General features: G+C 49.1%; 1 protein-coding gene across 1 annotated transcript; it reads left to right on the forward strand.

Moving 5' to 3' along the window:
• Positions 1-739: 739 nt before the first annotated feature.
• Positions 740-42761, forward strand: LOC122395445 (iroquois-class homeodomain protein IRX-6). Its single transcript, XM_043393032.1, has 5 exons — positions 740-3220; positions 24049-24543; positions 27806-27918; positions 39863-40167; positions 40536-42761. The coding sequence occupies exons 1-5, from the start codon at positions 3182-3184 to the stop codon at positions 41450-41452; spliced, it is 1869 nt and encodes a 622-aa protein (XP_043248967.1). The 5' UTR covers positions 740-3181; the 3' UTR covers positions 41453-42761.
• The last annotated feature ends 101418 nt before the right edge of the window (positions 42762-144179 follow it).

Raw genomic sequence — 144179 nt, forward strand, 5'->3', positions numbered from 1 at the left:
TAAGCGCGAGGAGGCGAGTTCCCTTGAAAGAACTGCGCAAAACACACTTTCGCGACGCCACGGCCGAAGTCGTTGTCGTCGCCGTATCCGTCGCTCGCTGTTGTCAACTTGTATATTGTTAGTGATCGTCGGCACGTTGCCGGAATCGCGCGCCACCGGTCAATCGGTCCACGATCTCGACGGCCGACGCTCCGAATCGATCGTTACGTTCGATCCCGAGAGGCGAGAGAATCAGTTCGCGATCGGCGACCTCTCGAAACCGATGAGGATCGTTGGCGAGTCGCGCGATGGGAGAGCCGCGTATCGTCGGTGCGTTCGACGCGTACGCGTTCCTCCCGCGTAATCGCGCGATAGGGAGGTGATCGGTAGGTGATCGTGCGTTTCAAGCGAGAAAGACGTTTGAACGGTGAAAATCGGAGCGAGAAAGAGGATAATAATACGGCGGTGCAAGAGAGAAAGGTTGCGTAGTCAAGTGTCGCGTTGTGCGCTGAGCAAGGAGGAGGATCTCGGGAGGTGGGGGCAGAGGGACAGCGAGAGGTACGAAGTAGTTGACAATCGTCGCGGCGAAGGAGGAGGAGGATAAGAGAGCGAGAGAGGACGAGTGGGAAAGGAACGGGGGCGGGGGGGTGTGTATGGAGCGGTGGTGGGGGGACGTCAGAGTGTGCGGTCGTGTCCAAGAAAGAGGTGGAGAGGCGAACAGCAACGGGAGAGAGGGCAGCGAACAAACTACCGGGAAGAAGTCAGCGGCAAGTAAAGCAGCGCCGCCGAGGCTAAACTTCGGGATCTATCGAACTAAAATTGTCGTGTAGTTTCTGCCTCCTCTTCTCGCCCCTCCTAGCGCGACCTACCTCTCCCTTGACCCCACCAGTGCCAACACGCGGGCAACGGCAGCATCTCGGCCGGTTGCGCCCCTCCGGGTCGAGCACCCATCCCCTCCACGAAACGAACGTCGAACGAAGAGGGAAGAAAGCGGCGACGGTGGGGCGTCACGAGGGACGAGGAGCGTACGGCTGAGCGAGAAGAAGAGATCGGTACGCGTCGCGAAAGAGAGCGACGGCGAAACGGAAAGTGGAAAAGGAGCGAAAGAGACGGAAGAGTCCTGTCGACGGGGAGGGGGTAGGCAGGGAGCGCGTTAGCTGGCCCCACGGGCGACTCACCATATTTTATTGTCGCGTTTGCCGACGCTAACCGCCGGCGTACGGCTCCGTGCTCGATCTACGAAGATGCCAAGCTGACTCGGGAGAAGAGAACTACACGGAACACGCTCGGCCTGCTGCACACATAGCGGGAGCCGCGGTTACGAATTCGCGCGGGTACCAAGGTGCCGGTAGTGGCATCCTCAGCCACCGAGCAGAGGTGGCACCAGCACCCCCACCACAACGCGCGGCGTGCCAGCCTGGACCCTCCCACCCGTCTCGCCGAGGGCAAACCATCTCGCAAAAATCGTCCCCCTTTCCATGGAAGGAAAAGAACTACGGCGACGACTCTGCCACCACCACCGTCGAGCCGACCGTTTCTCGTCACTACCACCACCACCGGCGGCACACTACCATCGTTATCGCCAGCGCCACCGTCACTGTACCGCTGCCTCCTCCTACACCGCGATCAACCGTCATCTCGCGGAACGAGGATACCAGAACTTACGGACTCGGATCGCGTTGTTCGGTCCTTGGAGGTACGCGGCACTCGCGGTACTCGCGACACTCGCGTACCCACGGCTCGTACGTTCCTCGCTCCCGTGTGCGGTGACCGACGATTAAAATTTTCGACCGTCGGCAATAGTGCGCGTGTGGATCGGTAAACCGTGTCGTCGGACAAACGGAGAGTATCGCGCTCGATCGGACTGCCCCCTCGTAGCGCGCGCAAAAGAAGTCTTCGGCAAGTTTGAAAGGGAGAGGGGAAGAGTCGTCGCATGGACGCGCGCTCTCCTTCTCGTGCCCCCCTCTAAACACGAGTGAGAACATACGCATACATGTGGACGTACACGCGCGCGGATCGGCCAGAGGACGAAGACAGAAGCGCCGAGGCGTCGAACACGCGTGAACCGTGCCAGTTTGTGGTTGCTTGTTTAAAGAGTGCCCACGATCCGCGGGGGCTCCGCGTGTCCGCGAGCCGAGAAGATCGCGATCGACGGATCTCCGATTCCTAAGGACCAGAGAAACAAAAGGGGTGGAAGGACTCCGGACGCCGAGGGAGAGAAAAAAATAAAACGGACAAAAAGAAAAAAAGAAGGAAAGAAAAAGGAAGCGGTGCGCGCGACAAGTCCTCGCCTTTCCTTTTTCACGAGCCTCTCCGTCACCATCGCTCGAGTTCTCGACCTACCGCTCGTTCCCTCTCTGTCTCGCGTCTCACGCCGGCCGTTCGTCCCTCTCGAGCTTCCTCTCGCTCGCTCCTCCCTCTATCCCGTCTAGCTTTCTCGTTTCCACTCTCGCCGTATCTGGCCCTCCTCGTCGCACCTCCGCCTTCCTATCCGCCGAACGGAGGACTGGATTCCGTCGAAAAGAAACGACGATTCGGAGGATAGTCGCGACCGATCATAGCTGGCGCGTCGATCGGATCAACGCCGCGGGTTAGGCCCCCGAGAAAATCATCCACCGGCTCCGCATTACGCCACACGCATTACCGTGGTGCCCGTGTAATTAGTTCTGCACTATATCTGACCGTCGCCCGATACCTGCGACGAGATTCAGCCTCTGTGACGATCCGTTTGTTCGCGTCGTTGACGTACGGTTGTCATCGCTAGCGAATCCTCCGGAGCGGACGGTGTCGTCCGGGGCAACCACGTTGCGGTCGGAGATCGGAAAACTGGTCCCCCAGCCTTTGTGCCCGCGTCTGTGACAGTGCGAGTGTATACGACCGGAGTCTGCGTTCAGGGTCGAGTACAGTCGGTCAGCAGACAGTGCGATAAACGCGAGTGAGAAAAAATATTTCCTATTTCGCGTCCATTCTCGACCCGTTCGTTTGTGACTAAAAAGGGGTTCGTCGACGGCGATCGCTTTTTTTTTTTATTCCCCTGCGGTGCCGCCAGTGACAAAAAAAAAAGAAAAGGCGAAACGGAAAGGAAAAGTGCCCTGGTATATCTTACGAGTGACTCGGTGAGACTGTAACACGGATGCCACGGTCTGAAACGATGATCGCGTAGCGGCGCCCGACCATCACGGCCCTGAGTGGCCGACACATCATGTCACAGTTCTCTTTTCGAGGATCGCCAAATCTACAGGTGAGTCCTCGCCACGATTTTTCGCCTGTATGATCCACGGACGCGTGACACGATCACTCCGCTGATGGATGTACTCTCGATGACGATCGATCAACGCTTCGACTGAAATCGATCGGCTGCTTTTGGGAAAAACCAAACTCACATTCGTTCTAAACGACGCGTAGAGCTTTCTGCGTTGCGTGGAAGCTATCTGTGGCAGATTTAGATTAATACTCCGAGGAAGTCACTTTTCTTAAATATTTTTCTCCTATTCTTAGCGTCGAATATCTTTCGCCTGAAATTGTGTTTTTGCGTCTTGTACTTTGAGTTTGTTTTCTTGTTCGAGAGCGAAGGAGGAAAAGTCTTGCGTTTATATTACGCTATTATTGGCTTAACCATTAGACTACCTAAGTGGTAACTTCTTTGATATTCGCTGCCAAAAGTTAGGCATTCGAACGCGGGGAAATCGAACAGGGAAATACGTAAAAAGTATACAGAGTCTGAGAGCTGTAAAGACATTTCTGGATAGATGAAAGTTAAATTAAAAGTCAAGAAATTTGGAGGTCCTGGGCTCCAAAGTTGGAAGCTTCGTTAACTTCGTGGTAAATCCGCCCCTGGAAGCTATACTTGTGCTATTTCGACAGGGTGATTTAGTTACAATCGCATATTCCTCTGTTGTTTTTAAAATTGAACAAATCTGTCGACGAAAATATGTACTCCAAAATGTCGTGCAATAACGAGAAACAAAAAATGAGTAAAAATGCCAAACGAGCCGAGAATTCTAATAGGCTTGCACCGTTTGTACAAAATAAATAAACGCTAAAAATGTCAAATCATTTGGTTTACAATATCACAGAATAAAAACCATAACTTTGGGTTTAAATTTCTGTGTACGAGCGTTTTACTTTCGATATCTTGTAACGTAACAGACAATATTGGAGTACGTGTAATTAGGTTTGTTAGAGCGATGGCACCGTACCTAAAAATTAAGTGTGATGTTCTAGGGTTAATAGGCACCGATAGGTAGGCACTAGAATTAAGAGGCCTAGGAATTAGGGTCCCGTTGGGTAAAGTGTTCGGCGCTACTCAAGCCACTAAAGTAAAAGCACCGTACCAAATCACTTGACAAGACACTAGACCTCTCTTTTATCGTTCTACGCGGTTAAGATCGTATAAAGACTCGAAAAAAAAATATTTTCTCGTCCGTTCCTGAATCTAATAATCGTTTCGATAGCTGACGTATTAGGAAAATGGAACTTGCGGTAATTGACAGTATATTTCAGTGGTAGACTCTCGGGGAAAGCGTTAGAAAAAAAAAAAAAAATAGCCAGTATTTCATGTTCCGTGGAACTCTTTAATTGGAAGAATAAAATGTTAAGTGCTGACAGAGGTAACCGGGTATCTTGATTCGAAGCATCAACGTATAAAAGTACTACAGAAAGTGACCTATCGTTTCTTTCCATCGTGCACTTCTCGCTAAATGGTAGTGTCAGGAGCTGACAGTTGATGACAGAACCTGTCTCCACGCTTTCATTAAGAGTAACAACGCTAATAGTAATAATTTTCACGTTCCTCTCGAAAACTTTTCACCGATGTCGTCTACAGAACCAATTACCCAGGCACGATTTTAGTGCAACAGAGAAAACTGTCAGCGATTCGACTCGTTTGTCTCGTTCGCTGTAAAAGCTAATTTTTTCTTTCGTAACGATATTCATTAAATTACATAGGGTGGATGAATTAACGGAGTAATCTAGAAAACTAACATAGTTATGTCATTACGAGATACCACAAAGGCTCTGAAAAATCAAGAATACTCAAAGTGCAACGAAATTGTCGAAAACAATTTTTTTTTTTAAATGGACGGTAATTGTTGAAAAGGAATAACAAAACATTAGAACATGACTCACGAGTCGGACACGTGCTAACGCGCTAAAACTTTTTTCTAATACCAACTTGGCGATTTATAATATTTACAATTCGCCTCGAAACGTATTACCGCTTGGTCGAGCCCGATTTAAAATTGCGTCGAAAATCCGGGGTTTAAAAAATTCATTACCAGGATTCTGTTTTACGAACGTTCGTTTGTCCGGAAATAAAATTTGCTAAATTCCCGGTCGGTGGAGAGGGGGTGGGGGGCGCGAGAAAAACGCGGTTACAAATTGAGCGGAAACCGCGCGAGCGGGTTCGAGGACGAAAACGGGAACGACACACGTGTGCAAACCATATAGATCGCAGTGGTCAGCGTAGGAAAAAGTAAAACGCATTGAAATATCGGTGACAAGTACACGCATATTTCACCTTTAGACGGTGGACATTAAAAGAACCGTCTGATACACGCTTCGAGATTGTCGTCCGGCTATGGTCGTTGCCCGTCCGGCCGGGTAGATGTATGAATCCGGATATAATTTCAATCGTTTGAAAGTCAAATGTATTCAGCGGTCGAAAGCCTCGCCTATTTGCGTCTATCTGTTCCTTCTGGTGAGCGATTTCGCATGTGTCGGGTCTAAACCGGTGCAAGGATCGTTCATATACTCCGCGACTGTTCGCGATATCGTCGCTCCTGTCGTCTCGGGATGCGCTTTTACGAGCTGTCGAGGGAACTCTCCTTTCTTCGCTCCTTCGACTTACGACCGTTGCTTGATTTCCTGCGAAGTGGCCGTTAATGAAATTGCGCGCGAGGCTGCCTCCACAGTTCGCCACTCTTTCGAGGCTTTGAAACGTATTTATTGGTCACGCGAGCCCGTAACGCTCTTTTTAACTTTCTAAAATAATTTATTTTGAAAGGAAACGCGAACCGATCTCCGGTCTGGGCCAACGTTCGATGATTTTTTCAAATTCCTTGCGGTGGAAACGAGTAGACTTCTAGGTACTAGTACGCAATGACCTAGGGTAAGTATCGAAATAAATTAATTTCGATATTAGCGGGGCAATTAATACGACCGTTAGAAATGGTTCCCTAGTTTTAACGCGTCCATTTTTAAAATATGTAAAACGCAATTACTGTCGCGGTTAAATCCGTCTATCGAACGTTCTATCGTGTGACTAATAAACTCGAGTATATATGTCGCACTATTTTAATCATGTTAATGTACTTAATATGATGGGGAAACCGAATTCCACTCGTGCATTTCAGTTCGGAACGAATTCAACCTATTATAACGGTGCTCGATAAAATCGTAGTGACTTACGTACAACTTGAAATATGTGTTTTCCTTCGTACATATAATTTCGAGACTAATGCCTGGCGGAACTGGAATGTATCGAGGGCCTTTAGCTTCTTTTTTTTTTCTCGAAATTTTCACTTAATTTATGAGTATATTTATCTCTCGAGGAGGGCCCAAACGTCGAGATTAAAGATTAAGAAATACTGTTCAATCTCCATGTAGCGCCTAGGCTATGACCAGTTAATTACCCTCGTATAGATTTTTAATGTGTTGGTTTATTATTCTAAATCTAGTTCACGAAAGAAATTAATAAAAATCTTATAGATACACCTACTCTAGACTCAACAACGTGAAATATTTTTTTATTCAGCGTCGTATCGAATGCATGGATTTTTTTTTAAATAGCAACAGTGGTGGTTCCAGACGTTTATTTTGGGGCGGATGCCCTTTTCGTTCAGAGTATACGGCGGTTTATCCGTGAAAATCGCGAGGCAGCGTAGCGCCACCGGTTCGTTTTGGGTGTTGCGACCGCAACGGATAATTTGTAGCGTGGGATCTTGTCCGTTGCGAGAATGGATAGCCGTTGGCAAGCCTGAGAGATTCGGTACCACGTGTCCTGACATGTTGCATATAGGTGTACGCCGCATACCTATGCGGTGTGCATAGCGCCGAGGCTGAGAACATGTGTTGCCACGCCTAAAGCAACGTTCCGAAATGATCGAAGAGCTTGCGCTCGCTAGAATAATTATCTCGTCTTACCATCAACGAGCTTTTTGCCCCGGCACACCGACACACGGACACGCATAATCTGTACGCGTTCGGTTCGCGCCTCCGTATCGCGTCTACTCCGAAATGGCGATTCGAACGCCACTTTTTGCCCCGTCTCGCGCCTAACGTTGCCCGTTCAATCGACGCCATTACGCGGTTCGTTCAACGAACGACAGGTTTTCGGCTCGCGGTTGTCGATTTTTCGCGACACGTTCGTTTCGGGAATCGGAACATCTTTTTAGCGAGCCGGTCTCAAGGTGAAACGAAAGAGCAAGGCGTTCCACCGAGTTTCGTCGCTTTGACGCGTAGGTGCTTGGATTTGGGAATTTTCGCTGGGCCGCATTGTATGGAGATCGCTCAAGCTGCGAGGCAGCGCCTTAACAAGTTGCTCGTCCCCCGATGAAGGCGTGAATCGAAGGTCGGGGGAATGGCAGAAGCTGAATATTCGCAGATTTTTCCATCTATTCGGAGCAGTTGTTTCTCGAACGGATCTCATGCCTTTCATTTGTTTCAATTCTCCCTAAAAATAAATTCAAAGCGCCCCCAAAAGCAACTTAAAATTCCACCATGCTCGGTGCACGTTCGAAGGCTGTTATTTCTGTAAATTGTCACGAACGACGTTTTTCGTGTCCAGGCGGATATACAATATTTCACGCGATTATCGAGTGTTCGGTAACGAGCAGCAAATGTCTTCCAAAGTAGCTGGGACAGAGTGGATCGCTTTCGCGCGTATCATATTGTTAAAGCGACGATAAAAATTAATGGACTATTATCTATGAGCATTACTCCATTTATAACAGACTTAAACAAACAAGTAAGCACTTTAGTCACGGTTGTTGTATTATCGTTGACACACTTTTCTTTCGAATTGCGTAGCCCGTCAACCTTAAACGCTGATCTCTGTAACGCACTGTGCATCATTTATTACGTGAACTGTCGTTGGTCACCGTAATCGCAGGATTCAATTTCCGAGCACAACGGGGGGCAGGAGGATGAGGGGGCGGTTGAATCATCGCCACTTTCTCGAAGAGTGGTGACACTCGTTATCGTAATTATATCATAGCCCGGCTAAAAACCGGCGATAAGACGCGTGCTTCGTTCCAACGTCCGTGAAGCCTACTTTAAGCACCGTATAGAAATATGTATTTCTTTGGCACGTCCGTACCGATAGACAATAAGTTATTAATTGTTTGTTCGCGGATGTCTTATTGCACGGAGATCGCGAAACCGCTTGGCATTTTGCTTCTCGACGATGATGTAACGAGTCGTTGCGCTCAGCGACGATGAAACCGCCGGTCGTAAATACGCGCGACACGCGGACCGTGTAAACTTATCATTAATAATCGTTAAGCGCGTTACAGGTGTGTTCGACATCGGCTTTCGCCGTGCGCGTTCTTAATTTCGATCTCCCGTCTGACGTCTCGCGAGAACCGTGAGTTTTGCTTCTTCATCGTCGCGTGGAAAACCGTACCACCGATGCTCCATCGCGTTCGGACGCTTTCGAGAGTTCAACTAGACGACAGAGATTAATAATAATCTCACATATCGGGTTTAAACCGTGTACTTTGTTCACGAAAATTTTCTTAGCAGAAAACATACTTTATCCGTGGAACCGCTTATCTTATTTTTATATTATATCCGTGGCAGGTTCGTTTATTTTAAATTAAATTCCAATTGTCTGGAGAAGGAAATTTTTTAAGGCAAATAGTTACTGCGTTTTATTTTTACCGTGGCGTAAAGACTTCACGATTATAGCCCTTCGCAGACGGTGTCTGGCCACACTAGACAACGCTCCGACTAATTTCAGAGCGTAAAATTTCTCGATCCGTCGCGACGAGTCAGCGGAAAAATTTATTCCCTTAATACGGAAAATTTCCTTGATTCGTCGACGATGTTCCCTTGACAGTTATAGGATCCGCGACGCGCAAATATCTCTCGTACCAACAATACCGATCCGTCGAGGATCCGCTGCACCGAACATATTTCTTCGAGGTGTAAAATTGGATCGCGTCTTAATTCTAGCTTGAAAAATTGAGAACTCGGTCCGAGAAGGACCGTCGCGACGACGGGCGTATATTAAATTTAGAACGCGACGAATTCATATCGCTAATCTGTGTCGCTCAATCTAATTGAGCTAACGATCCTTCCTTCGTCCGCGTCGGGCCGTATCTCTCTTTCTTAATCCGTCGTGTCGCGTATTTTTGGAGCGTACGCCGAACTTGTTATGCCCGCCACGTAGTATCGCGACCAGGACCATTCGATTCCAAAACGATTTTTTTTTGGAAAATCTTCTCGATCGTTCGAATCTATCACGTGACTTCTCACTAGATTTTTATTAGTCGAGAATCCTCGATTCGTTCGCGTTGAACGACTCAACGCGCCGACTGGTTACGTCAATTCGGCATATCTAAAGATGTCCTCGATGTTTATTAAAATTATAATACTGCAAATGGAAATATTCGATAGCGTTCGAATATTTTATAGCGTCCCTAACGACAGTAGCGTGTTACTTAAAATTTTACGAACTTCTTACGAACGACTTTTAAATACGTTAAAAGAACTACAATAATAATGTCGTAAATAGTCGTAAGAATTTAACGACGATTACTGGAATACGATAAAATACAGCAAGATGAATATGTAACGCGAACATTTGTCAATTAATCTTTTTCTTTTTTTTTAAGTGTTTTTCTAAACGCGACTGTTACGTGACTTCCAATAATATGCTACGTTTTTGTCTTTTTAAATTTGCACGACATCGTTAAATGTTCTTTATTATATTATCCAATTTACATCAAACAGTTTATACTTGTGCTCCTCGGCTTCTTACAGTTTTATATTATCCGTTCGCGAACAGGTGGCAGGATATACCCGGACAGCATATTCACGCCATTTTCGTCGCCGCGAATCAACAGAAATGAATTTCCTCGATACGTATATAACAATCCAATTGGTTGTAATAATATTTATACGTTGGATAACGTAATTTTTAGATACGAAGATTATTCCTTGCCATCTGCTCCGAAACGTGTCCAAAATGGCCCGCAAACCGTTATCCAATAATTATACCGCTAGTCGAGGCGACGTACAAACATCCATGAAAAGTAGTGGTGATTAAAAAGGTGGTAATGGTGGTAAAAATTTGTAAAAAAATATTTGATATTTCATCGAAACTGTAAAAATACATTGGGCGATCCTGATTCTAATCGTTGCGATTCGAAACCGACTTTTGTGCAAGAACATTCGTGATCGTTAGAAAGGTCACTCGAGGCAGCGACAGGATCGAGAAATCGACCGATCGATCGCAGACGTGTCACCCTTATGATACCACGATATCGCCGTCGGCGATTGGTTACGCGTTCCACTAGACTTTAAGATTGCGGGGTCGCGAGTCTCCTGCAAGGGAATTAAAGCAATTAAAGATAACGTCCGGTGGAAGGAGCGCGTGTACGTGCGAGCCTCGATGCCGATAATCGAGCCTGCCGTTCGATTTTTGTCTTGTATCTCTTCCCAGTAACGACTGCTGGACTTGTTTCGCGGGGCACCGTGTATATCGCGCGAACCTGGCACTTCGAATCGGAATTTATGTCGAACGTAACCATTTTATAAATGCCTATCAGAGATAAACGATATTTTCCAAAGTTTGATTTATAGAAAACACTCGACAATATCGAGACAATTAAGAAATTCATTATCTCTTTCCGAAATCACCCGTATCGCATATTCATTTTTATCTCGTTTTCTTTCGATATAAAATACGCATTTTAAAACCCCCGGTAGCCGCAAGAGAGTAAATACCACTCGAAACGAAAATTATTCGGTGACGAGTAAAGTTTGAAAAACGATGCTTTCAGAGGCCTGCCGCAAGATAAAGGTAATTGTAACGACGATACACGTCAGGTGAAAGATATACGAAATGCAATAAAATGTGATATGAATAAACATGTGTTTTCAATATATGGAAATGCAACGTTTTATCGGGAATTTTTCCGTTTTCGGAATGTTAAAAGAACGTTATTAGAAAATTTACGAGCTCTTACGGTTTTTGGGGGAGAACCTGCACAACCTGACCGCGTAAACATTTGAGTGGGTCACGACTGTTCAGAGCCGAAAAGACGATCTCTTTTTTAAACGTTAAATAAGTTTCGCGACTCGTAACCGTTCGCGGGGCCATTTTACGGCGCCGAGAAACGGAATTCGTGTAATCGCTGCGTAATTCGTCGTGGCGAATTCGTTCGCGTTCCCGCGAATCGGAATGTTCGAACGGGCCACCTGAATGACGGGGCTGCACCGCGTAAAAATTATGAATGGCCATATTATTGCAAGCTGGCAGCGCGATGACACCGCGGGCACGATACACGTTGGCATATAGATACGATCTCCGGAAGTAGTTCGCGGGGCAACATTCAGCGCTGTTTCTGCCCGCTGACTCGGCGCTACTCGATCCAATCGAGCTGACTCAGATCCTCCGCTCCTCGCTCTCTTGCACGATCGCGATCCAACCAGTGGCCTCTGTCTTCGATCCTCTTGGCCGTTGCATTCATTCACTCGAACGCCTGCGTTCTCTCTTTCCTCGTCCGGTGTCTCTTGTTCCTTCCGATCGCTGCCCCCCTCCCCCCCTCCACCTGCCCTTTACAGCCCCCCTTTTTTCCCCTCCCGTCCTACGGACTTCTATTCATTCACCGGGCGCGCTCGCGTTTTGCGGCCCATTTTCTTTTTGCTCCTCTTTCCCGACCTTTTTCTCGCCACCCCTTTCGCCGCTTCGTTTTTAGGGGCCACTTCTCGTTTTTAGAACCCCTCTTCTTCCTTTTTTTCGACCACCTCCCGTGGCCTCCTCTTTTCTACGTTTCTTCGAATTCATTCACCCGGGTGTTCCTCGCGACGCGCGATTACTCCGACCGCCATATTGAAATGGTAGTAGATCACCCTGCAACTTCGCGGCAACATTTAAAATTCACCACGGAATTCTACGGTAAAATTCTTCCTTGATACAGCGACAGTTTCAAATTATTTACAAATACAAAGTTACAACAAACAGAAATAAAATTTGTTTACAATTTGCTTACTCTTCGCTTCTCCGCGATGCCCCGAAGGTATCTTAACAGTAAAGTGAAATAAAATGCCTCGGATAAAGTAACGTAACACAGCTTCCGTCGTAATCTATCTTTGGTCTCTATCATATTATCTCCTACTTCTCCGCTATCGCCATTAACCATCCTTTTACCTTTTCGTCCGGTCTGCTATCTACCATCGTTTTCCTCTCTTGCCTCGCTTCTTTCGAATACTTTGGTAATCATCTATCAGATGCTTTAACGAACCAATTTGTAATCTACAAGAAGTTACGCTTCCTATCCCTTTCCCCTAATCGAAATTTATTTCCCTCGTCGAGATTTCTGCATCCAGCTCTTGTTAATAGCCCTCAGCCAGATAGCTAATATAAACATTCTCTTCTATCCTGCTTAAGTAAACTAGTCGCGTTATCGTATTAATGTACCGATATCTTTTATTATACTTTGCTTCCCTTAATCTGTTAAAGTTGCAGATTCTATTACATTGCTTAGATGCTTCTCCGCCGTTTCTATGTTTCTTGTCTTCCACGACTTCTTCGTTTTCTTACTTCGAACATTCCTCCAACGATACAGTGTCTCTTCTTCGAATCTTAAACTCCTGCTTCTTACTTCGATTTTATCTCCTCTACATTTTGATATCTTTTTTCGCTAACTTACGTAGCCAATAAAACTGTTTTTTTACGACTCTTTGGTTGTTAATGAATGTAACCTGCGTATCTAAAAATTTTTCTCGAACGTTCACCGTGCAGAGGCGAGAGTTGCACTCCGCAGGCCGTTCAAGGAGCTTCGCGTCAGGCGGCAGGAACATTGTTGCGAGTCGGGACTTCCGGCACTCCGATTACGTTTCGACACAAGTTACCAATTGTCGCTGTTGATGAATCGCTGCTTCTTTATCGGGCACGATTAGTTTGCACGGAGCCTGCAACCTCCACTTCCGGTTCAGTTTCGATGTTGATACCGGTACGCAGAATCGCGAGATTAGATGTCGAGAAATTAACTTCATTTCCAAACACATGCAACATTGTATATATGGGCTCTCGCGATTAAACCATGTTTACCGAGCTAACATTTCGCGCAGACTTTATTATACTTTGCGTGTATTTAACACGGATTTACGGATTGTTTTCTTTTCGTACAGAAGTATTGTCGATTGTGAATTATAATTCACGACTTTGAATCCACAACGTGGATGCGCGAACTATTGTATTTAAATCGTGTATTCCACTACATATTGGGCATCGTCCGACCGCCGGCTAAAGGTACGCGGGGTCAAGTTGTGCAATAATTAGCAAGCTAACGACTCGCGAACTTAAAATTTCATCACCGATCGTATTAATTCGACAACGTTTGTATTCCGGGAACTACACAAGGTTGTACAAACTTGATATTCGGTGCATCATAATGTAACGTACCGCGTCGAATACACATTATTGTTTGCGTTTCTGTAGAATTCTACGTTTGTGCTGTTCGTCGGACGTTGTGGCTCTGCTGATTTTGAAACGTTTCGAAAAGTTACAGTGCGACGCTCGCGACTATGTTTTCGATTCAACGAAGTGCGGTACGCGATTGTGGACAAAATGTTGCCGTGGCCAGGGGCCTAATGCTCGAGTCGGGATCGAAAAGACACCGGGGAGCACGGAAAGCAGCCGGATCAGGAAAGTCACGGGACACCGAATTCGTAATGGTCCGTTTACAAGCGAGCGGTGAATTTATTGCGCCAGGCGTACACATCGCGGTGCCCGCGAACCAATGATTTATACCGTGAGAAAGATTAGGCATTCGCGGCCTGAACCCTTGCACCACTACCGTTACGCGAGAACGTGTGCCTCCGTCCGCTGGTAAAATAGTAACGACTCCCGGTAAACGACAATTTCAATAAATTATCTCGGCAGCCGCGCGAACGATCAGAGATCGCCGTCGTCTCGCCTTTCCCCGAATGCTTCGAACACCGATTACACCGAGATCCCTGCAGTCCCTCCCTCCCCCCTTACCCCCCTTGACTTTGCATTCTCTCGCCTTCCGTTGAATTTGCATCGACGTGTTCAGTCTGCCGCGACCCGTCCCGCAAGCGACGAGAATGCACGGAACGAGACTTCTTTCGGTAGGTAAAAACTGATCGAACACCGACGTGTCCCGCTGGAGCTCGCCGATTCCCATTGTTCGCCATTTTTAGACCGTCGCGAGCCCCGAAGAATTTTCGACTCCCGGCGCTGCGCGGTCCACCGTAGCCTTTCGATTGTTCGAACCACGAGGTGGTATTCCGGTCCGGGCTTTGTTATTTTTCGAAAGGAAAACCGTAAGACCGTTTCGTATTGGGATTCCGCGCATACATTCTCTGATATTTCGAGCATATACAGTATTTTTTTCGGGTAAGAATAACGAAAATTGAACGAGCTTCCAAGTTCCCAAAAGGGGAATGTTTTAGTATATTAAAAAAAATTGTTGAAATCGATATTTTTTAAAATTCATAATTCGTGCAAGAGAGACACGTTTGCTGAAGATTCCCTCCAAATTTGAAGTAAATCGGCTTACTAGATACGGAGATATCGCGGGAGCCGAAATAAAAAAATAAGGTTTTCAGAAAAGCGTGTGCAAAATTGTTAAAATCTTCGTCATTTTTACGAGTAGAAGCAAATGCTTTTGCACACATTTTCTCGAAGCCTTTTGCTCGAATAATACAAAATAAAAAAAGAATCGGTTATCTCTTTATATGAAATATGGCGGATTCAATTTTGTTGGAAGAAGAGATCGATTTCGGGTCATCTTTTGATCTTGTCCACCTTGCGTTTCAACTTTCCTTTTCTTGGACACCTGTTCGTTGAAAGCGCTTTTCCATTAAAGAAACGGAATATTAAAAAGGTTGTATAGCTACATAATTAAGATGTCCCAGAAAAATATTCGTTTCAGAGCGTTCAGTTACTAACCGATAGTCTTCTGCCATTGTTCTGAAACCAATTGCGTTCCTTCGCAACGCCATGTTGTTTCCTCGAGCGATTACGTTATAATTGGTAAATTATTGCCCGTTCGAAAACTGCGCCATTGCTCGAAAAAGGTGTTAACAAGGCGGAGCAAAGTCCAAACCATACATTGGTAAAATTGTAGGATTATTTGGGGCAACTCTGTGGTTCCTATTTATGTAATCTCAAGAGGATACCTTGACAGCGACGTGCTCTCAAGGGTTCACACGCCTTCGTGTCAGGGATAGCCAACTTGTCAGGATTCTATTTCTCACAAGTATAACCAATCGGAGTTCTCGGTATGATACGGTATGGCTAACGAAGGAAACCAAACATTCGCGAGACTAAACACTCACGGTACAAAAATAAAGGTGGGGAGCGTTCTAAGAATATTCCCGTGTTGCAAAATGTTATTTACGACTGGACGGGGCGACGTTACGAGTCTCTAACTCTGACGTTCTATTGTAGAATTAATATAAATAAACGGACACTTTTAACACGAACGAAATCCTCGAAAGGTCGAGTTACTTTTACGTAATTGTCCCTTTGCTTAGCTCCGTGTGGCCGTAAAGAATCAATGACCGTTCGCGGGAAGAAGAGGGCACGAGGAGTTTTGTTTCTCGCCTCGCAACCGTACCGCAACATCTAACACGCTGCTTCGCGATTACAAAGTAACTCTTCGACGCGATAAGCGGTATCGCGTTAATACGTGGCGAGGCCCCACGTTCCTGTGTATGTTTAATAAATAGAATAGAGGCGTACGGGGGGTCCGTATACACCGCGGAGAATACGATTATGCCGACGAGGACGAAAGTATCGCGCGACAATGCGTAGAGACACAGGCACCCGGTATCGTTCGGCTGACGGCGTTAGCAAATGACGCCGGATGCGCCATTGTATCGTCACCGGTTCTCTTCCGATAACGCCACTCACACAGTTAATCGCTTTACGGCGAACCTTCGGTGTCCGATGGCGGCACGGCGATCCTCGATCCGCCTTTGGCTCGCTTTTGTCAAGAAACGCGTGCAAAACCTTTTCCCGCTGGACGATCTCTCCATAGCCGCGAACGCGATTGTCGCCCCTAGTCGATCCACGGGCTCGATAACGTCTCGATCCTTCCCCCTCGATGTCGCGAAACCGACCGAGGGAGCCGTAACGATTAGCAACGAGCGAATTAATTTAGCTGGATAGCGCTCCACCACCGGGAAATCCCCGTGAGAACCGATCTCGCGTGGTCGCTCGGACACGATACTCGCCTGTGCAGTAGTCCCTCGCTCGTTGCCCGAGTTCTCACCCCGCCGACACGACGCCCAGGCTGTCACACTATTTTCTAGGTAGTACTTTCAGCGAACGTATACCTTTAGAAGTTCATTTACAGAAAGTAGAGAAAGTACTCGTAAATCGCTTCGAGTTTCTTTGTAATCCTTCAATTAGCTCCGCGAGAAGAGATAATACAGACATTGGAACCCTGTGTATTTACATAACACGTTCCAGCTTCTTATGCAACGAGTGATTTAGTCATTTTCGTGAGCAATTTTTCAATCGTTTCGAACAACGAATTCATTTACTTCTAAAAGAAGGTCTCTTCTTGCGGCTATCTTCGAGCTTCAATTAGCCTTATCTATAACGCATAACATTCTTTAACGGATCGAAGTGGTTCAAGGTATCGCACAGATCAGATACTCGTGCAAAGAATTGTTAAACAAGAAGGAAGGTAGTAATTTTGAAACTCTCGTTAAGAAACACCTAGTATTAGTAAACTGTTCGTGTCACGTGCGCGAGTCGAAAGCATTGTTTATTGAATCGACGGTTTCGCAAGAACGAAGTGCAATTTGCAATTCAATAATTACGTCCGTGTTTTTGCTTCGTAATTGTTGTCGAATCCCTCGGTTTGTGAAGCGGGAAATTCAGCCAACAATAATAATAACGTACGTATCGACGAGTTGCAAAGCTTCTTAATCGGTTGCCAACTCCAATTTCTGAATTGACGAAATGAATTTTGAATATTTTGCGGCGACTGGAAGTTAGACAAAGTCCCTGGGCAGGCAGGTGATGTCCACGTTTGGAACACGACCGAGATTTTCGGTAAAATGGCGGCGGGCAGGTAGGGTCTATTTATCGGGGGATGTCTGGACGTAGCTCGTTTCACGGCGGAAACGAATCGACCGGCCTTAAAATAAATTCCGTCGTTAACGTCCGCTCCGTTTACGCTCGTTCCTGGCCGAACGGTCCCCGTTGCTCGTTCGGCTCGATCGAGCCGTCGGAATTATGGCAGCGCAACCACCGTAGCGGCCGCCACTATATCTTTCACGTTTCTCGGAACGATTCCATCCTACGCGGCGAGAGGAGGGATGGTCGAGCTAAACAGGGACTAACGAGACCATGGTGGGAACATAAGTGAGTGCCGCGAGGCCTAAACACACACGCTAGGAAAGTCCATCAATCTGGGCTCGAAGTCAATATTGACTCGGCTGGGCCTCGTTGCAAAGAGGGCATCATCGACGCGCGTAAACCGAGAGAAAGAGCGAAACGACCGGTCCCTTTTCTTCTCGCCAGGACACGCGTGACAAATGCTCCGTGTGCAAACACCGGCGCATCTGTGTCCACAGGATAACCGATTCTCTCTCGGATCTATAAATCGTGGAAACGCGCATCGGAGGTCCTTCTGGTTCGCGTATTCGGCTTTCTTTATCCTCCTTCTCGGACTCCACGACGCGACTCCCTATTCCGGCCTTTTTCCGTCCCGCCACGACACCGCAATTTCCCAAGACGTTCTTCGATTTCTGTTTTTTTTTTTTTATGCAAACCCGTTTACTCGAATAGCGAATAAGATAATTCAAGATTACTTGATCGGGGAAGAGTTGTGAATTTCAACAAGATTACAAAAATAAGTCTAAGATCAGAAAATTGTCCAGTTTTCATCTGGCAGTGAACGTGTTACCATTACTGTACGCACTAGTTCAGATCCTGAGGCGCATACATAAATCTGTAGTAATCCTATTTAAAAACAAGTCTTTTTCCAAATATATTTGAACGAATTGCCCTACCAATCCCCTAAAAATTACAACCACGCTTAAGTCGAAATTTGAATATAACAGATAGTTCCCAGATCGAGTCGTGAGGGTCGAAAGTCGAGATTTCGTCGGGGAATCGCGCGATCGCCGGGTGGGGAAAAGGCCATCGGTCGATGTGCCGTCGCGATCGCGTGCCTTTTCGTCGTGTCCAGGTCCCCGACGATGTCCTCCAGCGTAGGGGACCGTTCTTACCCGTCCAGAAGAAAGGAACAACGCGGATCGGCGAGGTTGTTACGTGTTCCCACGTCGACGCGACTGTTACATTGTGCATATAAATCGCGTCATAAAACGCGTGTATCCCGGGGGCTGATACGCTCACCGCGCGCCCAGAGAGACCGGTGTACTGGTTTCTAGTCGCTCGTCCCCGGCATCCGTTCCCGACCGTTTCCACCCGAGGACTTCCAGTTTTTTCCGCCGACGGGATCGGACGTCCATCGATCATCCATCGTCGAGTCGCTGCCCCGCCGCGCGTACTACGCGTAGCGGTTTTTCGTGGAGTCCGCGGACACAGGTATGCGAGCCTACCAATGGCCTTGCCCGTGAGCGGAATCGAGGAGAATTTTCTGCAAACACAAGGTGTCACTCGACGCTCGGTACGGTAAAACCCCTTTCGACGATGTCTCTCGTTCCATCACCAGATTCACCGATGCCAGACGTCGTGGTCAAGAGTTATTTTTTAAATAAGTTACACAAAATGGAGGTAATCGTTAGGAACGCGATGAGTTTTGAGTAATCCTCGCGTTAGCGCTAGATTCAAGCAAGCTTTAACCCCTTGACGTACAATTCAATTTTAAATAAGTTTCAAAACGTGTACTATTTGATTTTGTTTAAATTTCTCCGTACAAGGAATAAAAATCGTTGATTTTAATATACATATAAGACTTGTCGTCAAAAACTTCTAACGAGTCAGACTCGCGACTGCACTGCAAGAGGTTAAGAAAGGCCCCTGCAGGCTCTGCCGTGCTGCCAGCGCGGTATTAGCGGCGTTAACGACGGAAAAAATCCGTAAACGAGTTAATAAACCGTGCATGGGGCAGTTCTCATAGCCGTGAATCGTGTCGTAACGCGTCGGTCGGTACGCTACGACGGGCCCGCCTTCCGTTTTCGCGTGGCTGGCAATTAGCATGCACGGAGGAACAAACGAGCGAGCGTATCGAGCTAATGCTTTCGATATATATCGATCCCCCGGCGCACGAATAATTATCTCCCGCTACCAGCGCGCGAGAGGGCCCCGACGACGCCTCCGAACGCTACTTTAAAGGCGACGACGGGACCCAGGGCCCCGGAGGCCCCTTGTGCCCCAAGGGTGATATAGTTGCCGACCGGGTCGGTTTGCACGGTTGCCTCAGCACTCTCGATGCGATCGCGTGGAGTAACTCAGGGACTGCCCGGCTGCTTCTTCCCCGGGCCCTAGGACTGAATTATGGCCCGTGGCCGCGGACACTCGCCAACACGCTTCGTCGTTTAACCCCTTGCCCGATCCTGAGCCCCGAAGCGCATTCCTCGCCTCCCGTCCTCTGGTTTTCTCGCGAACCCGTGGAATCTTACGATTCCCGGTGAGAACGCCCGCCGGCCAGAGTACATCTGCCCCGCGCGTTTGTTGCTCCTCGGCCGTTTCCTCTTCTTCGTCCTCGCCTTCGCCGGCCAGAGGCATTGAATCTTGCCGCGGGAATCGCGTCATGTTCGGTACAGCGCTCGTACGTACGAGTTTTTAGGGGATTCGCGCCTTGTTCCCCCGCGGGGAAACACGATACGGGCTTTTTCTATCCGGAGAGCATAGCGCAATGAGCATTGCATTCAACTTTGTACGTATCGATGGGCAGGCCATCCCAACGATAACTTTTTCCGCGGAATATTAACCTGCTACTGGGGTAATTTATAGCGTAACGCTAAACGCAAAACGCAATACTCTCAGAGTCGCATCGAGTCGCAGAGGGTTAACCAGCATCGACCAATATTGATCATTAGTCGAGGGCCTACAGTGTCGACCCTTTCAACATTGAATATCACTGCCCCGTCACTGTATATAAGTACCATGTGGGTGTGGATCGATCCTCAACCATTCCAAGAATTCTTTTCAATACGAGAAACTAATTCGAATTAACGCTGACCCCGAAAAGGTAGAAGCCAGAAGTTACCATTTACTTCGGCGAAGTTAAAAGGGGTATCCAGCACGTAAATTATTGTTTTTGCAAAAGGTACACGGCATCGGGAAAGAATTCCTTGCACAGGGAACTTAATTACACGCATATACCGCTTCGTGACAATTTGTTTTGCGTCGATTCTTACGACACTGTTCAATTATGGTCCGTGCGTCGTTCTTGCGACACGGATCCATAGTTACGACACGTTAACGAGAAATCAATCGACGCGCGTGTTGTAAATAATTGCAAATGAACAGGGAAATACGATAGCAAAGCTGGTACACGATTTATTTACTTTCCCATCGACTCCTCTTTACTTTGTGGATTTCGTATGCAAAAGCAGGATTACGGAGTTGATTCGTAGTCGTTGGACGAATAAAAATTTGTAGATATTCGCACGGGCACGGTTTCACTGATGACCGCTATAAATGGCCATTCGTGTACAGGGATAATTTCGGGGGCGGTCACTATGGTGACCCATCGTCGCAAAAGGGTTAAGTATGCAGGAGTTCCAAGGTTATCGCCCATTCAGGGCACCGACCGTGTCCGGAACAGTTTAACTTTGGTGATCGTATGGAAACGAATTCTAATTTAAATAACGTTTGTTTCACAATGAAGAATACAGCACGGTACACGAATATGATATTTACATCGATTATCGTGGTGTTAATGCATGAGCACACGCCGTCCATAAATATTGAAATGCTCGCAAAAGAGGAATATATAAGAAACTTTATTATATCTCAGAACTCGGATCAATATTACACTTTGATGTCATCAAGTACAGTCGTTTAAAGAAAACCTTTGGGAAAATTACATTGATATTCGTTGTTCTACATATTGAATACAATGCGATGGGACAAGAAAACACGAGCAACGTATTTAAAAGCATTTTTTTGTTCCCCTCGGGTCACGCTCCCTACTTTTTAAAACACCGGGTTACACGATTACATTAATCATTTACATAGCATACCATTAAACCTAAACAGCTACCTATGCTATAGAAGAAAATCGGTGCAAAACGTATCCACTCTGCGTCACGAAGGCCAACGTAGTTCTTTCTCAGCATATTTGGTAGAGATCCTAAACGAAGAATCAGTTCTCCTAACCCAGCACCCGTCTCAAGTACGCGGCGATCTATCGATCTACGAGTTCGGTAACCGAGGCTGTCGACAAACTCTGTTCGATCGATCGCGGCGGGTCGCGGTCGCGATTAAAATATCAGCCCGTGTAAGCCGCGATGGCTTACACATCCTCGCGCGCGCATTACCGAATCCGAGGATCGAAGGGCGGTGCTCGCGCGCGCGCGCGCGCACTATCGAGTTTTATCGTCGATCGAGACACAGAACACCCTGCCCCTCCGGGATCGAGCCAACGGTCGCGCGAGCCGCGGTTATAACAGCACGTGGTCGGCCAGGTTTGCGCATACAGTGATCCAGCGGCAGGCAGTTGGAGCTGGATGCGTCGCGAACGGGTCCAGGACACGCATTAACGCCCGGCTCTCGATGCCATAATGCGCGGTGGGTCACGTTTTTCGTAGCGACACAATGCGCGCGGCTGGCTTTCGACAATATGTTCCGGGGGCCATCGAAACGAGCCGACCGACGGATGGATGGATGGATGGATGCGGACGGGACGGATTGATGGCTTGGGAGCCTGCGGGGAAGTTCGTTGGGGGTTTGTTTAGGCCCGGGGCGCGAAAGCCACTCAACCCGCTAATCTATTTAGCCGTGCTGTTTGATATGGAATTAATGAGGACCCCACCATACCCCCCCTCGCCCCTCTGCATTATGTACGGGCCTGATTTTCGGTTTACCTTTCCCGTGAACAGGGGTGGGGGATGTTTGGTGGCTCGACTCCGGCAGTTGCTCTGCCTTTTGGGAAAGTACACCGGGGTGTCGGCTTTGGGTGTGGTTCTTTCGCGCAGCTGCCGGACGAATCGCGTTGCCAGCGATTATCGAGATCGAACGGTGCCACAGAGGCGTTTCATTGTTTCGCGGATCGGAAACAATCGGGTCGGCAGGTGTCCGTCAAAGCTGATGTCTGTTCCAAGGATTTAGGGGAACTCGTGCCTTAGGTTGATCTCTGCATTCGAGCTTGAAATTTCTCGACGAAACAAACCACCTAGGGTAAACGTTTAATAAGCGTGTTTACTTATAAAAAAGGATGTACTAATATATTTTTGACATCTAGGCAATAGGCGATGTTATCTTGTATTTTTGCTTTGGACGTTCTATCTTGTAGATTCATATAGCAGATGGTTGGTCGTTATGATTTTGTTGTGTAGGTTATAGGTTCGTAGTTTGGTTTTTTTCATTAGCTATTCGTGTATGAGTTTACAGCGTCCTGTTCCTTGTAGCCTTTCGTCTTCATATTATTAGTGGATCTCTAATATATTCCTTGTTTGCTATACTTTTCCCAAATTGATCAACCAACCGATACAAATAATATTCGAATAAAATTCTACAAGCGTCGTATCAGCTGAATCGAGGCGGTTGATGCAGCAAAATAGGAACCTAGCAGTCCGTCCGACACGAGAGACCGAGTGACGATTAAAACGTTGTGTCGAAGTGGATGCGAGCGCTCCGACGTCGGTCGTCGTCAGCGAATTCTCGACGCGTCGTCGGTAGCCTTCTCGTGAGCAAACTTTGGCTATGTTAATGCCGCTGGTGTGTACCCAGCTCCGGCCGAGTGAGACGTTAACGCGTGTTGTCCGACCGGCAGAATGTACGCAAACGCAAAAACACACCATCGACGACGAGTTTTCCGATTTTGTAATCGGCTAACGGCGCGACCCGGCGTCGTTGAACGCGAACACGATGTCGAACATAAATCTGGGGGGGGGGACCGAACGGGTCGAGAGGTTGAGGTAAATATTAAGCCCGCGATGTGGAAGAAAAAAAGAAAAAAAACATCACCGAGAATGTAGTTAACGTGTAACGCGAGAAGGCAAAGAGGGAGAGAGTGGGTGACCTGGAACATAAGCGTAGCCAGGGTTGTTTGCTCAGGTTCCGTGGTCGCCGTGAGTTTGAAGCAAACAGTGTTAATGTACGCCTCTATTTAAAATAATTCTGTTGAACGTCTCGGCGTGTCTCGTTCCCCTCCTTGGCGGTGCGCGCGAATTAGCCTACTCTTTCGACGCCCGTTTTATACTGACATTACGTAATGGGAGTACCTCGAGCCGGAGAAGTGCTTCGTGTTTAGACGATAGACCGACGAACAAAACCGTACAAGTGTTATGCTGTTGTTGTATCACCGATGACGCGACGCTGTATCATTTAGTTCACACAGTATTACGTGATTTTTAAGCCCGAGGCCCCTTTCGACAAATTTATTCTTCCGGTCTTTGGTGTAATCTTCGAAAGCGGGTTCTTTTAATAAGTCGTGTCGGATAGCGATCGAGGACCAACTCGAGGGTGCAGAAGATACATGAAAATGGTCGATGCGTTGCTTAACACGTTGACCCCTCAAATTGTCTGCGAAAACGATACTTTGCTTTTGACAATTGGAAACTAGCATACCCACGATTTATACCCAGATTTATTTTCATTAACATTTAATCCTTTAGCTCCTTTGTGAGAATTGTGTTGATAAAGTTTCCTATATTTCAGCAAAGTTGCCGGTGGTTTGTCGACGTTTTGCGCTGACGGATTCGTTCGATTGCGTGTTTCAGTGCCCTGTGACAGTGAGCTCGTCGTTGGCGTCGTCCTCGGCCTCGCCGGTATCCGGTGCGATACTGAGTGCAAGCGGTTCGTCGCTGGTCAGCGTAGCAGGCACAACCACGAATCATCCCCTGGGCGTAGCTGCCGGTTTGTCGAACGCGAGGATGGCGGTGACCAGCGCGGTGGTTCGGCCGCCAGGCAGCCCGACCACCTCGGTCAGCCCGTCCCAAGGACACCCGCCGCCGACGACCGGCGGCCCAACGCCGACCGGAAGGTGTTGCGACACCGGAAGACCGATCTTCACGGACCCGTTGACGGGCCAGACCGTCTGCTCCTGCCAATACGAGCTGCTCGGCGGTTATCAACGGCTCGGAGCCCTACCGACGGCCGCGCTATCCATGTACAGCGCGCCGTATGCGGCTGCGGCCGCGGCCGCCGCCTCCGAGGGCATGGCCGCGTACTTCCCGAGCCTGGGGGCCGAACAAGCTCCATTTTACACGCCTACGGTAAGTCACGTCGGAATCGAATCGATTAAAACCTAAATAAATACTCCGAAAACACGTGTGGATTCGTCGGTTACATCGGAACTGCTCCCAACAGGAGCTACCCCCCAATGTCTGGGGAATTTGTCGAACAATATCTCAAATAAATAAGACAGGAAATTTGTATGGGTGATAGAATCGTCACAATATAAAATGAACAGACAAATTGCGATTAGAAAGGGTGCAACAAAGATTCTTGAGACCTGCAACCCGCAAGACGGCTACCCTTCGTCTTCTACGAACCGCAAGTTGCGCTTAATTTAAAAATCCTCGAGGTAGATTAGCAGCTGATCTTGCACTCTTATTTAGAATAATAAATTACTCGCGCAAGTGGGCACCCCTTTCGGAATTAATTACATTTTATATTCCATCCAGATCGTTCAGGTTGCCAGTGTTCTACGATACCTTTATCCCATTGCGGATGTTGCGGTACAATTAATCGCGTTATCATATCTGCAAACCAGCACGATAATTGTTTAAATTCCTTTCTAAATCATTATTGTATCAAAGCTTCGAACTAAATTGAGTCTACCTACTGTAACGCGCGGTAAGAGTACATTTTTTCAAAATTCCCCGACCACTGCATCCAATATTATATCCGATGAGGAAATGGAAGGAATCCTGCCACGCCCATTGTTGGAAAAATTCCAAGATCGCTGGTACTACCAAGGAAAATCGAGACTAATCGATCCCGCGATACGATAAGTAGCAATTTAAAATGGAGGATCCCGGGTACGCGTGAAATTTCCCGATTTTCCATTGGACTCGAAGCAACGGGACGATAACGTTGATGGTGTATTTACTTCCGAACGACCGCGATACAGATAATTTGAACGAGCACAGAATTGATTTCCAAAATTAATGGCGACCGATGAATAACCCGACGCGGAGAATCGCCGCAGCACGTGCATTATTTCCCAACTAAGCTCTCTATCTACCGGATCTTCACAGCATATTCCTCCCGATTCGCCGTGCTATGTTTAATTATGCTATCACGGCTCGTCCGAGCGTTATACCGCGTAATAAACGTCAGCGTAATACATTGCGCGCGCGCGCAAGCGCACTCTTCTTCGGTGTTTCGTTCGTTCCTCGACAATTTTAAAAGTTATTTTTATTGCATCCACCTTCTCGCGACGAATCTCGATCAACTTTTCGCGTTTCGCTCCAAAATTAAAAAATATTCGATAGCAAACCGTACTTGGACTTTTAAACGATCAACGATCGAAGTATTCAAATTTTTCCGCCGCAAAGAGTTAAAATGGCCCGCGGGATCTTCGGTTATCTCGGAGTCGCGCGTTTCATCGTCGCGATAAGGGGACGATCGTCGATCGGCCAACGTCTCCCGTCGTTGTTCTAAGCGGATATCGAAGTCGCGAAATTCGCGTCGCTCGGTTCTTTCCGCGTGGTTGCGATGCATTATACAATAATCGAGATGTTATCGCGAGCGAAGGTCCCGGACAGTGATGTTAATACACCCCGAGAGAGGAGGAAGAAGCCAACGGGTTACGGGGGATCTCGTGTATTCGTCCGTAGTCGGTGAGGTTATCGGACCACACACAAAGCGCATACACGAAGAAAATAGCCGCGAAGCGTAAATTTATGAATCCGTCCCGCGGTAACAGTGGGACACTGTCGTGTTCGAGCCGTCGCCGAGGCTGGCCTGTTATCGTCGCTCTTTATGATCGAGCTTAAGGGGCCTAGTGTATGGCGTTGCCTCCTCGTAACGAGGCAGCAGATTGCGCAGGTTGTCTCCGGCGTCGAGTACCTTCGTAGGTATTCGCGTAGAAAGTCATTAAGTATCGTTTTTAGTGGCTACGTTTATGCCCGACCCCCCACGATTCGCGCCGCCTACCCGAAAAATCGTTTCCCCGTTCTTGTTTACGCTTCCGTTCGACCGACTACGAACCTCCATTTTGGTCCTTACGCAATTCCTTTTCTCGATTTTAGCAGTGCATTACAAGCTATTTAGTCTCCTATTTATCGAAAGCAAATTGTACATATCGATGAGAAGGATCGAAAAGGTTAAAGGAAGTACCGGATTCGGAAATTTTAAATCAGCCCGCTCGGCGGTTACGACGACGAAGCACGAGCCGCGATTTTACAACTAAATCGCGACATTAGAGCCGAGAATTTGTTTCACCGCGAGCCCTCGGACGGAGCTTGCAATTAAACCGCGCGATTTTCTCTCTCTCTCTCTCTTTTTTTTCCTCTGCAAATATTCGAATCCCTTCGGCAGAAAACCTGGACCGCGCGCGATCAATTACACCTCGAACACGGTTGCAACGTTAAACGCCAAATAATTTTCCCGAATGTCCCGGAACGCTTTACATTTTCCCGGAGAATTTTATTCCGCGCATTACTCTCCTCCGCTATCGAGGTAAATCCGTGCATTTCCCCTCGAACGGGCGTCGCGCAACGTCCACTATTTTCGGCTGCTAATTACAGTCGGGCCAACGATGACTGCGCGATTCGAACACGGTGTATAATTAATGCCATTAATGCAAGACTAATGCATATAGAAGAGGCGAGAGAGAACGATACGGGGGAACGGGGTGAATGGGGGACGGGCTCGGGTTCTATGGTTCTATTATTCCAACGGTTGATGGAAGTTTAAACGGTGCTATACGGAGTCGTACTGCCGGGGTTACGGGTTAGAGAAACAAACAAGACCCGTCGCACATCGATTCCAATTATTATTATCGCCGTTTTGCCAGCCATTTTTCTCATTATCGTCGATGAATTATAAAGATTCGGCCGGGCAGACCGATATGCCGATTAATCGCGTCCTTCGAAAAATGGAGTTTTCCGTCCCTCGACGACTGCGGGGCCAGAGATTGGCCGCCATGTTTGCTTTTAGACGGCGGGGAACGTTAATTAAAAATTTCATTCGACCGCGTCGACGCGATAACTAATTTTCAGGGCACAACCGACTCGAACAAATTTACGATTTTCCTATTTTTTAGCGATCGTTGGTTTAATAACAGCACCGTACCCAATATGGATATTATTCGTATCGTATATGATTTCTCTTTTTATTACGGTCGCTCCGGAGGACAGTTTTTATTCGTGCCGCGATTAAACGACCGATCAGCAGTTTTAAACGACTCCCAATATATCGTACATCGAGGAATTCCTGTCCTTCTCGTACACGACCGCGCTAATTACTCGCGCAAGACGCTGTTACCCTATTAACAAGTATAATTAACAAGCATAATCTCGGTTGCAGGCTGCTGGCCTCGATCTGAAGGAAAATCTTGGGGCTGGAGCTGCAGCAGCGTGGCCTTATCCATCCGTGTATCATCCTTACGACGCCGCTTTCGCCAGCTATCCCTTCAATGGGTGAGTTTTGAAAACATTTTTTGAATTCTCTACGTCGAACAAACAAACGACAGTCGAAGACGATGGAAAATTTAGCAAACGAATCATCGATATATTTTAACACCATGATTTTCGGTAAAAATCTTATGTACCTTTCCAAAGGGAAACTCGAGGCATCAAATGTGTCTTTGGGTATGTTATTGACGTTTGATGGGGTTTGAATACTCTCGCGAGCCATTATTCGTACGAAACGTAAGATTTTTGTTATTTATAACAAGAATACCTTTCCAAAAGCGAAGCTCGAGGGATCGAACGGCTCCGGATGGAGCGTCGTTGGAGCAGAATTAGTCATCGCGATGTGACATCGCGCGGAAAGTTTTTCTCGTTGATTTTGCAATTATCTCTCGGCTCTACCACACACGCCGAATCCACGCTCCTGTTTTCACGGACCAAAGACCCGTGCAGCAACAACGGAACGGGTCCCCTTCTACCAGCGTACGTGGCTCTGTGTTTCTCGATCGGGTCGTGGTCGATGTGCCCGCGCTACACGGCCAGATAACGAGCGAGAGCAACACATAAACATTCCAATAAATTAGCGCTCCGTTGACCCGGGACTGTCGCCTTGGGCGTTTTTATTCTCGCGCTACGCGTTGGAATCGGTCAACGCGTGTCACGATGCGATCGGTGAAAGGTCTCGCCAGTTTTTGATAAATCGTGAATCGTATATCGGTCGCGGTCGAGATTGTGGATTCGGAGCGCGGGATGGAAGGTGGGAAAGCGCTCTTCCACACGGACCTCGCGATAATTAGTCACCCTATCAGCGTTTCCGTCTTTTCGGCCCGACGTTCGACATTTTCAATTTTTTCCCCCTTCTCCCATCTCTGGTTTTTTTTTCTCTTCTCGGTCGTCGAGCTCTCGTTATCAGCCTCGCTCGCACGTCTAGGAGAGCCGAACTGTCGCTCGAAACGATTTGTAACCGCGCTTTTACGACTTGTTAACGAGATCGTGGATTGTAAACAATTACAGAGCCGGGGAAACGGTTCGAACGATGAAGATTTTTCCCGTACCCGGGGGATGGACGAAATTGCCATTTATTGAAGATTAAAATTGAACAATGGAACCCATCCGTTCGACAGAAATTTTACTTATCTCCTGTCGCATACGTTCTATTAGAAAGGGACAACGAATTCAGCGTAAGCACGTGTAACGTAACTCACCTTTCGCGAGCTGTTTAAAACGTAATTATGCGATACCGTAAATTCCAATGGACAGCGAAATATCGATGCAGCTGTAAATATGCCAACAGGTATATATTTACGTCGAGTTAACGATGTAATAACAACTTGGACGTGACTGCAGAGATAGAACTCGAGGTCTCTTTATTTACACGTTCGATATTTTTAAAACTATAAACTTGAATTTTTAAATTCCCTTTCAAGCTCTTTGGACGCTTGTACCCCCCAAAAAATATACTCCAACATTTGTTAAACTTTGGTGATTGATGTATCAATAGAAACGAATGTTATATCTGCAATTTTGGATGTGTTCAAAATAATCAGCCGATTTCTTACTTCGTCTAAGAGAGTTTATAAATAAAATTCTTTAGTCTTTGAAAAGATTAATAGTTCTCGCTCTAAACTAAGATTTTTTATTCCCTTTTTCTGGAAAACTGAATATAAAAAGTTTAAGTCGCGGGTCGTATAATTACTTTTCAACAATGAAAAATATTTTAAAGACTACTCTTTAGTCGTACGAACACCAGTAATTACACCTCTGTGTTACAAGAAAACATATGCAGAAATGATAAGGAAACGGCAATTTACATGGATATAAGCTAAATGGTACATTTATGTTAAAAGAAACGTGGTTATATTAGCAACAAAATTGTTTCCTCGAATGACAGTATTTCACTTCCTTCAAAGATATTCAGCAACGTTTAGCTAACACACGTAAGATCAAAATTTACGATACCTCAACGTTGGTTACAGAAATTTAAGAAATACGTAAAATAGTCGATCGTGATCCTACAAATTCGATGTTCCCCGTCGTATCCTTGTAACGAACTCCAATATTGCGTATTTAAAACTCATTTTTCGTCACAGACAATCTACAACCGATTGCACGAATCCGAATATGAGCTACTCGCTGCTGCAAACGAGCTTTGTAATCTTCACTCCCGAATTTCGTAAACATACTACACGATCTCCTCGCGAGTAAATCGCTCTCGGTGTACAAAGTGTACTCTCGATTATTTTCCTCCGAACAAACACGATTAAACCGATTTAAAGAAATGTCCAATTTGTTCGTAAATATTCGTATAATACGATCCGTTTTTTCTAATATTCGTTATCTGGTCCGGCGAAACACGACTCGTGGATCACGTATGCGACCCGGTGGTCGTCGACGTCGACGTCGTCGGTCACCTCGTGGAATCTACGGTGCCGCGTGACGCACTTCCGGCGGAGACTGCTTCGTATGCAAGGAAGCGATCGGGTACTACAGCTTGCTTAGCATCCATTCGGTCTAGTCGCTTCGCGTACCGGGTCTTCCTTTACGGAGACCTACCGCCGGTCCAAACCGGAACCTCCACTCCGACGGCCCGGCAACAATTACCGGAAGATCGAGGATGCACCTGCGGGGCTCGAAATCCGCCCGTTGTATCGACCCATCCGCGCGAAACATCTTTCTCTAAACGACTTCTTGGAAATCATAATCGACATCGAATCGTCTCGAAAAATACCGCCATTTTTCTATTCGAGGGAAAATGTAAAGTTGAAAAAATGTAGCGACCGTACCAGATTCCAAGGCAAGGACGATTCGATTATGTTAATACGAACCTCGACGATTAGAGGAGTCCATATATCAAGTTTCCCCACGCAATTAATTCAACCGATTTTTTTTCTCAATCGATCGTTGCATGGACTCTGGTAATTAATTATCTCCTCACCCTAACTTCGCGGAAAATTGCGAACGAAGTCCGGCACGCAACCAGGTCTCCAAACTAATTCAAACGTTTAACCGTAGGACGATTTCTAGCCTCTCGATTCCATACGCGCGTATATCTAAATTAACCGCCGTTCGTTTCCATTTGCGTTTTCTTTTTCTGCACGCGTTACAGAAGTTTCGAACGGCCTCGTGCGTGCAAATCGTCCGCGGGGAACTCGAATAATTTCCAACGGCGCGAAACGTCTTATCGCTACAGCAACAAACCTAGTAATTAACATCTTTGGCGCAAAGTGGTTTCCAAGCGTTCGAGCGAAACTGCTCGTTTTCACGTTTTCGTAGAAAATATCGAGGCGATGGGAGATTATCGAACAACGATTTATGATCAACGAGAGGAACTGCGCTCTGAAATAATTCGATTCGAATAATTCGCGCGCGATATCGCGATGCTAACGAAACCGCATTGTATTTACACATTGTGTTTACAAGATAAGCAACGTCTTTTTCTTCCCTTTCGCGAATCGTTTGCACGCGCGACTATTATTTGTCGCGGCTGCTCGATACGTTATCAAAGCTTTCTCCCGGCGAATAATATAAATCCGCTGCTCGAGATACGCGAGCTTTTTAACCCTCTGCACTCCATTGGCGCCGACACGACTACATTCGTGGCGAGCACCGGAATTCAGTCCAGGTTTATGATAAAGCCAAATAGTAGTCACAACACAGACGAGGTATACGAGTAGTATAAAACAAATTTTTAAGAAAAATCGACAGGGGATAGGTGCCCAAATTTTTCGTCGAAAAAAATAATTTCAAATCGTTCTAAAAAAAATATTTTCGGTTCCGGAGGTCTATTACAATCATTTTTGGTGAACAGACATACCCTCAAAATCCTACGCATTTTCGAGAAAAAAATTCCGAATGGTGGGCAAATTTTTAGCAAAATTCAAACATTTCAAATCGTTCTGGAAAAATTATTGCTGGTCGCAGGGGTCTATTACAATCATTTTTGGTGAATAGACATACCCTCAAAATCCTACGCACTTTCGAGAAAAAAATTCCGAATGGTGGACAAATTTTTAGCAAAATTCAAGAATTTCAAATCGTTCTGGAAAAATTATTTTTGGTTGCAGGGGTCAATTGCAAACATTTTTGGTGAATAGACATACTCCCGAAATCCTATGCACGTTCGAGAAAAAAATTCATTTGATGTGAGGCCAGAAATGTTTCCACGAATTTTCATGCGCATGTTTAGAACATCATAACTTCTGAATAAAATGGCGGCCGTGAAATTTCGTTCCCCTCTGTTACGCACTATAACTGTTAAAGTATATGCCGGGGGCTAGTCTGGTAAGAAAAGCTGATGAATGAAGGGGAAATAGATCCGAAAGCAGCGATAGCGGCGCGGATAATCGACGAGGTGTGTGCCCAAGGATCCGTGTGGAGCATTATGCTCGGGCGTGCGCGGCGTTCGCTTAACATAAGCATACAAAAAGCCAATAATGCAGAGTTGGCATGCACGGCCGCGAGGTCTCGGGATCGTGCGGGTTAACGGTCTCGTCTTTCCGGCGGATTGGCCCTGCTTCCGGGGACATATAGGGTAAACAATAAAGAAACAACCAGGCCCTGGGTGTATCGGAATCGCTCGTTGTACGAACACAGGGCCGCATACGTGTACTCGTCGAGCTGTGTCCGGCTTACGGCTTCCTTCGATCGCCGACACGTATTATTAAGTGTGTCCGTACAACGACCGATGTGTCGGCACGCGCTCACGGGGCCCGAGCGCGTTTAAGGACGTCGTGACGATCCGCGAATCTTAATCGCGACGCATCGGTTCTCTGGCCGCCTGTGCGACCAACGCACACCTGTGCGTCCAAGCGACACGTCGCGACGATCGACGGGGGGATCGGGGGAGGGCTTCGATCCGGAGTTATGTTAGAGATTTTTCGTCCGGATGCATAAATCGTTGGCTTCGAGCGCGATGTAAATTTAACTCCATGGGTAAACGATACGTGGATGTTCGTTGTGTAAAGAAAATAGCAAAATAGTGTTTGGGGCTTGGGAGTCTGCTAGTAGGAGTGTCGAGTACTTGTGAGAGAGAACGTAGCCCTCTGGTGAGGAGAGCCGAGAACTGTCGCCACAGATACTATTCTGAGAGCAAAAGTTCTCGGACAACATCCTAGTTTGACAATATAGTGTCTTTTTCTGATCAGGTTTTCGAGAGATAAAGAGTTACACTTAAATTCTGAAAGCATAAGATTTAACTAAGATGGTTCCCTGTATAGAATTATTGCTTTAAACGATCATTAGACCCAGGTAGGCGCATTTCTCGATGATATAGAACGGCCTGGGATGCCCCGTTTGCCCGCGACAGAAATTGGCTCTCAGTGGAATTGATTTTCACCGATAGCTGTATCTGTTTCCAGTAAATTCGATAAGATTAAACATATATGTTCTTTTTTCATACGTAAATCCCTTGTGAAACTGGTCGTATACTCGAGACGAAAGTAACTACCAGGTTTATTGTGTCTATTATTTACCAACTCGTGGAGCGATACGTCGGCGATCCTATCGTAGGCCATTTAGCGTTGCCAACAGACGGTGTACGTCCCGACGATAAGATCGCTTATTTGATTTACGCTTCGAGTACGTTGCCAACCCCTTCCGTAGGCCCAGCCAAATATTTGCTGTCTTCGGTCGGGATGGAATTATATTGAATCACGATGCGTCCGATTCATCTAACGAGATTGTCGATCGACGGTACGATCTCGAATATACCGACGCGTTTATTTCTGTGCTTGTGTTTGCTCGGGCGCAGGGAATAGATGGGTTGTGCAATTGAAAAGATTTTTTATCGAACGATCTTTCTTCCCTACGATTCTACTTCACTCTAATATCGAATCTTTTGGTGTATCGCTGACCACCCTCAAGTTTAATTTAATTCGTTGTTGACTTCACCCATACTAGACAATAAATAAATAAATCACTGGGCGGTTCTATCGATCACGAGGCACCGTTCACGCGAAGGTTACAAATTCATTCCCTCGAATAACGTTCCCTGGAGGACTCGTTCGCTCGTCAAACTTGGAGCGATCCCTTCCATCCCTGTCTCTCTTTCTCTCTCTCGATCCGAGGCAAACTGGGAATATACAGGGCTAATGAGTCCAGGCCCAGGCGTATCCGCAGCTCACGGATGTGTCACGTCCCGGCGATGATGTACGGCCGTTTAATGACCCGGTTTTCGTCCTGCAGGGGGTGCTTTTTGCCAGAGCACGCGGCAAGGGTTGCACGGAGGGACGCGTCCGCCGAGTGAAAAGTCACCGACACGCGTTTTTCGTTAGTCTGGTATGAAAATCTACGCGTTTTGGTATTTTAATAAATAATAATATCGATATTAAGCCAGCTTTTAACATTAACATTTTCCAAGTTAACGTAGAACGTGTCCGCCGCCGCAGCAGCGAGCTTTCCCTCGACAGCCTTCTTGGACACGCAGATGACAGCGGTTCGTCGAGCTCGCGTTTTTCCCATTAGCGTTAATGGAGGCAGATTAGTCCTGTCGGGCGGTCGCAAAGATTTAATGACTCGGCCGCGCCCCTCGTCTTTCGATACTCGCGGTTGGCTACGTACGCTTTTACGGATAACGCGTGTCGAACGAAAGGTCAGGCCACGTGCACAGAATCCGGACAGGAGGCAAAAAATTGTCCCGCGGTCCGCGAGCGCGCGTGATTTATAGGTCGATCGTTTTAACGAACTTTCCGTGCCCCCCGTCTTACGAAACGTTGGAAATTCTGCGACGTGAAATGGCCGCCGGAAGATTTTTCGGGTGTCGCGGGGGAACGACTTCGTTCGAGGATCCTTCGAAGCAACATACCGCGTACACGAGTCTCGTTGCTGGGTCCTTATCATTTCTTTATCGAGCGATAAAGGTTCCCCGTAGAGCGCATTGTGACGGTAGAACAGGGACAAGTGTAATTCCGGGAACGATACGCGACGAGTCACGGCGCGTAGATCGCATTCTATCATTCGGGTTTAGTAAATTTTCGCGAGTCAGCCATAACAGCGAGCCGAAGTAATCTCGGTTAACGATAATTCAGCGGTGGCTGACTTTAATCGCGGCCCGCCGTGGCCGCACTATGTGCGTGTCTCTAGATGAATTTAAACGATCGTATGACAAAGTAGCGGGCCGTGTATCATTTTATATAAACTCCGTTACACACGGCCGAACGACCGAGAGAGACGACGAGAGATTGTATAATCTCTGGTCGGGTCGAGGGACAGGCTCTTTGTGTGGGTGCGCGTACGATCGTGTAACCGTGAATGTTCCACCTCCGGGCGAAAGTTCTCGCACACGCGACAACGGGACGCACAGACGAGCGTGTACACGCGCGCAACAGGAAGTTTACGATCGATCTGTCACGTTGCAACCAACCGGTAATAAAGTTGGGATGTGGTACAACCGACTGTCACCGCGCTCGCAAAACTTACTCGCGACGCGACGCCGCGTCTACTCCCGACCGCTTCTAAGAGCTTTAACGCTACATCTGTACACGCTGCACGCTCCTGTAAACTGCCGCGCCGAATACCTGCTGTTTTTCAGTTTCCTCCTCCCCACGATTCCACGCCTGATAATCCTCCGAGTCGTGTCTTCCGACGAATTAATTCCTTTTACCGTGGAGATTAAAATCCGAATAGATGTCGAATTCAGATGGAACTTAAAATTGATCTACGTTAGAAAGTTCTTGAATCATTCTATTAATAAACATTCCTGATCCGCAATAAACGACGAAAGCGAAGTCTTTAAGCTGCATCCGCAGAGACAAGAAGAAAAGAGTAGTTGGAGTATAAATTCCAAGATGGCGACGTCACTGGGAGCAACGACGGATATTATATTTTTCGCAACAACGTATAATCTGAATTTAGACGTAACTCGAATAGTCGATGAATGGTTCGAACGAAGCTAATTTGATTCGTTGGTACGAAAATAAAATTTGCCCGAGTTTGGGTAGCAGCTCCAACGGAGCGTGAATTCTGGACGAAACGCGAGCGAAAACGAAAAGGCCGAGTCCGGCTTGTTATCCAAACGAATGACCACGCGACAGCGATTCAACCGAGCTTCAAACACGCTCCCCGGCGAAACAATTGGACGCGAAGTTCGGATTGGCCGTGGATCGAATATACCTGGGGATCGACGACTCCTGGTTACGGCACGGAGACAAGCGAAGGAGGACGGACGGATGAAAGGGACCGCAGAAGGCTGGCGTGGCTTCGCGGTTGATTAAACTGAAACGCGACCACGAGGCAGGAACTTCTACACGAACGGGCGCGTGTGGCGGACCGTGTGCGTGCACACGTATCTACGAAAGGGGGAAGATGGCGACGTCAACGAAAATGGCTGCACCTTTGCGTTGATAAAAGCGCGCGAAGCCCGCGAGACCCTGGCTGGAAAGGTGTGCGCCAGCAACAGAGGGAGAAAGGTAGCGTTAGGTGATGGTTGAAGGAGCGAGAGGGTAGAAAGAAGTCGGATATCACCCCTAGTTACGAGTGGTAACGAGGGGCGGAGTCGCGCGGGCCGCACACCTGCCTCGTTTCGAGCTGGTCACTCACCCCCATTTTTATCCCCTTAAAGGCTACGCCTTGACAAACGCGTTTACGTTAACCGCCGAACGAGGGTCGCGAGAAATGGCCGTTTCGGTGGACGTTAATGGTTGATCGTCTCTCGTGCCCCGAGGGATGGTCTCTTCCTGCCAAAAACGAACGGGAGACTCTAGATTTTTATAGAAAATCGAAGCAGACGGTTTCTAGATACCGGAAGATCTCCAATATTCCAGCGAAATCGATGAGATCCACGTTCTTCGGGTGTCCTTTCCCATCAGCTTTCAAGGGCACTACCCTCCCGGACCACTTTCCAACCCCTTCGTTGGCATTTAATCATCGCGGACAGTTTCTCAACAGTATCAACACAAAGATTCACGCTATTCGTCATACGACCGTCCGTTAACACATTTTTCAACGAGTTTTGCACTCCGTGTTCGCACTCCCCTTGTACAATGGCTGACCGAATCCAGCCGAACTCGTCGCGTAACTCTGCTGTGACCCCAAAATGTACTCGAATCGAATCTCGTGGGACTATTTTAAACCGAGCAATGTAATGATCTTTCGATGGTTTCGTTACTTACGGCAGCACAAGAAGCAATTATTCATCTTTGGATGCCATCTAATTTGCTTAAGAAATATTTTTGTTATTTGATACAAGCAAAGGTAACATTGGTAACAAATTGTTAAGTAGCAAAGCGTGAGGCAAATCGCAGAGGGCGTTAGCCCCCGTGTGAAATTGAATTTGGCGCTAGAAAAACAAGATAACGCATCCATCTTGACGTCCCAGAGACAGCTCAATTTCGGAGGGTTGCGAATCGGGAACAAAGCGGAGGACGGTCCGATCAGCAATCGCTATGGAAACAATCGGCTGATGCGATTAGCTCTCTCGCGCGCGTGAGGAAAGAGGCTGATCGCAGCTACGCGCTCGGGCTGCGTATATACGCGTATATAATACGATTTGTATATAGATAACGCGACAGGTCTATATTCGGGGCGTATTTAAAGCTGTCGAGGATGGCGATGGCCGGGCACGGTGGTTGCAGCGATACCGTGGAGAGAGCCTGAGCGAGAGATAGATTGGGAGAACCGTGCAGAAGCAACGCGCCACGGTTGAAAGAGACCGAAAAACGCCGCCAGAAGGATAAAGAAGACAGAGAAAACCGACCGGGGGCGGTCGGGGGAGAGAGGACAGGTGGACGCAGAAGAGGCGGAGAGATATAGGGAGTCGACACGCGGCGGGCGGCGGGCGACGGAATCGGGTAGAAAGCAGCAGTTCCCGCTCTCGGGGGCGGCTGGCTGTTATCATGAGAAACAAGCTTCCACTCTGATTTTTTAATCCGATCCGCGCCCCCTGCCACCGGCTGAATTTTAAAATAACTGCAGAACGCCATTTGCTCCTCGCAAACAGACCGGGGTTAAGCCATCCTCTCCCTCTTGCCCTCGGCTCTTTCCTGTCTTCCTGTTCCTCTCTGTTTCGCCGGCGTGCACACACAGGTCCACGTTCCTCCGTTTCTCCTCTCTCTGCTGTTCTCTCCGTCTCTGGCTCTTTCGTTCTCTTTGCGCGCGTGCACCGGGGCAAAGCCTTCGACCCTCCACGCTGGATGGATACGGGAGAGAGAAAAAGAAAGAACGTGTGCGCGAGTCTACATCGTCGACGGGTTGGAAGCGGCTGTGATGCCAAATTGAAATGTTTAGCGCCTCGTTTCAGCCCGCTGCGAATCCCGGCGCGTGCAGTCCCACTCCCCCCCCTGGGGGAGGGTGGAAGCGAGACGAGCGGAGGCCGCGAAGGGAACGACCAGCGCTGGAAAGATAGGGGGTGAAAGAAGACAGAAGAGATACCGCGTGTAGGCCTGCCTCGGGGAAGGCCAGATAAGTGACAGTTTTATTAATTTCCCATCTCCGCTGCCACCCCCTCGATCCGCCAACACCGGGAACGTCAGTCGCGCGTCCACACACGATGAAAGAGGGCGAAAATAAAGCTCAATAACGGCGGCCTCCCCATGACGGCGGCCAGGAGTCTCTCCGTAGTCGACAAAGGTGCGTTTCCGAGTCGACTCCGAGGGGATTTGGATCAGCGATATCTCGTCGTTCAGGATGTTGCTCGGTGCCTTCGTGACGGAGGGGTGACTTTCTGGAAAAGGGATCCTTCCATTCAGAGATTATTCCGGAACCGCGATTTTTCGCAGCTGGAAAATCGCCACCGGGGCCGGGTCTCGCCCAGGCGTTTCCGGTCGAGAGACTCCGTCCGGTTGTTTCGAACAAGAGAGTCGAGTGGGGGTGGAACAAGGAAAAAAGTAAGAGAAGCGAGGTGGGGAACGAGCATCTCCCAGCCGTTCGGCCGACGGTGGAAAATTTAATTTCGATCCAGTCGATTCAGCAGTTATACCGAAGTTTAATCTTTGATAAGGGTTAGTCTTTTAGTAATGGGATCCCAGGGGGTTGGTCGCTCCAGTCCGACCGGGCGAGGCGAGGAACGGGGTCCACGCCGCGCTCTCTCGACTCCTTTCCACTCCACTCCTCCGGCCAGGATAGAAGGAAGGAGCTTAAACCGTTAGATAGAGATCTGCTCTCGGGATGAAAGTAGTAGCTACCCGCTTATATCGTTCCTCTAACCAAGGAGGACTCGGACTTTTCTACCGTGCCGGGGGAAGGCGTAACGAGCCTCACGATTGGATAAGTTTCCCGACACGAGGTTCCACCGGAGACTTTGCCATCTTCTTCCTCCCCTCCCCGCACTCCGCCCCGGTCGCGTTGTCTCCTCTTATCCAGTTTGCTCGTATAACGTATCGCGACTTGTGTACGTCCCCGACCGCCTTATATCCGGGTCACGTGCATCCTACGACGATGAGAACGGCCATCCTCGAAGGACTTAATAAAAGAATCCTCTCCCCGAGCAGTTCCATTAAAGACTTCGATCGGTTCGCCACCCCTACTAGCCACGAGTGGGGGCTTCGATTCGCGCGTTATCAATTTGGGGGTTATAGGACCTTTGGAGAAATTTAGGGTCGGTTCGCTCCGTTTATATCCTGTCGAGGATGCCGTACTCTAAACCTGTAGTAACATTCGATATTGTTCTAGTTAATAATTTATTTTAGTAGAGAACTCTCGTACGAGCGACAGTTTTCACTCGTATCGAGAAGATCAATTTTTAAGGTGAGATGTAAAATAAAATAAATTTAATCGTAGCTCGTGAATATAGCTGAGATCACAAAAGGTAAGTGCCAAAACACGCGTTTTATTCCTATCGTTGATATTCTTGCGGCAGTCAGCGCACTAAGAATAGTCGATCGATACAACGAATAAAATAATTTCTCAAGATTGATCATCCGTTTTGAAATTTTCCGTGATTCGAAGAACACGTATATTCGGAATCGAATATACTAGGGCGATGGCGTTGTTTAACAGACGCCTAATTTATCTGTTACAGTTATGGCATGGACCTCAACGGCGCGAGACGGAAGAACGCAACGCGAGAGACGACGAGTACATTGAAAGCTTGGCTGAACGACCACAAGAAGAACCCGTATCCGACCAAGGGCGAGAAGATCATGCTGGCCATCATCACGAAGATGACTCTGACGCAGGTGTCGACGTGGTTCGCGAACGCGCGCAGACGTCTCAAGAAAGAGAACAAGATGACGTGGGAGCCGAGAAACAGGGTCGAGGACGAGGATAACAACAACGAAGACGACGACAGCGGAAGGAAGAGCGTGGATGAGAAGGATCGATTAGGTGAGGATTGCTCGACATACGATTATCCAATATTGCCGCAAATTGCGAGTAGCAAACATTTTATAGTACAGTAATAGTTCTTGAAACGAATGATGCAATTCGTAAACTGAACAGTTCTATCCCTCCAAAGTAGTGTACAGGGTTCTCCCCCTCATGAATCGATTTGAAGGATACTTCGCTCAATAATTTGAGTGTGTGGGGACTTGGCGGACCCACAGGTTAAGAACCATTGATCTGTTCTATGCACCTTACCTAAGTGTTTCCCATAGCTTACCACACAATTCACGATAACTATTAGAGAGTTAACCTCTGATAAGTTTGGGGCTTCGGTTCCACCATCCAACGACACCTTCCGTTTCCTGTTGCAGATTCCAAGGATTCTGGTACCGGTTCGAGCGAGGACGGCGAGCGACCGGCCCACCGGATGGATCTGCTGCACGGTACCAGCGGCGGATCCGGGGTGCAGGGCAGAACCGAGAGCGAGTGGAGCGAGTCGCGGGCGGACAGCGGCCCGGACAGTCCCGAGTGTCTGTACGACCAGAGAGAGCCGAGGCATCCGCTGCAACTGCAGCATCCCGCGTATCTGGCGACGACCCACGGCCGATTGTTGCGTCACCCGTCACCGGAGAGCACACCGCCGAGCAGCCATCATCTCCCGGCGAGCACCAGCACGCCGTCCACGGGCAGTGTGGTGACCACGAAGCCGAGGATCTGGTCGCTGGCCGACATGGCGAGCAAGGACGGGGACCAGCAGAGCCCGAACCCGACGACGATGTCCGGTCTCTCGTCGCCGTACAGCGGAAGCAGCGGCGGCGGAGGCGGGGGCGGCGGTGGCGGGAAACTGGTGAGCCCTCTGGCGAGTCGTCTGCCTCCCCATCACCCCCTCCACCCGGCGATGCACTCGGGGGCGCAGTTCGTGCGACCGCATCCGGACTTCTACCGGAACCTGTACGGCGCCTCTCACCTTGGATCCGGTGACATGTCCTTGTTGGAGACCTATTCGAGGACCCTGGGCGGCCTCAGCGGCGTGATGCCGCCGTCCACGGCCCCCAGCATACTGACCTCCTCCGCCTCGGCCGTGTCCGCCACCGGCAACGTGAAACCGTTCACGATCAACGGGGGCGGCGGCGGACCCGCTGGGCCAGCCGTCCTCCTGACGACCGCGTCCTCGGGCCTGTCCCCGTCCTCCTCGTCGACCGCCTCCTCGGGCGGGTCCGACCAGTCGCCCCATCCGAGCGGCAACCTGCCACCGACGCAGGAGCTCAAGTCACCGGGGCGAGTGTGATTCCCCCGTGAACCCGTGGACTGATTTAACTGACTCGATCGAACCGAGCTGACGGACCGCCGCGTGGAGCCAGTCGCGAGCGCGCGGCGCTGTTGTGTGGTGTGGATGACAATAATAAGAGACTACGATCTTGTAATTAGTGTACAGTAACTGGACCGAAGAACCACGGAACGAGATACACCCTCCCCCGCGGGTCACCCCCGTCCTCCTTTGTTCCTAGTCTCTCTTCATCGTCTTTCGTCCTTCTCCTTTCCTGGCCCTCTGGGCTACTCCCCCCGATCGCTCGTTCTCCTTCACGTCGGTTCTCTCCACTGTCCTCGACGATAAACAAATAAGGAAAAAAAGTAAGGAGAAAACGAAAATCGTAGGCCCCCCGTTCCCCCCGTTTATCTCCGTAGGCAGCAGAGCAGCAGCTATCGCGGTTTAAATGAAAAAAAAAAACACTATCCTAGGCGTCGACTCGACAGTCATATTATACATAAAGTACTATATATATAAATACACGGTAAAAATAATAATTATTTATGCGTTTGTAAATAGTAGAGAGGGCCCAGTAGAGAGCGTCCGGCCAGTGTATGTATTGTATGTAGAGTAGGTACGATATTATTATTATAATATTTGAGATCATAATTCATACTAACGACGGCGATGACGACGATGATTATTATTATTATGATTATGATTATTATTATTATTATTATTGTTATTGCAATGTTTATAATATTATCGATTCGCGTCGACTCGGTCGATCATGACGAGGTATGGATCGTTGATCGCTGCGACGGATCACGGGCGACGGGACGGAGCGCACGAATCCGCGCGGGAGCCTCGGTTTCTCCGTTCGTAAAAGTATTATTTATTTATTTGCTCGACGCTCGAGATCGTCGGCGAGTCTCGAAGGCGCGATCGACCGACACCTTCGACGAACGACGACGTCTCTTCTTCCTTTCGCGATCCTCCTCTTCGCCTTTTGCCGCTGAATTTCGTCGAACGCGCTCCGCTCCGCCCGTAATCCGCCAGAACTTAGAATTCGCGTTGCGCCCCGCTGCCGCGAACAAACCTTCCGGTCCTCTATCCGGGACGCTAGGGACATAAAACACACACACAGAGACGTACTAAACTCGGGTCCCTAGAAGGTTGGACGAGACGCACGCGACGCCTGCAGGGCGCAGCGACTGTCAACATATCATGTCATGTCGAGAGTGAACGATCGCCATCACCTTTTAGTCATTCGTGTCCAAAATTTCACGCGAGCTCGCCGATGCCACATTGGCAGATGGCTTGCAGACTGTGTCCTTTCGCAATAAACGAATCATTATAAAAAAAAAAAATAAACTCTGCAGGTCTCGTCATTCTTTCCCAGCCCATCCGTCCTGCGCTTGATCGATGGTTCCCGTCTCCTCGATCGGCGAGAAGAAACTCCGAGAGATCTTCGACTGGGTGGAAAAGGGTGAGTAATCTTGGTCGGAGGACTTACGAAGTTCAAAACCGATTGGGAGTGGATGGACCATCTGCTACTGCTTTTAACGAATATTCCGATTCGGTTTCGTCGATCGTTTACTACTGTGGCTTTTTCTAATTATTTCTAGCTGACTCTGTGACCTGACACGTAAGTAAGTAAGGAGATATTATTTTTATTAAAAACTGTTTAAATAATAATAACAGTAGTATTTAGGTCCGGGTCAAAGTGGACCCTCCGCCTATTGTTAAATTCGTGAGCAAAGATGGACGTTGGGGTATCGTTCGTTTAACGACTCGTTCGCGAATCATTATGCCGTTGTGTCCGGCCTAATCGCGGCGCATGCATCCCGACGGCGGAGACAATACGCGCCGGGACTCCTGGCAACGCAGGGGACGGCCAGGCGGAGCAGCCGGCGGCGGCAGATGAATATGAAACGTCCTCGTTCTCGGAACCGGCCGCAAGATGTACTTATAAAAATGCAAAGCGACCGACTTCTGGGTGGTTGCGGGACAAGCTTGGTTATTAGTAAACATTTAAATCGACAATCGCTATAGGTATACGGACAGCGGGGAATGCCGATCCGCGTCTCCGTTCCCTTCGTTCGGTCCTCTCTCTCCTCGGCCGGCCGGGTCTGTCGCTGTTTCGCAACCTGGACCGACGTTTCGTCCGTCTCGTTTCCGCCAGCACGGCAGCCGGGAGGAACGGAGGAGAACGACGCACCGGCCAAGATCGGTCGTGGTGGAGGAAACAAGAAATCAAGCCGCGGGACCACCCGCCACGGCCTTGGGGGCACCGAGCCGCGGATCCCAAGGAGGTCCATCCCGTCTTCATGAATCAACTCGTTCCTGAATCGGCATAAACCTTCAAAGGGTTGTGGGGGTCCTTCCTTCTCGGTCCTCTCCCTAGATCCCGCAGAGTTATGTGGACGTCCCTTTTCGTTTCGCTTCTTGCAACTTTGTCCCGCTCGGTCCCCGCCCGGGCTCTGTCTAGGGAAAACGCTCGATGGGTGATGGAACGCTTCCGTTTACGTTTCAATTTCGACCCGCCTCTGGATCGGGGACGAAGAAGGTAACGACGGTGGGGTTGATACAAAAAATAGGATACTTTTTTAATAAAGTAGGGGCTCTCGAGGCATCCCGGAAACCCCAGTGTGGCTCCCTGTTGGCGTTAGGGGCGAACGTCTAATTTTAGAAATACAAAAATGTATTCCGGCGCGCCGTTAGTGCCGCGAACGGCATTTAAATTGCCCAGTAAACCCGTTTTATGCCTTCGTAAAGATACCGATGTGCAAAAATGCAGGTGTATAGAGGGAACGCTAAGGCAGAGTATCCCCACGGGCGACCAGTACCTGTCGCAGATAAACCGACCCATTACCAGTATAGTAGCCCAGTTGTAAAATGATCGTGTCGCGGGGTACTAACTGAGACAACACTATCTGCCGACGACGGGGATGCAGTTTTTAGCGGCATTACCGCTCGAGGACAGACGATAATCGACCACTTATCGTGCAAGTACACGCGGATACTGTGGGAACACCCTTAGAGCGTGCAAGGATTCGATGAAATAAACCGCGATTAATGGCGCCTGTCCCTAGCAGTGCCCTCCCCACGGTCTCTGCGTTCTGACGACTGCTGACATCGGTCGTTATCGAGCTCTCCTTTCGAATAGGTCTATCGATACCCCGAGTTGCTTGATGAAGATAACAATTTCTCGTAATAATTTGAGATATTTAGCTAGAATCCTTTGCAATGAGCACAATATACTATTTCAATATAAGTCGCGAAGGTTAACGGCGTTTCCATGAAGGAGCCCAGCAGCGTCCACGTTCCTAAATTGTTGTAAGACATTTACGGACCCCAGGCGACCGTCGAGTCGAGCGATAAAAATTAACAGCGGATCGCTAGATCGTCTCGACGAACGGACGAAGAGTTTTCGTCCTGTGGGTCGCGAGGTCCTCGAACCCGTCTTCCGCGGAATCCTCGTAAGTCTTATCCGAGGAGGCTGCAAATGGGCGCGCAGGTTGGCAGCGGTCAGCCGGGACGCCTCCGTGACTCCGTGGCGGGGAAGAGGCGATAAACTATACTAAACTGCTCTCCGTGGCGATGCTTTATTGGCTTTTATCGAGTTTTAACGCAAGCATGCCGGACTCCTTTAAGGAAACGCCGTTAATTTTACGACGCGGGCATATTTAGCCCGCGGGCTTCTCGTAAAATCATACTTCGGTCGCGATAAAGTTAAAACATCGGCAGGCTTAAAGCAAAGTTCGCCTCGTAAATATGAACGGGGGCGGGCGAGGGGGAGGCAGAGAGGATCGGGTGGCAAGTTCTCGCGTCGATGCGATACATACTCGGGGCACACGTATATTTTCCACGCTCACGGTTTATGTGTGCGCTTATGTACGCGACGAGGGGTGGAAGTACCCCGAGAGCCGTCAACGGGGGGTGGCTGACGGAGCTTTCGCGTCGTTGTAATTAACTTATGGTAATTAACGGGGCCGTGGGCGGGAAAGAGTTTTATTAGGCTTCCGCGCCTTTTCAACTTTTCTTTTTTTATTACGCCGCTTGATCGAAACCGACCCGGGGGTGGCTACGCGAAACTGCTGTCAGCTCGTCTTCGAGACTCCTGTGCTGTTCGCAGAGATTCGTAGATTGACAGGTCTGAGCAGTGACTGTAATAACAGTATTGCTAAATAGAAATGTTTGACAAACGAACCGAGTATTTAAGAGAACACCGAGAAGACACGGCACGGTGAAAGAAATTTATACGCTTTCGAGATACGGTCGTTGAACGAACGGCGGACATTTTGTTTGGGAAGGTTGAACGTACCGACGCGTCGCTAAAAAGTTGTCGACCCCCGGCGAACAATCCGCGCGGAGGTTTTGAAAAGTTGCATAAACGAGGGATGCGGTGACGAGGAAAGCGGCGCGTTTGTTAGCGGCCACCGGGGCGGCAATAAATCTTCCAAAAAATGCTTAGCCCGGGCAGATTCGTCGTCGGAGTCGACAGGTAGCGGACAGTGCCCGGCGAGTGTCGCTCGTAAAATTCGGATTTGTCCAATGCTCGTTAAGAGAGAAATTCAAAACCGTCTTTCGTTCCCACTCGTTTCGACCACCTCTCTGTCCGCCTCCATCTGTTCCATCGCGTTCTCCGTTACGCTGGTACGCTTCGAGGCGCGGCGAGAGTAATCTACACGGTCGCGGGACGATCTATCACCCGCACAACGAAAGTTTGACGCGACGTCAAAACGCGAGCCCGTTAATTTTTCATGTCGTTCCACCCGGAACTCGCGCCGTAACTGCGTCCGTCCCAGGCCCCGAACCTCTCGTACGTACACGCCGTGTCCTCCTGATCCGCGTCCTCGACGCTGGTCCAGCAAGTTGTTTCGACGTTGCCATTCATTATTCACCACCTACACGGTCACGCTACCTTTCGACGCGAAGATACGCGACAGGGAAAAGAGACCCGGGACCCGGGACCCGGTTCGACGGACCATCTGCTTTCCTCGTCCAGGGTTTTCGCGCGGTTAAGGACATTTCCACGACTGGGAGAACTCATAGGATGGACACAGGCGATTCCTCGTTGTAAAATACGAGAAAAAATCGAGATCGAACGTTTATACAGGGCAAGTGACCGTATATTGTCATTCAGATTCACGTTATGTGAAAAAAATGTTTCAGGCGAAGTTGACAGATTTCGAAAGGGTCACATTTTGACAACAGTAGTTTTTTCATAGGGAGATACGAAGATCATTAACGTTTTTACAAATGAAATCATATATTTTTTATGGTATCAGTGAATGCACCTTGATATGCTCTACAAAAAAAGCATTAGTTCAGGAGATATTAGGAGGTCTAAGGGAAAAGATCTCGTAGAAGGACGCGATAGTAAGTAAAGAGGCCACGGGGAAATTTCTGAGAACGAGATCGCCTTTTCCTTTTTTTTTTTTGCTGCCGGGTAACAGCAGCTGAATCGGTAAAGAACGTCGGGGACGTCCGTGACGATCATAATATATCGTCGACGTCTGGCTTTCCGATTTGTGGCCTCGGTATCGAATGTTTGATGCGGCCGCTCCTCTTCGACGTAGGTCCCGGATACGGCGGACAGTCTATTGTTCCTGAATAAACCATCGTATGGCCGAATACCAACGGCGGGCAGTAACTCTTCCACTTCCCGCGCGATTACTTGAAAAAGTCGCGTGTCCGTTCCCTTCCGCTGCGGTTCTCCGTCCGCTACGCGAGTCTACCGGTTGGAAATCCGCCGACCGTCCAACTTTTGCGAAACTCGTTTGTTTGTCAGCTCGTGAAATAAGTCTTCGAGTTTGGAACGCTCCGAAGATCCCTGCCCGTTCAGCTCATTCTTCCGCCCCCCGGGCTCGTATACAACCCCAAATCGTACTTTCGCCAGTTTTATTACCAAATTTTCACCATATTCGCCCTGATATCGTTCTCTCGAATTACATTATCTTCTGGCCACCCACGAGATTCTTTAACCGTGTATAATAAAAAAAAACTAGTGGAAGTAAATGTTATCATTTAGAAAGAGTTTAATTCAATTTGGAGCACATGGTATGTTCCAAAGTTCCTGGTCCCGGAGGCTTTCGTCGGGGCTGCCGATATCTGTCACGAACTCGCGACAGCTTCCACGGCTAAAGACCAAAGGGCCGCGTCGAAAGGCGCGAGTTCGGGTCTGGCAATAAACCGATTGCTGCCAGAGGCCGGAGTAATCCTTCGTAACCTGGGCGTCGTATCCGGGAGGCCAGGTTCCCTCGAAACGCGCCGACGACGACGAAAACAGAAAGAGCCACGGCGATATTTCATTCGGCGTACGATCCCGCGAATTCGCCCGCTCAAAGACATCAAAGGAGGCACCCGGGAGTTGCCGGATGTCCGGCTGCTGCGCGACAACCGGGGCCACTTCGTAGTCGAGGGAGAAACTAGAAGGTGCATACAGCCTGTCACACAAGAGCGTGACTATGTTTACAAAATCTCGTGTCCAACGGGAATACGGTGTAATAATTTAAACACGCGTATTCGCTAAATTGTGGCGAGTACTGGAACTAAATCTGAATCTCATTTTTTAATTTCAACATTGCAAACTTTGCACGTATTTTTATTGCATTAAAATTTTTCTTTTAATTAGAATTAGAAAAAAAAATAATATTCACGCGTTTTATAATTGTAAATATGGAGTCTGGCAGCTGGTAAAATGACGAGATTCTTCACCTTCGTCTGAATCCTATAAAAAATGAATGAATCACGAGGCAACAGCCTCGAGGAAGCCGCAGTTTATCATCGAAGGCACTAACGCATCATATTCGCACGATATGGAGGTCGTTACCCGTTTCATACGTGGAAACATTTATAGAAAGCACGCCGAGACGTTGCCAAGCCATAATCGTTAATGGACATGATTGGACTCATTATTAACACCATTCACGCAACGGACACTACTGTGTCATCGAATAACGAAGCCTGGTCTTTGTGTTATTCGGAGAATTTTATGCCTGCACCTACGTTTCCATTATTCTTTAGGAACTCTTGCCTAGTCTACTAGTCTGATTGTTTGCAGTTTCGTATTTCGTGTTAATGTCTGCTGCGAGCAGAGCGTGTCTATTTACGTCGAATAATAGGAAAGGATTGGAAGATGGAGTACGAATTAGTAGGTAGAGAACTAGAATAACAATTTTCCGTCGCTGAATACAAAGTGCTGATATTTCTGTAAATTCGTTCGTGGCTCCCAGTGTCGAGTGAATAATATTTAAAATTTCCTTGTTCAAAACTCTGGTTTACGATTCGTAATTAAATTAGAAGTCTCGAATATCGATTCTATTTTATACCGCCTCGACTGTAAAAATATAATATTTTCTTTTGCACGCTGATGGAGTTTTAACACGTATAATAAACAAGTACAGATCATTTTCGCGTGGAAATATCGCGGTTACGCTCTTGTGTGGCGGACCGAAGAGGAGCCAGGGAGAGGTCGCAGAAGCTGAAGAAGAATAGGAGGAAAAAGAAGAGGTAGATGGAAGCTGAGCGTTCAGCGAGGTACTCGAATTCGTCGGGGGCTTGTCGGCTGGCAAGTACGACATAAGTCACCTACTAAATTAGTGGGCAAGGGGCGGCGCATAATTCACCGCGGGTTAATTGGCGAGCGTTTTCACGCCAGCCGCCAGTCTGTCAAAGCGGCTACAGTTTAGGGAACCGAGAGATCCTCGCCAGGGGGGGACGAGGACGGACACGCCACCCGGTATAGAATCAATTTTTAAGCGGTTAACGGGCCTGTCTCCGAGCGTTTCCCGAGCAATCCGATGGGAAACACACGCCGGCCACGGTTAAAAGCTGAATTAACGACCGACAGCGATAACGCCGCGACAACGAGACAGCATTGTTACGCGAAACGGTAATTGTTCGCCGGCTATTCGGATATTAGGTTTAGAGAGAGCGAATCTGTCCGGCGGACGGTTCAATCACGGTTAGAGCGGCTGTCCGCAGAACAACCGCCCCTTATTACTTTCCGCTTTCGACGTTGATATTAAATACCGTGTCCGTGGCTCCTCGGATTCGTGAATTAACATACTAGGCTTCACGCTATCCTACTTTTTCCCTGGTTGGATCAGGGCGATAGGGAGATAGCTGTTTCCTTGATTGCGATCGAGCACAGGAAGCGAAAATAGTATCATGCCGGGCAAACGCGTCCCGAACGCGAACGGTTTTCTTAATATTTCTCGTACTTCGCAACTTCTTACTTCGCGAACCGTTTACTATTAGTGTCGTGGAGATCGTAGATATCCACGTATCGTGACGCGGCGAGGCAAGTTTATGCGACGGAAGTACAGGCACGATTAAAACGAGGACGATCCTTCGTGCAGAAATATAATCTAATAATCTTTCGTAATACAGAAAATTTATTACGACACGACTCGTTGTTTGAATTAAATACTTTCTTCATAAAAATCTATGTCTACGGGGCCGAGTCTCCATAGGGAGAGGAGAAGACGCCTCGTAGCCGAGTCTCTCTCTCTTGTTTATAAATACTGCGTCCAGAAGCACGCGTAGAGGAATAAGGGGCCACGGGTATCTCGGGAGGATGGAAGAACGTGCAGGAAAAAGAAGCTGGCTCTCTGGCAGCTGACAACCGCGACAGACGACGCCGACTCGACGCTGTCCGCGAGGATGCCGCGGCGCTTCGTTAGGGTCCGCGACGATATGACTTATTTAATCGTTTAGGGCGAACGCTGATGTGCTTTGGAATTTCGCAGGATCACGGGCCCACCGGAGGAAACACGATTCATGATGCAATACACGTATGTTCCACCGGTGCTCCTAACGAGACCTCGAGGACGGGTCGCTTCTGATCCACGCTTACATTCAGTTTCTTTAACCCCTCGACTGCCTTGAAAAACGATATTTGTTTAATCTAACGGTTTAAGGGATAACAATATTTTATTCCTTCAAATTATACGTTAGATACAACAAATTCAATAAAGAAAATTGATCATTCTTGGTTAACCCGAAAAATATGAGCGTTAAGAGGTTAAGTGCTCAGTGAAAAATCCTGTTTCGAACCTACTTTTACGGTATCGAGCGTTCGAAGTGGAAATTAATATCGAATCAACGAGTACGGAAGAAAGTAGGTTGACACCGAGGTAAGATATTTCCAGCAGCTTAATGTTCCCCGGTTTTCAGTCCGCGTACGTTATACGCTGCAGCGTGTAAAACGATGTCTGGCGAAGCGGGGCATTAGAACATTCGTCCGGAGACGGTTTTGGATATGAAAGACATCAATCATTATAACGACCCCGTGGGACGGTCCCCTGTTTCGAGGCGAGCCCGACAACCGGGGGAACTTTTAATCTCTTCCGAACTTTTATAAACTCCTACGATGGACGTTTTCTCCCATTGTGACGAACGTCGAACCTGCCTGAATTTCCATGGAGGTGAAACGAAAGGATATACAAACGATTAAGCACGTAGAGGCAGTCTTTTTTATAAAAATAAATGTCCTTTGTGACAGTCAACCTTTTGAATAGTGTTCTTCTTCCTTGGAAATGGAGGCAGGAGGGCCACTGCTACGATCCCCCAATGGAGGTGTACTGTTCCAAGAATCGCGAAAGCGAGACACACTGTAAAATATAATTATTACTAGAAAAACACTCGACTCGACCTGAAAATGACAAATACCTCGATATTCCTTGCCAGACTATTAAAATTCGAACGTGGAGAGTGGCAGTAGGCTAAACACGCTATCGATAAGTAGATCGTTGACGGTTTTCAGGGCGGTTCCCGCGAGAGGTCGATCGAAAGGGAAACGATCGGACACGCGCGGCCACTAATTATATCGGCGACTCGTGTTTGCCTTCTAGGAAGCCGACGCGGCGACTCCGGGCTCGTCCAACGCCGGTTTCCCTTTTGATTTATTTGCCGGCGATGGTAGCTCGCGGCTGCCTCCCCCCCTTTGTCCCAGCGGGTTGGCCGCGGATTCGGCCTGACGATGAAAAACTGTATTTAATTAAACGACTCGAACCGAGCCACGACTCCGGACAAGAACACGAAAACTACGACGTGGAAGATGACTGGTGACTAGTCGGGGGATCGCGGGCAAAAACAGGCTAGCCGCGGCCCCCGATGGATGACGAATCAATCCTCGGGACGTCGTTCGATGCAGGTTGCGTGCCCCGGTTCCCTCCGCCGATGCGGAGGATGGGGGGACGCAGGGAACTTTTGTTGCGGGCTACTTGTCCCCGGGGGTCGGAGCGACGAAATTTATTTGCCTCGACGACAGATACGGAGGGACCGATGCAAATGGAAGACGCTTGGTTATTAGCCCGAAATTAGAAGGAAACGTCATACACCGCTGCTCCCAATAATTGCTATAGGTCGAAGAAGGCTATCAAACTATGTCCAAAAAGATATGGGACACCGCGTGCTCGCCCGTCGCGCCAAAGAAGGCGTCATCCCCGTTAGGCTAATAAATAATTACCAGTGATTAAATCCCAATAGTTCGGACCCGTTTGCTTAGTATGCACGTCGCGATGGGTCATCGGTTACGGTCGATGCATTCGTACGAGCCAACGTACGTCCTAAAAGGGTTAACAGTTCGTCCTACGTGGACCCGATCGAGAAGCCAGGCCTGAAGGATTCAAGGATCTACTCGGGGCGGTGTCATCGACCCGGAAAGCATGTCCTCCGCGAGGATATACACACGCGACTAGAGAGCAGCCGGAGTATAAGTCGCAGGCACGTCATCCCGCGGTCACGTCTCAATCAGTGTCTGGCCCAGGACGAGGGGGGGAGGAGGACACGGCGGTGGCAAGAAGCTCCTCGAGGACTGGCTAAACGTGCCGAATGTTAATTACGCCAGCGGGGTTCCCGGTGTTCCGTCGGGGCCCAGGTGAAAAAGTTCTCGTTCGGATCTCGCCCCTGTCCCCCGTCCACTCGCGCTACGTCGATTATAGGACCGCGGGACGAGCGATATCGTGAAAAGAAACGGTTCTCGTAACCGGCATGGGGACCCCGATCGCTCCTTGGATTAACATTCTGAAAGCAGCGGGATACCGTCTTCTAACGAGATAATTGACCGTAAAAAGTGCAATTAAAGGATCGCCGCAGTCCGTCTACGTCCGGATCGCGTTTCTTTCGATTCCAACGATACCCCTCGATCGTCGACGATGCTAATTTCATGACAATTTAGATACCATCTCGCGGACCTGTTATTTAACGATACAGCAGGAACACCCGTGAAACGCGTGAATTACGTACGCGGAGGATCGTGAAAAAGATTTAGCCAATATGTTCCCCTTGCGTTATTCTTGTCATCTGCGTTCTTACGCGTTCTCGATCGCTTATTTGGCATAATTGAATTTCTGTCATCGATTCAGCAACGCGTGTTTTCTGCACAGTTTCTTTGGTAGATCGAATCAGACGAGTACCCAGTTGGAAATAATATTAATCGAGAATGAATTCTTCTTAGCTAAGAGAACGATGATGACTTACAATTATGAAGGAATATTTATTTATTTTTTAGACTTATTTATTGTGATAAGCAACATCGAATCTGGCGGAGTTGTATTACAATTTGGAGACAATTAAGCCAAAGTTGAATCCTCGATACTAGCTAACGTAGGGACAACGGGTGGCTCGTGAATGTCAAAGCTCGAGTCGCGGGCTTTGATCGTCCGCCACGACAATCGTAATTCAACGAGGAAGCTTTTATATCCACCGAAAAGCTGGCTACATCCGGTGACGCTTGTTGTGACACGGCCGCGACGCGACGTCGTAACATAATTAGTAATACACCGGTGCCGGGAAGGGGGAGGTTATGTCACCCCGCCGAGGGTGACTAACTGTCGTTCTATTAATGTTTGTTTTCCACGTGCGCGCCGCGTCCGTAAAACATACGGGGTGTCCTGCTAGGAACGGCCCACCTGAGTGTCCGTGCTATCTTAAATAATAGGATGAAGCTTCAGAGAAGTTGTACGGCTTCGAGAGGGTTGCAAAGCAACGATAAATTCTTCGTGGTTGACGGAAATGAGCGGGCTTTAAGGTTATCTTCTACAAAGTATGTAGTTTGTTTTAAAAAATTGCTGATTTTTTAATGACTGCAAACGATATCGAGGTGAAAAAGTGGCGAACGTTAGCGAGGGCCCATATTACAATTGTAATTTTTGAATTATTATGTGTTCTGGAGATCTGAAAATGTATTTTATGAGCGATGTGAACATTGTTTGAGACTGTATCACGATCTAAACGAACATATCCTATTATTTAAAATAGCAAAGATATCCGAGGGACGTTTTCGAAGTTGGGACACCCTATAGATCGGGTCGCGCGCGATTTACGATCGTATCGCGTTTTTCCCCGGACGGTGTAGCCGTCGATCTTTCCTCCACCCTCGTTTCGACCGCTCCGCGGCGTGTATAAATAAATGACGTTTATTATGAGAGAATCGCCGCGGAGCGAGAGAAACGAAGGGCGCAGAGGGGAGGGAACGACATCGAGCGTCACAACAGCGTCGAGGCGCGAAGCGTCAAAGTGGATTTATGATATTTTCCCACTGGCTGCTCGCGGTATCCACGAAGCACCAACGAGCAGACGTTCCTCGCCTTTGATGTCGCTCCTCTTGGGCCCTGTTTAGAAGATCTGTCGCCATTTCCAACGAACCACGTCGTTAAACCCCCCTTTTTCCTGTTTCTTTCGCAACTTCTGGCCTGGTTCATCGAAATCGAAGACGCGTGACTTTTATCGATTCATAGATCACGGGTAATTTGGTCCCCGCAAGATTAAACCGACTCAGAGCCTGGCAGATATTTACTCAAATTGTATATAACGAAACAAAATTTTATGTAGGGATATCTATCGATTTTAAAAGATCAACAGCGTTAAGGACAGGTCCACGCGAGGGGTTGATAAATTGTGGTCTTGATGCATTATTTTTCGAGACGCTTGAATATTTACGATTAACAAAAATCGCAAACACGGCGAGTTCTGCGCATTTAGGAGCAGTTCTGGGTAGCGGACTGGTTCGATGAAACCGCGAACGGAATCGTATTGATCCGTGGATCATGACGGATCGGCTGGTCCGCGGTGAAGGATGCACGCGTTAAAATGTATGAGCCACGCGAAATAGATCGTCGAAATAAATCAACATTGGCCGGTCCGCGCGAGATGAATGGAAGTCGAACGCGAAACGCGGCTCCGGAGATCCGTCGCTGCGGACGATTTAATTCTTCGAGCCGAGTTTATCTGTGCTTCAAAGAAACGCCCCGTTTTATGCTATCCTTTGAGCCCGTCGAACTCGACAGAGTTCCCGAATCGGTTTGTTTCGTTGATCGATATCTTCGTATCATTGTTGGACGGCTGGTACATTCATCCGCATTCGTTCCCATTTTCAAACAGTGCTGCCACGCTGTAGACGCGGTCAGAGGTGGACGAAATGCAACCCCATTAATTATTTACCATTATAATTTCGTGGTAATCGCCTGGAAACTTCTTAATTCGCAACAAAATCCCCACGTAGCATTCGAATCTTTTTCAATGGTTCTGTGTGTGCAAAGGGTTAAATGCCAGTTGAAATAAATATTTTTATAAACTGAAACTTTTAATAGCAAACCTAGGAGTAGCCAAAGGACCAAATACCTAGAAATTTCTATCGAATGAAGAATATGTTGTGAGAAATCGCAAGATGAGATTGAGACGCCAGCTCGAGGCGTTCGTCGAGAATCGAACAACGAAAGGGGATGGACGCGTGGGTGTCGCGACGCTCCGGAGGCGCCACCACGTGACTTCCGTCGCTCTTAGGGAGCCACGAATTCGTCAACGTAACGATCTTGGTGACGCGTCGGTTCTTTCCGTGGCGTAGACGAAGGCGGATGACAGAAGGGAGCCGTTTGGTCGTTTGTCTGGCAGGCGATCGTTAACGCCGCCCGAAACTGTCACGAATTATTCCGGATATTTTAACGAATCGCGTCTAATTATTTATAATTAATTGCCATCGGAGCGAGTCCGGCGCAGGCGGCGATCGATCGCGCGAGGATCCATCTGCGCATCGGCGATATCGCGCGTAATTTGTAACGTCGATCGACCAGCGAGTCTTGGCTCGCTGAACGCATTAATCTTCCGCTTTTTGCCGGACCGAACGCGGAAAAAAATCTCGTGGGAAGAACGAATGCGTAGTTTCCAGTTATGGGATGGTAATTTTTTCCTTTGCAGGTGTCCTGCCGTCTAATTAGCCTGCGGCTCCATTAGGACGATCGATAAATAACTCGAATTTTTTTCGAATTACTTAATCTTGAAGGCAATGGTAATAATTACTTCTGTTGTTTCGGACGATCCAAAACTTAGATCGCTGCTAGGGGCTCCGGAGATACGGTTGTAACGCGAGTGGGAGTAGCAGTACGTGATCATTGCTTCTAACTAGATCGTTAGAGGAGTATCCGCGCGTGTATCTTTCCGTGAGTAATCGCCTGCAAGTTAGATGAACGATAGAACCGTTTTAGCTAAACGCGTTCGGTAGAGGAGAGACGCGACCGAGTCCTCGAGTGTGACCAAAGGGGACCGTGACAATCGCAGGGCGGAGATCCCGCGTTAACGGGAGGATTGAAAGTCGAAGGAAGACTCGGGGCCTCGCAATTATAAAACAAAGTGACACGGTTTCGCGAAACCGGTCTCACTTTTCACCCAAGTGACTCACGAGAGCCCTGTGATCTCCTCGCGTCGCAAAAGGAAGAGGAAGCCAGATTCGGCGCGATGTCGCCTCGCTTTGTGCGCCCGTCGCGCAAACGAGGCGAGCACAAATCGTCGAGGTATCCGTTCCCTCGTAGGATTTAGTCGGTTCTGTCTACTCCGCGGCGCGGAATCGGTGCTCCAAAAGGGGTCGTCGGAGCGCAGAGAGGACCGTCGAGTTTCCTCATCAATCACCGACGGGGGGGCTCTAGCAGGCCCCGTTTATTTTAAGTCGGCCGCGTTTTTAATACACACGCGTCATTAACGCTGGCTGGCACCTACCAGCGCGAGAACGAGGAGGAGGACCGTGTCGACGTGGCGTACGATTAGGTATTCGATGTTCGCCGCCGCGGAGGAAGTGTCCCTCTCCGTTGGCTCGCGACGCCACGTCCGTCGCCAAGGTTCCACTTGCCAAATTCGAAACGCTCCTCCACGCAACGTCTTCGATCGGTTACTCCCCCGCACGTACGAATCTCGTTTCGGTAGCACGACAACAGCGATCCTCAACCGGGATTAGGCCACACTGTAGTTTTTAGAACACACTTGATCGACCGATTCTCCATTGTACTGTCATGCTGTAGGCCCCATAGCAATTTTACTCCTAGCAATGTAGGGTACTCTAACCGTGCTAGGGCTGTTACATTTATATCAGTATCCAGTTTCGAATAAACCTTACAGTATATACTTATATCTTTGAGTGCTTGAATCCTTCCCAATCAACATCCTAATATTGTGACGCTGCAACTACTTCGACGAGTCTACAACTTACTGCACAACATCCTCTCGTGTCTATCCGCTGGAAGACTCATATCGTAATTTTTATTTTTACGCGAACAAGCTTCGTGGTCGTTCGATTTTCGAAAGAACGACTCCATTCATCGACGATTTCGAAACCGTAAGGTTGAATTTTATCAGAACGAATTACCTAATATACAATCGTGCGCATATTTTGATACAAGTGGTTTTTATTCGAACGGAGCTCCGCCGTTGCCCGGGGCGGCGACTATCTGGTTTTTCGTATTTATTCGACGAGTCGTCGAATACGTAACGGCATTAACGCCCCGGAACTTATCGAGCGAAAGTTTTATCGCCTCGGCAGGCACAGGTGTGCACGCACGTAGACCTCCACCGGAACTGGTTTGTACACGGCTGTTTTTTAAAGTAGCTTGGATACAATGTGCCCGGTAGGTATATCTCTCTGCCCCCGGCATTTGCATATTCGCTGAACAAGGGGCCCATCGAAGATTCATTTGCCAAGATTTTCGTCTCACGATAGGTTCGGGGTTTGGGCGATCGGTGCACCCAGGGCGCGAATTCTTTCGCGGTTAGGTGGTCCCCGTAACGTGGACTAGATCTTCTTCGATGTTAAGAATAATTGAAGATCAATATTATCAAACAATTAACATTGGACATTGCTCAATATTGCTACTAATGTAAAAGTCTCACTTCCCCCGCGTTATTTTTAAGAACTAACGATAGTGGAAATCGGTCGCGGCGATAATAAAATAATGTCTTGGTGGTAGTCGAGTCTTCTAACAAGGCAGCCAAATGAAATTAAACGTAAATTGGATCGCGAAGGGACGAACATCGGTGGTGCTTCGTCGAAGTATAGCGTGAAAACGCGCGACAGCTCCGGGATTATCCGTCCTCGTCGAAACGCGTCGGCCGAATTCCGTGCAAAAGCGCGCGCATAGGAACAAAAAGCCCCGCGCGGACCCCGGCTATAATTCATACGCGACCATAGAAGTGTATTGCGCGCTGTGTACACGTTCCGCGCGGCGACCAAACAATGGCAGAGATTGCGCTCGTCGATGGTTTTCCATGTACGGCGGGGCTCCCGTGACGCGAAACATTCTGCGCGTGCCTCTCCGCGTGGCTGTTCGCTCGCCCCGGTCGCCGTCGTCTCTAAATTGTCCGCGAGACCCGTCGTTTCCAAAGATTTGCGACGATTCGCCGCGCGCGAACACGTCATCGATAAATTTCACCCCGTCCTCGTATTTCGTCCGACTTTTTTCTCCGGCGCGGTGATACTTTTGTTAGACGCTGAGTGGTTGCGTGACGTGTCGCGGGATGGACGCATACGTTCCTCGAATACGACGGTGCCATACGATCGGATAACAAACACAGCCTCCGCGAGAGTCGCTAATTTTTTCGTACGGTCATCTTTTTGGCTCGAAAGAATTTTAGTAATTTTACTGGTAGACCAAACACCTGAAGCTGTTCACGAAAATGAATTTGGATTGGAAATTAGCGTAGCCGCAATAGGTCATGGAATTTGGATTTAATTCCTTTAACTCTTAATCATTTGACTACGGTCAATTTTGATGAAAGCATTACTTGTGTGTCCACTTAACAATTGATCTAGGGAATTCATAGCTCCTCGATGAAAAATCGATGATTAATCGCGAATAAAGTTCGCCAAAGTTTGGGCAACGTTCTGCCTTTTTCCTAGGACTCTCCGTCACCTGTCCCTCCGGTCTTGTCGCGAGGTTCCGCGACATTTACGATCTCGTATTTAGCGGGGCGGTCCGCCCACGTGGTGGCTCAAGGGGTGTAGGAGGGAGGAGGTAGCCAATTAACACGTCCCGTCGCGATCGTGGTGCCGATCTCTCCGGTGCAGTAGAGTTCCCGATTAAAATTCATTAAATCCGACGAGATTAGCGCGGTTCTGGAAATGGACTCGAAAGGCCGCGCGACGCATATCAATCGGTTGTCGGGCAAAAGGGACGACAGGGAGGCGGCGAACATCGGAGCTGAGCCGCGGCGAAAAAGGGAGAGACTCGGCCCGTGGACCGCGAGCGAGACGAGGACGGGAAAACGGAGAGGGAAAAAAGGACGACGGGTGAGGACACCCGGGCCCCTGGAGGAGGCGGAGGAACAACGAGCAAAGAGTGAAACAGGCGAACGGAGGAGAAAGAGAACCGGGCCGAGTCGCTAATGAGAGCGACAATTCAGTGTGTCGAGCACAGGCCGTGTGGAATGCAGCCAGCCTCTCGGGTTCCAGCATTCATAAATTTATTCCCGCCGCCTTCTGCCAGCTTCGTTTTATCGCCTGACAATATGCCGCCGCCGCCGCGGCCAACTCGTCGACGCCCCGCCACCAACTTTCAAAATCGACGGAGTCGTTCCTAGCCTTGTACTACAGCCTCCCCCTCACACCTCCAAAATCTTAGATTCGATCTAGTTCTTCAGAACCGATAGTGTCATTTTGAGAATCTTTTTCCTTACGAGAGCCAGCAACCCTCAAAACAATTTTCCTCTTACGAGAATCGTAAGCTTTCTCTGCTAGTTCCAAGACCCTTAAACGCTCGATGCATTTTCTCTGTTCGCCAACTTCTCGTTTAAATATCTCCAGCGTGTTGATCCACCGATAATTAAATATTGTTTGTCTTAAAAAGAACAGTCGTGCTTTAATTCCAATGTAATTTTCCTACGTCGGACTCTCGAGAGTAAGTAGATTGTACCGCTCTGCGTCAGACGAGTATTAATATTTTACTCTCGTCGTTCCTGCTCTTAGGATACGCTCTACGAAACCGAGATTTTTAGGGTCTCGTAGTCACCTTTCGTTCTCAAATTAGCAACGTTATCCCGAAACTTTTCGACAGTTTGGAGCCCCCCGTGTCGATTTCGGTTTTTACGGGGCGCAACAAGGATCGTCGCAAATTAATTGGGATAAATTCTTATTTATTCGGTAGTCGTAGCAAGAGAAGGATTAGCCAGAGGCCGGTAGGAAATCTGGTAACGATTCCCCGAGACTTAACCCGAGTTTTACGCACGGCTTTAGGTAAGACAATGGCGAGGTTCCAGGTTTACATTATTTAATGCCCCGGCGTCGGCGGTGGCGTCGGCGTCGGCGGTCGGGCGTTAATTAGGCGGTGCTCATATGCTAATACGTGGGACTAAGCTCCGCTTATTCGCATAGTAGCTGCCATGAGCCGCGTACAAGCATACTGCGCTCACTTGGTTACTCGGTTATAGTACACGGGAGCCTCCTGCTAGCCCTACGTGCCGTACCAATTCGATACCAACACGGTTACAAACCGTGTACAAGAGCACGCACACGCACACGCGCTAAGTGCTATTTGGACGAGAATACATACGCAGGATCGCGCGTGCTGCGCTCGCACCAAGCCCGCCGAGCTATTTGTCTCGCTAATATCTACCTACCTTCTATTCCATGCTTCTGCGAAGGTAACAAAGCTAACCAGCCCTTCTTACCTCTTACCCGCGCGAACGAACGTGTAAGCACCTACGAGGACAACTTACGGCCACCCTACGCCAGGCATTCTTGCCTTCTGTATCGTGGTCAAAACCGGTGCTGACGGCTAAACAGCACTGCTCGAATATTTCCTGCCCATCGTCCTAGTCCTGGGAGACTCCATATTTTCACTCCCTTATTACGCTCCTCCGTTCTCCTATCCACAGACCCATTCCTCGGGGCTATTAACGCTAGATTCTCCGGACATTGATCATTTTTATTATCATCAGGATATATTCGTGTTGTTACGCTAGTCAAATTCAACATTGGAAATGGTATTGGTGGTTCACTAGCTATATCTATACCGAATACTCAAGGACCGTTTCGTAATCTGCTTTTGCTATGAAAATAATTTTAATAACACAGTCGAGAACCACTGAGACTTAGCTTGGGCCGTTTCCCGAAAGCTGTCCGACCGGCCCGACGATATTGTAAGGGAAAAGACAGAAAACCGCAAGCCCCGGTCGCGCGAACTTCGGGTCGGGAAATCCGAACGCGAAGTCGGTGTTCCGCACTTCGCAGGAATGAACTCTCGTTACCGCCGTTAAACTATCCAAGTCGTTCCCAACTATTCCGGGGCGTATTAACTTACGGGACCGGTCGAAAAGTTCGGACGGAAGATCCAGCGATCCACTCTCGGAGGACCCGGGTATAAATCGTTGTTGACGCCCGAGTTTTCCAGCGGATTCGTGACTCGGGCGACACTTTGTTCCCGCGCGAACCAGAGAAACGAACGAGAGGACGCGGCGGTTCGCATCAAGGCACCTTCGTCGCCCTGAGATTCCACCGATAGGAGAGAGAACCCGGTGCCAGCATCGAGATCGGTATCAGTAGACTAAATGGCCCCTCCGAGGGATCCGTCATTCTAACACAACGACCGGGCCCGACGGAGAGGAGAGCCACCCCCGAACTTCTTCCTCCCCTGTGTCCCCTACCCCAGGGCCGCTTTAATTTATCCGGGGCTGACGCCGAGGAAGCGCGAACCGTGTAGCCCGGTTGAATTGTTCGACTAATTCCAGGTCGGGACCACCGTGAAATCGAACGTCCCCGCGCGCCACGACGAACTTTAAATTTAGATCGGATTCCGGACTTGGGCGAATCTGTTTCACGGAATCGCCAACTTTTCGCGCGGGATCAAGATCCGCCTTCGCGTTTCCCCAGGAACCCGCGATCCGGGATCGAGCCACTTTGGATCATGAATCACCGCGTCTATCTTAACCCTTTACGAACGCCTCTTGGCAATATACCTCCCAAACTAATGAGTTTTTAGCACAAGTAGGTTGACACATTTTGTTGAGAATATCAAGATGCGTTCAACGACGCAATAAAAATTATTTTGGTCTCTATAATAACTCTATAATGACTTCGATTAATCGTGTAAAAATTTCACGTATCGCGAGATTTGCACGAATTCGGTTACGTCAGACGAAGAAAACTCGAGCCGCGGCGTTATTTACCGATATAGAAACGGCTGATTGATCGGGCCGCGCGGCGTCTTGTCGCTGCGCCCTTACACGACGGACAAAAATAGATTAAGCTCATTAGATGTATTAGGCCTGATCGTACGACGGTTGTAAGTCACCGGACCCGCCGCGACTGCGAGCATCGGTTACGGTTCGCGAGCCGCTATTTATTAGCTTCGTAGTCCCATCGCAGCCTTATACGCCGTTTACGGGCAAAGGACTTATGTCACTCGCGGGTGGCTGAGAATTCCTTTCAGACGTCGATCCGTTTCGTCATCGAACTCTCCAGGACGACGATCGCCCGGTATTCTCTGCTTCACGTGATTTCCTTTTTGTAAAAATGGCAGTGGCCGTTTAGAATGCAGGCAAAGACGCGCGACGGTCGACGCGTTTGGTCGTGACGCAGAAACGAGTGCTATCGTTAGCGAAAAGTGTCCGAGTGCCATAGTTTACAGCGGTCGGACGGATGTTTCCAGGCGAGATATACCAATCGACACGATTTTATTTCACTTGGAACTTTACCTTTGACGCTCAAACGCGATTTATGCTTCCCTTCACATATACAAGGTGTTTGGCCACCTCTGAAAAAAATTTACATGAGCGGTTCTAGAGGCCTAACAATGTCGTAATTAAGCGAAAGTCGAAAGACACCAGAAAGAATATTCTCGGATCAAGTTCTGGTAAAGATCGTAACTATACAAAATGAAGTTCCCGGAAGCAGAGGGTAAGAGGAGCCAGCGGATCGACGAAAATCTGGTCGCGGCTGGGCCCGACAAAGGCGAAAGGCGGGGTGTCGTTGTAGGAGCGCGCGACTCTCGACACCTGTTTTAAAATCACCTGATCCGGAGTTTCCCATCGGGCGAGTAGGGGTCCTTAAAGTCCGCGGATCGTGATGCCGCGGCGAGGCCAGGCCTGTTCGAGTAGGTGTACGCTTTCGTAAGGGTCCATTGTCGAGCCGACGACGCGTCGTGTCTACAGCTCACGCTTCGCCGGGTACAAATGGGGGAGGAGAAGGTCGGTTTTCGCTCGGGGTCTCGCGTGCGCACGTACCGCGGGACCCGGAGGCAAGAAAATAGAAGAGGGACCGAGGGACAGGATAGGCCAGAGGACGGATCTGTCCGGCAATGGCCTGGGGCGGCGAGGAGCGACTCGAGGGGGATCGAGAGGCCAAGCTTCGAAACTACTATATGCAGCCGTCCTAACCCAATACAGGCTATTAGGAGGAATAACCTGGCCTATAGCGAGTCGGTAACCCTATATCCTGGTGGCGGCGTCTTTTGATGCGCCGCGGTTCCCTCCACCTTCGCCTCGGTGCTCACCCACCGCCGTGCTCACCGTGGTCCATCCACCGAGGACAGGCTACAAGAGTCTCGAATACCTCTCCGGATACTCCCGGTGTCCGATCACCGCGAGTGCCAGAAGAAGGGAGGGTACATCCTCTCCGGTGAGTGGCTGCACGGCCCGTGTATTCGGGGACCCCGGTTCGCCTTCCTCCGCAGACCGCCGCGACCTTGCTTTCCGACGTCTTTGGTTATAAATGCGAGACATCGCTCGTTGGGACTTCTGGCTGTTGCGTCCACGACTCGGCCACGAGCTTACGCTCCTATGAAACGGCTTTGTTCCGTCGAACGCGATACGCGGGCGTACGGTTTTCGTAGGCTAGGCGATATTGCCACGGAGAGAGTCCGGACTATCTGGCCCGGGCGATAGATGGAGAACATTTATTCCGACGTCAGGCCCAGCCAGAGGCTCTAAATATTTTTTAGGACGACCGGGTCCGCGCATATCGGGTCCGGTTACTGCGAACATCGCGCGGTGAAGCTGTATCTCCTCGACCACGGTCTCCCTTTTTTCGACGGGCTCCTCATCGACGTGGTCTTCCACCTCTTTGAGCATGTTTCGCTCGGTCTCTGGTTTCGAGGAAACACGCCGAGGTTTCGGAGACCTTTATGGGCACGGCTTAATGGCCGGGTATGCGGTTAATGGACACAAACACCGCCCTCGAACTGGTTATGTCTCATTTACCGATTAAGATTACATGACACGGGCCCTCGGACGGACTTTTATTTTCCCCGGCAGCTCCGACTCCGAAGATCGGTATTTCTCTACGACCGTTCATTAATTTTTGATCCGACCGGCCCGAAAACGAGCGACGCTCTGGGATTCGTTAGCGACGCATTAACGAATAATAGTGTTTCTACTCCGTTCTCTGAACGTCGATTCTTCACAAAAGAAACGCAGGATTTGCAAACGTTTCAATTGGAAACGTATCGAGTGCGAGTTCCATATCGCTGGACGACCGCAGCGCCACTGCTTCCATAAGCGACCGCGTCTCCACATCGTAATTTCGATGGAGGATTTTTCGCCCGCAACTATCGATACGATCGAAACTCGTTCGATTTTGGATCGAAAAACAGGGAGCAAGAGCTCCGGTATAAACATCCAGCTACCAAGATGTCTCTAATTAGCCTAAATTGATCGTGTTCGTTGTATCGGCAACGTGATCTCGAAGAGGTTGCGAAAGAAGCAGGGAAAATATAATCGGTGAAAATTAACGAGAACTGCTTCGTGGAACGGTCCTGTCACCATCTACGGCAGCTTGGACGTCGTACATCCGCTGTCCGATAAGCAACGATATTATAGCTGGTGTAACGTTTGTAGAGCGCGGTCGCGATTATTCGCGACTCGCTGATACAGCAAGCCATCTGACCGGATCGTTATATAGAGCTGAATCGAATCGGATCGAATCGAGGTTACAAGATATCCTTCTGTTAATGCTAACTGAAACTAAAGCCCCTTAGTGCTAACCGAAGATAAGCGTAACGATCCGTGGAACGATTTAACGCTGAGACACTAAGTGGTCGAGATTAATTAATGCGATACTACGTCGGGTGTGAAACGCAAGTAACGTGTAAATCGAGGTACACGAACCGTTACGAGATCTATTAACGGAAATTTGTATCGACATCTTCGCGACGAATGGCTCCTATAAACTTGTTTCGAAAATATTTCCACCCAGGTATGCGTACGTTCGCTCGAATCTATCAGATTTACGCTAACGCCAGGAAATGTTACAAGAATCGTGTGGTCGCGATTATCTTTCCAGATTCTCGGGGAATTTATTCGTTCCTGCAACCTGGAAATTTGTCAGCTTTTCCGTTTTTCTACGTTCCACCGTGGGAATTTGCGCGCACACGTCTCCCACAGATCAAAGGGTTTCAAAGTTCTGTATATTTACGGAAAAATAGTTTCGAAGAGAGCATTTTCTTAAAAAATTACGAAAATTAACGACTCGAGGGTTCCGCGAAGATCCGATCGGCGCGTTTGCTAAATTACGCGCGTGGAATGGTCAATCCGACTCGCGTCTATCGCGCAATCTCTTTATTCCGGTACTCTTCGAATCTCTCGTGCTGGTCTCCCGCGCGGCGAAAGAATCTTTTCTTCTCGTACCCGCGCTCGGTGAAATCCCACGAAGACAATTTCGCTGCGCGAAAAAACCCTCGACCCCCGTCTCCGGAGCATGCAACGACGCACACACGCGCGGGGACCGACCGTCCGCGATAACGAGACCTGCTGCAGGCCTCGCTGCATCTCGTCCCCGCGCCGGATGCGACGATTATCCTCGCCGATACACCGAGTCGATCGTTAAGGAGATGTCGGCTGGTCCGTTCGTGGAAAGAGCTACCCGAGCATCGGGCATGAATCCTTCTCTATATGTCGAGTCACACTGTCGTGGTACATCGTGGACGCAGCGCCGGCCGGGGCATCCGTGCCCGTTGATTGGATGCAGATTACGGGACGATGGAGTTGTGCCGGATGGAAAGTGGACGATCCCGTACCTGGCAAGCTCCGATAGAGGCGTCAGTTATGAAAGCGATGATGCGACTCGACCGGTGTCCGGATTTTAGCCTTGCAAATGGCCACCGGACGATCCGTCGCTATCGAACATTACGAGCCACGTCACAAAGTCGCTATCGGGGGACCAAAGGTCCTTTCGAAGGTTCCTCGCGCTCTCCATGACCCGGTGTTTCACGCCAAGACCGCTGTCCACTTGTTCTTTGACCAGAAATTGTTTTGCTGGGGATCCCAGAATGTTTCACGCTTGTTTCTCATCCTGCACTGCTCAAATGATCATCGCCTGCTGAGACAACACGATGATATTTACATAGCCGCGTTCATCGTCCATTACGTTACTGCTATTTGGCTTTCATTTTTTTTTCTTTATTCATTCCTTAAAACTATGACATACAGTTTTTTTTATTTCCCCATAAACCATTCCTGAGATATAAAGCGATACAGAGGTCGACATTCGTACGTTTCGAGGCGATTTCGTGCAGCTCCGAGCGAATAAAGCAGCAAGAGACGATCGCGTTTCGTCAATGGCGGGTGGTTTTCTTCTAGTGGGAACGCGATCGGAAGCAATGAGGGAACGGTTCCCCCCGATTCCATCTATTGAACGTCCTCCATCGTTACCGGCCTCGAACAATACGTACCTACGCGAAAGAAGTTGGAATTCCGTGGACGACGCTCGGCCTCGCCGGGGCGCGGAGTTCGGTCTTTGATAAATTGATTCCAGGTGTAAGAGTGTCCCCGTCCTCGCGAATGCGCGTTTCCAGCCGAGTAACGATGCCGGTCGGTCATTGTCTCAGGTATTATCGAGACGGGCATCTCTCGACGCCTCTTCCAGTTGCGGGGGCGAACGGGACTGTCTTCTCTCCCCCTCCGGTTATCTCTTTTTCTTCCTTTCATCTTTTCCTTTCCTATCCGTTCCGCCTTTCGTTCTCTCGTCTCGTCGACTGTCGTTCCTCGTCGTCCAACCTCGAGGAACGAAACGAAACGCGAGAAGAAAAGGATCCATCCGACCTTACCTATTCTTTCAAGTCGTGGAAACAGAAGGGCGGCCGGCTCGCTAGGTCGACCAAGCGGAAAATTATAAATAATGACGAGCCTCCGCGCTCGAACCCTCTCCCTGTGACCCCCTGCTTGCCACCTGACGGCGATTACGACCTCGACGACACCGGTGGGCGGCCTGGGGGTGGCCAGAAGAAAAGATTTCGGTTGCGGTGCAACGCTGGGGGGGGGGGGTGGCTTCGTTCGATGAGGACTCGAAACGGTTGTAGCACCGTGACCGATATCCAAACGAATGTAATTTAAATCCGTGAGATCGTGACCACACCTCTCGTGCGTTGTTTATTATTACGAAAATCTTAACAAATAATGTAAAAAGAATGCTTCAGGACAGCCCGCTCGAAGGAACGAATAAATCCAAAGGGCTGTCTGAAATAAAGGATGGTCGCCAGGAGTATAACCGACTGGGTCGACACCGGGTCGGGGTTCGCGGGTCGACCTTTAACGGGAGATTTTTGCTCGTGGCCGCAGATGCGAGTCGGTGATTAAGTCACTCTTTAACAGGCAGGAAGACGGGGGTGGGAGGGGTGGTCGTAGCGTGGACACACGCACGTTGCACCGTGGGCCTCCGTGGGCACGGTTAACGAGAGCACGGCGAGGAACGTCGTACACGTCTTCGACTGGCCGGAGCTCGTTAAGGCGGCCTACGCGGTTCACGCGAGTTACCGCGTTCGTTTCTCTTCTTGTTCGTCCGTGGACCTCGCCCTGGCTGTCCGTTTGTCCGTCAGCGGCCCCGGGGACGAGCAGCCTCCACGAGCAACGCTTCGTCTTCGCGACGTTCGCCCCCCTGACGTGACGTTAATGACGACAACGCCGCCCGGTTTCTCCGCATCGGGGATCTATTTCGATGCCGATGCTGCCCTCCGATACGGAATTCATTCGATATTTATAGCGCGAACATCCAGATTCGTTACTTTTTTTTACCATTATTCGTCTATTCGAACGCTTGGGTTCCGAATGAAAATCCTCGTCGAGTATTCGAGAGCGTTAAATAATTTATGGATTTGGAAGTCGGTAATTTCTGACGAAGGATGTTGCAAAGTTAGAGACCGTCGGGATTTCGTGCCTCCAACGCCTAACCTTTTCGTCCTTCTTCGACTCGTTTCGCCGGATGGCAGGAGTTCGCGTCGATTTCCTCCCCGAGCCGAGGAACAGAAACCGCTAGGATTCCTGCATTAATGGCGACGAGGACACCGGGAGTTATTCAGCGTCTCGCGCGGACAGCTATCGGCGGAAAACGCCGCGAAATAGTTCTTTCGTGACGCTAACGGGTTTAGCATAAATCCTACGCGTGTACTCGACGGGGGTATTAAAGCGACCACTTATGCGACAAGCTCGCATTGGATCACGCTGATCGGGATCGGCGATAAACGAGCTTGTCGAAGCATTATTAGTGCGAACGCCGTAAGAGGCCAATTTTTGTCTCATTGAGATTCAGTTCGCGGGAACATTGGTTTCTGGGAAACGGAGCCTGAGATCGCTGCCTTTTATTCAATCGAATCGACGATCGAGCAGAGTATCTGCAACAGCGACGCACAACTCGAGGCCCCTCTCAACAGTTTTCTCAACAGTCTTCTGAAAAAAATAAAATTCATCGTCAGGAATCGTTTCTCTCACGACTAGCCGCAACCAGCGTGAAACTTGTCAAAATTTCCATCTCAACTTTCTCGCTGGATCGAATCGTACGATTATAATAGTTTTGATAGACGATTGTCTTCTTACAGATCGAAAGTTATTGTGTTCTTATTGTTGCAACGTAGCCTCTGATTAGAAAAAACAATCCTATGCGACCTTTTGTTCATCTGAGGTTGGGCACCACTGGTTTACTACAACGCGGGAATGGTCGCGGACCGATTCATGACGCAATAAACGAGGGACGATTTCTCGTATGCAAAGTGCGTCGATTCCTCGCGATGCTCAGTTTTCCAGAAAACTGTGACTTAATTGGCACGTGGGCATGCGCGTGTCTGATTAACTCTACGCTTAGTCTTTGAGATAATAAATATCCGTTTTAATTGAAAGGGGAACCCGTACCAGGCCTTCCAAGGATTAAACGACGCGAGTTTCGACCGACGAACAAAAGATAAACGACAGTTTATCCGTTTCTCTTTGAACAAAAATTCAGGTTTCGATCTTGCGATATTTCGCGCCGGGAATAAATTGCTGTACGTTGATTTCATCGGTTATTATTCGAACGAAATTTTGTTCGGCACTGTTTAAACCGCGTTAATGTCAGTTTCGCGGGCGACAATAGAGGCGTTTGCAACATTCTCGGTCGCAAATCAATACAATCGTAAAAGCGTCATTTCCCAGAAATAAAACTGTACTCTATGACATTGATTGAATTCTCACTGTTCCGTACTAAAACGGTACAAAAATGGAGGCGACTTATGGACGGAAATAGGTGGACAAAGACGAGGTTCAGCGTTTAGCTATTATGACAGTATTTATGAATATTAACGAGAACGGAAATAGTCGTTTACAGCGAGATAAAGGTTAGACTTAATTTAAATGTACGTGTACCTACCAATCAAATAGAATAGCGTCGCCAAAATCGTACCACTTGAAATACTTTATCTCACGTTTTCCATTTGGCGCTAATTACTACGCAAATTAACGTTGAAAATTGTAGATCATTTAGATATCTATTACTACGCTTCAAACATTTTACCAGGGACGACAACCTGTCACTCTTAAACGAACAATTTATTAGCGTTTCGGTCACTCAAACAAAGCATGATACGCGTTCGAACTTTCTTCAAATTTGGAGCTTGTTTACGAGCGGTATTTTAAATATATTCGTGATAAATGGAATTCAGACGATGTTTTCTAATATACAGAAATTTTGCAATAATTTGCGATGCGTTTCGATGAAATTCCGAACGCGATACGCTAGAAACGGAGTCGAAAAATTAGAAGCGATCGTAGGAACCCGGGGGCGTACTTTACTGCCGCTTCGCGTTCCCCGTGATCGCGCAAAGCCTCTTTCCGCGGCAGTTTCGTTCGCGGTAGTGTCTCGTGGTAAAACGTATTACCGTCGAAGAGAATCGTCGACCGTCGAACGGCGGGGGAAAGTTTATTTAAATAAAACCCGACGTAAAGTCCCGATATCGCCGGTTCGGGTTTATGCATTCGCGTATAACACGGCCCGTTTCGCTTTTAATGATCGCGCGTAAAACATTCGGGCTTGATTAAACGAGACGTTGCGCGCAATCGTGTCGTTCGTTGTCTCCGCGGAGCACCCGCGCCAAACGATCGTTTTATTTTTCCACGGTGCCCCGTACACCGGGACGTAGGTGACGAATTTTCTCGACATCCAAATATGCTCCATTAAATCACGCGAGCTTTGTCAAATTTTTCAAGTTGATCAATCTTGGGGGTAACAAATTAAGGAGATTTGACGTCTCAAGCTCGACGTTTCCCTATCGTCATCGCTGGTATCCTTTGGATATCTAAATCGTAGCAGGTGTTAGCACGTTCCCTGTGTTGTTTGGCTTCTTAAAAATGCACCGAAGTCTCCAAGTCGAACTTTCACGGTCGATAATTCCATCTCGAGACTACTGCCCGCGAATCGCGTTCGTATCAACGACAGATTTCGTCGGTGTTTCGAATAAGATCGTCGTGGATCCCGATTAATCATCGGTGACATTAGATTATCAATTATATACGAGCATTACATGTGTTGGATGTCTGATCGATTTATATAAATTACAGCTAATTCGTGTGCTATTCCACGATGATGCACACCGGCCCCATAAATTACCGACACGGAACCGTGGCGGCTGGCTATGCTGTCGAAATACTATGGAGGCGAGTCGTATATTTAAGACATTTAAACTTTGCGTTCGATGCGATATTAAAACAAAAAAAGAAATGTGCATTTACACTGGTCCCGGCGGTGCCAGAAATGCATTCGCTATAGCAGCCGCGACCACGGGTGTCCCTTGTCTGTCTTTTCAGCTAACGTTACAACCTGTTTTGCATTAATTGACTCGCCTTTCACCGTACTCGCGAGCGACGAGTTTCGGGGAGCGTCGCTCGGACGACGTGTAAATTTTCATCGCGCGTCGTGTCAGAATCCTCAATGGGCAGTAAATAATTAGCGTTTCGAAGAAGCTACCTGTCCGCCATTCTGCCCGGCAAACGGTAAAGGAGTAATGTGGTCCGCGAGAGACATTCGACGATCCCGATGGCTCGTCGAGCTTCCGCGGTAGCTCGATACAGCTAATGAATCGTTCGCATTAGATTGTAATTTTGGAGGATTCGGAGTCCATATTTACCTCCAGGAATTTTTTTTTTATCGACTTTGTTCAGGAGTTTTACAATCAATTACTCAAGAGGGACTTATAAGCAAAATGGTAGCGCTGTACGAGACATGAGAACTTGATAACTTACAGTATGCACAGTACAGTGATGGAGTTCGAATTATTGGGAGAAACGGCGTATCAAGTTTAGGGGAGTGAATATTTTTAGTGTTTTCTGTGTTTACAATAAACGTTTGTGCTTAGATTAAACCATTACTGTGTACTGTTATTTCTTACACTATTCCATAGAAAATTTTTAGCAGAATCCAACGTTCCTTTGTTTACGTGATTGCAGGGTCGTCGAATTTGTCTTTGCGCTTTGTGAGAACGTGAGAAAAGAAATAAAGCGACTTAAATCTACGAACGTGAAGAGGTTAAAAATAGGAACGAGTCCCAGGGGCGCAATTAAGACGGGAAAATGCGGGTTTTACGCGATCCGCGAAATCGGCGGTACCGATCGACATTTCGGTGTGCATGTCGCGAAGCCCCCGAGAAATCACCTGCTTTTCGTTCGCGCGTTAGTAGCGCCGTTCGCGTGGCACTTAAACGGATGAACAGAACCAGCGGACACGGGTATAAATTGAAATTTACGAAGTTGCAGGCGGAATCGCGTGATAGGGGCGGTCCTCGCGGTCGTTTTTCTCGCCGGGGCGCAACCACGATCGCGAGGAAGAATCTCGAGTAGAGTACACCTCTCGTTCCTTTCATTCACCACTTCGTGCCTCGTAATTCTCGTTTCGCGCGTTTCACCGGTTAAATTAACGTCACCGTAATCGGCCCGCAGCCTCGCTACGTACCCTCCCGAAGAATCGCTGACCTTCTTCACACCGGCGATAATTTATCCCCATTGTTAATCCCTCCTGCCACGCCGCATTGTTGTGCAACTTCTTCGCGCCCCGTCGCCGGAAACGGCGAACGACGAACGACGAGGCACGGACGATGAAGATCTTCGAAACCCCCATTAACGGACGTCGACGAAATTATCGTTGGAAAGTTGTTATCTTAACGGGGGACTCGTCTTCCTTCGTCGCGGTTGCAACAACGCACGATAGACGAACGAAGTTTCGAGCTCGACGGAGGAGTGGAGGACGCGTCCCGGGCGCTCGAGGCGGAGACGAGAAGGGCGAAAAAAATTCCGTAGGGACAAGAACAAATAGGATCGGGCGAAGAGAAGATCCTGAGGAACATCGTGTAGCCGAACGAAGACAAGCTCAGAAGACGAGTTACGAAACGAAGAGCAGGGACCGTCTCGGTTGGAAAGAAGACAAAAATGAGCGGGGACCGGCGAGGCGAGCATACAAGGCGAGAAGATTAAACTAACAGCGGGGAAGAAGAAACAGCGTGTAAAGAAAACGGTGATCGGAAGAGAGGAGCAGAAGTAACGGAAGAAAAATGAATCGAGAGGATGTTTTCGAGCGTGGAGGAGGGAGGGAGGGAAGGTTGGTTGGAAATGAGGGTAGACGGGGAAAGAAAATAGAGGAACGTGATAGAGGAGCGGGAGACAAAGGCCGAAATTCCGTGGCGAGCGTAAGTAGCGGACGTGGCCGCGAGGAATGGTGGCCGAGCTAAGCGTGGGCGGCCTCGCATCCGGCCTAAACTTCGAGATAATATAGCGCCGGTCCGCCGAGACATTTGCACCATCATTAAAATTCGCGATAGCGGATCGAACAGGCACGGTGACATCACCCTCGTTCGCGCGAACCAACTAAACGAGCGTAGGGAACGTCGCGCCGTGTAAAACCTCCCTGCTCGCCCTCCTCGCGCTAACGTCTCGCTCCTCCTCGTGGCTGCGTCCTCTTCCTCCGGACGACGAGGATCCGGTGGACGTCGACGCCCCGGTCCACGGCTCGGACCGCGTAACGCGACGATACACGCAGCTGGTATGCGTATAATGAGATTGACGATAACCCTCTGACAATTAGCGCGAAATATTCCGTCGGGCTAGGGCCCGCCTAGATCTCGCGTAAGAGATTGCCAAACTGATGGATGCTTCTAGGATTCTCTTTTACCGCTGCACGGATTTATGGCCAGCCAACGTACACGGAGACGATTCGAGGATCCTGCTCGTCAGGATCTAAACGTCTACTATGAACTTATCAGCCCACCGAACGAATCGATAGCGATCGAGTATACCGGGACCAGTATTTATAAAAATAGAGAAAGCAAATAGTTGTTTAGAAATGTCGTTGGATGGATGCAGATTGTAAACATTGGACTGACACACTTTCACGAATCGAAATCACGGCACGGCGGTGGAATTATAAGAGAAAGGTGTCATCGAACGACTCTGGTGCACAATACCGGGTGCAACGCGTTATTACCGTCATTAAGGTTAATTGTTCTACTTCGGCTAATGTGACCTGGACACACCGGGTGGGTCGATCAGCGTCTACCGGTGAACCATAAAATCGCGATAAATCGCGAGCCGATGCGCCATAAATTACGCGAGGAGGACGGCAACGAAGCGTGAGGCTCGAAGATCGTTCGCGATTGCCTCCGTAATTTATACTTTAAGAGTTAATATAAGATCGAAACTGCGCGATAAGGGTCCAGTGGGAAGTCCATTAGACACGCAAGACATTTTTTACGGCCGCCCATCAAAGCAACTTTATCATATTCTTATAAGACGCGATCGGTCGACGCTTCCATTTTGTTTCGATGCACCGAAAAAGAATCTTTACAACGACGATGGGGTCTTTTGCAAATAACAAATTTTAATTTACATTATATTGGAACAAAATTAACCCTTTGCATTCTTAAATGCACAGGGTGTTCGGCCATCAGTGGAAAAAATTGTAATGGGAGATTCTAGAGGCCAAAATAGGACGAAAATTAAGAGTTGTTGATGGAGACTTCGTTAAAAAGTTATTAACATTTAAAGTGCCGCTCGTACTCAAAGGGTTAAAAAAGATAAATGGATGTCTCTTCAAAGAGGACAAGTGAGCGCAAAGGGTTGAATAGTACACGCTTGGAAAATTACTTCAGCGAGAGGTTATAGAATTTTCCTTTTATTTTGTCCAGGTTTCCCGAGTTTCGTTTGACTGGCCAGTAATCAGGTTTTGTTTCTGCCAAGTAGGGACAGCTAATCAGCGCTTAGTCAGATCGACGGAGCCGTGACGGGCATCTGACAGGAACTCTCGCCGGTTCTCCACGGTCTAAGGAGATCGTTCTGGCCAGACTGGCGATCGGCTTCCTTCCGAGAATCTGCATACGCGTACCTGGGACGTCCATTAACGGGGCCCCGCTATGGAATTACACGTGTTAAAAAAATTAAGCCACACTCCGCCTCGCCTCGCCTCGCCTCGCCTCGTCGCGATCCTCTCGTCGATGGCTCTCGAATATTTATGTAGATTCGTGGATCGTGAGGCCACGGTTCCGTGGTAACGGTAGCCAGGAACGAATGCAAATGCGTCGCGCTTAAGCGGCGGCAAAATTCTCGCGTCGCGAACCGGGTTCCCGCGGATTCCCCGTTTCCCGTGAGCCCACCGATGCCGAACGCGATGCACCGCGACGCTCCTTTCCACTTTGCGTCGCTCGAAACACGCCCCCGCGAATACGCGTTCGTTCCAGCGAGATACGATTGTATTCCGTTCGCCATCTTTTCCCCGGGAAATCGCGTTCCGCGGCGCGGAAAACGGCTTCCCCGGCACCACGGGCGCGAATCATTCCCAATCGTAATCTTATTTGTGTACGAAGCAGGGATTCCCCTCTGTTTCGAAAGAGAAGAAATACAGTTGGGTCAAGAGGAGCCCTCCTGTATCTGATCCATCGTCGGGTTTACCGGAAAGGAAATACATTTTTATACCATTTAATTTACAATTTTTACACGCTGTATTAATATTTCATTCGCGTTGTAATTTCCGTCGATGTTTACATTCTCTTCCCATCGCTGAGGGAAACAAACACCTTTCAGCGTGCCTGAAATAATTGGATCGTAAACGACCAGAACTTTCCGGTAGACCTAATGCGATTTGAATAAGATGAGATGCCTGTTACAGGTCTAATAACCCTCCTGTAGGTGGTGTCGAAAATTATAGACTTTCGATTTAGAAACTCCAATAAGTGTACCGAATTCGTGTAATTAGAATTCGTTTTCATGGGATCGCGCGCTCGATCTACGGGTAGATTCTTGTACCCGTAGACGTTTCCAGTACACGTTTTCGGTGAATCGTTAGCTGGTTAGGCGAGATACAATTGTCGCGACGGTCGTACGTTTTAACGAGATCGAGAGAGCGAGAGCGGCATTACGACGCATCGGGACGTACGCGTACGAAGTCTGCGAGACGCCTGAATCCTATTAATGTACTCGACTACCTCGATTATAGACCTCCGCCGTTCCCGACGATAAAGTACAATTACTCCGTGAAAGTACCGTGAACATCTAACCGTATTACGGAAACTCAAAGTATTATCCAGGGGAAAATATACCCCGCGGTCGTTCGTTAAGAGGAAAAATTGATGCACCGTTTTTTCGCATTCGTCCGTAGCGAATGGAAAATGTAATTTCAAAGTTCAAGAACTTCGAAACGAGAACCGAACATTTTTTCTTCGATTAAAATTTAGAAAATTTGATGGGAACTAATAATTAACCCTTTGCAAGCATAGCAAATACTCCCTTTATACATTCTTTGCTTATGTATTTTGCCCTATATAATCACTTCAAAACAATAATATCTTCGTGTTTCCTGAGAGACAGCCGAGTGCAAAGGGTTAACAATCTGTTTCCCACCGGATCGATTGCAACGAACAGTTTGTTCGAACTTCCCGATGTCTGTCCGGAAACCAAGATGGCGTCGAACGTTCCCGTACGCAAATGGCGAACGTTGGATCGATATAAAATTCCGGATCGCCTGGAAGGACTCCGCTCCAGTAATTTTTAATCCCGGGGGACGGGATGGAAACGAACGAGCCTGGATATTGAGGATCCCCGATCGTGGGAGCGACGCAGCAGGATCCACGACGAGTCTATAGATCGTAGACGTATCACGGTAGTTGGCTGACGAGCCGTCAAACATTCCTAGGCGTCCTTTGCCACCTCTTTCTCCTCTCTTTGTGAAGGGCGCGCGGTCGCGCTACAAATCCGGCAAACTCTCGCGAACGACGTCTCCTGAATTATTCAGCGAGACCGGTCGCGGTGTCCTACGGGAGCAGGAGCCGTTGATTGCCTCCGGAGAGCGTCATCGCGCCTAGACAACCGTCGCCAGGGAATTCTCCAAGATTCCTGCTCGACCGCCATTCGAAAGAATTCGAATTAGGATACACGCCCAAGCGGAAATTTTTCGGTGGCCCGGAGGAAACAGGGTGGTCGAATCTTTCGAAAGATGGAATCAAAGAATCGATTCGAATAAAGAGTATTAACGCAGTATTTTAAATTTTCTATTTTGTTGCCAGCTGCTCCCAACACTTTTAAGTGTTTTATTTGAAACTTGCGTTAACTAAATATCTGTTTCATTTACACTATAGTTTGGAATCCACAGAGCTCCTGAGACAAAGGCTCACACTCGACATAGGAGTGCAAATGGTTAACTCGTCTAGTCCATGAATTAAGATTAGTTTGGGAGGCAGCCTCTGGCTGTACCTTGTTATCGTGAAAACTGTTCTCGCGGAGTAGAATTTGAATAGTTTTAAATTTGAGAACCTACTCCACGCTCGGTTCGCACGAATCAATCGAGCCCACGGATGTTTCCGTGCAAAGTTGGAACTTCCAAAGCACCCTTTTCGAGGGTTGGACGGGTCCGTTTAAGACGCAGCGACGACAGGGTCGGAACAAGGGGCGCGGACATTACCAGGACGGTACCTGTCCAGCACAATCGCATTTCCATCGGCGTCGATCTGTTTATACACGATACCGGACACGCCCGACAAATATTTTCCTTGGCGAAATTCTTCTCTCGTCGTCCCCTGGGTGACGATAATGCCTCGAGACCGGGATTACCGGAGCGCACAAACGCGAGGCGTTTTAAACAATCCTCCTCCGGGGCTTCGACCTGTGGCTGTGCTCGATGCGCAAGGTGAAACAACTTTCGACCACTTGTGTGTCGCTTTCGAATTTCCCAAATCTCTTGAGTTCACACGCTCCCTACCACCAGTTCGATTAAAGAACGAAACAACTTTTTGTTGACGATTTTTTCTAAACTTACTGTTACCCCAAACATATTTTATAGGATCGAAGGATCGATAGAGATTTTATTTTATGAAATACCCATTAGTAAAGAAAGAGATACAAGATGGTGTTCTGTGTGAAATAATTCAGAACGACCTGGTATTCTGGAAGGAACATTAAACGAACATAGAGTCTGAGATTTAAGGTTTTCGTGGCCTGAGTCTATACTCGAGGTCAAGGCTTCCGGAAGTCTATTGCGAGTATGATCGAATATTATATCGCGTCCGGAGAGATTTGTTCGAAGGCGTCGCGAACGCGTCCATTGATCGAGCTGAATCAGGAAACCGAAGGCGACCAAGGATGGAGGATCGGTCGCTCCCCACGGCGATTATCGCATCTTCGGCTCTTCTGGCGTTCGGGGGCCCCTTCCGGCGTGATTTCGCGCTCTTCTCTCCCCGTCAGGGTTGGTCAGACGCTCGTTAATCTTTTTTACGACGTGCCTCCGCGGAAGAACTCCGTCCCCCGAGCCGGTGGTGACGAAGGAGGTGTCCCGCGCTAATAAATAATTTCTCGCATAGTCCCTGTAGATCTGGCGATGATAACCCGGGCTGAAATACGCCGGACACAGGCCTTCGGGGAGGCATGCTTATACCGTATGCGTCTCCACGGATGCACGAGGGAACCCGCACACACGCCACGACGCGACTCTACACGGTTAATCGCGGAAAGAGGTGGACATGCGTGCACGGACACCTACGCGAGTATTCTCAGCCGGAGGATGATGAACGACTGCTCCAGAAAGGATTCCAGCAACAATTTTCCCGGGCTTTCCCGATGTTCCGTTCAACGAACGCTTTAGAAAATTACTGGGGTATTTATAAATCATCTATAGCGGTTCGTTCGCGATGGTCAATAGATCGAGGGTCCGTGGTCCTTTTTTTTGACGCATCGAGGGTCAAAGTCATCGAACCGTTTTACCATTTTCGTTGAACCGGTGTCCAGCTCGCGAAAGTTTCGCCGAGCAGTTAGACGAACACCCGGAGCATCAACCAGAGGGCGAGGACAGGGAGTAGACGCGAAGGTACACCCATCGGGGCGACGAGGCGCCAGCGGAGTCAGCTTGCGAGAGGATAAAAAAGGCTGGCCGGTAATTCGGTCCGTCTCGGTGTCCGCTGCCGATCCGGCAGCTTCATTTCCCACGTCGACGTCGCGCACAAGCGACGGTACAGGGCGCGGGGGAGGGTTGGCGGACGGACAAAGGGAGCGACGACGAGGAACGGCGGGGCACAGAGAGAAATACGCGAGCGGTAAGGTGGAGAACGAGGCGAGGAGGTGATTTGGTATACGGGACAACGCATGAAAGCGAAGCGGGGACCGAGCGGAGGTCGCGGAGGCGGCGTGGAGGAAGCCAGAAACGGGGGTAGGGAGGGCGAGGAGGGGCCCTGTGGGGCCACCGCCGCCCTGGAGGGCCCCGGTGAGCCCGGTGGTGGTATAAGAGCGCAATTAAAATGCCGCGCTAGCGCCACTCAACGGCAACCGCCGATAAATAAACGCGACTACCGCCGCACGACGAGGCGAATAAGTGTGCAGGAGGACTGTTCCGCAGCCAACCAGCCAGTCAGAGGTGCTGGCTGCCAGCCTCCTCCGCAAACTCCTCTGTCTCGCTCGTTCGCGTTCCGCTTTCTCGCCATTTTCCCTCTTCCTCCCGTCGTACCACGTACCTTCTCTATCCGACCCGTGTACCGTCTCTCTTTATCCTTCTCGTTCTCCAGCGCACCTACACACGCACACGCGCTCGCGCCTGGTCACAGACAGACATTCTGCCTTCTGCCTCTGGCGCTCCACAATAAAAAGGTGGAGACGTCGAGCCTGTGCGGCCATGTTCCCCATCCCCCTTAAGCCGGGGTCTCCGTATACCCCCCTGCCGCCGACGCCGCGTTCCTCGCCGCTGCTGCTTTAGCTCCTGGCCACCCTCGCGCTGGAAAAAAGCTCGTAACGTATAGCCGCGATCTAATTGTTGGAATTATTGTCCCCCCCGTGAGCCGGTAAGAAAACCACCGGCGAAGGCGACGACGACGCCGCTGCCGCACAAAGGGGGGGTTGACGATCCCCCGACTCGCGATATTCACGACGTCGTCGCGGCGAACGCGGGGGCAGCCGCCCGGGGACTCCTGTCCGCTGTTCCGTATAATCGAGGCGAGTCTCGAGGCGCCTAATATACCTCCGCGGGCAATTTTGTTACGGCGATTCGTCGCGTTCACGAGTCGATCGGACTCCATTTTTGTTCGCGGACCGTACAATACGGATTTCAGTTCCGACGTCCATTAGGAACGCGCGGTAACCGGCGAACCGAAGATTGATCGTCCGAAATATCGGGCTCGATGGTTGAAATAATCGCGGTAGCGCGGAAAGAAAATGTCCGGACACCGGGTGGCATGGCTGCGTGCCGCCGACGTAGAATTATCTCGATAGGCGAGCGCAAGCTCGAAACGCGCGGCCATTGTTCTGCCAAGACGGCCGGCTTTCTGGTTTCTCGCTATCGGTCTATGAAAGAGTGCGGTAATTGCTGCGCTCGTTACCGTTCCTGCCGATGCGGTGCAATCGACGACCCTCTTGACAGTAAGATAATAAGTGGTTTTCCTTTCGGAGCGGCGGCAGTACGCTCATAACCGGGACCATTGTGCGCGCGTCTGCTGTGAGAGTAGCCTTTTCGAGCCGCGTGCACGTGAACCGATTGTAAAGCATCGACGAAACGGAGATAATTAAGCACCGCCGGCGAGCGCTCTGATCTAATTGGTCGCTTGGTAAAAAGGACGTTTTAATTTTTCCACCGAGATAAGCGGTTTTCGCAGCCATCCGTCTCTTCCAACAATTCACGTATGTATGTATTTTCATATTCCGTTTCTGGGGCCCATATTCAAGTCCTGAGAATCTTATAAAATAACCGTAACACTGTTTCCTTCGAATATTTAGAACACGTATTCGCTACTATTTTAACCCTGCGTACTCCAAGAATTAATTTTAATGAAAGTAACTGGCTACTTCAATGCAATTTTGCGATTTTTCCTCAGAGAAATTTATAAATGTTTGTAATTTAAAATGTCTTCGTTAATCTAGTTGTGATACATATTACAAATAACATCATGAAATTTGCATTCTTCGAGGAAGGAAAAAATAATTTCGCGAGCCTTCCCGTTGGGTTTGCAAATAACTAGATCGATGCTGGTTAACAATTGGAACCCCAAAGCAATCGAAGAGTCGATTGATCGAACTCCTTGTGTGTCGCCACCTCCGTTCTCCTTGGCGCCGATCGATGGATCCCGACAATGATCCGACGAATTCCGGGGAGTGGTCGTTGCTCGAATAACTTTACTACCCCCCTTTATCGCCGCGCGCTTTCGTGGCTCCGACCGCGGTAAAAACTGTACGAAAGACGTCCGGATCCGTCGATAAACCGAGGAAATATTATCGAGAAAAATGTCTATCGCGATCGAGGCGTCCCGAAGAGTCCTGTTCGGAGATAGGGGGTATCTAGTTACCCGGTTCCCGAGGTCTGCTCGAGCAAACAGAGAGAGAGTCGTCGTAGTAAGCACAATCGGTGGACGTTCGCGCGCCCTCCGCGACAGAAACGGAGGACGGGTTCGCGTCGAGGGGTCGCGGAGATATTTACGAGGCAATAATTTAACCGCCACTTAGCCGGCTATTAATTTCGGGAATCGCTGAGAAAGGAAGACGTTATAAGAACACGATCGGTGGACGCGGGAGTCAAGGGTTCCTCGCACGAAATCCGCCGACGAAAGATATATGTCGTTCCCCCGGACAACGGGCGCGTTCACGGACCCACGGAAACCGCGCGTGAACGCGTCGGATCGCGTACCAGCGATCTTTATTGCGCGTCATAAAGCTCGCGGGGACCGCTTTTCCTCGCGGGACAGCCGCCCGATTAATTGCACGGATCCACGTTTCTTGCCGCGTCGCGAGCGATTTTTACGAGCGCAAGGAGCCCCGTAGCATCGCGACAGATTGATTGGAGCACGCCCGATGCCGTGTTTGCCGGATGGATTCCAATTATGCCGTACTATTTGCGAAGCACTCCCCCGTACGGCGCGATGATTTCATATCGGCCTGGTGGACGGCTCCGCTGGCTCCACTGGGCTCTGCCATGGCTGTCCGATATGCGATATTAATACGACCGACTCTCCCCGACCCTTGCTCTTTCACCCCCTCGGCACCGCTGCTCCTAGCCGTTCCTTCCTCTCTCGTTCGCTTCCTCCTCTTCGACCCCGACCGTGTACAGCCCAGTATCACGTTATTGTATTCGTTCGCGGTGGCCATGCGAACCGCCCTGCGGTTAACCCTTTAATTCCCACATTTTTCGCGGCGTACAACGGTCCCCCCGTCCGCCGTACCCGGTCCCACCCTTTCCAAGAGGGTAGGTTTATCGAAAAGTTCTTTTTTTTATTGGCTTCACGAGTTTTTACAATCTATTCCTCAAGAGGGAATTATGAGTAAAAATGGTTGATTACTTGCAGTATGTACAGTACAATTATTGGAATTCCAGGATTATGGGTAGTATGATCCGCCGAGGAAAGGCGAGAATGAAGCATACAGTTTAGAAACCGATGTCAGATGTCAAGATATTTAACTGAGTCTCTTTGGGTTATTATACTGTTGTTCGTCATAACTGGAGGACATGTTTGCTTGCGTAGAGTGAAGGTCACATGATTTGATTTCATGCAAGAAAAAACGAAGATTTACGCGAGAAGCGGATAGGGGTTGAAGCTTTGGATGAACCGCGTACTCTCTTCAACGCTTTGAAAGATACCTTGTAAAATAAAAGAACCGAATAGAGAATTTTATAATTCACACATTTTGCCAAATGTCCATCCGAATGAGAGAGCGTTGAATCTCGCACCATGGAGTAAGAATACGACTTTTAGGGGTTTCGAAGAATGCTCGATATTCTAGAGGTAAATTAGTACCGAAAAATATTTCTCTGGCAGCGAGGGGTCCGAGGAATTTTGGAAATTTCGCGAAGACCCCTCGTCCATTGTTTGAGGACTCTGGTATTCGACGGTCCATCCGACGCGCGTAGAGACGTCTTAACCGTCCCGGGGTGGACTAGGTAGCGTTATTGGGAATATTGGTATCATACGGAGGAGAAGGTACAAGCAATAATACGGTGGGGCGATCATCTGAAACCTGCGAGACTGGCATACCTGGTCTCATTCGTCGCATATCGACGATGTCCGGCGGCTGATATGAGATATCGTCCAGCGGGCCCCGTAATCCACACGAGACGGTGAACGTATATTGCCGCGATATTTCATAAGCCACCGTGACGTGACGCAACGCAGCGTCGACCACTTAATCCACCATAGAACGATTTCCTTGTTTCCGACCAACTTTTCCGTCGAATTTTCTCGAGAAACTCCACGACACCGGAGTTCATCCTTCGTCAAAAGTCGACCATTCTTTACTTCGAGACTGTTTGCTCCGGGAAACGTTCGCAAACCCAAGGATGATGATCAGGGGGTCTCGTTGGATTCGCGAGCGATTGAAAATTCACCGCTAGGCCTTCGATCGGAGCGTATCGTGAACGTCCTCGACCTCTGTCGCCGACAGGACGAGATAAATTTGGCCGTTGTCGTGGAAGCATACGTCTCTCAGCGTGGGTTCATCTGGAAACAACGATGCAGATGTAACCCTTCGTTTCTTCTCTCGACACGTCCATCAATATCGCGGCAAACCGTGGGCCTTGTCAAAGTTCCTCGGGAACGCAACCGATTAGAATTATTTATACGCGCCCGGGGATCGACGAAATTTCATTCGAACAACAAATAACCAACAAAGCCCGCCTATAACTATTCGTGAAGTTAAATCTCCATTTTGTTCGTTTCCTATTCGACATTTAAAACTTACTTTCAATAAATACACGTGTTATTAATCTTTGACGATAAGCTCAAATTATATAAACGATAGAAGGAAGATTTCCATGTACAGGTGGTACGAATATCGACTTGATTCCATTAGCGATACCAACACGAGTTATTTGAGATATAGAGAATTCAAACCACAGTTAGAAATTTAAAGAATAAGACGGATATCGATCATCGAATTAGGTGCATTTATCCTGTCGAGAGCAAGCAATTTCGAGCGAGTTGCCTTTTGACGACTTCCTTCGCGCCTTTTATCCCATCCTGGCGATCAGAGCTGGCTCGATCGAGGATCCATGGCCCGTAGAAAGCCGACGGCGAGTTTTCTCACGTGTTCCGCGCCACGGTGCTCCGGTGCATCAACGGATACTCGTGGTAAATCCTGCTATCTCGCGCGCATTACGGACCCATTCGCATAAACTCCTTTCAACCATAATCGGGCCGCGACGGTGCCGTAACGTTTCTATTCCGTAGCGCGACGGGGGGAACGACGGGGGAGAGAAAGAAAAAAACGAAGCAGAAACGAAACTGTTCGCTCCCTCGGCGCAGGTAGATCCGCGATAATACGAGGAAGAGAAGTCTAATCGGCGAGCGCGTACGAGTCGCGCGATTTATCAAAACGAACGTATTCCAACGCGCTTTCCTGGCCCCTCGACCCTTCCACCCTTTCGTTTCGCCCTCCGTGCTGTTTGCCTTATCTTTTATCGTACATTAACTCGCATTAAATGGGCCGTATTCAAATCGCGACCTCCTCTCCGAACCCTTAATTGCTGGTCTACGTTCTTAAGGGCTCCCTTTTCTTCCATCATCCACCCTTGAAAATTTCTCCGAGCTCCGTTCCCAAGACGAATTTTCCATATTTTGTTATACTGGTGATAGACTCACTATTGGAACTAAAGTAATTAATTCTCAAGTTGAAAGGTTAAGGGAAACAAATTTGATGGTTACGTAAAGTAAAGTCTTGAAGGTCCTTGTAGCTATAATTATAAAAACAACAAGAGTTTAACACCTTACGCCACGGTCCGTCTGATGGCAGGGAGACGGCTTTGGCAATAAAACACAGTAACCCCGTGAATAATCATAACGCGTTGTCGAGCCCATAAAGTGCACAAAGGACGAACGAGCCACCCTCGTGTCGTCTATGGACGCGCTCCTGACCCCGCGCGATCTGTTCAGGAATCACGATACGCGCGTGTCTCGCTCATTACGGGCATTCGCTGCGGAATACACGTTGTTTGATGATCGTTCTCCGCACGCCGTCATCAATGCCGGGGAAGAACACTTTGATCGGCCCGCGCGTGGTGAAAGGGCGTGCTTCTACACCCTCCGAAGGGACGAGGCTTTATTTCGAGCGCGAATTCGTGTTAGCCGAACTTAACAAACGAGGAACCCTGACGTCAAGTACAGTCATTTGTGTTCCTCGCGTTCCTTTGGAGGAATATTAATTAAAATATATAAAATTAACAGAAACTTTCTGAAGGAAACTTTACATCCGTTCCCGGAACGCGTGTTAAAATATTAGACACGGTTTAGAAGTACGAGAGTTTTCGACTACTGCTTACCACATTGAAATCCAAATACTAGCAACGTTTCGCAACGCTGCTTCCTGTTTCCTGGGCTCGTGTACTAATGCAGAAACTTGTACTTCCTGTGTAATGCAACTTGATCGTTTTCGGGAACGTCAGCGAAATTCGTGGAACGCACCGTTCCGTCGACGCGAAACTGATTTTACAGCGAGTTGCACTCCTCGTTGTACGATCGTTCGAGAAAACTCGGTGGATTTTAATATCGCCATGAAAAATAGGTGATCTGAACGACAAAGCCCCTGAGAAAATAATACCAAAGAAATATTATCTATATGGAGTCGTTAGGGACCTTCTATCTACTGGTGAAACAATCTAGTATTCTTCCCAGAAAAAGTATCGTCGATTGAAGATATTTTGATCGTTTCATGAACACGAGAGAAAAAACACTAACGACTGAAATATCCGAGGATGAAGATGTATGTAGCGAATAACAATAACTAAATTGTATCTTACTTAAAGGGCCAAAGAACTAATAAAACTGAGTGAACGATGTTCTAGCCAGTGTCTAACCGTATACAGTAATGATTCTCAAAGCGAACACCAGACGTGATTCGTAAATTGAACGTTTCTATCCTCTGGGGAGTCAACGAGGGGTCGTATCACCGCGTAGGGATACCTGATGATGTCGAGTTTCGTCTCCGCTGTACGAAAGTTGAACGCACCAACCCCAAAGCTATGTTCATTCTACGAATCATCGCCGTATCGAGAATTCTCAAAGTTGCTCGACGTCGTCCGGTTTCAGGGACGCGACAACAGCAATTTCCCGTCGGATTATCGTTCCCAGGCGTGTTGCAGAAGCGATTTGACGGGGTCGTGTGAGGAGGGGGGGCGTGAGTTCGGTCATCGAGCACAACACACTTAACGCGGGGGCAACGAGATCGCGCGTACGTCGGCTGGCAGAGAGGAGGAGGAGGGGGGGGGGGCGGTGTGGCGTCCAGCGCAGGAGCCGCTCCTTTTAATGCTCGGCCTTTGCTCCGAATTTATGTGCCGTCCCGTGCAGTTTAATTCGGATTAAACTTATACTGCAAGGAACGAATTAAAGGGATTTGCGATTGGACACGTTGTATATGGACGGTCGCCGTTCTGTCGGGGCAAACGGTGAGGATCGGCGGGAGAGGGTGCTGGATTCTGGCTGCGCTCGACGTCGCACCAGTCAATTTGATTTATCGGCACGACGCCTCGCCTCGCGTCGCGACGCCTCCCTCCGACTGTCTCTCCCTACGGTCTATCTACCCGTCTCTGTTTCTGGTTCGTGTGTCTCGTTGCTTCGTTCCCGTACCTCCTCCTCCTCCACCTCGCCGTCCCTCTGCCCTTTGCATTGCGTACACGTAGCTACGGATACAAGTAACACGGGAGGGAAAATACGAACTCACACACACGCGAGACCGTCAGGCCATTCGACGTTGTCTACGGGCATATCCGGTTTATCTTTTACCGGTAGACAAGTCCATTTAACTTCCAGGGCACCTGGACCTGCCCGGTTCTTTCCTGCCACCGACCGGGGACACGGATGGATAGAGCGGCTTCTTCGCAGCGAGATAGCGGCTTAAGGTCCAGAAATGTAAACCCGATTTCGCGTTTGATATTTATCGACGGTGCCACGCCGGCCGTTTCCACGAATCGGTGACCCGGAACCTGTGCACGCCACGCTTCCGGGTCCAGCGTGACGTTCGCCAAAGCTCAAATCCTACACACAGCGTTCTACCCGTGATTTCCGAATCGTCAAGATTCATAAAGTTATTTATTTGTCTGATGAACTGGGGGACGAAATTTCACCCTCTACTTTTCATCTCGAAATCAATTGTTCAGTGGACTATCAACTTCAACTGATTTATTTTACTTAAATTGGTAAATGGAAATCAACTTATGATATTGTATTAACGAAAACTCCGACGCCGCCTCCTCCCTTCCAAGCACCCTTACAACGGTGTCCTTGGAAGGAGGTGCGTGTCGCGTCGGAGCGAAACGTCACTCGAGGACGTTGGAGAAAGTTGGTTTTCGACAACGAACAGGTCAACTTTCGCTGGATTTGCAGTTAGGGAGGCTCATGGTAGGGCTGTGTGAAAAGAATTTTTGCCCTACCATAAACCTCGCCTAAGACCGACAGGCGACAGCAGACTGTTACAACACGCAAACTTACAATTGCCAATAATCCACTTAAGGGTTGATACATACCCTGCAATTTTCTAATTTACGCACGACGAAGTAACAATTTTGGTAAAGCGATGGGTCCTCTGCCCACGAATAAACAAAAAAATGATTTTTGCGCGCGTATAAAGTTCACCGATAGGGCGACGGGCGGCAAATGGCCGGCTCGATAAGCCGGAACGGGCCTCCGTTGGGCACAGAATTCTTTCTCGTTCCTCTAAGCCGATGAAAATTATAAAGGGAGGCTTTGAGGAAGCATGGTACGGGGGAGGACAGACGGAAGTTTCGCTCTACGTCGGTACTCGCTCGGTACCGGTGTATAACGCGTTTTAGAGATGACCCAGAACCCGTGGGGGCGGGGCGACTCCTCGGCTGAGCGCGGATGAGCCGGATTAGCCCCTTACCCCCTTAGCTCGTGCCTATAACTGCTGATGAATACGGATTAAGGGAGCACTAGCTGTGCACGAAGTGCGAAGCTGCTGGTCTCGCGCGACTCCGGCCACCCTGGCCCGATTTCCTACCCCTGACGTGCACACGGAGACGGAGAAAACGGTCTACCTCCGTCGACCCCCTGCGCGCGGGAAGCACGTTAATCCCTCTTGCAGGACCAAACACTCCTTAGTTCGAGATTAACTTCGGCCGAGCGGAGCCCGACTGCTCGATTCTTGGCTTCTCGCTCCCGGTACACCTAATTAATGCAAGAATTTCGTTCGCAGACATGCCCAAGAATTATTGCCGCTCCGCCAAATTGTTCCTCGCTACTGTGTTTCGCTCTCACCAACGGAGTTTCAATTTAAATAAAACGAAACCTCCTGTAGGATATCATTATATAATTAGCGTGCGAATGGTATGTATCTGCACGCGAATGAATGGGAACGAATGATCTTTTAACCCCTTGACTTCAGTCAATTTTAACGCAAGCACCATGTTGTGTGCGGAAAACTTGTACACTCCTTGAGCAACGCACACAGTCAACCGATCAAAGGATTAAATATGAAGCAATAGCATAGAAGTTAAAATTATAATTTGCCTATAATTCTAATTCATCTTGTACGAGAAGGAGCATAGAACCAACCGAGTAAAATTGATCAAAGACGCTAGAAAAAGTTTGTTTCAAACGCTCGCGAACCATGGGCCGTGGTAACGTTTAACGCCGCCCGGTTTGCCCGGCGATCTCGTTCACCGGGAACCTAATTAATTCAGGAATCCCGCGTTCGCGTCATCAGGAATCCCACGGCCGGAGAATCCCGAGGTGGCGCGAACACGGCTGTTCGAAGATCCCCGAGGAAAGTTTTCCAGCGGGCGTCGTTAGTTTGGAGGCAAACTTTACCGTCCCCGGGACAAACATTGGGCGGGATCCTCCGTTCCCGGAGAAAAAGGTCAACCTTTCGTTTAAACGACGGATTACTAATTATTTGCGGATAATCCGAAAAATTCCAGGACGCACGATCCGCGACGTTTGACAACCGACGGATTAACTTCTCGACGAGGCATCGATAAATCCTCCTGTAAACATTCTGAATCTGTTTAAGATTTGCCGGTCCCGCGCGGGGGGGGGGGGATCCTGTCGAGTGGAATCCTCTTAGGAAATTACTCGAACCCGATCGGTGATCGCGAATTACGTTTGACTCTCGAGGACCCCCTGCTCGGTGCTTCCTTCTGGGTCGCGTAAAAAAAAAAAGAAAAAATGGCGTCTTCTCCTCCCACGGCTACGTGGGATCCGCAACATCGTCGAGGGGTCGACGGCGGCGGATAGTAAAGAGGAATAAAGCCGCGGAGGTGGCTCGTGCATCCGGCAACTCTTCTCGACCAGCCCAGAGACCCCTCGATTCTCAGCGGAGCGGTGCACTTCCCTCTTCTCCATCCCCTCGTCCGGATTCCTCCGCCCGTTCGGCACTTTTCTCCGGCCCGCCCCCTCCCCCCGTCGCCGCGGAGTGGGCTCTTACCACCGTAGGGACGAAATGAAACCCTCAATATCGGTGATTGCTGCCGCAAGACGCTTCTTTGCCTCCCCCGGAACGGTGAACGCTTCGAGCGGAAAAAGGAGTCGGATCCCTTATCGCTGTCTCTCTTGGCCTCGTACCTTTTCGTCCCTGGTCCGTGCCGCCGCCTCCTTCTTGCGCGAAACGAAGGGATGTTGACTCGCTGCTCGGCTCCAACTTTTATGGAGATGCATCCTCTAATATATCCGGGCCCCGCTTGCTCGCGCTTGTGTTTGACGAGCGTACTTCGCGAAGTATATTATCCGCCGAGACCTCTTTCTCCACCTCGTCCTCCTCCACCTTCGCCTAACCCCCTTCAGCTTCTTTCTCCATTCCCGTTTTCCCGCCGCCGCCGCCGCCGCCTTGCCCAACTTTATCTGCGACCACTCCCCCCGCCCACTCCACCACCCTCTGGATCTGCTAGCCGGATGATCACTCGAACGTGATTTCCGGCGAGGATGGGACCGTTTCCCTGGAGGGAGGATGAGCCGCGCTACTTTGCCCGGCACAATTCGCGGAGAGAGTTATTTCTTTGAGGGAGAAGCTATTGCTTGATGGAGGTTGGACGGGGATGGGCCAGAGACACCGAGACGCTGCGGTTCAAAGAGAATTGCAGTAATAGATTGAGTCCTGGGGATCGCTCTAGAAGCACCGCTTGAAAACAGTTATAGCTACGATAACGGCTATTTATTTATTTCTTGATCTTGACGACTACCAAACAGTGGGAAACAGCTAATTTTTTTAATGATATTAACGAACGTTAATACCTGCGTTTTGACAAATTTTTATGATACGATACTGTACTCTAGGAAGCACGTTTCGACGTTAATTCCCATTCCTGCGTAAGGCATTAAACAGAAGCCTTACTCGTTAGAATAATCCGAACGTCCACCCAGATAAGATTGGATCAACTTCAAAAAAATCTCTTCCGCCCACTACCGTGTTCCCCCGCCCGAAGAGATGATCTTTTGCTTTGTCATTCGACCACCGGCACGGCAACTTTCCAGTTTCCGCCCTCGGGGGGTTGTTCGACGGGAAGGAATAGGGTCGCCAGGAACTCCGAGAGGGTCGGTCGTTCCGTTTCGTTCGCTTTTTTCCCCTCCCCCACTGATATAAATAGCCTTAATTAGCGGCCGCTCATTGGACGCGGCTAATGGATCGTCAGATCGCGATACGTTTAACCGTTCGCTATGGCAATCGCTCTAAAACCACGAGTCCATCCATCGTCCGCCTTTTGTGTATCGACGTATTGAATATCGACGAAAATTTGCAACGCGTAAAATAGCAACTATTGTATCAACGAGTTAGATTTTAGGCTAGGGCCACATGATGTGTTCTTTGTCTTGCAATCTAAATAGACGTCCAAACGTCACTATTTGGGTATTTCTACGCATTTTTACATCCGTAATGGATACGAATGTCTGTGTCATTGCTCTAGTGTGCCACTAATTTAGTTATAACAACGATTTATTCCTCCTTCTGTTGCGCAAAGAAAACAAATCCACTCGTATGCTCTCAATTCAATAGAAGAGTCAGCATTTGATGTTCAGCTGAATTTTTTTAAGACAATTAAGGTTCCTATGTTTTTTCAACCGTAAAACAGGGAAGGGCATAGTCTTAATGTCTTTCGTTTTACAGAAACCAAAAGGTTTTGTTTGAAATCATCTTCCTATAATAACGAAACATTTATTCGGCATCGTCAAAAACAAGCGAGATATTTCAGGTGATAAAGTTAGGTGATACATCCTGTATAATCTGCTCGTGAATCTTCAACCACAGACGAGGTATACCTCAACTTTCTTCCTCTCGCTCTCGTGTTCCTTTCAGGTTAGGCTGAATAACAGCTGAGCCTCGCCTCTCGCGACGCTGTACACCTCCGTGCACGTTGTTTTCTACGCCACGACGAAGACATTGTTACTATTATTAATACCTATTGCTAGACCGGGAGACAATTTCATTACTCCTGTTTCGTTTCGATCGTTTCTTTTCGAAAGTGGCTGCGACGGATAATTGCATTCAAGAATCGCATCGTTCGCTCGTGTCAGCGTATTGACGGCTCGTTTAAAGGCGGGGTCCAGTCCGCTAACGAAGCAACAGTGTCCTACCAGATATAAGCCGGAGTAATACCCTTAAATGAAAACAATACGATGTCGACGGCCGGATAATACTTCCGGTCGTAAGTTAAGGCGAGCCGGTCGCCCAAACCTACGGACGAAAAGTCGACGCCAGGCTTAACTTTCGATTCTTCGAACCGTATGCTTCTATATTAAATTTAAAACGAAGCGTTACATAAACGAAAAACTTAGTTAGTCGGTTTCAACTTAATGTTCAGTCTGGTTGAGCGTTGGCACTGTTCCTCCGCTTTCGTATAACGGATTTTGGAAGTTTGAACATTACGAAGCCGCGCTTCGGTCGGTAGCATGCCGCAAACTAATAATAGTAGCCTGGAATATAGTTAAATATGAAGCGTACAACGTAATCGAGTGATTACGAAATTGTTCGATTAATTTTTTGAGGAAATTTTTGAAGTTGAAATTACCTCGAATGACCAAAATAAAAATATTAAAGGGATAAAATACTAGAATCGATGCCTAAGAAAGTGTGGTGCCCTCTCAAGAAAAATTGTCCCCTTGCAATAATCGTAGAAGTAAATTATTAAAGAAAGTTTTACAGATAGCAAATTGTAAAAGAAGAGTGTAAGATAAGTAATACTACGTTGTACTGAGTATAATAACCAATAATTACAATCAATAATAATAGAGAACAAATAGAAAGTTGGCAAATAAACTGTTAAAAATAAGACAAACTGATTCTTCGACTACTATGTTGTGAACAATAGAACAGATGAAAACCAACAATTTAAACGGCTGAACTGTGCCCAAAATGAGTCACTCGAGGCAAGCGTAGCAATCATACACGAAGTTCGAATAGGTAGAAAATGAGGGTAATTATCGATAATTGACTAGTTGTGTCACTTCATGCCATACGTTAAAAGGTTTATGATATCTACGTAGATACGTATATCATAAATTTCCGTTGTGTCGCCGCCTTGTCGTAACGACATTGTTCCACTTTACGTTAATGCAATTCATTAATAAATAATTGCTAGTTAATCGGTCAGCAAACGGTGTTACCTCATCCGAAGAACGCAATTTTCAGTTTCAGGAACGTATTCAAGGTTAATTTTAATAATGTAATGTAACTTAATTCCAGTGACATTTGTAGACAACAGTATTTCGAATTATCTTTCAATTCTTCCATCAAAACGCGCTTCCAGAAAAAATTACATGGATCAAGAGAGTTTAGAAACAAAAATCGTGGAAGAATTGAGAAAGTTACGAGCTGTTTCTTCCGGGGAAAGAAGTTCCCCGTCTTTGCCGCGGAGTGTCCGCGCTGAAAGGGTTAATTCCCCGCGGTTTGATTCGATGGTCGTCGAGGGGGCACCTCGCGGCGTTCGCGGCAGGACTGAAAAGTTGTCCGAAAGAATGAGAAACAGGGGTGGGGTAGGCCTCGGAGACAAAGGGGGAGTAGTCGCGGGCCCCTGGGCCTCGGGCCCCGGGCAGGATTTATGCGGGCAGGAGCCGGAGTCGGCGCTGGCGCCAGCGGCGGCCACTGCCGTTCCTCCGAACCCGCGGATGCCGCAATAACTTGCATTGTGTACGCGAGGGCCTCCGCGTAGGAATCTAACCCGGCGGGCCCGCGGGTCAAGTCGCCAGAAGACAGCGAACGCCGAAGGAGAAGACACGGGACCGGCTGGACATTATGCCGGAGGATGCTTTTCTAGAAGGCCGGCTGCTTGCGCTCCGTGTAATCGAGCCGCCTTCTTCGCTGGCTTCCTTCTTTCCCCGCTCCCCCCCTCCCCATGGACCTTTCTTCCACCGTCGTCACGAGTTTCGTGTCGGGCCATCCCGGAGAAGATTTGATGCTTCGTTTCGTACGAACGTGGAAGCGGAGAACACTTTTCGGGGGGTTATTCGGGGTTGATTTTTGATGGTGGACTAGTGCGATCGAAAGACGAGATCGGAATCGACTCTTGTTTTAATCGTGTTGTATCGTAAACATATACCGCGAAGCGATTATTATGCCGTGCTGGGCCGTCGAAGAGTTACCGGCTGGAGCGAATAAAAAGTACCACAAGCGTCGGAAGAGTAAATAGGTACAAGAACCGTCGACACTTTTGCAGAGTCTGGGACGATAAGACCTGGGTGGAGTATAAATCCAGTCGAGCCTAAACGAGATCGACGCGGCGAGCCGCTCTTATTGACTCTTTCAGGGATGCAATTAAATTAGACACTCTGCATGCGTCGCCGACTGTCGATCATTCTCACGTCCAAGGCGAGATCGATGCTCGCGAGGCGAAGTAATACGGCCTGGGACTAATTAACAGTAGCATTATTCTAATTGGGAGTAGCCTCTGGTTCCATGAATCCATACGTGGATACGCTTATCACCTCAGGTGTGCCAGATCACTTTTTCTTATAAACTCCTTATAGAATTTCATCTCCACACTAGGGTACGCCTTTAGATCGAGAAATGCAAATGCAGGCACTTCTTACACGGTAAATTAACTAAAAACTATACCCCACTTTTTGAGTTGTGGATGAATTATGAAAATGTTTAGAAGCATGGTCATTTAGGACCAATCTTTTTCCCAATTGGCAAAGCGAGTAAAGACTTTCTGCAACGGAACCTCGACGCGATCGAAAGTATTATGTGTTGGTGTGGAAGACCGTAAATCAAAAAATTTTCAAAAAACCGTGGGCAAAAAAGTGGAGTTTGAAAGGTGAAACGCGTTGGATCGAAGGACACCGCGGAAGACATTTCGGTCGGTGGATCGCGGCGAGATCCTTCTGGTTCGCGGTGTGGAAGGAGCCGGGGCGAGATGTTGGGGCGCACCTGCAACAAACGATATCGTATTCGCGCGTGGCCAGCGCGGACCACACCATGAATGGGAGGCCAGGATACGACGATCCAGTTCAGCCGGTAACGGCGAGCAGCATCAGCATCAGGCAGATCCCTTTTTGCGGCGCGCGTAGCCGCCGCGTTATTGTCCGTCCGACGAAAAAGGATTTATCCGTCCCGGGCATCTACCGCGGTGTCCGCCCCCTCCCCCCGTTCGTTCCCTCCTCTGGCGCGTACTTTGTCCCACCTCGAGGCGAGGCGCTGCTGCTGCATAATGTAACAACGGTTCTTCGCCCGGGCGAAACGTCAAAGCCAGTGTGTTTCGCGAAGATTTAGGGAGGGTGGGGTTCCTCGGGTTATGAGTTATGGGCTCGACGGATCTTCCCCGCGGCCATTTCACCCTCTCCTTCCGTTTGTCTCTCTTACGCGTGGCCCTTGATCCACGCGATACCGCGAGAGACTCATTGTGTCGCTGGCTGGCCGCCCGAACAACGACCCGAACAACGCCAACACCGGCCTCCTCGGGATCTCGAACCGCGTGCCTCCGTCTCCGTCCACCTTCTAGGATCGGCTGACCGCTCAGTCTCGTCGACGATGCTGAATCGGTCCGGAGATTGCCGCGGTTGATGAAGAGACGGTGAAGGGGGAGAGGGATACGAGTCTCGCCCCATTGTCCCGGCGATAATTCCAGTTGCACGCGATACCCCGGAGCTGAAATCCTAGAGGAGGGCCCCGATCGCGCGCGAGGATTCCATTCTCCGCGATCCGTTCGGGTGGTCCTCGATCCACGGCGTGAAATCACCGCAGCACGGTAGCCAGCCGGTTGCAGCTTCTGAACTAAGCCTAAGGACGCCTTATCTGACGCGTCATCTGCCTACCGACTTGACTCTATCTCTGCCGTCTTCCTCGTCTGCCAGCCCCCCGGATGTTTCGCCCCGGTGGCTTATGGGGGACGGGGGACGCTGCTTCCCTCGCCGGGGGCCACCGCGTAGCGTTTCTAATACCTGCTACTCGCACCGCGAGATACCCGTGAGATATACGCCGCGAGCTACCGAGATCCCGAGATCCGAGATCATTACCGGCGATTGATTTGACTGCGTTCCGCTTAATGGCGTGTCGCTCGCGCGCCGCGGCGGCCACCGTATCGCGAAATCTACGCTTAACAGGAAGTCGCTTCTTGTAACCCGTCGTCCACCTCGCTCCTCGAGCCAGTTCGAAACTTGGACCTCGAAGGGCTCACTTTTCCAAATAAAAATCATCGTTGGCTTTCACCGAACGAATAAATTAATCTTGTTAAATCCGTCTTAAGCGTTTTCCCGGAAGTCACGTCCACCCTTCCCGAATATACGCGATGCACGAGGTTACGTCGAGTTCACACCGCCCCCCCACCAGTCGAACGGACCCCCCAGTAGTCCCAACCAACTTACCATTCCACATAATACGCGCTCATATCTCAGGATTATAAGGCAGCCTGAGAGACAGGCCATCCCGGGGGGAGGGGGATCTCGTCCTGGCAGGACAGAGAGCCAGGGATCGGTAGGTACGCGTAGGGAAAGAGAGGCAGATACGCGTCTCGAAGAGTGGTCCATTCCGGCGTGACTTCGGAACGAGAAAGGGCAAGCGAAGCTGTGTTCGCCGTGACGTGGCTTTACAAGGTTCGTGCTTGGCTTGTACCGAGTGACGATACGCCTTAAATCCAGGCGACACGAGCAACGGGAACCGAGCAGGCGAAACAGGGGGTGGCTTTCAGCGTGCAACGCGAGCATGTGTAATAAGGGCCGAAGAATTCGCACGGTTGGCGTCGACGGGAATGCCAACTATGGCTACCCGGCTCCCTCGGTACCAATACGGCTCCCGAGGACTCTGTGCTCGTCCCGAGGGTTACTAAACTCTGTTTAGACCCTGGTCCACGGTCCTCTTTTACCACCCTTCTTTCGTTAGAGCTCACCTCGTGGTCAAAAGTTTAGTAGGAAGCAACGCGAGAGGGAAAGTTTCAAAATTATTTCTCCCTCAAATATCCTACGTGCCATTATAGTGGTGTATCCTTTAACCCTTTGCACTTTGAATTATATTGCAATCTTGTTACCAGCTGCTTCCAACGCTTTCAAGTGTTTTACTTGAAATTTATGTTAATTAGAAAATATTGTATTTCGTAATTTTCAAGTGTATATTTCTTTGGTTTGGACATGAAAAAATGTCAAGTGGGACTCGACGTAGGAGTGCAAAGGGTTAAGTGCCTCTTCGTAAATAGTTTAAGTAGAGAACAAGGTTGAGACGTAGTAAAATAAATTCTTGCAATCCCTCGTACCAGAAAATGGGAAGCTCGAATTAAAGAAATGTTCTCGAGTAATTTGCTATTATTACTATTAATGTAAGGGAGATATTTATCCGTCAAATAACTCGATCGCGCCAAAATTAAGCTGTTATCGATGTTTATAAAAATAAGGGAACAAGAATCACCCGATTCCCTCGAAAACAAAGTCCGCGGCGGAAATCGTTCTATTTCACGTTTCGCGGAGCTGTTTTTCCAGGAGGAATCGTCCCCCTTTCAGCCGTATCAAGAATTACGGCCCGGTCTGTGCATAGTTAGCATGAAAAAGGACGTATTGTGTCGCAGGATTCCACATTTTTGCTACGCAAAGCCCCCCGAGGACGAACTCGGACAAAGACGTGGGCGGGGGACGTAGGCGACGTATACATATATATATATATATATATATATATATAAGAACACAATTTCGGATCAGAAACACGTACCGTCGGGGAAACTTGCTGTTTGTCCACTTCGTTCGGTCGCCAGGATCCACGTACACACCATCAGGAAATTACTACTCGAAGCGTATGCTGGCCGTGCAAGCGAAGGCACCGGGAAACACAGCTCACAGAGTTTAATTAACTTCGGACGGTTGTTTTCTGTCAATATTTTCGCTGGCTCCCGAGCTCCCGCGGTTTCCGATCTTCTCCTTACAACAGCGTCCGGCGCGCGACCCCCCCCTGGATCGATCTTCCGATCCTCGCGATTACTTTTACGAAAATCTTGTCCACGGTTTGATGAGAATTTCACGCAAAAACATACTGTCCAAAGAAATGACGACTTAACCCTTAAGTGGACTCCCAATCTTGACTGAATTGTTTTACTTAATGTTGGTTTTTACCAAATTGGTAAATGGGAAATGAACTTTCCTTCAAACTAATGGAGGATTACATAAATTTTCAAATAATTACATTGACATATATTATATAATATAACCACTTAAGGGTTAAAGAAAATAGAATTTAAAAGAATTCAGTTCCTTCGAAAACAGAGAACGGAAGAAGCGCGAAAGAAAGCAGCCGAGTTAACTTACAGGTGCCAACCAAATACGTAAACGTTAATAAGTTGGACGATCGTGGGCCTCGTTAAAATTGGTACGCGAACTTTCCACGCCGGTAAAAAGAAACGCGTTAATCGCGCGGAAGTTACGACCAATTAATTTCAACGCGTCTTTGGCCATTTCGAAAGCAAACGCCTCGTTTACGCGCCTGACCGCGCGAATAAAAAAGAGCATAAATGTATTCCGAGGAGCGTCAAGGGCCCATTCAAAGCGGCTCGTATCCGCGACAAGCTGTCTAAGGTAAAGGTAAATTTCTTCGTCGGCCGTGTGCATCGTATATGCAGGTTACGCGGACGCCTACAAAGGTGGTCACCGACGGCCCCCGGGCGTGTTTCACGCCCGAAACCGTATCGTGGTAAATACACATTGTGAAACACGCGTCACTTTGAATAATAAATCAATTTCGAGGGACAAAGACGGCCCATGATTATGTATGGACATCGGAGGTGGCGGCGGAGCCGGCCGACCCGCTCCATATAACCACGGCTGTTGGCTGGGAAGGTCTTTGATGTATTGAGTTGGCCCGTGTCGATTTGGTAAGTACCACTCCACCCCGGGAAACGGCCACCCTCAACCCCCAGAACTTCCATTCGAAGGGCAAACAGTCGACGCCCCCTTCCGTCTCCACCCTCCGCCCGCAACCCCGTTCCTATTCCCTCGTTTCGCCCTCTGTGTAGCCTCTACCGTGTACCCTAGGCCGCGAAACTAGTTTCGTATCAACTGCCTTCGGTAGTCGGTAGTTTCCTTAACTCCTCGATCCGACCTTACAGACGTGCCCTTGTATCCTAACTGGTTCGCCGGTGTAATAACGTTTCGACCTTCTCGATGGAAGGACTTTCGAGCACCGGAAGGATAGGCGCTTGTAACCGAACCTGTTTTCCAATTTCAACCTTACGACACGTTTCTCGATTTCTGGTTATACAAATCAACGCTTTTAAACTTCAAGATTGGAGTACTGGAACTCCCAAAAAAATACACCGAGAAGCTGTGTGTTTTAGAATTTACTGTTTTATAGAAATTACTCGAGACGTAGCCGAAACTGGTGGGCAAGAACAATCAGCCCTCTCGATACTTTCCTCCAACTTATCTTCTTGACTACCAAGTATAATTTCGTCTGTGAATTCGTTCTCTCTTTCTTCTTTTTTACAAGACTTGATGACGAGTGAGTAGCCTCATAGTTATGAAACTTGTGACTACTCAGACTCGTTATTGTATGTCAAGGGGTTAAGTCTGATTTGCCACCACCACCAGCTCCTTCGAGCTGACCACAGCCAGAAAGTCCCATTCCCCCCGTCACATGGCCCCGTTGCAAGTGCCAACACGCAATTAGGAATCGGTTAAGAGTCCACGCGAGAGTGGATGGTTAAAGTTGTCGTCTCGCGGGGGAGCGAAATGAGCAACGAACGAGGTGTCGCGCGCCACAGAAGGCAGTTTTCGGTGCTTTTACGCGATCGCATGCACGGCAGAGAGGCGGACGAGATTGATATTGGTTCCTGAGCGAACCGAGGAGAAACGGTATGGGCTCGGGGGGCGGTTCGCTGATATTGGGCATTCAATCCTAGCCAACCCCGATTCTCTCACGCGCCCCTAACAACGCATTAACATGCATGAGGCCTGCGTGATTGTTTTACCCTAACCCAGTGCTCGCCGGGCGCCCTCCGCTGGCTGCCAGCCCCTCCCTCGACCTTCCTCCTCGCCTACGAATCTGAGCAGCCAGCGATCGTTGCCGGCGAAAACTCCTGCCGCGCGATGTGCGTGCGTCCAATGCAAATTTAATGTTGAATATCAATGGCCGTGCGCTATCGGCGCCGAGATGAAACGGACGCGAACGCCGCGGCGCCGCCTCGTTAACGATATTCCCCGTTGTTGTTGACAGTTTTTTGCGCCACCCGTTATTTCCACGCCCGCGGGTAATCCCCGGCAAACGGGTGATTTCGACGAAATTTTTATCGGCCCCGAAACGTCCAACTTGATTTCCAGCTATTACTATTCCTACTATTTTTCACGTATCCGTCTACTATTACACATTCCTTGTTTCATCTTCTCTTTGCATTGGGCACAATTCTTTCTTACGTTTGACCCTTCAGTGAACTCTCAATTATTTTACTTGAGGTCAAGGCTTCCGGATGGTTTTAACTCCGACAAAATCGGGCAAAATAACACTCGAATAAAAATATTCTATCGCTATATTGTTCAAACTTATAAAATAAGCTTAACTGTGCCCGCGCGTATAAACACGAAAGAGTTTCTTCGCGGCCCGTAATACGGTCGAGCGATATCCGGAAGTATATCCGCGAAATGATAACATGGATTTGGCGATAAACGTTATCGATCGTGGGCGCCGTGCTCGTCGACTGCTCCCCGCGTTCGAACGGGCCGCGATAATATAGTCGTTGTAAAATTATGGCCGCCATCGTCTCTGGGAGGTGCGTTGGTGTTGGTGGCTGGTTCTCTTCGTCCGCGAAGATCGAACCCTCTCGTTTTCGCGTTATAGGTGCTACCACACTCCGAGCCTATGAATACTGAGCAGTTTATAAAAATGTTGATTTAGCACCTCCGCCAACTTATACGCTCCTCGGTGTCTTCTAACCCCGGGACCTTTCTTTCTTCGACGTCTGCGTCGTTGCTTTTTACCGCCGTGCATCCTGCCTCCTCTGTCCGTCCATGGCCGGGGAACTTGCAAAGTATTTTCGCGTCGAAGCAGATTTTTCGCGAAATTGTTTTTTTGTTTTTATTTATTCGAGAAAAACCTTCGAACGTTCGATACCGAGGAGGGGGAACTCCCACTAATCCTGGAGAAGTTAACGAGGAATTGAGTTTCGCGAGTCTGCTAACCGCGTCCCGGAGCAACCGGCGAAACGAAGGGCTCAGAAGATTACCGGGGACGAGCCCCGACCAACGGAAAACTCCTCGAATTCGGATTAATCGAATAAACGGCCCCCCGGAAGTCGTAATAACGTTCCGCGCGTTTCTCCCCCACGGCCACCTCCTACCCGGCACGGTGAAATCAGATAAGACGCCATGTTGGAGCACTTTCGTGTCATCCCGGCCGGCCAATCAGCAGCCAGCCGGGAAGCCCCTTTCGCGCCGCTTAAAACGGGGGGGAATGAGTTTTAAACTCGTCCGGACTGATCCGCTGTAATTAGCGTTGGTGATCACTGGTGCGGCTAACCCGTTCGTAAGGATGCCCCTCAAATCAGAAACAAAGGCGGCCCCACCCCAACCCCTCGCCCCGCCGATCCTGGCTCGGCTCTTCTTTCTCCGCCATCGCCCTCCGACTCCGAAGGCCTCTTTCGACTCGATTATAGGCCCAGGAATCGATACGCCGCGGGATTTAATCTCTTTAATCGGTAATTATCCCCGCCCCCGGATCCACCGACCGGGGGGTGACTCGGTGAGCCCGTTGCTAGAACCCGGAGGGTCGTGAAATTGGGTTACAGCCAGGACCTCCCGGTCATCCGACCGCGTTTAAAAAACATCTTCGAGCCAACGATTGGCCCTCGAGAGCTTTCGTCTCGGCGCCGCGGTCCACAGCTACGGTTCCCATCGCGTCCAAGATGCCCTCACCGAATCCCGATCGCTTCGTTAACCCTGGATCGATCAGGAGGAACATTCGGGTCATCCGCGCGGAGGACAACTTAACTCTTAAGTGAATTATTAGTTTATTATTTTTTAAATGCTTTAAAGGAAAATTAATTTCCATTTACCAATTTCGTAAGAATCAACATTAACTAAAATAATTCAACGTCCGCTGGATGCAAAAAAGCAAGAAATTGAGTCAAGTTTTATTTGCGATACTATGGCCAGGGATGTATATTTACAGCCGTCTTCCCGTCAAAATCTATCGAATATAGATCGAAGACAACGTATTTTCAAAAATAACCGTGATGTATACAGGATATACATAAATAGAGGGAATAACTTTGGATATAAATTCGACACTTCGGATTAATAATAGTCTACGGTCTAGACGTCTCGATATAGAAATCATTCTGATCTCGCGAGCTCGTCAAATGCTTTCTTAAAGTCGGCAAAAATAGTATCGACTCTCACATTTTAATCTATCGCCGTAAATACGTAATTTATGCTAAACATAAACCTGTACCGAGTTATTTCGTAACATTTCATCAAACGTTTCAGACGTAACGCGATGGATTTGCAGTCCCTAATAATAAAATTGATCAAAAACGCGCCCTCTGCGGCAGAGATTCGATCGTTCCGCGAATCATAGATCCTATCTAACGAACCGAATGTGGAATCGCGCAACTTTCCAGCGCCACGGTCGCAAAGAAGCTAAGCAGATCGGACTTTTCGCCTTCTTCGGGGACTGTGCGACTCCAACAGCTACTCGAATGTCTCCGTCAACTTATACAAACGCGATTAGCTGGAAAATCCGGGAAACGAGGTGCTTCGCTCGATCCTGATTTGTCGAGGCACAAAGCCAGCGAGTCAGACTTTTTCAGGACGTTACGAATCGGATCGCGAGGCATCGCGACTCCCCATTGTAACGGACAGGCGAGTCTGCCGCGCGCCCAGGAGGTCCTGTTTTCCCCGTGGAAGGGCGACAGGACAGAGGAATCGGTAGGACATCTCGGGAATACAGATGTTCTACAAAACATCCGAGCCACGGCACGGCTCATAATAGGTGACACCGGGTTTATACGAGGACGCTAAGTAGCAATCCCGCAGGACCGGCGTGACAATGCCCGGACCCTTCGTATATTTTGACTTTTTGACAGATGGCTGTTGCTGGCGTCGAAACGGTAAGCGCGGAGGACGCTGAGAAACGAAGGAATCCGTCCGTGTCCGTGGGGAACGCCATTGAGCACGAAAACGGACGCTACCGATTCGTTTATCGGAGGGATTAAGGAGGAAAAAAGTTCTGGGGGGACACGTATGAATGCGTGTAGTTTTTACCGCTATACTCACGGAAAGAAAGCTCGCAGTCGTTCTCGGATTTTACGAGTTGTCGCTCTCCTTTGTCCGGGACGAATCTTCCTCTACGAGCACGAGGAGGTCGACGAACTTATAATCCTAACAAAGTCTTCGAAAATAATTTCTAAACATTCTATAAAAAATGTAACCTCTCGCTATTATTGCCATATGAAAGACTATTGTCCAGAAAATTCTGTACTATTCGCCATTTTCAGTGTCGAACAATTTGCTCGATGAAGTTCCAACGCAAACAGTAGCCATTAACCCCCACGAACGGCCTGTGGTTTCATGACTAGGCTAAACTCGGTTGAATGGGAGTCTTCAGCCGGAGCAACACAAAAGATGAGAAAATCGGACAAGAAACATTGGTCGATCGTGGCAAAATAAGTCTCAGCGTGAAGATTCTTTTGCCAGTCGAGGCTCGCCCGTATGCCGCGTAATTGCACGAAAAGGTGGCTCGCAAAAAGCCTGACTCGTTGGGAGGGAGGATACGGAACACCTCGGAGGTCGGTTCCGAATCGAGGAAGGGTCGAACGGCCAGTAAACATCTCATCGAACAAGAATACCTCCTGGACCAGTGTTTACAAAATCTGCTTGTCCATGTTCGCTAAACGGGCGCCAGGTAAGCTCCTCTCAGCGTGAGTGCATCCGCCGCGCGTTGCGATTCTTGGTCGTTGATTCGTGCCTGAGACTCCCCCGTGGTAACAGCGAAGGAAGAAATAATTGCCCCGTAAAAGCCACGTTTCCCCGCCAACTTCGTGACGAGGCTGAATGCGACGTGGCAGCGGGGTACGATCTGTTGTGATCGTTTCCACAATGAGACCTTTTGCCAGCAAACAGGACACTGTGTAAACGTTTCCGTGCGGGAGGTCAGGATAGTGATGACTCCTTTTGCCCGCGAGCTTCTCCCACGAACGGAGGAGAAGACAGGGGCTGACCGAGAGGAATTCGATTCTCTTTTGTTGACGTTTCTGACCAGAAAACGATGACTCTATTCCCTCGGGCTGCTCCCCCGGAGTGGTTGCATAATCGCTTTCACTTTTTGACCCGTTTTCCCTCCCCTTCGAGCGGAGTGCAGTTTTCTGGGATCCCAGGGATCTTTATTGAGAAATATTGCCAGATTCTTCCTACGGTTGTTTAAATTCATGCGCCAAAAGTCCCCGGGAAAGTTACTAGAGTTCCACCGCGGACCAAAATAAAATGAAAGTTTTACCAAATATATTTGTAGATATTTTGACCGCTGTGAATTTAATAATTATTTAACGGAAATCCCTCGATTAGCTTGCGGCGTGATTAATGGGCGATTGTTCAATTTTCAAAAGCTTGGATACCCCGGGTTCAATATTAAATTGTAAGCTGTTCGCGGGTCGGTGGAAGCACCATTGGAACTGCTCGTTTCGCCTCGGTCTCCATCGTATCCAGTCCGCGGTTCCGCAAGGTGTTCTCGGTGTAATTCGAGCGGCGTAATTCCCGTAAAGTTCAATCGTTCGCGCGGCCATTCCGGCGGGAATGGCTACTCCCTGCGGGCTGACGATCAAATATCAGCGTATACACTTAAGCTCTTATGCAAACTGCATCTCGATGCACCCGTTGCGGGGCAATTTCGATCGCGACGCCACCCCGATTTCCGGGGACCGGAAACGCGCCATTATGAGCTACGGTAATGTTTATCGTTCGACCGTGCCGGCATATTAAACCGGGAATATTTTATCGAAGCGAAATAGAAGTGGACGGTAAATGTGAAAAGCTCACCCGCTGATATTTAACTCAATATTATTACAATTTCATTGTAATTAACGAAAACAGCTTCATTTTTCGAGCACCAAGAATTTTGGAACTCTACGACGAATAGGGGAACAGACGATTCAAGAAAGATTACTTTAGAAAGATCGGCGTATAGACGATGTTTACTATAATCGAGCCATTAGGCAGTCCAGCGAATATCAATTAGGTATATCTAATTTACATGTCTACAGCCAAGTCATTCTTGCGAAGTATTATACATTGACACACAAATCAAAACATTGTCTGAACATTAATCAGCTCCCGGATACGTATACATTAAGATTTGTTTTTTCCTTCAAGTTCTACCGACCAAGTAAAATTGAATTTTAATCGATGTATCTTCTCTGGTATCAGAATAATTTCAATTTACGCATTCAGATTATTCTTTCTAAAGTTCGTGCTTAGAATTTATTTGCAACCCAGTATATAAGAGGCGCAGAACAGAGCCAAGGAGGGGTCCCGAACGAATCCTTTCAATTTCTTACGCTTCTCAAACAAGAAAAAAATAATTCCTCCACCCCGACGAGGAACAAAACGCTTCTCTTTCCACCTACTTCGCCTGGAACACGACGCGTGTAGACACATTAGATCGCCATTTTTCGTCGTCCAGGACAATTACCGTCCACGGTAACGCGTTTAAAAAGGCGGAGATCCACGGACTCTCCGGACTGGTCCTGGAACTTGACCACCCTGAGCGTCATGATTTATGGGGCAGCCGTCGTAATAGCGCGCGATTCACCGCTCACAGAAAATATTTCTGCTAGGGGCCCCCGATTGTGCTCCGCCGGGGTTCTGGCCAAACATTTTCATCCGCGAAGAGAACGAAGAGGTTCGGCCAAAAGGGAAACGGGATCGGGAAAAGGGAAACGTCACGATTCTGTATTAATACATCAACAATTATTTTGGAAACGTAGCTAAAAATTGTGAGCGATAACAAAGGGATTTAAAGAAATATTAATGGTCTTTAATATCAATATTAAAAAATGTAGTGCCCTTTATCGAGGTCTTTCCCAAACTGTTCGAACAAGGAGTTATTTTATTACGCGATTGTCTTTTGAAGTTAGGATGACCACTTTGGGCCGGTTTTCCTTGCTCGTATAGAGGACCACCTGCTCGTGACGTCTTATTTCGTCCAGGGACGAACGACCCGCGGCGATTACCGTTTAACGATTACAAGCGTGTCTCGGGATACCTGTAACGCCTTCATTCATTACCACCTACCGTTCACAGCCGCGCCGCGGCACCGTCGCCAATTAATTAATCGTACCTTCCTGCTGCTCGGTTAACGAGTCGTTGATCAGCCACGGTTGCCCGACCTGGCAGCGGGAAGCCTGGCGACGAAACAATCCGAGACTTTTCAAAAAGGCTAACAATTTTTTACACGGTTCTCAACGATCAATCTCGCTCGTTAAGTTTCATTATTATTACACAATTACTTCCCCGTCCTTCGGGGGGCCTCAATTTGTTTTGAGCAAAGACACTTAATCGTCTATTTCTATGTCTATTTCTTCATCTTTTCTGCGACTCCTTTAACCTTTAAGTGGATTATTGGGACCCTCTGCAAGTTTATTTGTTGAATACTTTGAAGAAAAGTAAATTTCTATTTACTAATTTGGTAAAAATCAACATTAAGCAAAATAATTCACTTGAGATTGACAGTCAAGGAGTTAATCCAAAAACCGTGTATTCTCGGTCGCGGTGGATCGCGATCAAATTTCGATTAGATCGCTATTGGTCGCGACAGCGTTCGAAAGAGACGTCAGACGTAGGGAACGAAACGCGCGTGCTTCCGACGAAACGGCTATTGTAAACGAGAAAAGAGACGGTTTCCATTGAGCCGTCCTCGGACGGATTCCCGGGGTGGCGGCGCGGCGTGGGTGGGCATTTTCTCCGCAGCGAGTTTTTCGCTCCTTGGCCGCCGGATTCGTAGACGATCCGTTTGAATAGAGACCTCTATTTCTTCCCTTTTGGTTCGCGCGCTCGCCGCTATCCCGCGCTCCTCTCAAATCGCATTTATGCGCGAGTTACGGAGCGACCCTCTTCTGCCTACTCCACTTTTCGTACACCTTTATGGGTAGCTCCATAGAGACGTCAATCAGTCGGCGTTGCCTTCCTTTCACGAATAATTCTAAAGTCCCTTCGTCAATCGATCCCGAGACCTCGTCTCTCCGTTTTCCTGCTCCTCGAGCCTTGCGACGCCTTTCCTCTGTCTTTCTCCCTCCGTCGACGCGGAATCCGCAGATCGGAAAATGGGAACGACTGCGTCCGCATGAATGCAACCAGGACAGGAGGGTGTTCGATCGGTACGCGTATCGCGCATCTGCGGGGATCCACCGCGCAGCCAAGAATAGCCGCGCGTATCCGGTCGCCGGTGATCTCATCGCACGGATGAATTCGATCGGTCGTCCGCGGACAGATAAACTTCTTCGAAACCCTACGATCGATCCTCGTGCAAACGTCGGCGAATCTCTTATCGTCGAACGAAGAATAAAATTGCAATTACGAAACGGAACGGTCGATTATTAATTAGAGGAGACGGAAGAGAAGATCTGACAATTCTACTGAATCAGCTGGCATACGAGAACAATGACACAGACATTCGTCTTCATTACAGACGTATAGATTCATAGAAACACGCTAATAATAACGTTGGCATGCATCTAAGCAAATACAAACACTGTTATTTTACAGAGAAACGTAACAAGGCTCAGCTGAAAATGGAATGATGACGCTCCTGTTGTACTAGGGGTTTAAGTAACAGTTGGAAGAGCGAATAAATCCACGTTATGAGGTATACGAGGATAAAATGTTTGGGGGTTTCTTGTTTTGGGTGGAAATCGAGGTACGGCGCTGCAACGGCGTATCCTGCCGGGACGGGAAGCAGATCCTGAGGGCAGATGCACCTCTGGAACGAGAAATTGTCGCCGCGAATCGATAGCCTGGGGGTTGGAGGGCGGTCGTCGGCGGTGGTGCCAAACGAACGAAAAAATGCAGCGGTCCGGTGCAGCGCGCTGGCGATTATCGGAGACGAGAGACGTACGGACGTGCGGACGGATGGACGGGAGTGGACGGACGGACGGTTTGACTTTGCATGAATGCGCAGATGCGGGTGCAACAGCTTGCGTAACGCGGCCGACAAAGAGCAAAAGGGAGACTTCGCACAGCCATATTGCCTCCTGTCAATCACAACGGCCGCGCGTCTCGTCTCCCACAAATCGTTGAATTTTCTCTATGCCCGCCCCGCCCCTCCCCGCGTCCTGCGTGACGCTAACCAAACCCCTCTCCTGCACCACCCTCCGCGTTCTGTTCCGCGCGATCGTCGCGTTGCGGAGGAAACGGCGACGCGACAATTTCGCCGATTGGATGTCCCCCGTTCCTCGAGGATTCGACGCGATTTATTCGAATTCTGACGAGCTCGGCGCCGATTGATCGCCCGCGAGGGGTAGGTCAGCGACGGACACCGTGGCCGAGGGCCAATAAAATATATTGCCCGATGCCTGGACAAAGATCCCCACCGCGAAAGAACCTCCTTCTCGCGAGGATGAACTCTCGTTACGGATACTTCCGAATCTTTCGACGACTCGGTTCATCCAAGTGCGTAGATCGCGATACATGAGTTACAAGATACGTACGATCTCTTAACCCTTTAACGCACGATTGAAGTAGCTTCATGATCGCGAAATTTGACATCAAGAACTTGCAAGTACCCTGAATAAATTTTATTTTCCTCCTGCCAAGCCACCAATTTTATGTATCCTCGTCCAAAGAAGCCTCTATGGGGTGAGACCTATAGAGGCTTCTTAAGAAGAACAAGCTTCCGGAATGACCTAACGCATCGTACTACGACGGGGGCAACGTTGCAAAGAAGACAGAACGAACGAAATTTCCTCGAGTTCCTCGAGAGTACATCGCCACACTTGTACCAATACGTTCGCCTCGAGATCGTTGTTCACGCACAGAGACGATGATCGCGGGCACCTACAGTTGCGCGCGGAGGCCGAAGAGATCTTAGAGGTGTGTGTATATATATATATGTATCGCGGCTGGGATCGTTTGTTTCTGCGGACCGTTTAGCCAATTGCCGCAACAAAGGCGCTGCCGGCTCGCGGAGGGGTTGTTTGTAGCCGGAGTAATGGCCGCCGAGGTATAACCCTCCCTTGTCCCTTCGTCGAGCTTCGGCTCCGGCGAAGTCCGTCCCGCGCCCCGCGGTTCCCTGGAGGTTGGCCAGACAGAGACAGAGCCGGCGTAAAAGAGGAAAAAGAGGTACGGGGGGTGGGAGACCGGGACGAGGCACTCGATCTACCCCCGGCGCAGCGGAGCATTCCGCGCGGCTGCAGGTTTTGTCGGTAGATACGGGGGCGGGTAAATCCGAACAGGAAAGCAGCCCGGCGCGTTCGAGAATCGGGGATTTATTCGGAAACTATTGCACGAGGGGGCGGTAGAGGTGTAGGTGGCGTAGGAATAGGTGGAGAGGCGAGTTTAGAGGGCAGGGGTTGAACCGGGTGGTATATACTGGGCGGCGGGAGGGAAAGGGACGGTCGGAAAGGAAAGAGAGGCGCGAGAGGGTGGTGGGTATATCCGGTGGTGGTGCTCGGCAGCTAAATGCTTCCACCTCTTTCGTCCTGGTCGCGCCTCCGGCGGCGGCGGCGTCCTTCGGCACCGTTGGATTCCCTCTAAACAGCTCGAAAACGCTCAAACGTAATATATTATCGGACGTATACGGAGCACCGGCGTATTTATCTGAGCGCGTCGAGGGGGGTAGCGACGACGCTGGCACGCCGGCGGCCGAAAGAGGGAGCCGCCGTAAAGCTGCCAGCGCAAAGTATTGCATAAATAAGTGCACCAGCGAAATATTCATGGCCGTGCCAAACCGTCCTTCCGACTACCCTTCCCCCCCACCTCCCTTCCTGTTCCCCTTCTGTCGACCACCGGGCCGCGGAGTCCTCCGCGTCCCTTTTCCTCCCACGACCATCAACCTCCTGCCTGAGCCGGATATCCCGCGTCGTTTCTATATCACCTAACCCTCCCCCACCCCACCTCACGAAAAGCGCGGATCTATTCATGAGCATCTCTATCAGTAGCGCCTCGTCGATAAATTTACTCGACGGTGTATCGCCAGCCAAACCCCGATGGCGGCGGGAAGAAGGGCGTATTTGCGTACGGGCCAACCGAGGACGATGCTCGCGGAATCGTTTTCTCCGAGCGTGTGTAAACGACGCGCGGACCAGGCTATAAATTACGCGTCGCGCTAACCTCGATGATTTCATTTGATCGCCCCCGACGCCGTTTACCAAATTGCCAAGCCGGACCGCGACGACGCTCCTCTTCCGGTTCCACTGTTTGCTCGCTGAACGCGAGAGGAGGTCGACAACTTCCCCCAACGTTGTTTGCCTTCCTGTTTATAGGCGGATTTTGACGAGTTATATATTGAGAATTGCCACGAAATAGCATTTTGGTAACAGGATGACGGAAGGTCAATCCAGTGCTTGCGAGAGGAACGGTCCCTCTGGCGGCGAGTACGGGAAGCGATGAAGAAACAGTAGGCTCGTTATATCTCATTACAGCGTTAGCATTGTTAGAAAATGTCCCAGGATAAAATGAGATGTGACGAACCGTTTCTAACCATCGTCGATAAAATACGAGCCCTCCCCCTCGATGGTCCTCCGGTGTTCTTCGTAACGACGATCATTTAGAGGGCCATTTATATTTTCGCAATTAACCGATGGGTCGTTTCGATTTCGGCGCAAAAAGCTAAGCGCAAAGTGTCCCGGCGGCGCTGAAAATTGCGGGTCCGTCTTACTCGCGCAGTCGGTGACACGCAGCCTTGCGTGGACCGGAATGCGGAGAAAACCCCGCGGTCGCGACGAGACGAAGGAATAGGGAGGATAAAAAGCGAGAAAAGGAGGATAAGTTTCGACGAGCAGCGGCCACGTTTGTTTCGAAGAGGCCGGAGGTGGCCGGGCTCCTCCCGATTGTCGTGCGTACGGGTATAAACGTAGGCAAGAAAGCGAGAGAAGAAGGGTGATTAATCTTGCGGTCTTCCACGTCTCAAGGCGCGGACGTGCGTTATTGATGGAGACTTCTTTCGACCTCCACCTCCGTCCTCGCGTTTACCCCTCCATCACCGGCCTTTTTTCCCCCCCTCCCCCCGTCTTTCTCTTCACCCTTTGGCCGGGGTACCTCTTCTCTGCCTCCTCGACAAGCGCGTTGCGTGTACCGTCTAAGTACTCACCCCGTATTCGACCAAATTCTTCCGACCGGCCGACGTTCCTTTTCCGTGGAAGTATTTTGGTCACCGACTATCGGTTTAGAGGTTAGTAGGGTCCTTTTGCTCCGGTCTATTTCGGCGGCGAAATGGAACACTCGTCCCGAAACGTTCCGCTCGAACTTGAACCGTGATTCGACCGATCGTTTCCAGAACTTTCAAGAGATCGTTCCTGAAACCGTGCTCGGGAATTTACGCTTTAACTTTTACTTTCTGTAATTGTCGATAACGCTAGTAACAGGATGCAAAAAATCATATTCGCGTAAATTGTATTGCAATTTATGGAAGTTACGAAAGCGAACGAGGAACCATTTTTAAACGCACCGCGACAGCCAACGTGTCGAACACATGTTACGTATTACCGATGGAAATTTGGTGTTGAATCTACACACCGGTTGTTTATCTTTGGGAATATGCGACTATTTCCGTATTTAGTGACTACTTCCGTGAATCCTCACTGTGTGAACGACTTTGGGCACGTGAGGATTGTTGACAGTCCGCCAACTGACGGAGGAAATCGACGCAGCGAGGGAGCGTCGTAAATTTCGTCCAACTCGACTTCTAGAGATAAGAATATCCTTTGGAAACCAACGCCGACCACTGTTACCGCGGTCCCTAAAAGCCTGTTCGGTTCCGTTCCCTAGATAATTGTCAATGTTGGAAAAATGCCTATTATAGAAATTCGAATGCATTCACACGACTGTCGCGCAAAAATGGAATGGAAGGAACTTCGGTGCGAAGTATAGAAGATATCTTGGAGCGAACTTTTAACAAAATGGTCGAGACGCGAAGTTTTTCGAAGCGCGGTCAACTCGCACCTGCGCCGCGGACGAACAGGCGCGCGCTCGGTCACGCAGGGACAAGGTAAAAGGGCGTGAAATTAAATATCAGATGTTGACAAATTGCGAGGAGGCGTCGCAGCAACGGATATTAATGACGCGCGGTAGAAAAACCGCGTAAACCCACTCCGCCCTCTCTTTCTTCGGCTTACAGCTGCGGATGAAGAGAAACGATGCGGTCGTCAACCCCCTCCCTCGGTCCTCCACCACCCTCCCTCCGCTTCCCGCGTGCAAACTTCTTCGTCCCCGTCCAGGGGTTACACGCGGAGAGTGGAGGAGAGGGGGGAAGATCGTGGTTGGCATTATCAACGGCTCGCAGCTGGATATCCGCGGTAACTCGATGTAAAGATCGCGCCTCGTCGTCCTCCGTGCTCGCCTCGGCGATACACGTCCCACGATTCATCAGCGATGTAAATATCGATTGCATTTTCTTTGGAATACCTCGAACAGTCGATCCGACGACTCTATCCCGTTGGTTATTTATTACAGTCGCGGGAATACGTTAACGTTCGCGCTTGTAAGTCGATTTGTCCACAGGTGAACGTCCAAAAATGAAGAGAACTCGAAGTCAAATAATTTACTAACGAAAATGATATACCAAATGTAGGGGAATCGAGGATGAGCCTCGAGTCAAACGTAGAATAAGCTAAGATCCGAAAGGGTGAAAGACGTTTGTTCGAACGATACGAGATTTAAATTCCAGGGTTCTAATCACCGTGAAAAACCGGTGTTTGCCGTAGCCAGCATTTTTCATCGTTCGGCAAGCTCGATTTTTCCCTCTTTCATCGTCGACTGATATACCCGGGGATCGTGGTAGCAAGTAGATATAAACGTAGCGGCAACCAGAAGATAATAGACGCCGGTCAGCCTCCCGGGGACCGTTAATCATCGGGGATGAGGGGTGTACGTGGTGCGGCGCGATGCGAAACCACAGGGATACGAGACGCCGCTATGACGTGGGATGGGATCCGGGAGGTTATGGCGTTAGATGGTCAGCTCCAAGGGAAACGGAAGTGACCGCACACCGGTGCTATAGGTATCCCGTGGGGCTCGCTGATGGACGCTGCCGGTCGTTTCTTCCTCCGTCTTGTACGGCCCGTGTTTCGCGCTTAATTAATCACTACAAATCGCGTTCGAGTCAAATGAGGCCACGTGTGCCAGTCATCCGACCGTGTCAGCCTGTTGATTTAATTATCGACGGCTTCCTTCGCCCGCGATACAAAGGAACGCCGTTTTTTTTAGAAAACTCTACGACAACCAACACGTGTCTTTCTTTTCTTCTCTATGCAGTTACAATTTTAGCTGAAAATAGATACGTGTGCTTTTGCTTTTTGTCTTCGAGCGCTGCATCGGCTCTCTTGGTTATGATCCATTTTTTGTGTTTAACATTTTTTCTATTCGTTGGCATACCGTGCTATTTTACTTTATTTTATTATATTAGAAATTGCGTAGAGGGTGTTTTAAAATTCGGAGAAGGGAGATCGAAAATCGCAGAATCCTTTTCCAGCCGATTCTTGTTATCGTTGGGGAAAAGTTCGCGAATAGTACCTGGAACCGGATAAAACGAGACGCTGTTGAATCACGAATGACCCTAATACGAACGCTAACGGGATTGCCGACGACAGCGTTCGTCCTCGCTTTTCCGCGAGGCGTTCGATTGGTTTCTGTGCCGGTCTAATTACAGTGTATGAAGCCGGCCCTTTCGTAATTGCCTGGCTTGTCCTCTATCGATGGCTAATTCCGGCCCTCGGGGGATGAGCCGTAAGCCCCCGCCGCTTGAAATCCGATGACACGCTCGGAGAGGTTACGAAACCGACGGTTTTCGAGCCAATTAATAGAACGAAGAAGCGAAATATTGTCGCATTACTCTGGATTATTACAACGTCGATCGTCTGGAATACCACCTCCGCTGACAATTAGGCGAAGGATTACTCCTCCACGAAATTTTCCGTCTCCTCGAACAATAATTAATCGAAACGAGTCTACGTATATCCGGGCAACGTTCAAAAGTCAAAAGTAAAATACGTCACATTAAAAGTAATGTTTACGTAGTCTTTCCCCGCAAAGCTAACGTTAAGGATTCCCTTTAATTTCTTTTAATAGCGAAGAAAATTTCACCCACTTCTTAAAAAGGTTTACCATCACTGGTACACGGCAAGCTAGTACAATGGCGGTTGTTTACAAACTCGTTGACGTTTCACGAGCCGGTTGATATCGCAGCTAATCGCGGCAGCGAATTCATGGGACGACTAAACGTCCGTCACTTTCGGAGCAACGGTAATGAGCAGCGAGGTTGTATAATCAGCGAGGCATGTTCAGGTTGATGAGTCCATCCGCGACGCTTTAGAGCCGCCTCGTGGCGAGCGTCGAGACACGTCGGTGGACGCGTGCACGCGTGTGTGTGCGCGCTGACCACCGACGCTCGTTCGCCGGGACCCATTAATATCCATTTTCCATTCGAATGAAAAAGGAGCAAAAGGCTAAAAGCGAACCATCATTTATCTCGACCTTATACTCCTCCCGCATTAATACCAATTGTGTTTCACACGGCGATCCTGCCCTACGCTCCCCGATACTCCAGCCGCGAATCGCTGGACCCCACCTGAAGAACGATTTCGCCTCCGTCCAGCTTCTATTACTCCCGCGCTTTTGTCCCGCTTTAAGACGACGGTTTCCGCGGCGACGAGGAAAAATCGTCGAAGAATCGCTGTTATATCAATCGCAACAGACGGAAACAGCAAAATAGAAAAGTATACAGGGTGTTCGGCCATTCCTGGGAAAAATTTTATTGCGAGATTGTAGCGGCCAAAATAGAACGAAAATCAAGAATACCAATTTGTTGATAGAGGCTTAGTTCCGCCTGTACTGAATTTTTTTCTCGAAAATGTGCAGGATTTCGGGGATATATCTATTGACTAAAAATGATTGCAATCGACTCTTGCAGGCAAAAATAATTTTTTTAGAACGATTTGTAAAATTTTTTTTCGCCTCCGAAGTTTAAATTAATTATTTGAAAATTTGTGATCTTCTATTAGTTCATTATTTTGTAAATGCTTTAAAATAATTCAGTTCAGATTGAGAGTCTACTTAAGGATTAAATACACGTGATATATTCGGAAGAAGTGGAAAAGCAATCGTAAATGAGCGAAGAAAAATAGTGTCTTCGATTACAGAGTCGACAGAACGGAACGTTGAAACGATTATCGGACGCAAAGGGTTAATTTCACACTTGTGTACTAGTAATTAAGTCCCAGATAACGGTTTGCATTACGCGTTCTTCTGGTACAAATAGAGAGAGAGAGGACTTGCGTGAGGATTCTTTTCGAGCGTTTATTAGCGTGGCTCGCAAACGTAGCCTCGAGACCGCGGTATAATTATGCACCGAGCTTGTTAACACGGCCGAGAAACCAACCGGGTGATTATCTTGCGTTTCGCGTCCCCCGTCTCTGCTCTCTACCGATCGAAAGAATATATAATTACGTGTATCTGACGCGGCGTCATCCGCGACTCTCGCGCCGGTTCGCTCGTCGGCTGGTCCGAACTTGTAGCCCGGTGTGTTACGATCTTGCCCGAACCGGGCCCTTATCCGAGCGGACAGGGCAGTTTAGGTACGAAACCGTCGCTAACAGCTTTTTAAGTAAGTAATAATCTGTTGGTTGGTCCCGAACAGAGGTGAACACACTCGGCTGAGCGATAGGAGGACGGTTAAGCGGCGACCCGCCATAGCCGCCAATCAACCTCATTAAAGCCACGAAACGCATTAGCTTATCGCCGCGCGGTGGCCTGGGTACCTACTTTACCAGTAGCCACCTAATATACACCTAAGGTCCGCCATCCAGGCCCTCGTCGACATTTCTTGCCTCTTCGATCGCGGACCTCTCCCTTTTCCACCTCCCCCGCCCACGTCCCTTTCGCCGTTATTATCCTCCCGCGACTGGTTCCTCGACGACTCCACGAACGGTACCAATATTTTCTGAGGCCCTAAGGACGAACCAAAACTAAAAAACTATTCAAATTCATGGATCCTATTCAAATTTATTTCGTTCAACATTTCAGCTTGAGAATGAATTGCTTTGGTTCCAAAGTGAAAAGTCAAAGTGTTTAACGTTTGAATATCAATTCTTGACCTTTTTAAGTATATTTTAACTAACGTAGGTAATAATTAACAGTCCCATTTCTCTCGATTAACGTGGCGTTTCGTGACTTTTGGCCGGCAGCGCGCGCGGATGGTTCTCCCGGTCTGTCGGGAAGGCTTCGAAGCGAACCACAATTCTATCTACTCCTTGGCGCGTAATTACGAGACTAGCCACCCTTAGGAATTCACTCGGACGTATACATATCTCACCGAGGTCGGTTTCTTGTTCCGTCGGCGTTCCTACGCATCCAGCTCGCGGGCATTTTTACAATTGACCAGAAGCACGTGAGCACGGACGAGAATTTACGGTTATTGCCCGGTGTTCCCGCTCGAATTAGTATATAAGCGTTATTATCGGGCGCATTCGTCACGCTAGCACGCTCGGCGTATTTCTATTTCGCGTGGGTGGCTCGAAGAGCGAGAGAGAGAGAGAGAGATAGAGAACGTCAACGAGAAGCATTATTATTCGCGTATAATAAGCGTGGGTCTTGCAAACCCTTTAATTTTTTATTCTACTTTCTTCGATTTTTTATTTTTCTTAAGGAAAGACAACGAGAAACGGACTAAACAAAAATCAAGATAGAAAAATAAAACATAATAATGGTTGCAGATGTAAAGCACGCAGATCGTTTAGTTCGGTTGTAGGAAAGATCGATAACGTCTTTGTTCTCGTTAATTAACATGCTCGTACAATTAATACAATTAAATCCAGCGCGCAACACGCGATGCGGTTGCCAGATACAATAAACCACGTTGTCTTAGATTTCTACGCAACGAACGTAAAATTAAAATAGTTTAAGTGTACGTTTGGACTTGTAATGCAACCACGCGGCACCTCGAGCGCAATCAAGATACCTAACATCACTCTCCGTTTCTCAAGAGTCGTTATATCTAAACAAGGCGCCGTGAATTCGTAATTGTGGCACGGTATTTGAATAGGAAGAACGATAGAACGAAAGAATTCGCGTTGCACTTTCTCGATGGGAGCGTTATGGGTTGTTAACCGTAAAGGAGCTAGAAGATACCCGGAGTGTACTCGCGATTTATTCCAACCTGGATGCAAAATATTGTCGTTGAACGGCTAAGAATCTAGCTGGATATTTTTACTCGCTTTCACGAAGGATCCTACCTTGTAGAATGAAATTTACCGTTTCATTCCCGGGATGTTCCCGTGTCAACGGCCATCGATCGTCGCCTCGGACGATGAACGGTGACCGGAGCGTCCACGGTTGGCATGTGGCCGCGTTATCGGCGCTTATCTGTTCGAGGAACAATGAGCCAAATGTAATTAAACGGCGGCCTTATATCGCGTTGCGTGGACTTTGCTGTCTCTCTGCAGAAGCTGACTTTCACTTTGCCGTGTTGCAGATAATTTAGCGGAAGCGAACCTGTTCTCTCTGGCCTCTGTCGGGTATTTAATTACCGTTCACAACGAAGAAATTAAAGAGCACCGGACCGCCAGAGATCGATCTTTCAAATACATTCTATATATTTCTACTATACCTCGTCTTTCCCCCCTAATTTCCCGAAACGAACGATAACTGAAATATCGAGGAAACAAGGAATTTGACTATATAAGACCAATAAGTCTCCGGTGCATCGATAGATAATGGCTCAACGCGTATCCAATCGGCCGCGCTCATTATCTAATGGCCACATCGGCCAACTGTGCCGACCTCGGTATCGCGATCTGCACTTCTGTCGGTTGAACTTGGACACAGCGGGTCGTTAGAGGTGTGCTTAACGTCCGCAGTCGCGTTTAACGCCCATTGACTCATTCACCACTGGCCACACTTTCCACAGGAGGCACGATTAAACGCGATAAGAACTATCTCCACGCGAGGGGGACCGTCTCCATCAACGAAGTGACTAGGAATTCAATCCGCGTTATGTCCTCCAGGAATGGGGCGAGCAAGTCTAATTGAAAAACCTCTTCGGGATCAAATTGAGTCGATTGAAACAGGGAGAAAGAAACATTCATAACATGGACAATGTAAATATGATAGTTGTGAAACCAGATGTGTTTGACCAAGATCGACCATTTCGTCCATTGACGTCAAGCGTATACATACTTAACCATGCACGGTAGGCCCGGAGAGATTAATTCCGGATTCGTAGACCACGAACGTCCGTCGCATAGAACGAGAAACAGTCGAATGAAACCTACGGACGAAGAATTGAGGGGAGTGGGGGGAATCAGTAAGGGGTTCCGTTACGGGTGAGCAGTCGCAGATGGCCAATTACCTCCGACAATAAACACAATTTAATTTTATATTCATTCCACTTAGCGCTCGGGCACGGTAATCCATCACTGGGGATTATTTGGGCTATCTCGCGGCCGGCCCACAACACACCCACGGTCCAAGACCCTGGCAGTCGGTGCAACCAGGCCGATGCATTACCCTCACACGTGCACAGTTGCACTGCCTTTCGTCCTACGTGGCCGGCTAATGCGTTCGTGCGCTACATATTTATGCCCGAGATGGCTGATAGACCGGGCTACTGGATGCTATTGCTCCTCCGGTGGGCCTGGATCAACCCCGTCCGCCCCCCTCCCCACCCCTTCTCGTGTGACTCTAATCGTTTTCATTGTGCCGGAAAGTCGGGCGCAGAGTGGTGAAATGGGAACCAGACGACGCGATTAGAATTTCTGGCCATTCACCGGGGGGAAAATTTACGAACGACAGGGGGTGGACTGGCGGGAGTGTTTACGCGTTGCACATTATCGCAAACACCACTAAAATACCGATAATTTTATTACGATTGCAAGAAATTTTACAAATGATCGTTCTTCGGAAGCAACACTGTACAAGAGCTCTTCGAATTCTTCTTCATTGTCGCCATGGGATCACTGGCCCGCAGGTGAGACACTGACAGGCCGATTCGCGCAATTTGAATGGCGCGTGGGCGGATAACCAGTTAATTTCGCGCCACTCTCCGCGTCTCCATCTTAGAAAGACCGCATTGCGTGTTGTTCTTTTTGAATCGTTTGCTCGGTCGAGGAGGAACGTAGACGTTCCGGATGCTCCCGTTAAAGTAAACATTCCGTCTACGTCGCCCTCCCCCGGTCGCTTCTTATGCAAATCGAGCGGGCAAAAAAAACCTCGCGTGTTTTCCGCGTGTTTTAATTATTCAAGCGACAACTTTCCGCAATGAAATTAGAACTCGCGCAGTCGTGACTCCCGGCGACAAGTGTTTTGCTTACGGCCGCCGCCCAGGCGGGCATAAAACGGCGCCCGGAGCCGGGCTGGGGGTGTATCTAAATCCGCGGCAAGAAACAGAGAAACCCGGAAGGGCGAGGGAGGGCGGACGACGGGTCCCGGGGGAGGGAAGAAAATTAAGAGAGTAAGGAAAGCCCCGGGCGTTATCCCCCTGGCGGGTGCCGTGAGCTCTGCTCGCCGGGAACGATGTCAAGCGGCTGTCTGGGAAACTTGGAGACAAAACGACGCCCGCTCGCGGAATCTAGGTTGACGCCGTCGTCCCTGCGGATCTACTAAGGAGATTCTTTAGCGCGGAGGAAATTGTACGTAGGCGATATCGCGCTGTCACGAACGCCCCGACAAACTCCGTGCTTGTACGGAGCCGTGTCGTTCTAAAAAGTTGCTCGAGCGCTGCTTAAAAACTACATCGTTGCAAAGCTCCGGATCCCCGTCCCGAGCGCTGCAGGGAGTCTTTGGTCCGAGCGTGTCGGTCCGCCCGACCAACGGCCGATTTCTTCGCCCCCAGGTGCTCCGGAACCCCGACATTGTCCCTTTCGAATCGAAAATATGGAAAACGGTGGCTCCGACCGCTCGAATGAGTTTTTAATTACGCGACCCGTCGAGTCGACGACGGAGGATCGACGAATAACGAACGAAATATAAATTGTTCATCCGCTGAACTATAATTTTGTTATTAGAATAATTCTGGACAACCCCGACACGCGATGAATATTTTGTGCCTCGGTGGGAAATTCCAAAATAAAAGTTATATTTTCGGCATCCGTGCTATCGACAGGGACGTCTAGAATATTCTGGCATCAAAACTGTGGGGGGCGGATCGAATCATTTTTAGAAATATTGATGGAAAATGGCACTGGCTAGGCGTCGCGCCAAAAAAAGCAACAGTTTTTGGAATTTTCAAACGATTCAAAAATTTTTGATTGCCAGGAGTGGCTAGAATCTACCCTTAGATTGATCTGCTGTATTGAACCCATTCGATTTAGATTGAACAAGTTAAAAAGAGAATATCTCGAGTTAAGAGCGAACTTGCGCGTTGTAAGGTGGTTCGGGGCAGCGGAAAAAATTCGAATTCGGGCGAGTTTTCTCGGCAGCGTGGGTGCAGCGGGGTTGGGGAGTCGCAAATATAGCGGAGCGACGTCGCTACTGCGCGAAGGTTGTACGGTCGCTAGTTATTCGGTAGTAACAATAGCAGTCGTGCCACCCGGAGCATACAGGCCGTTTGTACGAATGAAATTATTCGCTTCTAGGAATATATAACCGTGGGATGGAAGTGGCGAACGAGGCGAAGAAGGAGGCGGAAAGAGAAAGAGGCTTTCGCCCTACTGGTAGCAACGCTCGGTTATATAGCTGTTGATTGCACGGCGGCAGCTGTGTTTTATGCGCTCACGAGTCGCGACTCGCTCTTTTCTTATATTATATTATATCGGCGTGTTAAACGCCGGCGCCGTCCTGTTCCTACAAACTGTGAATATTATATTCAGCCGTGCTCGCTTCAGACGGCGGCCGTTTTTACGGAATCGAGGCGAGCACGGCTTTGCGTCCTCAAAAATATCTCGCGGCTCCGGTATCGTGCTTACATGGAAGATCGAATCCTCTTAATAATCGCACGAATATATGTAAACGCAGCAATAGCGTTAATAAATAGAGAAAGCAGAAAGGTCAGAATTTGTCAGAGCGATACAATGCAACGGAGTCCTCGCGGAGACTCTGGAACGTTCCCTCCGGCGCGACGCTACGAATCGGAGAAAAAAAGTGGTCCGAAGAAAGGGATTCGTTGGTGGCTGCTGGTCGCTCATTGTGCTCCCTGGTCTGGCAGCAGTCGGAAAGAGACGCTGCCAGGGAGAGAGTCAGCCTTATTTATGGCTATATTAATCCTTAAATGGTATCTAATGTCACACCGGCACGGACAGATCTATCTGATGGCAGGGACGACGAGAAAGAGAGAGGATCCCATCCAGCAGTTCTCTGTAGGACTTGCTATTGTCGTACGTATTCATACGTGTGTTTTTGTGCGTCCGTGCTGCCGCTGCCAGGCACTCCTATACCACACCGGAGTACAAACGACGGTGTCGAGTTACCGGATGGTACACCACGGGGTGTCCGTGACTTATACCCTGTTTGGTTACCCTGGTTCTCAGCCCCAGCTCTCTCTTTCGCTCGCTGTCCGTCTCGCTCTTCGTTTCCCCCTTCCCTCTGTTCTCCACCAGGAGTCCGGCGTGCACTCTGCCCCGCGGTTCGTGCCGCACCGTCGCTCCTGCGACCAAGATGTTTTGCGAAACAAACGTTTGTATCCGCACGCTCGACCGACCGAGAAACCCCAACGCCCGCTGGGGCGACGATAATAGGTGGCAGACCTTTGCCATTTTCGTAATTACTCCCTTTCCCTTCTATCCGTCGCGTTTCCTATAGATTTTGTTCGCCGCGACTCGGGTTGCCTAAGTTATTTCGATACACCCGGTTTGCCACCGACCGTGCGTTCGAAAAACGCGCGATCCAGCCGGGATTCCCGCGCGTACTGATCCAACCTGCGCAGAAGCCTGCGCAAGTGGAACAGATTGGGGAAGATGGGGAGTGTCTTTTACTTGTTAATTTGATAATTGTTGGTTATTAATTTTTCCTCGAGGATCGGACTAGTTTAGCTTTAGTTTCTTATTTATACGGTGCCTAGCCGATCTTTAATTTGCATTGACATTCGTCGGCTTATTGCACTATTTGATACACGCTTTCTTGCTTGACTACGGTTTTTGCTCCTCTTCGCCGAGGACCGTTAAACGTGTCGTTATTGAGAAGACGTCTCTCTTACCCCCGGGGGCCAGGAATCAGATATAGCCAGCGAGACCGTAATGCGGCCGCCGATCAGCAGGAACACGTAGCATTAGTCGAAGGAGAATAAAAGTCGAGGTGGGGGGAGGGGTTTCGAAAAAGCAGAGGAAGAAGAGCGTGCAGCGGTACGTCGCGGCGCGGAATAATGCACGACGGGGTGCACGGTCGCGCATTTAATCCAGCAATAACAGAAATATCAGTAGAGGAGTACAATGGCCGGCGCAGATATATCTGTTATATACGAGGTACGACGCTTACTACCAATCCCCCATATGCACCTATACACTGTGTCCTGTCGTGTAGCCGAACGTAGGAACGTATAACGCACAAGGTAACCGTAGACCGTGCAGCACGGTCGGTTATTGAGGTGTCACAGCCAGCGGCACCAACAACGTGCGAACGAACCGAGCCGGGGCTAATGAATGGCATCCTCCCTTTTCTTTTCTGCCTATGAAAAATTATTGTTGCTGCCTTAGCGTTTGGGGGCCCCGAGAGAGCTCGTCTCACGGTGTCGACCCACCACCGAGAACGTCTCTCCTCTCTTTCTCTCTCTTGTTCGGTGTCGCGACCCTGCCGATGGCCCCGATACTCCACGGCCCCGACGACCACGGGCACCGAATCCTGGCGACGGCGCTGCTAGTGCTGGCGCCCCGCGGAGAAGCCAGCTGGAACCGATCCTGCTTCTTCTCCACGGCGTGCTATTGTCGTTGCACACGCGTCCCCGTGCGTGTTTCCCGCGAATTTCGAGCGGTTTCGAGCGGACAGTAGGGACGGGGAGGATCGAAAACGAGAGAAGAAGCGAGAGGATATCTCTCTTTCTGTCCCGAGCACACGCGTGTTCGATTGTTTGGGTTCGACGCGGCGCACATTTGTCTTGATAAAAGGGACGAGCAAATTAAAAGTAATGATTTGTAGAAATATTTTCGTCCCCACCGCCCCTCGTGATGCTCTCTCGCGCTTTGCTCGTTGCTTGTCCTTCTTCGTCCCTGGGTTCGCCGTCTCGTTCCGTTCCTCCGGGGAAATGGAGCCATTACAGTGCCTAATGCCTCATCTGTTAGCCGTGCGAATCCGGCCTGCTCCTGCGGGGCGTGCTTACAACGCTCCATTTATATAAAGCGAAAGGATATTCTCTCGACTGTGCTTACACGGCGAACAGGAAACCGAAATATCGCGGGGGAAACCGTGGATCCCATTGTCCGAGGATCCATACGCGGACGATTAATAATTTTCTAACTCGTTCATCTTTCGACGAGGTATTGTAATACAGTATAAAGAGATATAGATACTTTAGGTTGACCTTTTATGTCTCTATGTCCACGCTCGGTGGTAAATTCGCGAGTTGACAGATTTTCTTGCGCGCTCGATGGCCGACCTGCGGCTTCCTCCGGCTGGAACGATAACGCGGATCAATGGAACGGAAAGAAGAACCCGCGCTACGGAATCGTGTATACGAATGCCCTGTAATCAAATAAAGGGGAACAATGTTGGCGAACGATGCGAGTCAGCCAGCTCAGCAGCGTGATTCCGAACCCGCCCGTTCCTTGTCCTGGACACACCCCCACCGTAACCGAGCGAACGCTGTTATCCGCGTATCCTGCGACTCACCCCGTGCTCCCTTTTTTACCCCGTACACAGCCCCTGCACACCGCGCGTTCCTCTTCAAATCTCCATCCACGCGTTTCATCCCTTGCGAATCGCGATCCTACTAGATCTCTGTCTACGCGGTATCGAGAAAAACTTGGCCAAAGAAAGATTAGCCTAACCGACGAACGAGACGGGGTGAGGGTGGTACGAGGAGAGCAACGTCAATGCACGTTCTTGAGACTTAATTTAAGATCGTCTTCCTTCGAAATTCTGGCGCTTCTTTCTCAACTGTTAACGATACAATTTTATTCGACGAATCGTTCTTTAACCCTTTAAACTCATAATTGCTTAATATATTATGTAATTCTCCAATAGTTGATTATTTTTTTATTTCCGGGGTTGATGTAACAATTTACTATCTTCAATGTTATTATTTGTTTTGAACTTGTGAATTTTCTGGGGACAGACGTATTACTACGAAGTATTCGAGTAATACACTGTCAAAGGCAGGCAAGGGATGCTCGAACGGGTACTCGAGATTCGTCCTGCGACGCACGAAAAATAAAGTCGTCGAGCCGTGGTCGGTGCATCCCCCCGAGCGGGTCCGCGGAAGTTCACAGGACTCCTCTATTCTCATCCTGATGAATATTCCCCAAAGACCGGGGGCAGAGGCAGGAAGCTCTCGATGGTAGATAGCGTCGGTACGTTTGTCTTGGTAATAATATTGGCCCGCGACCCGGCGTCTCACTCGGCCGAGCTTACAAACGCAAACACGCCGGCCGAGCCGGTTAATTAATGTGCGAGTTGTTACGTTGTTAATCTTCAATAACGGCAACAGGGAAACAGCCTTGATGTATCGCGTCCCCAACCGCGGGAATCTAATTCAGCCGCGGCGGGGATCGAGAGGGATCCGTTCGCGTGTCCCTCTCGACCCTTTCGTTCCCAACTCGCGATCAAAAACATCCAACAAACTGGTACAAAGCAAACAAACAAAAATTGTTATGAAAAACATGAGTCGATAATGTGGAATGGTATTTTGTATACCGCAATAGTTATTTTAATAGCCCCAAATGTGTTTTGGGGGCTATAGAAGTGGCAATGAAATTAAATGCGACGGCGAAAGAATCCATCAGCGTCGCATCGGGCAAACGATAAAAAATGCATCCGTGGTTCCGCGAGGACCGGAGCGAGGACAATATGTTTCCATCAGGAGCGAGGATCAATCTTGGAGAACGCGAGACCACGTTATCGTGCTTCTCTCTGTCGGTCGGATTACCTCGGCGACTACGTGGGTGTCGTCCTCGAGGAAAGAGAGAAAGAGAGGTAAACGTTCGCACAGAGGTCGGTCCTTTGATCAGACGCCGAAGACGTATGCGGTTTAATATTGCCTGACCCGAGAGAGAAAGGTCAGCTCTCCCGGTCGTGGTCTCGGCGGGATACACGTAAGATCCGTGGTACGGTGGAGGTCCGGTCCACTCACCGCTCGTCTCGTTGACAAATGTCTCGAGCATCCCCTGGGCATCCCCTCCTCGAGGCTACGGGTCCACCGTCATCCCTTAACTCGCACCATCGAGTAGCTCTCTACGGAGTCGGTGCCGGAGTCTCGTGGAGCGAACGGTAATCCCGAGGAAACGAGTCCACCCTCCTTCAAACACGCCGAGAGCATTCAATTACCCAAGGATGAACATCCTCCACGGCCTCGTTTTCGCGTGCGGAACGAATCAGCGCCGGTTCCTTGCGGCTCGAATTTTTACTATCACCAAACCGTAATGTTCAACCCCAAACCGAGGCTTTCAAGAAATTTACCAATTTTTTAATGCGTCAAGATATCAGCTGCTAAATGTCTCCAAATACCATTGTCCTTCGAGTAAATAAAACAGACATCTAGGAAGCTTTTAAACCAGCGATGAGTCTGTCTTCGTTTCAACCGATAATGGACACGAAATGACTGTTATCGTTAGATTAAAATCGTCCCGGGAACAATAATGTAACCAGTGGCTAAAAATGCATTTATCGTGCAGATGAATTGTAATATCGTTTCGTCGACGAAATAACACATCGAGCTCGTGGAAAACTGATTTTAGCCCCGGCGTGTTCTGGCTTCCATTATAAAGTTTGCCCCGATGGAAGAAAGCCTCTATTCTCGAAGGTGAAATTATGCAATTAGCGTGCTTTCGCCTCGGACTAGAACTTATTTCAGACTCGTTAACACGATGGTCGATGGTACCGTTGCACTAATAAAAATCTTTCGTTTCCAGATATGCTTGTAACACCCATGATTTGGTAAAGTTGTCAGGCATTACGCGTTTTTATTTCGTGGACACGAAATACCCTCCTCCCTGGCGGTCCGTGTAACAGAAAAAGCTCGGTATCGGGGGTGTTAATATTCGCGAAAGCAACGTATTTATCCGTATTCGTTCCGCTGTTACTGGTTCCCGATTCATTTGTTATGTTTCGACCCTCCCCGCCTTCGATGCGCACACGTACGTCCGATCAACCATCGCAGAAAATGATTTCATTATTCTGGAAAATACGGGATTCCATCGATTTGCTGTCCGCTGACCGGGCAGCGACGCCTGCCATTTTTGGCGTCGTAATTCTATTCCGCTACAACGGCTCCGATATTTTCGCGGTATTATTGCCGCGGACGCGGTCGAAAATAAACGTCGGACGATTAATTTTTATTCGAGCAGGAACGAAAAGCGGCGGGTAGCGATTCAATTACGCCTTCGGAACGTGCGCCAATTTGCCGGTGAACCGTAAATAGGAGCCCGACACGGCGAAAATATCGACGTCGAATGAATTGGCAGCCGGAGACGATATCGAAGACGTGTACCGCGCGAAAACAAGTCGCGACGTTGTATTTTCGATTCGGGTACGCGCGAACTCAACACGAGAAAACATTAAGCGAGCATTATGGTCCAGCAGCGTCGAAAAATTAATCTTTTATCATTACGTATAATTATCTGCCATTCCAAGCGATCGTTCATGGACCGAAGTCAGCCAATACGGTCTGAAACGAGCGCAAATCCGATTCTTCTCGAGATCTTCTCGTAAAAATTGTTCGGATAGTTTCCCTTTTGATTCCAGTCTCTTCTTCCAATATTCGAACACTCGAGATACGATCCACGGATAATACTTTTTCGATTCTTTTCGTCGACTCTCTCGTTTGAGATGTTGATGGCCGCCCGCTTCTCTCGTCGTCCTCGAGGGATTTTCTTCCTCCTCTAAATCGTCCACGCCACGCAAATATGACCGTGCGAAATAGACGTTCACCACCATTCGAGTTTTTATTAGTTTCGTCAAGTTTTCTTCGGAACTCGATCGCTGCTCTTCCCTTCGTCTCGAACGAGAACCGAACGATGCAAGTATCGCGATACTCCCTCGAATTTTTTTTCATTAAACGAGGTACTACTATACACGGTTCTTTATCTATCGAAACGATTAAAACTCGCCATGCCCTATCGTCGATATTGTTTCTGTTATCCATTTCGTAACTTTGCTAAGAGCTGACCACCAATAGTATCACGAACGCGCAAATAATTTCGGGAACTTTACGGTCACACTGTGTACAGAGCACGCGAAACAAGCAGCGAGGAGCCGTGGAGAGAAATCATATTGACCCCGAGCCATATACGCCTCGGTCTACGGCTACGAATCAATAAAGATTTCCCATCGCGAGCTTCCAGTCGAACGGCAGAATATTTCAAACATCCACCGACCCTCCGTTTCTCGCCACGCGTCCCACCCCCTCGCCCTTCACGCTTATTCGCACTTTTATTATCTTCGGCGCGAGAAACATTTTTTATCGACTGACCCCGCCGCCCAGACTCGGACACGACCTGTAAAACTTTTCCTCCCTTTTGCCCTACAACCCCCTACGTCTTCTGCCTTCTGCGTCCACGGACCTCCAACCCAACCCCGTCCGCGTTGCACGAGCATGAATACATAAAAGCTGGTTTACGATCGCCCGAAAGACGAAAAATATTTCAGAAATTCCGCCCCCGGCTCGTATTAAGCCGTTCAATCTTTCGTAGATGCTTCAGCCCCGAATAACCGTGGACCGAAATCGGAAAATGTTTATTTTCGATGCTGCGGCGCATCCCTTCGTTCGATCGATAGCACATATTGATGGACAGTACCAAAACGCGAAACGCTTTTTCAAACTTCATCCCCTAGAACTTCAGAGGCTCCTACGAGCTTCTTTCGATCGTTGACGAAAGAATTTCTTGCGTCTGTTCATTACTTATCGTTTCTACTTCCGATTGAAAACGAAACCACGTACGACAAAATTTTATTCCTTTTTATTTTTTCGCGACAATATGTCTGTATATTGTTTTAATTTTAATTTTACTAATTCCTTCCTCGGACGATTCAATGAAAGATGGAAGAACGTCTTTTATTGTGTGGCGTCGATGTTATTATTTTTATAAATATCGAGGCGACGATCGCGTAGGAGGTTCGCGACATAGATTGGCGCGCCTCGGACGTCAAATTAGCAGCTCGATCGATCCTCGAGCGAACGGGTATCGGCGAAGCACCCTCCGGTAGTCGTTTACGTGCTCGCGACCTCGCCGTGGAGCGAATTCTCCGACCTGGAGTTTGTCGACCGAGGAACCTGCTCAAATGTTTGCTCCTGACGCGAGGCAGCGCGTTTACGCGGCTTCGTATTAACTGCGAGACCGCGTATACATAAATCGACGTTCCGAGCACAGGTGAGGACAAAGGTGACGGTGTATCGCTCATGACCGAAGCTTTCGGTCTTTACTGGAACCGCGATGATGGAAGACGTGTACGGTAGCAACCGACCTTCTCGTCGTGCAAATATTGACGGTCGAATCGTTGTCAGAGGGGCCAGATCGTTCGATTTCTCCTCGAGTTTTCGCGTTTCCTTTAAGAGAGGTCGAAGGTTACATCGTACGACCCTCACGCGGAGCAAAAATGTGTACAGAGTGGGTCTGTAGACAAACAGATCAGCGACGAATAACGTTGCAAATAAACTGAGATGAAACAAAATTAAGAGAATCCAGGAATGGTTGGAAAACGTTGATTTAGGGACTGGAGTTCGCTACGTAATTGACTCGGAGAAACTGTTCGAACGACAGTCCAACGATCCGGCTAAACGGCTGGCAAATCTTTAAGGGTAACACGCACAATCTCGAGGGTGGATTCTGGGCGTGTCTCCATCTGGCGACTCGGCGCGTATTAATTAATCGACGCGCAGCCGAGACTAACTGCGAGTTAATAAGCAAATTGCCACGCAATAAAGTTAGTGCCAAGTAGAGCGAAGAGGAGGCGAGCGACAGGGAAACGGGGTGGATGGAGCGAGAGGGTGGATGGCTAGCGGAGTCGGCGCCCTCGTCCCTTATAACAGTTACACCCTACGCGGGGCCACAGATGTGGCTTGCTATTCGCGACCACCCTTACCCCCTCGTTCCTTACTGTACAGCACCCCATGTAATTTAATGTCATTCATCCGAATCGCCTATAATGCTCCGCTCGTATTAAAATCTGGTAAAAATGCCGCCCACGCCCGGTAGAAACCTCGCCGCCGGAATTACCGCTTTCGAGTTTAATTAATTCGCGATCGTCCGAGTGGAGGGGTCGAGGGAAGCCCGTACATCGCGTCGAAAGAAACGTAATATTTATTACCCTCAATTGTCGCGACACCTCCTGTATCGGGTACCCGGAGGACCGTCATCAACCCCCTAGTCTTGCACGGCCATTTCCTCGAATGGATCGTTGTTGCCTAATAGCGTTAGGCTAATACCAAATGTTCCCTGTAAACTAGGGTCCACTCGATTGCTTTCGCGAGTCTATCAAATTGCTTACAGTTTGAGCGATCGTGTGATTTGCGTTTTACTTTCAGTTTCGATAGATGCTGCTTCGTTATTAATTAATCTAAATAGCGTCGTGACATTCGTCGATATCGAAAGCGATAACTGTTTCGTATTAAATTTTGAGAATATCGCGAAACGATCCGAAAATCGTGTCGATTTAAAATGGAGACGCTCGCGACGGAGTTTGATGGAAATCATACGGCGATCGATTTTCCCCGGCTTTTTCCTGCGTCGAATATTTAATGTAACAACCGAACGGACGTGCCAGAGCCGGAGCTCGATAAATATTATTCACTTTGCGAACGATGTCCCGACAATGTCTCTTCTGGTTCTTACAGCGATCGTCATGGGGGTGGAAACGAACGGTCGGGGATAAATCGTCGAATCAATCATAATATCCCGGCAATTAAATATCGCGAAAATTAGCCGGAGCAACACGGAATCGCACTCTCGGGCTGGTAGAAAGCCGACAAGCGGATCCGCGGTGTCGAATAAAATTATCGTTTCGCTCGACGGCCCTCTACCCGGTTCCAACGGATACGTTCGCAATAACGATAATAATACTTCATGCAAATCCTTTAATATCCGTTGATGAAGCCGCGCGGGCATCCCCCCTCTGGTGCTCACGACACCCTCGGGGATGTTAGACGTGGCATCGCTCTTCCCTGGACAGGACCGGCTGTCCGTCGATTCAATGCAGTTGACACTCTGAGAAATGACTCGGTTCGTTATTATAATATCGTCCCGCTGTCGACGCGAGTACGCGTGCACGCTTTGCGATCCTTTGCGACTGGGTTCGTTCTATTCACGAGCACGTCTCCAGGCGTCATTTGTTTCCGGGCACTTTTCGAAACGCGTCGAATTATTCGTCCCGAGGACCGCGCAATTTGCGTAATGTACTTTGCCGAGGTATTGAAACTGACAAGGGGGTGCGGTTGGTCCTGCAGGATATTGCCCGACCCTTTAACACCCGTAAATGCAGCGAACGTTCTCAAGTTTTCTACCCAAGTTAAATTCTATACGTTACTGTTTCTCTTTTAACGCGATCGAAGATTGATGGATTACACTCTTGTAGGGAGGAATATATTATACGATCGGTGTAATGATTTCGATGTCGTTCTAGATTCGGTTTGTCCATCGAGCTGCAGGAGAAAATTGTTCTCGACTGAAAAGGCATCGCCGAAGTTTCCAAGAATCTCGATCTGGCTCGGAGGGGCGACGAAAGAAGGAGAAATTCGGTCGTCGCGAACGGGAACGAGGGAACGAGTGGTCGATAAGTAGGCGACAGATTACGGTAAACGGTGACCAGCGATTAATTAAACCGGTGTTCGGAGCGTTGTCGTGCGATTGCGAGCGAGACGCCGCGTCGCGGATAGGAGAGGAGAGAGCCGGATAGGGCGAAAGGGACGTTACTCGGCGGGATTTGCCAGCGCGAGGGCGAGAGATTGGTATAAGCCTGCGGAACACTCGTCTACTAGATGTAATACCTGAATACACACGTAGCGGGCGTGTACGGCAGGCCTCTGATAACCCATCGGCATACTTACACCGCGAGGTGTCATCGGGTACCCACGCGTTACATCGTCCAGGTGTGTACACCGACGTTTCGCGTATCGCGTTCTGCCCGCTGGGGCTCATTAGCAAATGCCGTGCCGTTGGAATCCTGTGTTCGATGCTGTCCGGGCTGCCCGGATCGACCGCGTTGACGAGACAACGTTCGCGGTGAGTTGCCGTAGATGGCGAATCGACCGGCCTCCGCCACGATGCCGTGCGCTTAACGATTCCGGTTTAGAAAGCCTGGACACGCTGGAACCCTTTGAATCTCGAACGTCCGCCCGTCGACGAGTCTCAATTTTCGAGGGAAATTTTCAGAAGCGTATTAAATCGGTATTTTAAATCTAGCCAGGTCGAGTAGTGCCGCTAATAAAGAGAGACTTATTACGAAACAGGGATCCTCCCGCAGGATCAAGGACGCGTAAAGCCCGCGAAGAAATTTCACCGACTTTTTCCATCTCCCCAGTCCCGCTTATAACCCAGGAACGGGCGAGCTCTGGACGCGCGAGAGGGAAGAAGCCTCGCAAAAGTTCCCCCGATTCGCCTGCGTAGACTCTCGTAAAGCTTAAATAAAGATAACCGAGGCTTAGGGTTGATATCATGCTGAGGGGGCGTTACGGCTGGTTGAGTCAACGAAATCAATTTATTCTCCCCTCCCCGCGACGTCGGGTGGTGCCACCCCGGTTCGGTTCTCCTTTGCTCTCGTTGCGGCGGCTGGAAGGGAAAAAGGGGGGTAGGTCGAAATAGGGTGGTGCACGGTGTATATACACGCGTACAAATACGTCGCCACCGCGGATACAGCGCCACCGCCCCCGCGTTGCACGAGTCGTTCACGTACACGCCGCGGCGGCTGCTACACACGAACGTTTTGCGGAAACGTAGAACGGGGTTGAAGTGCGATCGCGCGGAGACTCATCTGGTTTAATGGTGAGTTTATTTGGGTCGATGCCCCACCTTTTAATCAACAGGATTGCCTCAGACCGCCTACCGACACGGCCACCGACTGCCGCGTAGGCTCGCGTTGTGCCTCGGCCGCGTAAAATCATCCCCGTGAACCTACCCCACGCGCGCGCTTCACAACCCCCTCCCGACACCCTCGCTCTCGCCACTTTCTCCCGCAGAGTATCCCTCTTTCCCTCGTCCTTCCTCGTTGGAAGAGACGAGCTTGCGGCTGCTGGTTGGCGAGCTTTCGAAACCGCGGAGACGGTTATTACCACCGGCTAATCCCGAGCTCGTTCGCTCGGCCCGTTTTCTCTTCTATTCCGCGCTTCGACTCTCTCTCACTCTCTCTCTCTCTCGTTCACCCTCTACCACCCCTTTTCCACGGCTGTCTCTTTTTACAAGGCAGCCGCGGCTGCAGCTAACCGGAGGAGAATATCTTTTCGTCGTTCAACCAGACGATCAACTCGCCGCTTAAGACGTAGTCGCTTCTCGAGGCTCCCCGCGCTATCACGGGGGTTGTTTCCACCAGGAATAAATTGGGTTTGTATTTAAGAGGGTCCTCTATTATAAACTGCCAAAACATTCGACTTCTTTTTTACATTTTCTTAAAGGATATATGTGCAAAAGAAATCCTTCTATTTAAATGCGTTTTCTCAAAATTATTTTTCCTGAATTAGCTTTCATGTACCTTCAGTACACGTGTCGCTATAACTAGTACTAGAATTAAGTCAAAATCAATATTCTTTCTATTTTTTCACTAGCCTGCTAAAGTTAAAAACAAGACAAAAATCGATGTTTCAACTTCAAAATGCTTCGAGAGTTTTAACTTGGCAATTGAATCTGCAGCGAGGCAATTTGTAGTAGGAACGAAAGGAGAGTTCCCGGGTCTTAACCGCGCGATCGAACCGGGAAACGATCGGATCGGCAATAAATTTCAACCCTTCGATGAGTATCGGGTGTCGTATATTTCGCGAGGATCGGAGGACGTCTGTCCGGCGCGGTAATCCGCGCGAGGGTCGACCAGGAGGAAGGAAGTTGCCCGTTCGGAAAGAGAAAAGCCAATACGGACACTGGTCAATCCGATTTCACGGACCCTCCGTCGACCGTCAAATATGTTATTGGATCCCCCGGCGCGATATCAGAGTTCTGGAAGCACACGACCGTCGCGTCTGGACACGAGATCTAAACCGTGGGGGGAGGGGGGATACTGCGAGGGAAAAAGAAGGCTTACCCGGCGAACAACGATATCTGGAACACCGTCTCGACACGTAGCCGCATTATACGCGAACTGCGATACCGGGGGACGCGATCTATTATTGACAATACGAAGTGAAGATCGCTGTAAGACGTTGGACCGCTCGGACCCTCGCCTCCGATCACCGTCCAGCCAACTTTTCGGTTCCATGCAAATTTCAGACGAAACCTTCGGACGATCTCTCGCGCACGGAATTATATTTTTCTATTTATTTATTTACAAACTTCTCAGGAGATACGTTAGCGGTTTTAGCGAAGAAAACGAGGTGGAAACAACCCCTGTGGACGGAGATCCGATTCGGTCGTTCCTTTCCGTGGAACGACGGGTGTGATTTCTGAAAGCGGGAACACGGGCATTCTCATTACACGCGGGCGTCGTTCTCCAGGTCGCGGAGGCGACGGAGAGGATACAGGGCGGCCGGTGTAAGCGACTCTCCACCCCATTGTCAGCCGGAGCCTTTTCAGGGACGCATTTGTTATCCTTTGAATGAGGAGCAAGCTATTATTTATTCCATTCTTATTTTTTGTCAGCCGCCCCGTTGTGTAGTAAATGGATATAAGTCAGCGCGGGCGAGCAGTGGCTCTGTCATTTTTATCGCCTCTCCCTGAATTAAGAAGGTGGAGCCCGCGACTTCCTCCTCCTGTCGTCCCCCCTCGTCCACACCCCCTCCTCCTCCGCGCAACCCTATGGCGTTTTCTCTCTTACGTTTCTAGTTTCTCGCCGTCTCGCTTCCGCTCCCTCCGCGGACGTTCGCCGCCCCCTCTGTCTACGTTTCCTCTTTGCCCTCTTCTCTATCTGCTCCCGGCTAACTCGACGGACTGAAATCGAGCAGGAGGACCGCCATATTTTCTGCCTCGCCGGTAGGGTACACTCTCCGCGTCATTGTTCCGATTGTGACCAGACCGAAACGAGCTGGGCGTTACTACTTGCTGGAACGCACGATTTATAGGATCGAGTTAGCTCCCGGGAACTGGAGAAGAGTTGCAAAACCGCCGGGCTTGTCCGCCATTGGCTCGACTGGTCACCGTTTTTCTTCGACGTCGAGGAAACGGAAAAAGGCCAGCCACCCGATCGAATTCGATCACCGTTCGCTACGGCAGTTAAATCGCTCGCTTTAGGCCGCTATGTAAATTGTAGATTCTCTTCGAAGACGTACGAATTAATGGTTATAGGTGCAAGGAACGATCTGGATTTGCCAGAGGACTCGCCGTTAACGCAAAGACGTAGAACGGGGGTGGAAGGAAGTGGAGCGTTCCACAATATTCCCCACGATTAAAAATTATTTTTATATACAGATGGATAAATTGTGTGATTAAAAAATACACGAGTTACGATTGTTACTTACGCAATGAATAAATCCAATAGATTTACATTAGCGGTTTATTGCGGACAAAAAGGGCCAGAAGATCGGGGGTTATTAAAACTCCAAGTTGAATAGCAGTTTGGTCGTTAAACAGAGGCGGAGTTAAGGTAAAATACGGATCATATAGAGGGAGGTAAAAGTAGGTTAATAATCCAGACGAAGAAAGGGGGAGTAAATTGATAAGAAGAAGCAAATTTTAAAGTTCCAAGCCTAATTCCGGAAGAACGATTTCTGTTTCTCATTTTTCCGTGATCAGATAATGTACTCTAGTGCTCAGTCAGTTGATAAATAATTTTTCTAAGCAACAAAGGGGCCACCCTTTCCAATTTTTTAGCTCGTTTGCCAAAGGGATCGAAACTTCATCGGGAATCGATCGCCAGGCAGGCAACCGATAGGCAAAAAAGAGCAGCCTATCTGTTAAAACGCGTGCAGAAGGACGACTTAAGCCCGTAGGGGTAACAATGAGCAACCCCTAACGCGATCCCCGGGCCAAACAGGCTCGATCGCGTCCCACGAAAGGAGCATCGGGACAGCGCGTCGACTTATGTTCCCTGGTGTGTATGGAGCAGTCGTAAAGCGACTAAATCCGCGTCACCGGTCAAAAATAGTGAAGGGGGACGTTAGGGTATACTGCAGCGCAGTATAGTCTCCCATGTGCGTCGAGGTTATAGGCTTTTCTTCGGTTCTAGAGGGGGTAAGGTGGGCTCGAAGTTCGGAGCACAATGCGCGCGAGCAGCCGCGGCGCATTGTACCGGACCGGGCCTAATCGGATTAGAGCCTGCACTAAAAAGAGCAAACGCCCAAATCGCATTTATATTAGCTTCGTGAATGAGTCGTAAATATTTATGTTGCAGAAACCCGCGTCGAAGTGCGGGCACTGCTAATCGGTTCACGAATGTCGTCGCGATCGTGATCCTTTTTTCCCGAAACGCTTTTGCGGTTCGCCGTTCTCGAACCCTCTACGACGAAAAGATTTTCCTACCCGAGCGCCCCGTGTCCTCCGTATCGACGACAATCGATGACAGGTTGTCCACGTAGATTAGGAGGACTCGAGGCTGGTTCACACCGAGATTTCATATAATTCTAATATTTTGTATCCAAACATGGCAGGCATAGGTTTGTCCAAAAATGTCAGTCTTTCGTTAAGAATACGTTAACGATGTTTCCCATGATCGAAAGATAAATTGTTGCAAGGAAAAAATAATCGTCTGATTTTGTTCCCCTTAAACGACGCTATCGAGAATCGCAATGTCTGTCGCGATTCTGTTCGTCGAGTTTGCGGGAGTCCTCGAAAAATCGCAACTTTGTTACTTAATCGCCATTGTGTACCGACATTCTCGCGACTTTCACGGAAAACCCACCCCTGGAGAGTCTACAACGAGCGAAGCCTCGAGGGGGAAGGAGGCGGCAAAGCGGAAGGAAGGCAGGCAGGCAGGCAACGGCGTAAAAAAAGCCAACACCTCCGGCGAAGTGTCGAAGAGCCACCCCCTAATTATTCGGCATCAGCGAGTCTTTAGTCCGTGGGACGCATCAATCACCAGAACCTTGTCAACGGGCCGGGAAGATCTTGTCCAAAAGCTACGGTCTCGCGAAACCTCCGCGTGGTCAAAACTTGGCCGGTCGGGGTCGGGTCGCGGCTGCAAATGAGTTTATAAAGGCAATATCTTCGTTCGTGGTGTAGTTCGTCGAACCGCCAGCGTCGTCGTCGACGCCACCCCTTCCCGGCGGGGGTGGGTCTCAACGGGTGAGACGGGGACGGACGCGAGGGGGAGGTAGAACTGGCGCTAATAATAAAGTTTCCTCGGGTGGTTCGACAACGCGTAGACAGATTTTTAAATTTCCCGTCACAAGAAAGCCCCTCCAGCCCTTCTTTTCAACCTTTCGAGCTCCTTGTCTCGCGGCAGCGATTTTCTTTCCGTCCTTCTTCGGCCCCCGACGCCGGGGCTAGGTTCTCGATATAACCAGCCAGCACGGCCGAGGGGTTGGCGGAGGGACGTCGGGTCCCCCAAGACCGAGGGAAAAATTAATAAAGTTGAGGAACAAAGTAAGTTGAATGGCGTAATGCTGCTGCTGCCAAGAGAGGAGCGCGGAGGAGGGTCGGAGCAGGGCGAACGGAAGGCTTCCAAGGGTGGACTTTATTATAACGGAGTGTCGAGTCTTTTATGCTGCCCCGCCGTCCCCTCGCCGGTCCCTCCCCCGAACCTCTTTCTTTTTCTTCCGCCACGGTTTCCTCTTTCGTCACCCCGCGTTCTCTCGAGGTGGTAATATACACGCGCGCCCGGCAGTCTTACTCGGCTTTGTCGAAGCGGCCACGCTCTCCTCCCAAAGAGAACCGATCTCTTCTTATTTCGTCGTTTCACGGTGTCGTCTCAGACCGGGATGCTTGCTCGGACGGTGTAAGGGCGGGCCCCGTCACTTTCCCTGTCCGTCGACGCCACGGCGTTGTTACAAAATTGACTTTGCTCGCGGAGAATTCGGGGCAGACAGACCGGCTGGCAGCCGGCCAACCACGACATTGTTCTACTCGTGTAATCATCTCCGTGCGGCGTGGAATATTGTTTCGAAAATTTCCTCGGAGTTCTGTCTACCGACCAGGGACATTGTTCCTGCGAGTGTACGCCGCGCCGAACATCAGCCTCGTTTGTCCGTCGAGATACCTTCTGCCCTAACCAAAAAATCCGTTGTATCCTCGTGATCGTAAAATATGGAATAATTTTTAAGCCTGGATTCACCGAAATCTGTTATGCAAATGCAAAATAAGTTTGGCGGTCTGTTGTCATAAACTGTGCAAGAACTTTTCAGTCAACCCCAGACATTAATCTTCCTGTTGACGACTTATGGGCGATTGATTTGCATAACTACTTTGGCGTTAGCCTTATACATTTTCATTTAATCCTTGAGTGGATTATTGGGGCCACTGTAAGTTTAAGCTAATAATTATTTAATACATGTCAATGTAATCCCCCACTATTTTTTAAATGCTTTAAAGGAAAGTTGATTTAAAAATTGACATTAAGTAAAATAATTCATTCTACATTGAGAGTTCACTTAAGGGTTAATTTGTCTAAAAGTAAAAGAGATCGTTCGAGTTTGAAATTCGGTCGAAAATCAGGCTGGCCAGGCGGGTCTAATAACAGCCCAGCGGATCTAGCGTAGTTTGTCGACCCCCGATCTAGGCGTCTAAAAAGGAGCCAGTGGAAAAAGTCACGATCGTCCAGCCTCCCCCCAGCCGTCTCGTTACCACCTACTCGGAGCTCGCATGGACGGTGGTCGAATGGCGGACGCGGAAAAGGGGAACAAAAAGGAGCGAGACGAGCACCGGGGAAGAGAGACGGCTCGGAAGAGTCGAAGAGAGGAAAAGAGAGGCAAGGTGATTGCTCGCGCACCGGTTGATGGACAGCGGCGCCAATTTGACGGTCGGAGGCTCCAGCCACGTGGGGCTCTTTTTTTCAGGGGGTGAGTGTGGGGGAGAGTAGTAGGAGGTGGAGGACTGGCCACCCCAGCGAGCCTCCCCCACGGGCGACTGCCAAGAGCCGCTGAATATTGCATCGGCCGTTTGAAAGGGCTGCTGCAACGACGAGAGAGCGGTCCAGCGGAGGGAACCGAATGGTATGAGGGAATCGGCTGGGCTCCGGTGCAACCGGGACCGGCATAGAACGAAAAAGAGAGAACCGACGCGGGCCAGGGGGTTAGGGTGTAACGTTGGGTGGCGTCACACGCCACCCCGCGCACCACCTGCTCGGCCAGGAACCGCCGCGCCGCCTCCATCACGGCTCGTCGCTGCATATCACACGTCGGTCAAACGCCACTCTGCCCCGGCAATGAAATCGCTATACGTTCCCTACGTTCGTTCACCTACGTATTATACCGTGTCTATGTGTACGCGTATATGAGAGTACGCGGAGGATCCTACTGTCTCTCTCCGTCCCTATCTCTCTTTCTCTCTGTACACCGGCCCGTGCATACGAGCGAATTATTTATTCCGCCAGGGCGTCGCTTGCCGCTCCGACGGCTACCAGACCCGATCGTCCGACCGATTTTCGGCACGGCCGACCGTACATACACCTTTGTTTTCTGCCGTTTTTTCCTTTTTTTTTTTTCGTTTCTCCTTCCTCGACCCCTTCCAGCCGCCCGTTTTCCGCCTTTTTTCCCCTCGTTTTTGGTTTCGTTCGGTACGTTCTGTTTTTATTCCACCGATTCCTCTTCCTCTGTCGCATAAACACTAGCCGTGTGCCTATTCGCTCGGCCTCCGCCCGAGGGTGGATCCGCGGTCCTCGTGTCAGGCGAAATTTCCGCCACGCCGATCGAGATCGATCGCGATCCGGGTGACAACTATTTCGGCTTTCGTTGCCGTAGCAAGGGTTTCGATATAGGTAAGGATACCGTAAGATTATTTATTATCAAAATATCGAGATGCGACCCATAAATATTTCTTTTAAATTTTCTCAAAGGATGAGTCACCATCAAAGTTTGTCGCTATTTGATCTTTCGTTTATAGTCCAAGGCGCGGTGGATTTGACCCGAATATATTAATTTCGTTAACGAATATCGCCGGTAGAAGCGTAGGGCAAACTCTGTCGGAGGCAACGTCAAATTTGCCGGGCTATTTATCCGGACCTGGCAGTCGCGATATATTTTTAGGGGCGGCGGTATATTGCTAAATTCTCGAGCAGCTACCGAGAGTACTTTACAGCCGTGAAAAGAAGACGACGACGAGGCGCGAGAAAATTAAATGTCGAATCTCGGAGGGTTCGCGTCCCTTCAAAGGCGAGGCGTTACCAGCGAGATGGTATAATCGCAGTTAGGCTCAATTCATTAAGGAGTTTAAAGGGCGGCGAGAAACGAGCAAGAAAGAGAGAGAACCCTTAATGGTTTTCCCAATTACGGGACGAAGTCGACGAATGACGAGTGCCGAGGCTTCTCTAGTCCACCGGTAATGAAATAAATTAGAGGGGAAAAATAGTGCAATTATTGGCTTGCCAATCTTTGCTCGCGCGTCCGAAAATCCACGGGAAACGTTCGGCTGTCACCGTTGTGGACCGATTAACCGAAGATAAACCATTATCGGACGAATTTGCCCGCCTCGGAAACTAACCCGTTGTTTGTTCATTCTTTAAACGTCCGCAATAATTCGTTGCTCGATCGACTTGCGGAAATTCCATTCGATTCCTCTCGGAAAGAATCGAAATATTCTATTCGTAATATCATGTTTCGATACGGTAGAACCTCCATTGTCCACGCCTATGGCCAGACAATACTGCTCCAACAAGAGAATTTTCGAATAATAGAACGTTCTTCCCTTTTTCCGGATTATTCTACGTCCCTACGACATTTATAAATATACTTTACATTTATTACGTTCTCGAGAAGAACGTATGTAAAAGCAAATGTCGAAAATCCAGACGCTGCTTTCTTTCAAACGATTCTACAAATTATACTCGTAGTGCAGCGAGGAATTTTTTAAAAAATAAGGGTGGATGAATTTATTCTTTAACGTCACGAATTTCTTCGAAAAGAGCAAACCATCGGATGAAAGTTCATCGACGCGGCGCGTCAATTTTCGAAAATTAGCTTCTTCGGGTTCAAGCTTCCCAACCCAATCAGTCTCGATCGTCTTGCGGGAATATTTCCAGCGTTCCTTCTCTCATGTTCGATCGACGGAGCTCTCGGAGCACGATAAGCAATCCGGTCGCGTACAAGTTGGAGCAATCCCGCGAGGATAGCGACGAACGAGGAGCCATTACCGGCAGAAAACTAAGATCTGGATGCGGCCGGCGTCTCGACGCCTAATGAACCCATCAGCCCGACGCGTGCCCTCCGCGCCAACTTGTGATTAGACTGGGCATTGGCTTCCTACGATTCCGAAACTTATCCGAACCGGACCTTGCCGCGCTTCAATTACGTCCAGAGTTCCTCCCGGCAGTCGTTACGCGGTATAATGTCGCGGCCAAGGTGCACAAGGAGCCTAAATTGAAAGGACCCGACGTAAGGATCCAGGATTGGATCGACCGCGATATTAATTTAATGCTCGGAACGCTGACGAGCACGGCTGGGCTTGATGGAGGCAATTTGCGAATCTCGCGACGGAGTGCTTAACCGATTCTGTTCTCGCGGAGGACGTCTGTTGGTATTAGATTCCGGGTGCCTGAGCAAGTGCATATTTTAAAAATTATTCTGCAATACAGAGGAAGCCTGGGACAACCTGCCTTTTTTTACGAAATTGATCTATTATTATTGGAGTAGCTAGTCTACCAAAGAGTACTCCATTATCGAGGGAGATGTATCAAGATTAGATTTTACTCTAGTAAAATATTTACTGGATAATCCTCTCTGTATACCTTCCTATATTTTGTCTGTAAAGGACCCACCAACGAAGATGAAAACATAAATTAAGAGTATGAATTCCTACGTTCTAAAGAGAGCAAGGTGAAAGGACCAAGTTCTAGGAACGATCGTTTTACAAGCTAACGTTACTGGCAAACTCGGATATTCCATTCTTCCGTGGCTATTATCGACTGGTCGAGCTCGCCTAATTCCCAACGTGACGTCTGCTTCCGTCGAGATCCAGGGTCCCACGGGGCGAAACGGCGCGTACTGCGCTCGATCATTTCGCCGGACAAGCGGATTCCAAATATTGACGCGTCGGGCCACCGCAATTCTTTGGCCAGAAGCTGGGAGCTTCCTCGAAAGGGCCGTGAATGCGTCGCGTGAATGTGAAACACGAGCGCAGTCACCTCTTCGGGGCCCGGAGCGGAGAGAAAGGGCCCGGGGACCCGTGACGAGAGGGGAGGCGCGGCTGCGGCGGGCAAAGTCATTCGAAATCTGTTTTCACGAGTGACCGTGTAATGACGAATAATGGGGGCCCTCCCGGACGGTTTCGTTCCAGGATTCAACGCAGCATGATGTACGAGAAAAGCGATCCGGGATGACTGATGACCGCGGCAAGGCCATCTCGTTCGGCCAACGAGTGAAAAGGGAGGGAGCTGGCTGGAGGAACAGGTAGCCAGGCATTCTGGATCTTGAATGAAGAGAAACAGTCCTTCCATTCCCGGAACCTGGACCTGCTTCGACGTTCTTCGCGCGCACATCTCCCCTTTCCTCCTCGCTGATTCTCGTTTCGTCCACTCCGTTCCCAGGTGGGGGTATACGAGAGAAGAGAACCTCTTTCGTACGATTCTAAGCGCCTTACGAAAATAAATAAATCAATTTTCTGGCCCTCAAACTCGACGCATGGATATTTCGATCGCTGGTTCGCGTTTGAATCTTAAGTTAGACAATATGAAATTAAAATATACAACTTAAGAAAGATACGATAGGTTCCTATGCCCCAAGATTGCGTTCGACCCATACTCATAGCCAGAGCCTCGTTAGCCGGCAACGCCGTTGCCCAGCGTCCACAGCGTGGAGGTGAGGTTGACTAATGCTGCGGGGGGTGCAATACCTCCCCCACAGCTTTAGGCAGTCAAAATAACATGACAGAAGAAAGTCGATAAGTAAAGATTGTTGCAACGTATTTCTATAAACTTCGTCATTGTTTCTAAATCCCCTGTCGAGTAAATACCTCGTTTCGTGGATGGCCCCGTAAGTCCCAGTTAATCTTCTCGGTATGTAGAGAGTATGGGCCCCGAACGTGGAGAAACAGTCCTACCATTCCCGAAACCAGGACCTGCTTCGCCTCCTCGTCGTCGTCGTAAAAGACGCGGAGGGGGCAAAAGAAGGGGGCCCGGAGAGCAAGAAAAGAGAAAAGCGATCGTTGGACGGTCCCGGTGGGCCGGACGAGTATCGTGGCCGGTGTATTATGCTCGAGGCTTTTCGTAGCTTGTAAATACACACGCACGGGGATTACGGATGCTCGCGACTCGCGCCGATGTCGTTGAATGGGGGCCCTTTAAATCCCCGGGCCCCCGGGAGGAACAGGGGTGGCTGTAATAGGCTTAACGAACGACCGGAAAGGAACGGCTCCTCGATTTATTTCGAATCAGCCGGTCCAGCGTTCGCGTCTTAAAGGACTCGCGCGATAAAGACCGGTCACGTAACTAACGCGTGTTTACCCACGCACTGGGCTTTTCCTATGCGCACGCGTAAGCTGGGTACCTCGACGCTTCCGGTAATAACTAAGGACTCCTGGCTGTCGGGCGTATTTTACGAGATAATCGAGCCTCAAAGGCTCCCGGGGCCCTTTGGGCCTCTTTCGACGCAGATTTAGGAGGCCCGTTAACGCGATTCGGTTTCACGGTTCGACGATTGTGTACAAATATTTTGATACACGGTGCGTCAACGTTGCACCTCGCGACGCTTAGAGACGCATGATTAATCGCCCACGCGATAAAGGGACGTCGCGATACTAATACGTCGACGGAGCATCTGATTCGTTCTGGTCCCCGTGGCGGATGTCGTGAACCGGGCAAACGCGTATCGATGATCATGGTGGTCAAACGTTACAACCGGGCAGCCGTTGAACGTCCTTTTGTATTGTAATTCGGTGTCCAATATGTCCCTTTCCTCGATACTAAGCGGAATGCTGTTCGCCGGTCGGGGTATAATAATTTGAAACGGAGTCGTTCGATTCTTATTGTACGAGGTGATTCTGGAATCTGGGACGCGATATATTTCTATACGGACGAGAAGTTTCAAACTTTGCTTATTAATACGACCACACTATGGAAATTAATAAATATCTAATATCGATTTATTCGTTTTAAATTCCTTCGAAAGGTACTAATACCGTCGTGTCTGTTCCTGTCATCGACGTTTCTATTATTTTATCAGAAACACAGAACGGTCGGTGACAGAAAAATGACAGCCTGTCGTCTGAAAATTCCTCATCCGACAACGTGGAACGTACGTCAAAGTCGTTGATATGGAAACTTGAGAAATTTCACGCGTCATTATTTTCGAACAGAGTTACCGTTGGATCTCAATTTGTCCGTTCGATCAGCGCGCAAAGAGATCGTATCAATATTGAAGCAGGGGAATCAGTTATTTACGATTCGTGCTTAAAATACACGACAGGTGTTTACCAGGGTGGCTCTTCTCGCGGAAGCGATAGTTAATTAATCCTAGAAGGACGCCTCGTGGCACGAATATCCATGAAACATTGATTCGACCACTTCGCCTCGCACAATCGACGGACGGGGTGATATTTAACTTTCATTACCGTCGACGGCAGTCGTGGCTCTATTGATACTGGATTAGACCGAGCCGCGGATAAGATACGTCAGTCACGCGTGTAGCGGTTTCATCCCCCCTCGTCGATGACGCTAAAATATGCGCCAACGCCGCACGAGAAAGCGTGCAACCTATGAAAAATTAATTCCGTTTCGATCGAATCCGAGATAGACGGAAGAAAAACGAAAGATCCTCCCGGTGTGTCGTAAATTAGTGAGGAACGCGGCTGCTGGAAGATTAATTTTAATCTCGCGATCGACGGAAGGAAATCTGAAAAGTTTAATTGCTTTAATCCGCTCGAGACGTTCTTTATATTTATACTATTAAACGCATTCGTTTGCACTATTTTTGGGTCTCGTGAAAAATATGCATCTATTATTTGCGTCGCTATTATTATCCTCGAAGAGGATTCTTTTTCTTGGTATTTCGATCCTTCTGCAGGATACAGAAGGGTCTTTCCCGTAAATAAATACTATAATTATTAAGAGTATATTTAAGGTGACTCGGTCGGAATATATTTATTTCATATACGTTTAAAAAGAATGTGCATCGTTATCGAGTTACGCGTTAGAATTAACTTCCACGGGGGAAGCGATCTCGCCGACAATTGACGTTTTTCGTCCGTAACGGTGACAATCGCGCACCGCAAAACGGGTAGACGCAACGAGCCGATCAAAGAACGCGATCAAATCGCTCGCAGAAACGCAGTCGTTGAATCGCATAATGGCCGCGCTCGGAGCACCGTAGCAGCTGTAAACAAATCGTAAAAAGAGCGGAAAAGCCGTGCTTTCGTTCGGGTCCCGCGTCTCGCTATTCAGGATCCGTAATAGTCTCGAACGCCCGGAGAGGGACCCTTATAAAGTCGCTCTTCGTTTCGCTGACTACTCCTTTTTAACGCGACGTCGCGATCGTTACGGCCGTAAAAAAAAAGAAAGAGCCGAATCGTTTCGGGAACGAGAATTCGCATTCAGGGCCGACGCCCTCGGCGATCGCGAGGGCTGCCAGCCGCGAATGGGCAACCAACGAAGGAAACGTTCGTTGTACCCTGGATTAGAGTAAAACGATGCTCGGTGATATCGACAGTCTCGTTGTTCCACTCGATTCCAAAGCCCCGCCATCGTTTCATCTTTCCCGCCACCCCTTTCCTCTCCAATTTTATTAACTTACTCCTCGACTCTGAGTCGCTTTTTACCCGCCTCTTATAGAGGGCGGGTCGTTATCATGGGATTTCGCGGAGAGCACTGATATTTTGCGACGGTTCATGTTAAGAAATTATTAATTTAGGAGATAGTTTCTAAGCACAAAGTACACCAATCGATGAAATAAAAAATAAATGATTGTATTGAAAAAAACGTTAACGCCTCTGTAACAC

The sequence above is a fragment of the Colletes gigas genome, unplaced genomic scaffold, assembly GCF_013123115.1.
Source record: "Colletes gigas isolate AHSC1104 unplaced genomic scaffold, ASM1312311v1 Colletes_gigas_Sc00005, whole genome shotgun sequence".
Lineage (NCBI taxonomy): Eukaryota > Metazoa > Arthropoda > Insecta > Hymenoptera > Colletidae > Colletes > Colletes gigas.

What these genes read in the sequence shown, in the direction of transcription:
- LOC122395445 (XM_043393032.1), top strand. Translation starts at nt 3,182, where the DNA reads ATGTCACAGTTCTCTTTTCGAGGATCGCCAAATCTACAG. An exon ending in GCCAGCTATCCCTTCAATGG is followed by an intron (nt 27,919 to 39,862) that starts GTGAGTTTTGAA and finishes TATCTGTTACAG; the next exon opens with TTATGGCATGGACCTCAACG. An exon ending in GGATGAGAAGGATCGATTAG is followed by an intron (nt 40,168 to 40,535) that starts GTGAGGATTGCT and finishes TTCCTGTTGCAG; the next exon opens with ATTCCAAGGATTCTGGTACC.